The 138,520-nt window shown below is 30.5% G+C and overlaps 6 protein-coding genes and 1 long non-coding RNA gene across 21 annotated transcripts; 2 read left to right on the top strand and 5 right to left on the bottom strand.

Moving 5' to 3' along the window:
• Positions 1 to 16,431: 16,431 nt before the first annotated feature.
• Positions 16,432 to 20,534, bottom strand: LOC149894691 (uncharacterized). Of its 2 annotated transcripts, XM_090088110.1 has the most exons (3): positions 19,413 to 20,534; positions 19,123 to 19,300; positions 16,432 to 17,127 (listed from the first exon to the last, which is right to left on the bottom strand). In XM_090088110.1, the coding sequence occupies exon 1, from the start codon at positions 20,514 to 20,516 to the stop codon at positions 19,989 to 19,991; it is 528 nt and encodes a 175-aa protein (XP_089944236.1). In that variant the 5' UTR covers positions 20,517 to 20,534; the 3' UTR covers positions 16,432 to 17,127; positions 19,123 to 19,300; positions 19,413 to 19,988. The 2 variants fall into 2 exon arrangements, with proteins under 2 accessions (XP_089944236.1, XP_089944242.1); XM_090088116.1 differs by lacking the exon at positions 16,432 to 17,127 and having other exon boundaries at positions 17,656 to 19,300; positions 19,395 to 20,534.
• Positions 20,535 to 32,128: 11,594 nt separating this feature from the next.
• Positions 32,129 to 34,364, bottom strand: LOC149894690 (uncharacterized). The gene is made up of 3 exons (XR_016455782.1): positions 33,781 to 34,364; positions 33,315 to 33,379; positions 32,129 to 32,383 (listed from the first exon to the last, which is right to left on the bottom strand). It is a non-coding gene; the product is annotated as an uncharacterized LOC149894690 (long non-coding RNA).
• Positions 34,365 to 42,155: 7,791 nt separating this feature from the next.
• Positions 42,156 to 53,692, bottom strand: LOC145192638 (tRNA-splicing endonuclease subunit Sen2-like). 3 transcript variants are annotated; one of them, XM_090091469.1, is made up of 13 exons: positions 53,264 to 53,692; positions 52,461 to 52,569; positions 51,756 to 51,813; positions 50,594 to 50,639; positions 47,165 to 47,326; positions 46,949 to 47,023; positions 46,733 to 46,786; positions 46,437 to 46,575; positions 44,925 to 44,961; positions 44,625 to 44,742; positions 44,466 to 44,499; positions 44,314 to 44,369; positions 42,156 to 42,649 (listed from the first exon to the last, which is right to left on the bottom strand). In XM_090091469.1, exons 1-13 carry the CDS (start codon positions 53,462 to 53,464, stop codon positions 42,596 to 42,598), a joined length of 1,143 nt encoding a protein of 380 aa, XP_089947595.1. In that variant the 5' UTR covers positions 53,465 to 53,692; the 3' UTR covers positions 42,156 to 42,595. The 3 variants fall into 3 exon arrangements, 2 of the variants coding, with proteins under 2 accessions (XP_089947595.1, XP_089947597.1); XM_090091471.1 differs by lacking the exon at positions 47,165 to 47,326; XR_016453657.1 differs by lacking the exons at positions 42,156 to 42,649; positions 44,314 to 44,369; positions 44,466 to 44,499; ... (7 more) ...; positions 52,461 to 52,569; positions 53,264 to 53,692 and adding an exon at positions 47,737 to 50,562 and having other exon boundaries at positions 47,186 to 47,326.
• A 3,599-nt stretch (positions 53,693 to 57,291) lies between these two features.
• LOC149894689 (uncharacterized) lies at positions 57,292 to 59,898 on the top strand. The gene has a single exon (XM_090076726.1). It carries the CDS (start codon positions 57,292 to 57,294, stop codon positions 58,270 to 58,272), a length of 981 nt encoding a protein of 326 aa, XP_089932852.1. The 3' UTR covers positions 58,273 to 59,898.
• Positions 59,899 to 62,305: 2,407 nt separating this feature from the next.
• Positions 62,306 to 85,786, top strand: LOC145191978 (dihydropyrimidine dehydrogenase [NADP(+)]-like). Of its 6 annotated transcripts, none has more exons than XM_090087867.1 (22): positions 62,367 to 62,545; positions 62,650 to 62,688; positions 65,921 to 66,031; positions 66,768 to 66,850; positions 67,072 to 67,159; positions 67,745 to 67,906; positions 68,375 to 68,458; positions 73,596 to 73,708; positions 73,797 to 73,878; positions 74,836 to 74,926; positions 75,029 to 75,136; positions 77,492 to 77,772; positions 80,164 to 80,263; positions 80,594 to 80,778; positions 81,007 to 81,222; positions 81,339 to 81,503; positions 82,742 to 83,015; positions 83,745 to 84,007; positions 84,177 to 84,356; positions 84,535 to 84,681; positions 85,273 to 85,504; positions 85,593 to 85,786. In XM_090087867.1, exons 2-22 carry the CDS (start codon positions 62,656 to 62,658, stop codon positions 85,664 to 85,666), a joined length of 3,072 nt encoding a protein of 1,023 aa, XP_089943993.1. In that variant the 5' UTR covers positions 62,367 to 62,545; positions 62,650 to 62,655; the 3' UTR covers positions 85,667 to 85,786. The 6 variants fall into 6 exon arrangements, with proteins under 6 accessions (XP_089943987.1, XP_089943993.1, XP_089944000.1 ...); XM_090087874.1 differs by lacking the exons at positions 62,367 to 62,545; positions 62,650 to 62,688 and adding exons at positions 64,779 to 65,217; positions 65,383 to 65,434; XM_090087891.1 differs by lacking the exons at positions 62,367 to 62,545; positions 62,650 to 62,688 and adding exons at positions 64,815 to 65,237; positions 65,383 to 65,434.
• A 3,137-nt stretch (positions 85,787 to 88,923) lies between these two features.
• On the bottom strand, positions 88,924 to 93,366 carry LOC149894688 (BRISC and BRCA1-A complex member 1-like). 2 transcript variants are annotated; one of them, XM_090089407.1, is made up of 10 exons: positions 93,281 to 93,366; positions 92,453 to 92,559; positions 91,847 to 91,896; positions 91,594 to 91,697; positions 91,255 to 91,369; positions 91,017 to 91,107; positions 90,800 to 90,824; positions 89,720 to 89,834; positions 89,532 to 89,618; positions 88,924 to 89,378 (listed from the first exon to the last, which is right to left on the bottom strand). In XM_090089407.1, the coding sequence occupies exons 2-10, from the start codon at positions 92,535 to 92,537 to the stop codon at positions 89,220 to 89,222; spliced, it is 831 nt and encodes a 276-aa protein (XP_089945533.1). In that variant the 5' UTR covers positions 92,538 to 92,559; positions 93,281 to 93,366; the 3' UTR covers positions 88,924 to 89,219. The 2 variants fall into 2 exon arrangements, with proteins under 2 accessions (XP_089945533.1, XP_089945539.1); XM_090089413.1 differs by lacking the exon at positions 93,281 to 93,366 and having other exon boundaries at positions 91,633 to 91,697; positions 92,453 to 92,646.
• Positions 93,367 to 94,784: 1,418 nt separating this feature from the next.
• LOC145192633 (1-phosphatidylinositol 4,5-bisphosphate phosphodiesterase delta-4-like) lies at positions 94,785 to 118,034 on the bottom strand. 6 transcript variants are annotated; one of them, XM_090089367.1, is made up of 21 exons: positions 117,861 to 118,034; positions 116,696 to 116,845; positions 115,330 to 115,530; positions 114,658 to 114,818; positions 114,030 to 114,151; positions 112,008 to 112,074; positions 111,444 to 111,519; positions 110,390 to 110,507; positions 103,163 to 103,248; positions 102,824 to 102,944; positions 102,626 to 102,711; positions 101,277 to 101,359; positions 101,102 to 101,185; positions 98,435 to 98,519; positions 97,515 to 97,697; positions 97,319 to 97,430; positions 96,100 to 96,160; positions 95,949 to 95,993; positions 95,600 to 95,690; positions 95,270 to 95,416; positions 94,786 to 95,080 (listed from the first exon to the last, which is right to left on the bottom strand). In XM_090089367.1, the coding sequence occupies exons 1-21, from the start codon at positions 117,886 to 117,888 to the stop codon at positions 94,986 to 94,988; spliced, it is 2,202 nt and encodes a 733-aa protein (XP_089945493.1). In that variant the 5' UTR covers positions 117,889 to 118,034; the 3' UTR covers positions 94,786 to 94,985. The 6 variants fall into 6 exon arrangements, 5 of the variants coding, with proteins under 5 accessions (XP_089945527.1, XP_089945493.1, XP_089945486.1 ...); XM_090089360.1 differs by having other exon boundaries at positions 96,100 to 96,164; positions 97,323 to 97,430; XM_090089377.1 differs by lacking the exons at positions 102,824 to 102,944; positions 103,163 to 103,248 and having other exon boundaries at positions 96,100 to 96,164; positions 97,323 to 97,430.
• Between the last annotated feature and the right edge of the window lie 20,486 nt (positions 118,035 to 138,520).

Here is a 138,520-nt window from a genome sequence, read left to right as displayed (position 1 = left end):
CTAAAAGGAATTGAAAAACCGTTTTGATAAGGGAATTAAACTTTTCTGAATGGTGAAGTTTCCCTTTCAACTTCTACCACTTTTCATGTGCCTTATTATTAATAATTGGACGAGTGTATTTAAAAGAGAAAAAAAGCAGTAAATTTTTCAGACAAAAAGTATTTCATAAAAATAACTTTTCAGGTCGAGAATCTAAAAATAATTTTGATTTCACTCTATTATATCTACAGCACAGTTTGTTAATATCGCTTCTCGTTAATTTGAACGGAGTTTTAAAGGTTTTCCAATTAGCAAGTGTTACTATAATTTCATATTTTTATCTGCAAAAAGTTCCACTAACGCCACAGGAAAAAATATTCTACAATTTTTTAAAAGTATCTATGAACTATTAAAAATAAATTTCAATGAAGTTCTATAAAACTCCGATAGAAACCCAAAACTCCGTTGAAATTCTATGAGATATTAAATGAACTTTTTGTCCTTAGGCGTGATACCCAAATTACATAGACCCATGTTTTTCGCTGTCGGAGGCCTAGGATTTATTATGTGACACAACTCCTACACAATTCAATATCGATTTAATAAATGATAAAGATTAAATAACGAAAACAATGAAAACTTGCGAACTTTTTATTAAAAAAACTCTGCATGAAGAGAAATAGGCGGAATAAAATTTACATGGAATTTCTATGTTGAGGAAAAAAAAACACTCTTGTAAACTTTTGAAACATAAAGCCTTTATGAATTCCATGAAGTCTATAGAAATTCTTAAAAATTTTTACAACAGTCCTATAGCAATTTTAATCCTTCTAGACGTCTGTATAAAGTCTATATAGTATATATACTTTAGAGTAAAGTAAAGTATATATACTTTAATCTTTTTCATAACTGTCTACACTTGTCCACCAAAACTAAAGGAACATTTAAGAGTATATCGTTAAAAGCATATTAGATCAGTAAAGCAATAACCTCAATACATCTATGTGAAATCTTCTTGATAAAATTGTCAATTTGAACTTGCTTTACTTGTAACCAGCCAGTTTGAAGTTCCTAACACAATAATTCAGCACTTCTGAACTTACCATGCAAACTATTTTCTCATCAACTTCTTTCATAAATTCTCAATTGAATTTCGGTCAGGAGAATTTTGCGCAGGCCATTGCATTACAGTTATTTTATATGTTTTGAACTTATTTAATAAGGTTTGATGTGTGTTTGGAATTATTGTTCTGTTAGAGCGTCCACCGTAGAGGCATAATTTCATTTACAAAAGGTATCATTTGATTCTCCAGAATTGAATTATATATGTATTTATCGATTATACTTTCTATGCAAAAAAGTGGCCCCAATCCAGAACGTCTTGAAAAGCATTCCAAAACAATTAAGCCTTTGCCACCCCCACCCCTCCACACTCATCCCCTTCTTGCTTCCTTGTTCCTATAGTGTACATTGATTTTAATCTTTTGCAAACGTGTTTTATCAAATTTCGTTTACCGTTTCAATCTTTCTATTTAAACTTCGATCAAAAATATTCGTTATCACTGTTTTACCGTTAAACTTCTGTGAGCCTTGGTAAACTCAAAACATGCTTTTCGATTCTTTGACGGTGTTGATGGGTTTTTTTTTGCTGCATAATAATTATACAACCTTGCATCATTCAAAGGTCATCATAGAGTATTTTAAGCATTGGCGTTTAGTTTTTTTTGCTGCACAATAATCATATAACCTTGCATCATCCAAAGGCCATCATAGAGTATTTTCAGCATCGGCGTCTAGTTTTTGCGAAAATAGAAAATAATAACGAATGAAGTACAGCCTTCAAAAAAAATTCGAACTTTCTAAAATTTGTTAACATAGAATTCTTTATGCGTTTATTTTCATACAAAATTTGTTATTTTTGAAAAATAAATTTAACGGATTTAATCAAATATAAATTCTGCGTCTTGAAGGGGTTGAAACAAAATATTATGGGAGGAATGTGAGGTGTTGCAAAATTTTTTTTTGAATCTTATAACTTTCTGTCTAAATATAAAAATTTTTATTTAATTCGTTTCAAATGGCTGAAATAGAAGTTTTTTGCTTTATTTTTTATTATTCATAGTTGACAAAAAATCAAAATGCCGATCGTTTCAGTAATCGTTTCTGAAAAATCGATTTCAGATTCACGAATTCTATTTCTGGTACTACCAAATGGATTCTTTTTCACGTACTTTATGCATGCTCCTCAAAGATAAATGATTTTATGATCATGTATCTATGAGGAGTATTTTTCTTCGGTTGTCCACTGCTTAGTCTTAACTGTTCTTTTGGTTTTAAATTTACTAACTAATTGACGTATAACCACTTTTGAGATTTATTAATACTTTTTTTATACTTTTTGCATAATTTACTTTTTGTTGTTCTAGCATTATAATTATCAATTATTTATTGTTTGAAAACACTAAGGGAATGAAAGATGGTGGCGAATACTTTGTTTTTTGCACGTCACTCTCTCATAAATCAATATTTTTCAAAATTCCAAAAGAAGACGGTTGCTAACATCCATTTGGCATATTTCTGTCAGAACCAATTGTTAAAATTCAAATTGAGTGAAATTTTACAGCACTTGGTGCAAACCATTAATTTTTTTAATTTTAAAAAATTGTAAAGGCTGGTGTAAGGTTTGGTATAAAGTATGATGGCGGATTGCTGTATTCAACTAAAACACTATGTAGATGTGAAAATTTACTTAAACAACTGAAAATGATGTAAAATGTTAAAAATGATGATTTTTAAATTTAGAAAAAATTCCACTTCAGTTGGAGCCGCAATTTGGACATGCGAAGTAGCTGGTAAATGTTGTAACACATCAGGCATGAAATTCTGACGGCATGTGCTACAATTTCGGGAATTGTTGTAGTTGAGTACAAGAGGCATTAGTTTTAAGCAAAGAATACAAAAATCATGAACAACATTTTCTTCTGCTTCATCATTCTTCTTCTTCTGCCCATTTTGCTACCTTGATGTTATTTCAATAACTGGTGTTTTTTTCTTTCCGGCTGGTATTTTTTTAAATTAAATCGGCTCTTTTCTTTTGGTTGTCCAATTTTTTGAGCTTGGCATCATGTTTTTCATCCGTCACAGACACATTTTCAACGCCATGTCAAAACAGTGGACTTCATCGGTTTTCGACCGCTATTGGATTTCTTGGCTGGTGTTCCCATTTTCAGCGTCTAACTGATTTCAATGCATCGCGTAGAGATGACATCGAAGTGGCCAAATTCTGCATGCTGCCCAATGTACTGTTTGCTGCAGAAGACTCAGAGGCAATGACTTCTTTATGCGCAGCAGTTGAGCTCACTACATCGTGATCTGTTAAAACAAAAGATACGGTGCTGGTCTTCCAGATCATCGCCTTCATTGCCAAATAGATTTTCGCCACTTAATTCGGCAACTACATAATCACTTTCGGAAAAAATATTTGGATTAAATGCTTAATAATGCTCTCTGGTTGTTTGGCCATTTTCGTCCCACGAAGGTGGATATTTGACGCCGATCCTTTTAGCATATTCATATGCCAAGACCCTCAATTCTTTAATGCTCAAATCATAATAAAGTGAGTTGACACGAAGGAGATAATTAACCAGTTCCTTTTCTTGTTGAGTATTCAACATCCGATTCACAAACATAAACAAAAAAAAAAATTAACATTTTAAACAAGAAAAAGAAAGAAAAGAAAACTAACTGGTTTTGATCGCAAAAAAATCAAACAAAAAGTTCTTCATCACGTGATCGGTTTCTTTTGAAGCATCAATATTTGCTTCGTCGAATTTGCCAATGTAGCGTCTCAACGTGGTTTCATTGCATTTGCTTTAGCAACCGACGCCTTGGAATTGCCATAAATTTTCACCATTTTGATAAGCTACAACATTTGGTCTAATTCAATTGGTTTTTCTAATTTTGCTTTATGTGAGATATCAAAAAAAAAAAAGAAAAAACAATAAAAAATCACGAAAAAAATCAATGAAAAATGCCGCAGAATATGTCATTTGCCGATAGTATACACTTCTGTACACAAAAAATGATCCGCCAATACACCTTACTAAAATTCCGCCATCATACCTTACAAGCTAGTGTTGGAGGCATGTAGCATCACTTTAACCCTAAAAGGACGGGAAAAAAAAGTTACGTTAAGGACGGCTTGGGTATTAAACTACCCCAACTGAAAATATAGGTTTTTATACAAAATATTTTGAACTTTTTAAATTAAAATACGTGCTTTTAACAGAAATATCAAATTTCTCTTTTTTTTTTTTAAATAAGAGTGATACTTGATACAATTTATTTAAATAAAAACAAAATATATCTTCTAAATAAGGCAACTATTGCAAACAATTTTGCTATGAGACTTGCAAACAGAATGACTACATGATGCACATTGCAGACGGGTTTTTCTGTCATGAACACGAGGACACATATAGCATCTTTTTATGTGCTGCTCTTGAATTGGTTGACCTTGATTAAATAGGTTATTTTGTGCAATTACTTGGCGAAGATTATTATTTGCAACTATTGGTGGAAGATCATTTGCATCAAATTTTTTAATAAGACTTTTTGATAATTCTTTTAAAAATTCTCTTCTTCTATGAGAAGCCCCATTTTTATAATTTGGGTGAATTGACAAGAATAAAATCAAAGCATTGTATGCTGCAATAACCAAAATATTACAAAATATTGTAAATGGCCATCGGTTACTCTTTCGGCGACTCGAATAGCACCTGACAACCTGGTCTAACGTGTCAACTCCACCTTTATATTTGTTGTAATCTAGAATAATACGTGGTTTTTCATTATGGTCCATAACAATGTCATTACTGTGATGGAAGGTTGATAATAATATTACTGCTTTGTTTTTCTTAGGTACATAAGAAACTATAGTAGAGTCATTTTGAAAACCAAAAATGCTTGAGTAAACTGGTCGATGTAAGGCTGACAAGAACTTTTTTGGTATTTCTCCTTTATTTTTTTTAATGGTGACTACTACAATATGCGGATTCTGGGACATTGATACTTTTCCATACTTAAGGAATTCAAGATGGTATTGTGTTTTTAAAATGTAAAAATGTTATTAGATTTCCATCTCATTGTTAATATCATGCCGGAACCTGCAAAGAAGTATAAAACTGTATCTTTTTCGTAATTTATTCTAGACTGAAGAGTTGATCATAGTTCATAAATGTAAAGCATGGTTTTAGTTTGTAATGTCCAAGGGCTAGGGTGTGAATACCGTCTTGCAAGATGTGTCTTTTGTCATCGTTAGCGCTGAGTGCGACTTTGTTGATTTCTTCGGTGTAAATGTTATGCTGATGAGATCGGATAACGTTCATAGCTGCAAGCTTTTCATTTCCACTTAATAAGCAGTCTTTATAATCTTGATGAGTGATGTGTTTTTGAACGACTTTCTTTTTAACTCCTTTGCATTTTTTGTGTTCATCTTTAGCGATCTTGTAAGAGTAGAGCTTAGGACGAAGCCCAACAAACTCTTTAATTATTTTTCCACCGGCCTCGTCTTTGAACATACCGATAATCTTATTATTTAACCCTACTTTAAACCCAACGTTTTCAATAGCAGGATGGTCTTTAGAAAAGTTGCTCGTGTCAAATTTGGTTTCAAGATCATCGACAATGTCTTGATAAAAATCATCCGTTTCGATTTCGTAAAAGAGTGAGTCAGTATCAGTCATGAGTAGTTTCGCGCGATCTCCGTATTTAGGTTTGATATAGTCGTAATGATGCTCAAACATGAGAATTTTGCTTATGTCTAGAACGCTCAGTCCTAAGTAAACAGGCTTGTTGTAAAAGAGTTTTGTTCTTTTCATGTGAACCGCTGCAAGGTTTTCATCAAAAATGGTATTTCTATCATAGTTAGGTTTTCTTGACAATTTTAAGACTTCTTTTTTAGTGGTGACTAGTTTAATATCAACATGCTTTCGAATATTCTCCATGGTTTTTCCAAAGACAGAGTTGTTCATGAGCTTAAAAAATTCTTTTTCAAATTCGTTTTTAGCTTTTGCTCTTAATGTGGTGTTGAGGTCAATGTATTGTTTCATGAAAGGTTCTTCTTCAAAGGTAATACCTCGATGAATTTTGGTAATGATCAATCCAAGTCGTTCATAGAGTTTTAGGTTTTCGTGATGAATGACATATTTCTCCTTGTTGTTTAAATTAGGAACGAGCTTTTCTACTTTTCCAATGGTTAGTCTTTCAGGAGCTAAAGGATAGTCGTTGTGTAAATCGTGTAGACTTTTAGGATAATCCAAGTCCACTTCGAGAATACAAGGCATGGATTTCCAATTGGAGAGTTCATCCTCAGCCATCCATCTGAATCCTCTAACAGGAAGAGGTTTGCACATAGCCCATCCATATAAATTATTAGCGTCTAAGTATTGAATGAATTTAGAAGGTTTTGAAGGATCATAGTCTGGCATGTATTTGTTGTTAGCAGTTCCATGACGTTTGCTGATCATGCAAATTCCACCGCGTATCCCTTTTTCTATCATATTAAGCATATCAATATCAGACAGAAGCTCTAACCGAATTCCAGTTAGCTTTAACATAGCATCCCAAGCCAAACCAGGAGAGGTGTAATACCAAGCAGGGTCAAGCTTGTAATATTCCATGCAAGTGTCTCTGAAATTTTCAAAGACATCGGCAAGTATCAAGACGTCAGACATGTTGTACAGTTTTTGGTAATCTTTAAATGTTTCACATCCAAATACATTCCAAACGTTTTGCGCATGCGCATAGTCTTCACAGCTTATTCCCTCATCATTCAGTTTGGAATAGAATGCTTCAATAGGAGGTAATTGCGTTTCGGAGAACTTTTCAATCGAGTCCACCCAGTCATAAGGGTAAATACCTTTTTTTCTTAATAAATCAAACTGCTCTCCAGAGTAATATTGAGCAACGTTTTTGCATTGGTCGTTGTTTAGATTTTTAGCCAAACCGTCTAAACTACCAGCCATGAATCTGAAGCTATCAATAAACCTTAGCTCTTTCCATACTTCCTTTAGTTTACCCTTCTTATCAGTAAATTCTCTCACTTTGGTTTTTTTCGAGAAGCTGATATATTTTTCTTCATTGTTGGGTATGCAATTAAGCTTTCCACCTAATTTCTTGATGAACAAATGGCTGTCATAGCCAGACAAATTATGTAAAATGATGGGTATGAATTTTGGAAGTTTATAATCCAAGTTGCATTTGTTATGAGCAGCTCCTCGATACTTTCCAGTCAAATGACAGTGATCCCACACTTTGTCACTGTTAAGATCATCTTCGCAAATATGACATAGAGTTGCAACCTCAAAATTCTTTTCATCCTTATCAGTAACCACTTTCTTTTTTACTATATCAATCTTGTCAAGAATCTTTATAAGGTCAGCTTCAAGCATGGTTATAAACTTTTGAGCTACGTCATCCTCTTCGCTTTCAGCTGTGTACATGACTGGTTCTCCTTTGTAAAGGCTGTCGTCAAAGCATTTGATATAATAGCAGAAGGAGCTTGGTACGTGCTTTTGGTATTGTTTGGTGTATGACTCTTTATTATTATATTCAGTGTTGTCCTCGATGGGTTTGATAAAACTTTCAAAGTCAGCAAATACAACGTATGGAACCCTCATAGACTTGTTATAGTTTTTAAACTGAACAGTCGTCCCTTCTTTAGGAAGTTCGATTCTTACTGAGGTGTTGTCATAACAATAAGGTTGATGCTGTTGAAGCTTTTCTTCCTGGTCATAGCCTTGCAAGCAATTTCGACAATAATGTTGTTTTCTTTTACCTTTTGATGTTTGTGTAGACAATAACCTGCTTAAACTTTTAATAAGACAGTAATGGTCAGTGTCTTCGTTTGAAATAAACAACAAATCAACACAGTGCTTTCGATCTGTAAATTTAGATATTTTCAAAGGGTAAAGTTTTTCATTTTCATACCCAAAGACGTTAATGTTAATAGTTGGATTATTTTTCTCAAACTTTTTAATTTGAGCGATCTTGACAGGAAACTCCATTCCATCCCAATTCAGCTCTTCTGATTTTAAAATAAGATCATTGTCAATTCTTTCGTTATGCGTATTTTTCAGATTCAACGCTCGAGCGACTGACCATTTAAAGCATTGATTGTCCTTGTTTTCCATGTTGATGATAGCCTTTTTGTCTTTCAGCTCTTTAGACAGTTCAATATAGGAAGAACCGCTGAGAGGCTCGTAATCAGTAAAGTTAATATCCATCCTTAAAATCTTAGACAGGGTAGAATTAGATCCTAAAGCATTGTATTTAACACTACTTTCCAAGACTTTTCCTTCCATTTCACCCATGAGCTCTCTTACATTTGTAGCTGCTAGAATAATCTCTGATCTTGATGAAAAGCTTGCTTCCCGAGTCACTTCTTCACCAGTCATCATGCTTACAGATTTCATTTTACACGTTAAAATAATTCTTACTCTGGTGTTTCTTTCCCCTTCCATGGTTTGAATGCTAGACTCTCTTACCAAATTAAAAAAGGATGCAATGTCTTGGTATCGAGAAGAAGGTGTGTAAGAAAATTGTCTCACAGAACTCTCCGCTGAATGTTCAGTCATTTTAAACTTTACTGTAAATGGTTTTGGCACAGGCTGTACTATAATTGGCACGGGTTGTTTATACTCTGTTCTTAATACAAGTGATTTGATAGACTGTATCTTTTTATCGATTTGTTCTACTGATTTGCTTACCTTATTCTTGACTACTTCAGGAACGTAGGGTTCTATCCATTCTTTAATATCATTAAACTTAGTTTTAACATACGACGCTACACTTTTTGCAGCTGCCGTCAGACTTGAAAATAAAGGTCTTGGTGCTGGAACCGGTCTAGGTGTAATAACGTTTGTTGAATCTATAACTGGTGTGTTAAGAATAGAGGGTTCATCTCCAGTCACCCGATTTTGCAAGAGAGCAGAAGGTTCGAATGAAATCAAGTCGTCAGACCTTGGTCTTGGAGCAGGCACAGGTCTAGGTGCTGGAACCGGTCTTGGGGCAGACACAGGTCTTTCAGGACTAACAACAATCCTTACTTTTGTTGGCTTAATTGAAACTTTTGTCGGCTTTACAGAAACTTTTACAGGTGGTTGAACAAACCTAACCACGGTAGGTCTTACATTAACAGACAACGGTCTCGCCTCAGTCGTTCGTCTACGAGTAGCAGGTCCATACCCAATGATAGGTCTTGTTGTTTTAATAGCCTCAACAAGCTCTTCCCTAGTCATTCTGGTATAGTCTTTTATAGCTCTTTCTTTAGCATCTCTTCTTAATGATGCCATTGATACTTTTTGATCTTTCACACTTTTACTTTCCATTTTTATTACGGAAAGATTTTTGTTTAAGCCACTTTCAATTTTTCGCTCTTTGGCGGTAGTTTTTGCTTTTTGCTTTTTAGCATCAGTTTTATCACCCATTTTATTAAGGGAAAGAAAATTTTTTTCGGTGCATTCAATTTTTCGCTCTTTAGCAATTAAATCTGGTTTTGAAGAATAGATACTCATTTTATCTCTGCCGTGATTTTCTTTAAGTCAATTCAATTTTTTTAAATCTTGGCACACTTTCAGCATATTTTCTTCTTCGAAAAGTTTTTATCGTTTTTTAATTCTTTTCGCGGGAGAATTAAAAACTTATGAAACAAGATAATTGGCAAAAATTTCGCTTATTGAGTCGTATACATGTGCTTGACCCATTTCATCAAATCTAATCGTATACTTTCTTCCCCACTCGTCATGTGCAGTAAATTCACATCCAGTCGCATGAATTTCTTTTTCTTCATCAAACAGATGCGCATGACCCATGGTATCAAATTCAATCACATACTTCCTCTCCATCTTTTTATTTATGCCAAGAATTTTATTTAAGTAAATTTTTTAACATGTTAAAAGTTAAAAAATCAATTTTGCTGCTTTTTACGTTTTTCAAGCTTTTCAGAATTTAAAAATTCAATCTTGATTCCATCATCCACCTTTCCATCTCGACGCTCTAAATATCTCCATCCACGTCCAGTCCCTGCCATCGCTTTGTAAAGAGACTTGTATTCAGTCACCTCACCCGTTTCAATGTTGGTTATTCTCACAGTGATGGGTTTTTTCTTAACTAAACTAAGCCATTCCCATTTCGGATCAACAGGTTTTTTTTCTTTTGGAGGAGGCTTTACTTTTTTTTCTTTTGCTCTTTCTAAAATCTCATCTTTACTGATCAAATTATTTTCAACCGCAAGCATCATCAACGTTATTAAATCATCTGCTGTTTTACTAACGCCGTTTTCATTCAACAAATTTTTCAAATACGATGTTGTATATCTCATTTTTATTATACCAAGATTTTTTTTAAGTCAATTCAAAAAATCATGATTCTTTAGAATACTCTCCAATGACTGGTCTTGTGTTTTTTATTGCTTTCACAAGCTCATCCTTTTTCATTTCCGAGTAACCCTTTATCGCATGGCTTTTACCTAATTCACGCAATTCTTTTACCGTTTTGCTATCCGTTTTTATTCAGATAAAAAAACTAATAAACAGCAGTCATGTTAGTTCCGTCTGAAACAAATTTAAGCAGTTTGTCAGAAATAACCACTGCAAAAATAACGGTATTTGCAATAGTTGAAGTTCGAAATTTAAGGTTTACCACTAATTCAGCTGTTTCCGACGCCACTCTTTCTTTTTGCTTGCTGATATCCACAAAGAACAACGGATATAATTTTATATATTCAAGCAAGCTTAACCCAGATTGACAAACAAGTTCATTTGTACCGTAATATTTATCATCAAAAGAGAACGCATCTGAATAAGCCATGACCACTCTCTTTTCTCCAAAATTCAAGTCGTAATTGTAATTTGGATACTTTATTCCATTAACAGTCACGTAAAAATTGCTAACATCACAATGGTCAAATAGTGATGGATTAACTGTTTGACTGGAATTTCTGTTTGTCTGAAGTCCGAACAAGATAAATCTTGGAATGCTTTTGTCAGTGACTCTTCCAAGCGACCAGGTAAATTCTGTTTGACCGGCTGGAATAAGCTGTCTTTCACATTTGTTTGATTTATAAGCCACTTGAATGGGAATTTTTTGAGCTATTAAATTCATGAAATCAGTCTTTTTCGAAATATCCAATTCAACGCGAGGCATATAAAGTCTGAATTTTTTAAGGTTGATCATTCCTCCACTAACGCTCTCCGCTCTATAAATCGCATCATCACATTCTTTCTTTGTAAAGGTGATGGTATGCCTAAACCCATAAACAACTTTGTCATAGGTTTCGCAAAATCCAAAAATGTGCTTCAACGGAATTTTAAACGAAAAAGCTCCAACGGATGTAGTGTCTGCAAACAAGTGGTCTCGTCTAACATTGAATCCTGAATTTCCAACAAGATTTGACGTATCCATATACCACATCTGTTTTAATCCATCAGCAAACTGAAATCCATAAGGATATTTCATCAATCCAAGTATGGTGGTGGCTGGACCTGGATACATCACTCTTTCCACTTGCTCTCCCGACAAGTCATAAGTCACATCATTAAACAAATACATCAAAGCGTTGTTCACCAGTGCAATGTTGTCTTTAGCATCGTAAAAGGTTCCATCGCTCTTTTTCAACACTCCTTCAATAAGAATGTAAGCCTCTGATGGTACTGTTTGAATCGATTGACAGTCAATCTCAAAAGTAATCGTGCCTGAAGAATTTAAATCGAGATTGGTTGGAAGGTACTCAAAAAAATCAACTTTTTCAATACCAATATCATACTCTGGGTTCTCAGTAACTCTTAATCGCTCAGTACTTATCATTTTTTTATATAATAAAAAAAATTATTTAATTCATTTAAATGTCTCTCATTGCAAGACATTGCAAGTTTATAACAAGTCATCGCAATAGAATGCTATCTTCATACTATTTTCATGCCCTGCCCCATTTTCACCAGGTCTTGAATTCGAATCGCGTTCTTTTTAGACATTTTCTTAATTTGAATAGATGAACCAGTCTTTAATTTTTCAATGGTCTTTTTACCTTTATCAATAGCCACGTCTTTAGCAGCGGAGATGGCTGAAAGGGCTAACTCTGTCCCAGCAGATTTTGCAGCTGTAATCGCTTCTTGCCCAATTTTGCTTGATGCAGCATTTTTAAGCAAATTCACTGTTGCTTTTGATACACTTGACGCAGCTGCTCTTTTTATGAAATTTTTAATCATGTCTACAATACCACCTCCACCAACAACGTTCTTTTTCACATATCTTCTTTTGTTCACAATGAGCATTTTTTTTTTAAATAAAACAATTTTTTTTTAAATAATTTTATCAATAGCCTTCATTAACGATTTATATTCCTCTTTATTAATCTCTCCTTGTCTCAACAGCTCATCGCAAATAGCAACAGCCTCGTTTCTTGAAACCGTGTTTCCAGCATGCCAAGCAGCTATACTCAATTCAAGCTTTTCCACCAACGCATTAGGATCGCTTGGAAGAATAATGACACCGCGACCTTTTTTACCTTTTTCAATACGCATCATTTTTTCCCAAATAGGAGCAATAAGTTGTTGATACTTTGGTCTTCTTGATGATTTCGGTTTATGCGGTTGCGAATCAGATCTTATAGCATCACTGTCCATTAAAATTTTTTCATAATTTTGCAAATCTTCATCGGTATAGCTCTTTGGTATTGTTAATTCAGTCATCAGTTCCCAAAGACCTTTTGTTCCATTATACTTTTCTTCACCGACAATGATATCATTTCCATCTATTTCAACCTCCATTTTTCCAATGTACATTTTATCTCCAACTTTGTTCACTTCAAAAGGCATTTTGGATACAAATTTTCCTTTAAGCATCTTTTCATTGCTCTCGATGATGGGTTTAAATAGCTTGCTCACATCAGCTTGAAAATTCGTATCTGAAATGTTGTCATTCACGCTGTTCTGATAAATTCTCTTTCTTCTGTCATTAATTTCTTTCACAATTTCATCCCTTTTATTCAGGTCTTGTATTTTAAAGAAAAACATCTTTTTAAAATACGTGGAAAAAAAACATAAATTGGTTTTTACGACTACGTTGATCCTTTCTTAAAATACGTGGAAAAATACATAAATTGGTTTTTACGACTACGTTGATCCTTTCTTAAACAAATTGTTAAACGTTTGAATCGCGTCTTCTCGTCCTTTTTGGATCAAGTTTTCTTTAGTAACTTCATCTATCCCCTTTTTGGTTTTGGTTCGTATTTCCTCCATCAAGGATTTAAATTTTTGAAGCTCATCAATAATCAATTGAAACTCTGAATCGTTTATTTTTCCATCCATCAACGCTTTGGAAATGTGCTCGCTAATCGTATTCAATTTCGACTCTGCCAACACTTTGATCTTTTCATGCTTCTCTGCTTTTAATGCTAGTTTTTTGTTGACTTGTCCTCCTACAATGGATAAAAACCCCATTCCAATAGCCACACCTTCACACGCAATTGCAACAGGGGCAGCAGCGATGGTTGATAAAAGACCAATTCCAGTCACACCCAAAGCAATGCATAAGGTTTGGATTGTATTATCTACATTAGAAATGATTCTGAACACGCGATGGTACTTTTTGCTTAGATGAACTCGCTTTGCTTTTTCACTCTCTATCTCTTTCTGAATCTCGCTTATTTTATGAAGCCTATAAACATGCCCTTCATCTACAGGAGCTGATGGAAGAACTGGATAAAGTTTTTCATTCAATATTTCCATTTTTTATTAATAAAAAAACTATTTTAAATCAATATAGTTAATCTTGCAAAGTTTTTCTCCTTTTTTAACGGTGACTTCCTTGTTGTTATAATTGTGTATGGTTATAAATATCTCATCCACAGACTCGGAAAAAATAGCATCGTTTTTGAAATAATTCAATTGGTTGCTTATTTTATCCATCAAAGTGACGACAGCAATTCCTTTGTCTAATTGTAAACCTACAGACAACGATATCTGCTTGTGAGATACAGGAGGAAATTTAATGTCTTGTTGAGCAAAAATCTCATATTGTTTGTTAACGTTGAAATAAGGTGGATGATCTAACGTTTTCGTAGACACAATAATGTTGTTTGGTTTTCTTTCCTCCAACTCTCTAACCCTCTCTTCCAAAATTTTTAATTGCAAATCCAAACTATGAACTTCTGCTGAGGCAACATTTCTAAAAAACTTGTGAGGAGCATGCATTTTACATATTAAAAATAAATTTTTTAGATCATTTTATTCTTTATATGTGAGGAATAAAATGATTATCGTTTTAAGCAGCAGAAGCACACACTCTATATTCATCCTTTTTAAAACCTTCAATCAACGCCTCAATCTTTAATCTATTTCTTTTCTCCTCCTCATCATTGATGTAAATGATAAAGTTGTTTCCACCCGTTTCATTACGCATATCTTCTAACAATTCATTATATATATAATCATCATATTCATTTTGTTCTTCAACACTCATCGAATTGTAATCTAAAACTATAGTATCATTGTAAGGTCCATTGTAAGGTAAATCTTCAGGATCAACATCTTCTGAACTAGGCAAACTAAATCCAGCAGCTTCGTCTAAAACATTAAAGTCATCATCGCTTAAATAATATCTTTCCATAAATTCTTGCGTAAATTTTTCAGTATATTCTTCCATAAATTGTTCATAAATTTCTTCTATTTCATAAGTAAATTCATCTCTTTCTATCAACTCTAACGCATATTCTTCAAGACTAGTAATTTCTTCCGGCGTTGGAGGTTCTATCCTTTCATTCATTGCATTTAGCCGTTCTATCATCGCACGCTGATTTTCTGACATACTCATTGTTATTTTTTATATGAAAAGAAATTTATTTAACTCAAAATTCAAATTTTTTTTTCTTATCATACAAAAACAGCGTGTCTATTTTTGCAAACTTAACAATTCATTATTATCTACCCATGAATTAAACGAGTCTGGATATCCTAACCATTTGACTAAAGATCTGTTCTTTTGCTTTCGAATGACTTTTTCAATTCTAAATATGTCTTGATTGGTCTTTTGCATTTCTTGTTCATAAAATGTACCTTGTATTTCTTCACCGTTAGCGTCAGCGATTTTATACGTGGGTGGATTCGTATGCTGAACATTTGACACGGTAAAAACCTCTTCAGTCCATCTCGGCGTATACCCTTTTTCAAAATGAGACTTCTTTTTTACGATTCGCACTTGATCACCCATGGAAAATTTTGGTTTTGCTGGTAATGTTTGATCCTTTCCATACAGATTCCACCATACCCTACCTTTATTCTTTTCATCGCTAGCCTCCAATGGAGTCATTTTGATGGAAGAGTGCTTTGTGTTGTTGTAATTTTTCACCATCTCATCTAATACGTCAATATATTTATTGGTATTGTTGGCTGAAAAATATTTAAACATTCTCTCTTTCATCGTTCTGTTCCATCGCTCGACAACAGAACTTTTTTCCTCGTTTTCAGTGGAGTATAATTGCACACCCAACGCTCTCACGTGCTTGTTGTAAAACTCTTTTCCTTTATCCACCCACAATTTGACGCATTTTCTTTCACCAAAAATCTTTTTCAACGATTCTGCCACTTCAAGACCTGTTTTGCTTTTTAACGGAACGATCCATCCATACTTTGAAAACACGTCGATCACCATGAGCAAATATTTTACACCGTTGTTGAATTTTGAAAACGATTGCATGTCTACCAAATCTGCAGCCCATATTTCATCAATGTCGTTTACAATCACCCTTCTTCTTTTAAAATGATGAATCACCGGTTTATGAAGCTCCTCTGCAAGCTGATCCGTCCATTTCAAATCACTCACACCCAATCCAAATTTAGCTTTGGCTTTGATGATGGGTTCGATGATTTTTCGCTCGCTTATTTCTCTCTGAGTAGGATTTTGTATAGAATCCATTTCTTCAAGCATCATTCGATCTGCTAAATTTCTGTTTTGCTTGTCGTTAAAATACTTGTAAGCTAAATCGTGGTGATATGCAGCATTGTCTACTCTATCCACCGGTTTGCTCCACTCTTGATACATGTCTGTGGAAGTAAGCCTTTTGTCTAAATTGGTACCAGGCCCTGCAAAGTTCATCCCTGGAATGTGCATTTCTCCTGGAAACTTTGCCCATGGAAGCTTTATTTTTTTTGAAAAATTGTTGATCGATTCTACCAAGTCTCCTCCACTAAGCGCATGCGCAGAAACAAACTTGCATTTACCTCTTCCGCAGACGACACAAGCTCCTTTGACTATATGCTTGTTGTTTTTTGTGATCTCGTTTTTCAAGTGAATGGTTTCAGTCTCTCTTCTACACTTAACACAGTACATTTTTTAACATATATAAAAACTTTTTTAATATAAAAAATATGGAAGTGATGAAATTGTCGTGTAAAATTGGGAAAACCAAAAGAAACAACAGCAAGCTTTTACCGAGAAGCATTCGAGGAATCATCGTTGGAAAGTCTGGATACGGAAAAACAACGTTGCTGCTCAATTTACTGCTCAGACCTGGATGGCTCGATTATAACCGCTTGCAAGTGTTTGGAAAATCCCTTTTCCAACCTGAATACAAAATACTCAAAAGATCATTCGAAAATAAACTTCCTAAAAAGGATATTGTTGATTTGTTAACGGATGATGTACAAGACGAAATGGAAAAATTGAATTTAATCCATGAAGATGTTATTAACGATCTTTCAAAAAAATATTCCAACAATGATGATATGGAATGTCAATTTTTCGAAACAGCAGACGATGTACCTGAACCTGAAGATCTTGATTCATCCAAAAACAATTTAATGATCTTTGACGATTTGCAATTGACTAATCAAAACAAATGTGAAAAATACTACATCCGAGGAAGGCACTCTAACGTTGACTGCTTTTACCTCGCTCAAAACTATTTCGAGATTCCAAGACATACCATTAGAGAAAATGCTAACTTTATTTGTCTCTTTAAACAAGACCAAAAAAGCGTTAATCACATTTATCAAGATCACGTTTCCTGCGATATGAAAATAGAAGATTTTAAAGCCTTTTGCAATCATTGCTGGAATGAGCCTCACGGATTTGCTGTCATTGATCTCTCTTCTAAAAAGAACGAGGGAAAGTACCGAAGCGGGTTTGATGATTTTTTATTTTTCTAAAACAATTTAAAAAATAATTATTATTTTAAAAATGACAGGTACAATCATCGGTGTAGATGGAAAATCAAGTGTTATCACTACTGAATTTTTGGATAAAATCGTTTTTGACGAAGGAAAAAGTTATGAAATGGCTTTTCTCGGTCTTGAGACTTACAACAGCATTCCAAATGTAAACAGTAAAAACAATTCTTTCAAATACAGCATGGACAATGGAGCTCATTGGGAGAACATTAACATTCCATCAGGAAGCTATGACATTAAAGACATCAACAATTATTTACAAAAGACCGTCTCAAACACAATAAAAAATTATGCGTCTCAAAGCGCTAGCTACGTCACAGCAAATAAAATCAGCTACTCTCCCGATAACATAAAAATCGGATCCAATTTAAGCACTTTAAAATCAACCATCACACTTGGAATGAATTATTTGATGGATTTGAACGTGGAAAACAGCATCGCATCAGTTTTAGGGTTTACTAAAAGAAAATTAAATTCCAATTCCGAATACGAGTCGGATCAAATCGTTAGAATTTCAAGCATTAGCATCATCAGAATCGTTAACAACGTTATCGGATCATCCTATATTAATGGAACCCAACTCAATTGCATTTACTCCTTTTATCCAAATGTTAGTCCTGGCTATAAAATCATTGAGAGACCAATGCATTTGATTTATCTTCCTGTTAAACTGTTTGAAATTTCAACAATGGTTACTCGCATCATTGATCAGAATGGAGATTTGGTTGATTTTCGTGGAGAGGATATTGCAATACGATATCATATTCGAGAAGTGAAATAAATAATTTTTAATACATAAAAAATGAGCAATTATCAAAATATCAAAATTAATATCTCGCAGAGCCAATCTGATAAAATTAAAAAAGCCATTCAAGACAAAACCGATACTAGCATTAAGCTTTCTCATCAAGACTTGAACGGTAAACATGTTCTCGCTATCACTAATGCGCAATTGAATAAAATTAGAAAAGCGTATGAAGCTGGTAAAGGAGTCACACTCAAACTGAGCAGAAAACAATTATCATACAACTCGAAAGTTGAAGGTGGATTTATCGGAGCTCTTTTACCGTTATTAGGTATGATAGGCAGCACTCTTGCTACAAGAGTAGTCCCAGCTCTAGCTACTGGATTGTTAGCAGGTGTAGGCTCTTCTGCCGGTTCTGCTATGGTTGATAAAATTGCTGGAAGAGGTCTTTTTTACATGAGCAAAAATGGGAAAGGAATGAAGATAAAAACTTTAGGTGGAGAAGGATTGTTTATCACCCCATGGACTAAAAATGTTTACGGTGATGGACTCTTCATTAAAACTGGAAAAGGCTATCAATCTATTGGATCTGGATTATTGCTCGGACCGAACTCACCCTTTAATAGCATTCCCTTTTTAGGTGCTATTCTATGAAAATCGCTTGCTAAAAAATTCGGATAAACTTTTTAAGAAATTAAAAAAAAAAAAATGATTGACTTTCAATGGATTGATGTAGAAGGAATTGTTTTACCTAATGAAGCTTTAACTAACTTTCAATTGATAAAGGCTACTAAACAGTTAAAATTAAAAAACTTTCAAGGTGTGTTTGTCAGGGATGAGTTACCAAAAAAGCCAATGAAAAAAGAATGTGGAATCGTGAATACGGGAGATTCAAGCACTGGTGGATTTCATTGGGTCTGTTGGTATAAAGACGGAGACAAAAAATACAGTTTTGACTCTTATGCCCAGCCTCCTCTTGTCGAGCTCGTTGACTATTTGAAAAGCCCTGTTTATTATAACAGCGAGAGAGTTCAGTTTGGTGATACGTCTTATTGTGGTCATTTGTGTCTTTACATCTTAAAAAAATTGAATGAAGGTCTTGACTTTCAAGAAGTTATCAATACCTTGTGGTGAAATTTTTAAAGAATAAATTTTTTTTTAAAAATAACAAACCATGAACGTTATCCGATCTCATCAGCATAACATTTACACCGAAGAAATCAACAAAGTCGCACTCAGCGCTAACGATGACAAAAGACACATCTTGCAAGACGGTATTCACACCCTAGCCCTTGGACATTACAAACTAAAACCATGCTTTACATTTATGAACTATGATCAACTCTTCAGTCTAGAATAAATTACGAAAAAGATACAGTTTTATACTTCTTTGCAGGTTCCGGCATGATATTAACAATGAGATGGAAATCTAATAACATTTTTACATTTTAAAAACACAATACCATCTTGAATTCCTTAAGTATGGAAAAGTATCAATGTCCCAGAATCCGCATATTGTAGTAGTATGGTGCCAATATATGTCATTTTACGTCCTAGCAATGCCCGTGCAAGATGAATGTTTGTAAAAAAATTATCAGCTGTTATGTGTCTACCACTTCCGTTTAAGTGATCTGTTAGTTCAAGAACTACTCATGTACCTTGTCCAACATCACGTACTCCATTTACTCTACCAATATATGGTTGCAAGTTTATGCAGTAAGAGGTTCAGCATCACATAATATCCATATCTTTATTCCATACTTTCCTGGCTTAGTAGGTATAAACATCTTAAATGGACAACGTCCTCTAAATGTAACTAGTTGCTCATCGACAGTAAGATATGCACTTGGATTGTAGTTGCTCTTACATTAAGTAATAAACATTTCCATTATATTTCTTATAGGTTCAAATTTGTCTTCAAACCGTCTTTGATTTCTTGTTTCTCTCTCATCAAATTGAATGCATCGTCGCAAGTTAACAAATCGATCTCTTTGCATTGAAGCTGAAAATATTGGTATGCCATCTAATCTAATCCAAAGTTATTTTATGCTTTGATTTTTAGAATGGAACACTCCAGCTAGGAGGAGAACTCCAATAAACTCATAAAGCTTATTTACCGTCGTGTCAACCCATCCTTCTATTTTTATTCTACGAGCTTCAGCATTAGTGCAGTTGACAATAATTCTAATCATTTCTGGGGTTATAAAGAGTTTAAAGGCATTATCCACACTTTGTCCGCAAACCTGAGCTGCAAACCTTGTTGGGCCAGTTGATTGTCGAATAATATTGTGTGCACGTGGCTGAGCAGCATCTACACGTGGAAGTTTACTCCAAATTTCCTCACCATTCTTTGAGATCATGTTTTGATCTAAAATGTGATTTTCCTGAACAACTTCTTCATCACTTTCATCAGATATGATACCATCTGATTCATCGTTAGCTGTAATATTATCTTCTTCATCATCTGTAAGGTTTTCATCAGCTGAGTCATCACTTGAAGATAACTCATTTAAACCAAAAATAATATTATTAGTCTCGACTGCAGCATTTCTTCTTGAGCGACTCATTATATTAATTATGTTTATTCTAAAAATAGTTTAAGTGTTTATCAAACCAAATATGTGAAAAATATATAACAAAAATTTTAGGCATTATTATTTTGTATCAATAATATAAATATTTTTGATATAAAAACAAAATATATGCAACATGAGCACACCATTGTTGTTACAGTGATTGTATATATATAATGAATATATGGTATAATTTACTCATAGAAAAGATAAGTAATACCCTATACCTATTAAAAAATAACTAAAACACAAGCAAGTGCTAAACTAAACATAATTTATATAACTATTTATTGATTCACTAACTAAAAAATGAGAAAATTTGCATGGGGTATAAAAACACCCCAACCGTCTTTAACGTAACTAAATTTTCAACAAACAATATTATTGTCTATTGATTAGTAAAACAAAAACATTTTACACTAAAAACTTCCTTAAATGATAATAAAAGATGTTCTGAAGTGGCAGTTTAAATAGACAAAATTTGTTGATGTGGCAGTTAAAAATAAACTCCTCTGGGGTAGTAAAATACCCCGCCGTCCTTTAAGGGTTAATGAGATACGAATTTAAAATAACCAAAAATGTTGAGAAAGGCCTAGATAATACCTTTCATACATATACCTGACTCAATTTTCATAAAATCTTCAATCTGGCAGTGCAAACACAGATATTCAATCAAATGTTTTTGTTTTTTTTGGCTACTTTTTTATTCAAAAGGCACATGTCCGCTTGGTACGATTGCTGCATATAAAATGTCAGCACAATAAAAACCATCCACCATAGTGAAATGGTGTGTCACATATGTCGTTACATCTGAGGTTTAACTAGTCTGCCACCATACCTTACGCGCTACCATACCTTACATTCCTCTATTAAATTTACTTCGTGACATTCTATTGTCTTTCAGCTATAATCTTATTGAGTCTCTACAAAACAAAAATTTTAGTGTTTCATAAAAAGACTAATTATAAAGGTATTGTGTCTTCCTTAATTAAAACAAAATTGACAAAAGTACTTTAAAAATATCGCATTTCATGATTCAGTGCATGTTTCATATATTTCATATGTTTCATATATTCGATTATATAAATATATTGATTCTTTTTCAGCTTTTGCTGCACGTTTTTTTTTTTATAAGAAAGTTGTTAATAAGAAACTAGTACTAAAAGCCTCGAAATCTTAAGAAACCATTAGTACTAAGCTACTTTTCGATAAGAAACTTATGAAGAGTTCGAGGAATATTTCCTAATTTATGTTCTGTTCAGGGACAAACCTTAGGATCATATTTCATTGAACGATGTTGGTGGAATTCAAATAAATTTAGCTGATTAACAGTAAAACATTTTATCTTACTTGTTAATATGTTTTCAAATTGGGTTTTACTTACTTTTTCTTTTTTTTGATAATCCGAAACTTAAGAAACTCTTAAGAAACTTTTAATACTAGAGTTGTAAAAAAAAAAGTACCCTTAAAATAAGAAACTTTCTAGTACCAGCCCCATTTGCTTGGTTTCTTTCAAAAAAAAAAAAAAAAAAACGTGTACATCTTCTTTGTTTTTTTTGGTTACCTCACAATAGGCTTTATTTATATGGGGCTCAAAATGAAATTTATTAAAAATTCTAACAAAATTTTCACTTTGCTTTTGTATTGTTTTTGTTCGTGCAGCGTTTAGTTTTGTGGCGGTAATTATTGCATTTTAACCATTATTAATTTATTGTTAAAGCAAACTACATAAAATTTTATGAAACTATGGTACTGAGTTACTTTTTGATAAGAAACATTTTGTTAAAAGTTCGTGGAATATTTTATTTGATATAGTTTATATTATAACCAGCATACATTATTATCAACACCTTTATATTTTAAACGCCATAAAAGTTATGACGTCATTGTAAAATACGAAAACGTTTTTTCCGAAGCTTTTCCTTTTTTTGGTTTAGTTTTTGAAAATCGTTGAAAAGTGAAGTTTTAACTTCTTTTTATCATCATCTTAAATCTACGATTCGTCGGACATTTAATTAAGACCTATTATCATATTTTTAAAATCTTTTTTTTTTCCATTTTGTTTTAGGTACTGACCAAGATGTTAAAGAAAACTGAAAGTGTAAAAATTATAATATATTGAATTAATAAAATAAAATGTTGATTGCAGCTCTAAATATATCGAAATTCAAAAATATAAACAATTTTAATTTATTTTATTCGGAAATATACAATATACAATATATATAATTATATATATTATATATATAATTATATATATATACAATATATAATATATATATAATTATATATATATATATACAATATATAATATATGTAATTATATATATATACAATATATAATATATATATTGTATATTTCCGAATAAAATAAATAAAAATTGAAAATAATCTGTAGTGATAATATCTTATTTATGCAGATCATCAGGAAACTTCAGCATGCATGCTTTCTACGCCTTGCTCTCTATAAATATCGAGACCCAAATTTCTTATAAAATCAGTACAATGATTTTCCAACAAATGTATATTTGGCGTAATGGATTCATCAGGCATCAGGCTATGTTTTACAAAAGTAACTCATTAATTCTTCAATGGCACATTCTAATTCCAAATTTCAAAAAAGAACGTAGAAAATGAAGAAATAATAATTACGATAACCCTTGGGATTTAAATGAGAGTAAATTTAAATGAGAGTTATTTTCATAATAAAAAACAATAAACTTTAAAAAAATCTCGTTTCACTTAATTTTGATAATGGATTCTTATCAATAGTCTCCCTTGAATTCATAAAGTTGTTGCATATTGCGTATCTGCAGAACAAAATGACATAGTTCTCGGTCAAGACCTTTGCCTTGTTTTGAGCATCTGTACCAATAAATCCAAGATCGGTATTGAATTGCAAAGATCAAGGACACTGTTTAGCTGATGAATAAAGATAACTTTAGAGCACGTGTTCAAAATTAGTGTTTAACAACCTCTATGTAAATAAAAACTGGACTGTAAAAAAAAAAAGTAAAGTATACCATACAAACTGATATCTCAAGACCATATGGGTCAGGATTATGAAATGAGCCTTAACAAAAAATCATCAGTATACAATTATATAATTAAAAAAGTGTCTGAACACAATTTACTGATCAACTGTAACAAAATCTGGCAGTGGCTGTACACGCTCCTGTTGCAGTGGAAAAATTTGCAACATTTTATAAACATGGTTCCCAATAAAATATTTTCCATGAATAGCTTATCTTTGAACATTAAGACCACGTAGAACATCAGCAAGTAGAACGTAGAACATCAATAAGTTTATTCACAATAGGTCTATGAGATGTGTCAAATGTTTTAAACTTTAATTATTCTAATTTAATCAACAATATTAAAAAAATTATATATATATATATACACTCAAACACATATGCACACATACACACCCACATACTTATATCAATCTATATATGTGTGCATATGTGTATATATATGTGTGTGTGTCTATATATATGTATATATGTGCATATACATATGTATATGTGTTTGCATATATGTGTGTTTGCATATGTATATAATTAATGCTACATAGGCATAGAATATAAAATATGTAAATGTTACATACGGTTATAATCATAAATTGTTTAAAGGAACTCTAGTCTAAAGACTTCCTGACTCTTTGTGAATCAGTATGATAAATGACGGAGAATCAGTATGATAAATAACGGAGAATTTTTAAAGGACCGAACTAACATGAAATTCAATCATAAAAGAGTTTGTTTTTTTTAATGTTATGTATGACGTAATAAAGTTTATTAAGAATCTGTTAATCGGGTTTAATGATTTGAAACTTCTTCTCCAGAAAGTTATCGTGATAAAAATTTCAAAAAAAAGAAAGGAAAAAGAGACGAATAAATTCCCTATTCTTAAGATTAAACTCTTCAATGAAAAAAGTTTTTTGTTGTTAAGCGCAAAGAAAGTCACTATTGCTTTTGTGAGGGGCGGAGATAGTTTAGTCTTCGGCGAACGCGTTTGTTTTGTTTGGTTATATTAGGGCATTTGGGTGTTTATGATTGGGTTGTTGGGTTGCCCTCAGTGTTGCGAGGATGTGTGCGCGATTTGTGTATGGTTCGTGTAACAGTGATTCCTTCACTACTAACACTCTGGATCTACTTAAAGCTTGACAACAAAGTCTTAATATATATAATATCGATATAATAATTCTTTGATCGAAATATAAATGATAATCATACTTTCAAGTATTTAAATTAAGTATGTACTTTTAATATTTACAAATACAGGTAATAAAATCCAATCAAATGTCACTTAAAAACATCTCTTACCACCTTAGAAGCTCATGGCTAAAGTGTCTATTGATATTAGAATTTTTCTCTTTTTTTTCTTTCTCTTCGAAAATATTCCTTTACTTCTTTGTTCTTACCTTTACTCTCAAAATCTATTTTCTCTCTTTCCCATAATCCTCTTTTTAAAAATCTTCTGAAAGCTCTCATAAAAGTCATCTTACCCTGCGTCTACTAAGTTATTTCAGTCGTTAGTTTAATCGTTATTGGCAGAAAAATATAATTGTAATAAAAGGTTTGGCTCTTTACCAGAGCGTCGGAAAAAATCGGTATTAACTGGGAAACAACGTAAAACCTAGCAAAATATATTTTTGCGGCAATATTCTTATGCGTTGTTTTATTTTGAGAACACATTACTGAAACTTCAGCGTGCGTCTCTATTCTACAAGAGACGCACACAGAAGTTGCTTAGAGACGTAATAATCCGGTCAAAATAAACATTTCAATTTACAATAATTCGCATAAAGCTGAAAATTGGTACATACCTTTAGGATATTATTACAAATAAAATATTAAAAGTCCCCACCGATCCCATATCTGCAAAAAAAGTTATTAAAAGTTAAAGGTTAAAAAAAATAGCTTTTTCTTTTTTTCCAAAGATCAAAGTATTACATCATGAAAGTATTTAATAAAATTGCCTTTATACATTTTTATAAGAATCGTTATTCCTGAGATATTGAAATGCTTGCGAAAATATATTGCGAGTAGATATTGCAAGAATATATTGCGAGAAAATATATTAAGTATAATGCGATTTTATATAAAATACATTGCTAGAAAAGACATTGCAATTCTTGTGAAATTACGAAATTATTATTCATATAATATAATATAAATATTACGAAATTAATATACATATAAATAATATATACATAGTATTTGCATATATTATATATTATTAAATGCATATTATGTATTATACACCTTGTACAGAAAGTTTAAACGCACTTGTTTTTTTGTATGTTATGGTAAATTTGGACTGGTGCAAAGAGAAAATCTGATGCAAGGTCTTCGTTTTTTGTTTTGTTTTTTTTTTTCTTAACCAATTAATAATTAAGAAAAAAACACAACTTTGAAAGAAAAAAACACAAAATCTTTTCTGAAATGTAATATCAAACAGAAATAATCAAAAAATTGATGAGAAGAAAGTGCAGTAAAGTTTAAACGCACTTATTAATTTTTTGTCATGGAAATATGTTAATATAAGATATGATCCCCGTTGTTTTTGATGCATGCTTGTAATCAGCTTGGCATTGATTCAATAAGATTTTCAATCATCTTGATTGGTATTTCAAGCCACAATTTTTTTAGTTCTTTTTTAAGCAGTTCGTGACTAGTTATTTGCTTTTTGTTAGTTCCCAGCAAGCACACAACGTTGAAACAACGTTGAAATAACGTTGATCAACGTCGATCAACGTTGTGTGGTTGCTGGGTTTGTTAATCCATCCAGCTCCATAAATTTTTAATCCGGTTTAAGTCAGGTGATCGTGCTGGCCAAGTCATGAGTCGAGTATTACTTTCAACGAAATAATTGCTAATTGAATGTGCTGTATGACATGGAGCATTGTCTAGTTGAAATAACCAGTTTTGATCAGCCTGGAATAAATCGCAACTAGGGATAAGCGAGTTTTCCAAAATCTCACGATACCCATATTGGTTCAATCTTCCTTCGTATATTTTATGACAACCAAAGCCTGGGCCTTAATATGCATCCCTATATGCCGACAGAGCCACTACTTTTTTGAATACAGATTTGTATGTGTTGCTTCAATTATTTTTCCAAATTTTGAAATTGTTAACAGAAAAAACAAATCTCTTGTTTTTTTTGTTAATAATTTTAAAATTTGACTTATCGCTAAAGATACTCATTTTTCATTGTTCCACTGAATAATTTAAACGCTCTTTGTACCATTTTTTTTGTTTTAGACGATCGGTTAGCGACAACATAGGCTTTCTTACAGCATGAAAAGAATTTAATTCTTTTTTGCATAATAACTTATTTATTGTCGTACGACTAACTGTTTTCTCTATAAGCGAACTATTGATTTCTGCACTCAAAGCTGATGCTCCTGCTTTTGGGTTGCGTCTGCTAAGCGTGTTAAGCATGTTTTCATCGCGAGCTGACAGTTTTTTTGGGCGCCCAATTCGAGGTTTATCATTGACACTACCAGTCGATAAGTAATTTTTTATTGTTGTACGAACGCTAAATTCAGAAATATTCAAGTGTTTGCCGATTTGTCAATGGCTCATTTTCATTTTATGCATCCCAATGGCTTACCATTTATTTTTCGATGAGAAAGCTCTTTTACCCATGAAAATATGATTTTCTGATAAAGTTTTATCAGTTGAAAATTGCTGAAGGTTGAATCAAATTGTAGACGCAGTTTTTTTTGCAAAATAAAAAAAGAATAAAGATGCAAATACAATATGCCAACGAAAGCAGGCTGTTGAGTGATGAAAATGCGACTGCAAGAAAAAATCAATCAATTAACAAGAGTTACAAGTTTTCCAATCAAAGTGCGTTTAAATTTTATTTCAAAAAATTGAAAAGACTTAATTGTTCCGTTATTTTTCTCACCATTCTCCACCTCCTTTATGGTATCCTTACATTTTTTTTCTTTCTCTAAATCATTAAATTAAATCATTAGTATAAATAAACATAAAAAATGTGGACCACATCTCATCGATTTATCGGATTATCATTTCTTAAAAAAATTATACACGTTAAAAAAACTAGTGCGTTTAAACTTTCTGTACAAGGTGTATATTCGTATTATTGTGATATATTTTATATTAGCATTTTCTTCGCTTTCTTCTTCTTCATAGTCATCTTCTTTTTCAAGCTGGATATGTGAAAAAGATACATCAATTGTCTCCTGATTGATAGTGTGAGGGTGGTGGAATTTCAACTATTATTTTTTATTATTGTTATATTATTATTATGTTTTCTTCTTTAAATAAAGGGGAAGGGGAATGGGAAGTTTGGGTTTAGTGTTATTGTTGGATTAGGTATATGGAGGTTGGGAACAAGGTTATTGGTCTGGGGAGTACTTGGTTAGGAAAGGGCTAGGTTTGGGAATAGTTTAGTTAGGAATGGGCAAGGTCTAATCAAAAAAGGCTTAACTTAAATTCGCCGTCCTCAGTATATTCAATAATATAAAACTCAACAATTGTTCTATTAATGTGTAATGGTAAGCACTCTTATATTTGTGTGACGTAAGTGTAATAGCGCGGATATGCTAAGGTGCGCGGTAAAGCATCAAACTTTTCAATAACAATATTTAACGCATATAGTAATAACAACAATAATATTAATAATCGAAACGCAAACAAAAGTACTTACTACTGGTTCTTCTTCTCTTACTTATTTTTCTTAATAAATATTCTCAAATATTCTCATCAATATATATTCTCTTAAAATTAACTCATGCAAATATCAATAAATCAATACAGATAATAACGCTTATTTAAAGTTACTCAAATATCTTTTCTTACCAATTCTTCTCGTAAGTTTCTCTTTAAAATCTTCGTAAATACTTCTCATAAAATTCTCTTTAAATCTTTAAAAATCCTTTTTTCATAAATTCCTCTTTTAAATCTCTTAAAACTCTTTTCTCATAAAATCTTCTTTTAAATCTCTTTAAAACTCTTTTCTCATAAAATCTTCTTTTAAATCTCTTTTCTCATAAAATTCTCTTTTAAATCTCTTTTCTCATAAAATTCTCTTTTAAATCTCTTACTCTTCTTAACTCTTACTTTGCCATTTTAAAACCTCTTCAAAAACTGTCCTCCCAAAACTGTCTTCTTTTCTTTTTTTGAGCTTTTTATAGTTTTCGGTTGTTTACCGTTTTGCTACTTATTCATCATTTATTTATATGACAGGTTGAATAAGTTTCCGTGCATACATCTTTTCTTGGTTGTTGTTATTATTTTTTTTTTTTTCTTTTCGCTTTATCGTTTATTCATATGACAAATTCAAAAAGTCTCTGTGTGTACGTCTTTTCTTGGTTGTTGTTGTTTTTACTTTTCTTTTCGGTATATCGTCTATTCATTTGACAAATTCAATAATTTTCTGTGTGTACGTCTTTTCTTGGTTGTTGTTACATTTTACTCTTCTTTTCGCTTTATCATCTTATTCATATGACAAATTCAATAAGTCTCCGTGCGTACTTTTTGTTGGTTGACTCACTCTTTTTGTCGAATATTATATGCTTGAGTCGGGTAAAACTTAAAGATAATGTTTACAATTTTATCATTTTCCCTCCTCACAATAGCATCAAAATCATCATTTATTAAATTTGATTTAACGTTGGAGCAAGACTGGCCTCGGCAATTAGTACACACCAATGAACATAATAACCCGAATTTTTTACAGCTACATTTTGCATTACAACCCTTTTTGCAATTGCAGAAGATGGTGTTGAGAAGTCTTTCCGGAGCTGGTGGAAGTAAAGTGTCAATCGCCTCTAATGTATTATCTACTAATTTCCAACCCCAGTCAGATGGGTCCAGTTGATTGTCTAGCCATATTTGAACTTGATAATATACTCGATTCAAGTGTTGACTTGAAGAAGCAGATGTTCGAGGTTTATGATTATCCTCATACATCAAAGTGTCATTGTAGGATGCGCATAAACCAAAAGACGAAAAGATTTGTATAAGAAGTTTGAAACCGTCGATGGAAAAATACTGAGAGACCCAATTGCAATTTTGATTTAAAAGACCTCGGCCTAACAACAGACATAATGCTGTGGCTGATACTTGTACAAACTAATTTTAAATGTTCTAATTTTAGATCGTTTATTTTTCAAAATAACTTGCTCTAAAAAATAAATGGAATATCGCTGTTAATATCTTCAAACATTTGACTAGGCAAGGGATAATTGGTATTATCAAATACCATTGATTGAATGTCCTCTCAAATGATTGCTGCCGCAGTTTTTAAAATTCGAAATCGTTCTTCTTCTTTATTTTGGCTTTTCTTCTCATACCAAGCTTGGTTAAGGATATCGCTTTGATTGTCAAAAAAACAGATAAACGTTAATTTTCCCGGTTTTTCAGTGATAATAATTTTATTTTAAGGGGTTCATATTACACTTTTGAAAATATATTCTACTGGGTTTTTTGTTTTGACTCTTTTTAACAGAAGAAGAAAGTTCAAAATTAAACAAAGAATAGAACAAAGAATGGAATGAAAAATTATGCAAAAAAAGGACAAAAAAGTACAAGAAGTTAAGTTAAGAGGGATGGAAACCAGTAAAAATCATTTTTGTAAATAAATTTGCTGATTTTTATTTAACTTTTAGATAACTAATGAAGCGAAACTTGTCATTTTTCAAATTTCTTTAGCAAAAAGGGAATACCACAAATAAAGTTGTTTTGACCGAAAAAATCATCTATCAGTGGAATTATAACAAAAACCTCCCAAAAACTACTAAAAGTTGTATTTAAAGATGATCAAAAATGGTATTAAAATGCCAAAAAAAGAGTAAAAGCTACCATATAAGCAAAAGGAGAAGCAACAAAAATGTTTGACTCAGTTTTGAACTAATTTCTTAATAAAAACATACCATGTTAAATTTCTTCACTTGAGATTCGAATATTTGGAATGAAAAGAGTCAATAAAAACGGTCATGCAAAAATTTGAAAAATATTGGAATTTTTTTTTTTACGTAAATATGCTTCCGTCTCAAAAAAAAAAAAAAAAAAAAATACATCAACAAATTTGATTTATGTTGCAACTGAGTTCGGGAAGCAAAAAGATATTTGCTTAAATAAAAAACTGCAAGACTAGTTTGAACAGCCTTCTGTTATTGCTTCAACGCTTTTAATTTTATCCAAAAAAATAATCAAAATTATCAAAACGTTTATCAAAACGTTTATCAAAACGTATTATTAGACGAAAGTCTACCTGAACCCGAATCTTTTTCTAAAAACGAAATTGCTTTTACAAAGAAGGAAAGCTGGGTCAAGATAGGGTCCCTTGACATAGCGGGCTTCAAACGTTTCTTTTAGCTTTGTTGTTGGACAGCTATCTGTGGATTCTCTTTGACAAAGTTTAAGAGGAATATAGCAAAACAAACGCAGAAAAAAAACAGCTAAAATTCCCAAACAAAACCATCTTCTGGAGACACTTTTAATATTACCGCTACATGAACATACATCCATTGTTTTTCCCGTGTCGTCGGGATTGAAAGGATAGTCTATAGCTTTCACAACGAAATTAAGATGAAAACAACATTATGAAAGCTCTCGTCCCAATAATAGCAACTGTTAAGGCTATTTGTGATTGGGATGAAACTTTGTTCACCGCTTACGTTGCATAACTTTTATGTCAAAAAAGCTTAAAGTTGCTAATCACTTTATCAGTCAAAAATTAATTTCAGCTCTCATTCTTTGAATGCAACAAGTAAGAACAAATCACTAACATAGCTCAGTTGATAATATCATAATTGGTGTCTTTTAGATTTTTACATATACAGAGTTTGGTCAAAATAAGAACACCAGCTTAAAAAAAGCAAAATTTTCAAATGTCTTTTAAACCTTAAAAAATATGATTTTTTTGTGGCTTATTAATTATTAGTTAGTTATTATTAATAATTATTAGTTATTTATCATAATGTTCTAAATACCATAATGTTCTAAAATGTTATTTTTTTCTTTCAGATAAATCAGCAGTAGCTTAAAATTTTGAAGATTAATTTTCTGTTTCAAATGAGGCACTTCTCAAAATTGTATCTGAATCTTCTCCTCTTAAAGAACCTTTAACATCTCAGACAGGCTCAATAACACTGTAAAAAAAAAACAGAAATACCAATTCAATGTGATTCAAAAAGTGTTTCATGTGGTTAAAATTAAAAAAAAAATGAAGATATTTGAAAATGGAGGAACACGAGGTGGATTTTGGCGAAGAGCGTATGATTTTTTTTAACGACTATTAAATTTACCAATATAGAGTCTAAAAGCACTTTTTACTTTTTCAGCAACTAACTTATACTTTAAAACTTATTTAAAAAATAATAAGGAACAAATAGCACATCTACATTACAACTATAAAAACAAAGAAATCTTTAATTTTTGATAAATAGTTTTTATAAACCTAATATGAATGTGCAATTTTGTTAATTATATAGAACTCATACTAAATTTAGTATGTCAATATCTTTCAAGATATCTATAAATTCCAGAACTAATCCCAGGATCTCAGCGTTAGGTAAATCTAACCCCAATATCCCGAGATTGAAAGTATGGCCCGGATTAAAGACATCAACTATATAATTAGAAAGTAACAAAAGTCTTAACAGAAAGAATATTTCGTTATTTTTTGTTTGAAACCGCTAGGGAATCAACTCTCAGTTATTTCTTTAACCAGTATTCGTATTCGAGTAAAGCGTGCGTGAATGCTGTATTTGCGTGGCTTCAGTTATTATAATCCATTTTGTTTTTTGTTGGATTTCTTACTTTTTAACTTTTTGATTGTGGATGACGGTAACAGTGACACTGGCGGTATTGTTCCTACAAATAATTTTTTAAAAAAAGGATCAGAAATCAAATTTTATAAAATCTAATTTGTATTTAGTAGTTCTCTAATTTAATAAGTAAACAAACATCGTCAATAAATTACATCATTTTGTAAGTTACACCATTATGCGCGTTATCATACATAAAAACATGCTTCACAAATTAGACATCACAAATAATTTGAAGAAAAGAAATATTATTTTTGCAGATAGAACATCTGGTCAGTTTTTTTAAATAATAGAAAAAGAAAAGATAGTGATAGTAAAAAAAATTTACTACACGGTCAAAACTTCATTTGTTAATATTCCAAGCACATGGTAGAATTTGCAGACTTTCTATAGACTTTTGGAACTTTACAGGGGTCTTGTAGAACTACTTTATGACTCATTAAAAGTTCGTATACAGTTTTGTCAATGATGGCAGCAAAACTTTCCTATACAAAATAGGAACAGCAACCGAAATGTAAGTCGAAAACGATGCTTACTGATATTAGTTTTTGGATTTGGAGCTCAAAGATAAGCTGGAAAGCAAATCCGGAATGAAAAACCTTGTATTGGTGGTGATGAAAAAACTTTTATGAAACATAATGCTAGCTGATAAAGAGGCTACAATCAAATATGTAGATGCTACAATTTTACAAAGTTATAACTGAAGAGTAAAGCAAACATGATGAGGTGTTTCTGATATCTGCCTAAATTGTTAAATTGCTAATCATAGCCTTCTGAGCAAAGATGGGAAAGAAAATTTTAAGTTATACATCAAATGGCTTTACTGCTATGATCAAATAACATTCTGGAGCCATTTTAAAGTTTATTTAAAAGTTGCAAAGTGGATTTGGAGTTAGAATAGTAATACCTGGCCAGAAAATTTAAAGTGCTGACAAAGAATACTTTTGGAATATGAATAACACGTAATATAAAAATACCGCTTCCTGACTCTCGTGACTGATAATCACCGCCATCTGTTGACGATTGCTCTTCAATGTATACACTTAAAAATATATATATATTAACTAGAAATTAAAGTTGACGTTAATGAACGGACTATAAAACATTTTGCAAACTTTTGAGAAATGAGAGATTTCTATAAATAAAAGTGCGGGCATTATGAAAGTTCATTAAATAGGTGATGCATTTTTTTAGCTCATACTTCAAACTCAATTTCTTTACTCAATTAATTAACGAATATTTTTTTAATTAATCAAATCAAGATTAAGTATTTTAAAACGTTAAACAAAAAACGCAAAACGCAAACAATTTATCGAGTATTTCAAACGCAAACATTTCATCGAGTATTTCAAATGCGAACAACTTATCAAGTATTAAAAATCAGGAAAATTTTTTGCTAAATCAAGCTAAAGACAAAGAGCAACAGATTTTAAAATAACTTGCTTTTCAAAACCAGGATCCGGGAAAAAAGTCTCGTTTAAAACATTCCTGCCATTTTCTTGTTTGGCGTCACGTTCGTTCGCTCGTTTTATTTCTTTCACTGGATTTGCATCGAAGGCAATAATAAGAATGCAGGCTACAAGAGTAACTGCGAAGATTATCTTATCACTCATCTTAAATTCGAAATAAAAAATCATTCAAAGTAAACTTTAAAAATAAATATTTTCAAATATGGATGATGTCTGAATGTCCGCGGTTTGCCATTTAAATTTCATAGAAAAATACCAGTTAAATAACTAGGTTGTAATTATATAATTTTTAAATTACTATCGACCCGGAGTCACGAAATCATTACCAACACTGGAAAACAAACACATTTTATCTAAAGATGAATTTTATCGGAAGATCTTGAAGAACCTCCTTTTTAATATTTTAAAATTAACAGAAGAGTAAAAATGATGAGAAACTGTAATTGAAAAAGCAACAAAACAGCAGAGCAACAAAATGTTTTTTCTAAAATAATTGTTAATAAAAAAAGTTTGAAAATAAGAACCGTTTTAACCTACTTTAACAAGTTTCAAATCCCCAATGATTTTTTACGATCGAGCGCCCTTTAAACTAGTTGCGTTGTATGACGTATCTTTATTTGTCCACTTACACGTAACTATACTAGTTGTTACAGGGGGTAAGGAGAAATCTTATTTTTTTGAAAGAAAAAATATGGAAAAGCGTATTTGATATTAATCAGTTTTCTGCAAATAATGTTTCAAAGTTAATGAATAAATCGTTTTTTGAAAATAGTTTTTTGAAATTAAATTAAATATATATTTTTCTGATTTGCAAATTGTAAATATACATTTGTCTGCCAGACGCTTGCTTAAAAAGCACCCCTTTTGAATTAGTTAACTCAGCATATGGTCTGATGGGTTTGAGTAAACGAAACATACAGATTTTCTTTAGAAACTGAAATTATTCTTTGGGGCGGAAAGCAGCAAAACTAGTTATTAAGATTGCCCCTACGTGCTTTTTTGGAACTTTGCGTCGATTTTATTAGATTGTGGCAAATCTCGTTTAGAGTTCTATTTCAAATGTCTTTTTTTCAGGGTTTGGTGTTTGAATTTGACTAATTTTTTTTTTATTAAAAAAGAGTTTGATTAGATTCAGATCTGTTGATCGAAGAACTTTTTTCTGTTTATTACTTTAAATTTACCTTCATCATTAAAAATCAGATTTTTTCAAGGACCCTTTTTCAAGCTTCCACTTTTTCAAGGACCCGGAGTTTTTTCCTTATGCCACACAGTGGCCCAGTAGGTAGAAAAAAATAGGAAAAAACTCGGAGCATCTGAATATTGCAATAAAAAAAAAATTATAATTTTATATAAATAATTTTAGTGAGATCATTGTGTGATGTTTCATTTTTTTCGTCTCTGTTGTCAAGAAACTAAATTGCTACCAGGGTCCAATCCTATAAAGCTGAAAAATGCGTAATTTACGCTAAAAAAAACAGGATTTTTCTTGCGCACAATCAATTTTTGTAAGCAAAAATCCTGTTTTTTTGCGTAAATAACGCATTTTCAGCTTTTTAGGATTGGTTCCAGGTTATTTTAGCGTATTCAGAGATAAGACAAAATAAACTTTGTTATCTTAGTAATACTTTGAAAATCACTCATTAAAAAAAAATAGTAATAGATAAACAAATTCTAGGAAAATAATTATTTGCTAGACTGTAACTAATGAATGACATAGATTGACATTTTCTGTCTAATATGTACTTGAGCTTTAGGATGTTTAAATCGAGTTTCCGCTGATTGTTTGTCCCCAGAAGTCCCCATTCTAATTTATATATGTTTTAATTTCAAAATTCAGTAGTCCGCGGGAAATATATATTATAATATCAACCTGTCAAATAAAGAAAATTTATTACTAAGATAACTTTTTTGTTCTAGATTTGGTTTTATTAAATCTTAAATATTATTTCTATTTTTAATACGTTCCTAATTTTCTTAAAGAAAACAATCTTGGTATTTCCAAATAAATTTTTACTGAAGATGTTTTCAAATTTGATCAGCCAAAAGTTCCTTATTTGAAGGTGTCGATGTTCAGCATGCTGTTCAGCAGTTTGTTTATCTGTATCAAAGAAAATGGAAATCTATCAGAAGTTTTGTAAAGAAGTTTGTGAGTTGACTTAATGAATTTTTCATTCTCAGAAAAAACAGATGATGAACCAACTACAAGTAGATGCGGTTGAAAACCAGTTAAATTTGATGATGCTTCTAAGAAAACTGGCTCGCTTGAATCTCATTCATCCAATCAATTACTTTGCTACTTGTAAGAAATAAGAGATGAATCTAACGATATTGCTGCGAAATAGTTTATAAACATTTCAAATAAAGATAAAACGTTCAGCAGATGAAGCTCTGGCTTTAGTAATTGATGCCAGTTTGACAAAATCTTCCTATCAGCTAATTAGAAGTTGAACCTTGGAGAAACAACATAACACTTACCCCACTTACAATGATGTCAGGAATGCAAAGTTAAAATGTTATCAGGCAAATAAACATTAAAAATCTATTTACCCCTAATGTAACTAAGGAAAATATCTGGTTGCTAAGCACTATAGGTTTCCAAAGCAACCAGAAATCAAAATTAATGTCACCATTGGAACTTTAATTCTCAAATTAGTGTATAGAGCAAATATGGTCTTAAAATCTTCTATGTGACGAGTTGTTAATTTTATCCAGTAAAAGTGAATTCTAGCTCACTGTGCGCCACCCTAGTTTTTTGAACCTCTAGGAATTACCTATCTCTGGGAATCAGCATCGGTTTTGTTATGGCTGCATCTACAACAATTTTTTTTCTAAATAAAAGCATTCTTAATGCATTTGAAAAAAATACGTTTCCACGGTTGTTGATAAAGCTTCTCATAAGTTCAGGCTTCAGGTCTTCTTTGGAGTTTAAGAGAGTATTTCTAATTCCATTTCCAGAAACTGGTAGTTTTCTTGATATTTCTCTATTGATAAGCGTGAAGCATTCTTTCACACCTATTATCTTCCTTCTATTGACTTTTCTTGGTTACTTTTTCATAATACTTTGAAAAAACAAGAAGTTAAGTTTTTGATTAAATTAAAAAATGATTTCCATATCAATTCTTTTAACACATTTCAAAAATTTATTTAAACGAAAGTTGAAAAATTAAAATAGCAACTAAGTAAAATAATAATTAATAAGACTTTTAAGGTTTATTTATTCTGAAAATTTAATTTTTTATTCATATGTTAAACCTGTTTAACCCTTAAACTCCGTCCTCTGGCTGATGCAGCCATTTCAAAATTACTTTTTAAAGTTATGAGGTTTAATTAAACCTAATAAGCCTGAGCTTCTTTGACTTTTCCTAAGTTTATAATATGTTTTTAATGGCATAACGCTCACTGTACTGCTGGGTAACAGCCTGCCCCCCATCCAAAGTATAATACTTTCATTAAAACAGCCCTTGGCTGATGCAGCCAAAACTATGAAAGTTATATACTGAGTTATGTACTTTAGACTAGTTATTTAATGAAATACACTGTAATGAATTATGATTTAGGCTCAGAAATTTTTTTATTATGCATAAAAACAATTTATATGGATTGTATATATTTATTTCATATATTTAGTACTCAATTAGAAAAATGTAATGAATGAAAATATATTTGAACGTATGGCAAATTTTGATTTGGAAAATGAATCTTCGGGAATTGAATTAGAAGATAACGTTTTGGAAGATAACAATGAAAACGAAGTTTCAGATATATTAGAACATGATCCATTTAGAGGAGAGTATGTTGGCCTCAACTGAAGAATTTGGGAAATAGCAGTAAATGAGCAACGTGGTAGACGAGGCAGGAAAAACATTGAGAGGGAGCGAATGCAACCGAAAGGAAATCCTGCTACAGTGCGTGAAGCTATTGATTTATTTTTAACAGCAGAAATGAAAGACCGGATACTTTATGAAAGTAATCGAGAGGCCCAACGTACCATAAGTGCTGAAGAAGTTTCTCAACATATTTCACAACGCTAGTAAGTTTTCAATAAACTACTATCTTTTAATATGTTTTAAATGTAATTTCGACTTCATTTATAATGTAGTCTTGATAAGTTTATACTATTGTGTTTACTTTACATAAATATTCATATTTTTATTGGTCTTCTTAGGTATGACATAACAGAGGAGGAACTGGTTGGATATTTTTGGATTCGTTATCTTATGGGTGCTTTGAGACAACGCAACGTTTTTCTCAGAGACTTGTGGAATGACGAACTTGCGATTTCTGCCTACAAAGCCACAATGTCTCGTGAAAGATTTGAGTTAATAAAAAAGTTCATGAGATTTGATAACAAGGAAACACCCACTGAAAGACGCCAATGTGATAAACTAGCAGCTTTTAGAGAGATATGGGAGCAATTTCTCAAACGTTGTCGCCAATGCTTCATAGTTTCCAATATGGTTTGTGTCAATAAACAAATAGTTCCAACACGTGGGCGAGTGCCTTTTAAAGTTTACATGCCAAAAAAACCTGACAAATATGGCATCAGAGTGTAGGCGTTAACTTGTTCAAAGTCTTGCTACTTTTATAATGTTAAGATTTATTTAGGAATGATTGCTAGGGAAAAAGAAGTAGGGCAAGGGAAACGAGTGGTGCTACAGCTAACTGAACCAATTCATGGTAGTGGAAGAAATACCACAACTGACCAATTCTTCACATCTATTCCGCCAGCCAAAGAACTTCTAGCACGGAACCTCACTCTGCTCGGAACCCTAAATCGTAACAAACCAGATATCGCTCCCCAACTACTTCTTCCTCGAGTTCAATTTGATTCTATAACTATGTATTCTGAAAAAATGCAGCTAGTGAGTTATATTCCAAAAACTAACAAGGTTGTCATTATGTTGTCTACTCTCCATACATTAGGGAAAGGAAAACCGGTTTTCGGTTTTCGATTTCCAAAAATTTTACGGTTTCCGGAAACCGGAAACCGTAAAATTTTTGGAAATCGAAAACCGAAAATGTTATTTTCAAAACCGGTTTTTGGATATACAGTACAATCTCTCTAATTCGAACTTTATAGTGAAAAATAAAAATTTGAATTAGAAAGATTTTCGAGTTATAGAAAGTTGAGTCTTCTTCGGAGCATTTCACGGTGACTTTTCATTTAATCGAATTATGGAGATTTTCGAACTAAAGAGATTCGAATTAGAGAGATTATACTGTATATCTTTTGTACAAAATTTACTTGGTTATTTGGCAATTCTAAACCACTTTTCTTGATGTGAAGTTGCTCAAGAAAATAAATGAAAACATTCAATTTACTTCCACCTTTAACAGTAAGTTACTGCAATTTGTGAAGTAAAAAAAGTGAAACAAATTTTCACAAAAACGAAAATGTCGTTTTCTGAAGTCCACAAGGATAACACATCAGCTTGGAAGCACTTTTTGCACTCAAAAGTACTTGAATTGGCCAAGTGCAAGCTCTGCGACCATGAAATTAAGTGCAAAGAAGGAACCACAAGCTCCATGAGGAACCATCTGAGGACAAAGCACAACATCACATTTGCTGCAGTTGTTACTCCTGAGAGGAAACTCGAAGTCATCAAACCCATTGATTCGTTTTTTAAGACAAAGGACCCTGTTGATGTTGTTTTGGCTGAGCTTATTTCATGTGATGGCCCTTTCGTGTTTTCTCAACTAGTCAACGTTTGAGAAAAACTCTAGAGAATGAAGGATACAAATTGCCCAAAGATGCTAAATCGATTAAGGTTCTGCTGATGAAACATTATGAAGATATCAAGAAAACATATCAGCAGCATTTTGCAGAAAAGAAGCTTGTTAGTCACAAATTTAGCTTAACCCTTGATGAGTATACTTCATCCAGAAATAGAAAATATATGAAAATAAATGTTCATATGGAAGGTGATTATTGGAACCTTGGAATGATCAGGGTACATGGGTCTATGCCAGCAGAGAAATTTTGTGTAATTGTTGACGAGAAACTGAAAGAATTTGGGCTACGTTTTGCCTGTGATAATGTTGCAGTAACCACAGACAGAGCTGCTGTAATGAAAAAATTTGGTAGCTCAATTTTACCAGACCATCAGCTCTGCCTCGCACTTGGAATCCACTTGGCTGTCTGTGACGTTCTATATAGGCAATCTAGGAAAGAAGATAATGGCACACCTGAGCAAGTCACTCTTCTAGAAGGGGACCAAGAAGATGATGACAGCGATGAGGAAAGAGGATTAGAAGTTTCAGCAGAAGCAGGTGCATCAGCTCTTCCAATGATCAGGGAGGATGTCACAGAACTCATCAACAAGGTCAGAAAATGTGTCAGATTGTTTCGAAAGTCTCCAGTTAAAAATGACATGATTCTGCAAAAGCATGTCCAGTCTGAATTTGGAAAGGAGCTGCAGTTAATCTTAGACTCTAAGACACGTTGGAACAGCTTACTAGATATGATTTCAAGATTTGTTACCCTTAAGAAATGTATTCAAATGTCACTGATTGAGTTGTCAAGCGTATTATGATTTCTGAGTCTGAATTTACCACCTTACAAAATCTAGTAAATGCTTTAGAATCAATCAAGGTTGGTGCTGAAGCACTTTGCAGAAGAAATTTGAACTTGCTCTCATCTGATGGCATTCTGAAGTTCATTTTCAAGCAGCTAAAAAGCCAGAAAAACACCTTTAGTCAAGAGCTAGTTGACTCATTTACTAAAAGAGTCACTGAGAGGAGGAATGCAAGTAAACTTAGTTAAATATCTGAATAATCCTGATGTATTTAATGGAAAATTCCATGCCAAGGAGAAATGCATTTGCTACAACTGTATCAAGTTTGTTTAATGGTTTGTTTGAGCAAAAGAGAATTAAGTCTAAAGATGAGGAAAACTTGTCAGATTATGAAGCTAGTCAGGAACAAGTACAGCAAATTACTTCCTTGTCAGAAGAGTTCGAGTTCTCCATTAGAGAGACAGTCAAAGGGGTTTCACCAAAGAAACAAAAAATAGAATCAACTTCCAAACTAATGCTCAAAGAAATGGCAGTATTTGAGCTATATATATTTTAGTTTTTGCTGCTGTTGTTCCCCTGAAATATATATAATAAAAAGGTACACTAGAAAACCGGAAAACCGGTTTTTAAAACATTGAGAACCGCGGTTTATTCGAAAAACCGGTTTTAGAAAAAACTTAAATATTTCCTTTCTCTACTATACATCTACGGAAGCGTCAGAAGAAGCGCATCGAAAGCCATTTTGGATCCTCCAATACAATAGTACTAAGTTTGGTATAGATACTGTTGACCAACTAGCTTATGCATACACTACACGGCGAAAGGTAAGACTAAAATTTAGTAACAATAGTTTTTTTCCTTACGACTTATAATTTTAATAAATTTGTATCTTATAATTTTTTCTAGACACTGCTTTGGGCAATGACTTTTTTTGGCCATCTCGATCTTGCTGCCATTAATGCCAGTATTTTGTTCCTCTTTAACAAGCCACAGTAGGAAGGTGATCATAGTGAATCAAAAAGACGACAATTCTTGCTGAAAATGATGAAAACAGCAATGGAACACCGAATTATTGGGCATCCGAGAGGGGCATTTCAACCTGGCCCTAGACGCGCCATTGCTTCTATGCCTACAGAACAGAGTAATCCACCCTAAGATGCCTTACTCAAAATTAGAAAATCATGTCATTTGTGTCAGCTTCGTCAGCGACGTGTCTTTACAAGATGTTCCAAGTGCACTAAACACACTTGCGGAGAACACTCGTCAATTATTTGTGATATTTGTAAATAGTGACGTAGAATTATCGCCGACATGAAATACTGCTATTTTGTTTTTATATTTTACTTAAAAAACCATAAATAACACATAATTTTGTTGTTTTTTTAAATAAAAAGTTATAATGGATTCCTACTAAACTTGAAATGTCGAAGCCTTATATTTACTCTCTGGCTGCAGCAGCCAAGGGCGGTGCTTAAGGTTGTAAAAGCGCGGAAATTAAGGTTTAACATGTATTCCTTATTCAATTTCACACTTTAGCAGCAGAGATAGCTCTAAAATTACTGAAAAATTAATTTAATGAATTCTTCAAAAAAAAAACCTTTTCTTTCGTAAATATTTAAGAAACAAAGCCTTCAATGAAGATTATAAGTGTTATTGAAAAAGTTCACATTCAGAATTTGTCTTTGTGACCTGGATTTAAATTAGAGATCACTAACATTTTTTAATTGGACCCAATATCAACATTAGACAGCAATCAACATGTTAATATTATTACTTCAATTTTGCCAATTTTGCCAATTTTGCTTCCCTGCTGGTACCAGTTAAATAAAAACGATTATCATTAAAGTGTTCGTCAAGCATAAAGTTTTATTACATTTATTCAACAATAAGTGAATTTGAAAGCACATCTTTATAAAATACAAGTATTCGTTGCAACGTTAATGCTATAGTTATCTTACTTTGAACTAGAGTTTTTAGTATTTTCTTGGGGAGATTGTTTCTTGTATTGCTAGATAAACTTCTTCTGCAGCGGGATTACTGTCTGTCACACGAGCTTCCATAAAAACTCTATCAGAACACCAGAAGAATATTGTAAGCCCTTTTTAAAACAACCAGATTTCGAGAAACACACATATTGATGGTGCGTGATGAGTAGGCTCAATGTTCTTCAACAAGGCCAATATCAATCGCGTTGCAATAATATTTTTATACAAACGTACCGCTGTTAAACGTACCATCATATCATTCATATCAGAAGATGCATTGTAACTACTATCAGGTTTTTGCTTCTCTGTGTTTCTCTGGTATCCATCTTCGTAAAACGGTTTCCTTTTAATAAAAAATCACGTATATGTAAATTATATATATTATATATATATATATATATATATATATATATATATATATATATATATATATATATATATATATATATATATATATATATATATAATTTACATATATCTGTGTGTGTGTATATATGATTTTTATTAAAAGGAAACCTTACATAAGCATATGTATGTATATAAGTATACAACCATACAGTATATAATTAAGTATATAATACTCTTATATAAATAGATAGATTTTATACACACACACATTATATATACACTTATATACTTAATTATATACTACATACTTGTATACTTATATACATACACACTTATATACTCTTAAATTAAGTTAATCAACTACAAATTTTTACAAACTTTATTATACACTAGTTAATTATATACATTCATATACATGCTTATATACATACATACTTAATTATACACTATATATACTTACTATATTTACTGTCTGTCTATTCACCTAGGACAAAAGATTTTATGGAAAAAATCCTTTAAAGGGACAACTTTACAAAACGTGTAAAACTGTCTATAAAATCATTTTGCACAAACGCCTCTCAAGTTATCTAAACAACGAATCTGTATTTTATGGTAAGAAAAATTATTTTTCGCAGCATTGATCTTTTTTTGACTAATTAAGTAATTTAAGCAATTTATACTGCAGTCATGGAAAACTGTGACATTTTTTAAAGAAGAGAAAGCAACAATTGCTGCTGTATATTGAAAATGAAAGAGATATGAAGCTCTTTTTTAAAGAGCTAAAATAACCTTGCAAAAGATTTCCGAAGGTTTAACATACCAGAGCGAACAATGGCATTTAAAGAAGCAACAAAACAGAGGTCTTAGGAAAACTAGCCTCTTAACTGAATTTGAAGAATAACAATTGAATGGCTTAGTGTGAAATTTGATTTGAGCGATTTTAAAACGAAGGATAATTTAATTAAGGCTGCTTCGACGTATGGAAATTTCGTAAATCTTCAGATACTCTACAGTTTAAAAATGGACATACAACTGAATATTGGGTAAAATCATTCCTTAAAGAAGTCCTGGAATAGCTCTTCATACCCCTGAATCTATTGGCAGAGCAGCAGAAACGGTTCCAGCTAGCAGAATCAAGAGATATTTTGACCATTTTCACAACTTTTTATAAAAGAATGGTTTACTTTTGTGTCCTTATCGTCCAAATGCATTTTACTCGATAAGAAAAATTTTGAATTAAAATCTGAGTATAAAGAGAGATCTTTCAACGAAAAGTGCAAAAACAGTTTACAAAATTAATCAATATGTATTATTTCATTGAAATTTTGAATATTTTAATAAACTAAATTAGTACTTCTTTAATTCTTACAAACGAAAAAATGAAAATACTATAAATCATGATCTTTCTTCTTAAATTTATTGCAATTTTCTCTCATAAAAATTTTATAATGGTCATTTTTTAAAATACAACAACAACAAAAAAAACAAATTTTTTAACCGCAAAAAAACAGATTTCATACGACAAAAAAATAGATAGGTCAGTTGGCTGAACCTTATCTTCTTTTTCTTTTGATAAACATGTACTGAAGGTAACTTTATAGTAATAAATTTTTAACAGATACTTCACCAAAAAAATTATGAAAAAATATTGAAACTTACAATAACTTTAAAAGCTTTAATGCAAGATGGTAATGCAAGTTTCTCTTCTTTCATCCCTAAACATTTAAAGAATTAATCGAGGCATTGACCAATGCAATTTACTAAATTCCACGTGAAATAATATGAACATCAAAATAAGTTAAAGTGATCACCTTTTGGCTTAACGACATAACAGAACAACACTTCCTGAAGAAAATCAAATTAAAGCTAGTTTATGGTCAAATGTGAACTTCAATAGGATGACAAGAGTTATTACAAATTAGTATCAAAATCACATGAGAACTTCAAATTTGAATTGATGATTTTTTTACCTTAGCTACACGCTCGTTTACACGACTAATACTACTTAAATCTTTCCAACTCGGTGCCGGTTTTCCATCAAGTAAACTGAGATTTTCTTCATCCACTAAACGCACGCACACTGAATAGCTTATATTTAAAAGATGTTTTTCAGTTAATTTGTTTAAGTAAAATAGAAATTAATAAAAAAAGCATAAGAGTTATAATAAGAGATAAAAATTAATAAAATTAAATGAAATTTATTAGTAACATCTACTTCACAGAACTTTCACAGAATATTTTCTAAACCTATATTTTGACAACAAATGTACCTTGCATGATAAAAGGGCATTCCATCTTTGTAAAGCACTTAAAAAGTAATAACTTTAAAATTAAAGTTTATTTATAATATAATTATATATAATACAAATAGAAACTTTCTAACAATTTCAAATTATACTGACTGTATAAATTGCCCCTAACGCAAACCCTCCCTTAAATCTGTTACTGATGCTACTAAATGCCATTCAAAATGAAATTTAAATAAATGCTAATAATTCAAAAAATTTAAATTAATGCTACTAAATGCCATTACATATTCAAAATGAAATTTAAAACTTGTGCTTTTCAGACATGTAATATTGAAGCTTGGGACAAATGAAATCTACAAATAGCGCAACCTTGGCAGAAGCCACAGGAAGATTTAATCTTTCTAAATTTGCTTTGTTTATATATAATTACATGCACAGTTGTGTTCAAAAAAATGTATTGACTGAAAAAATAAACTTTTCAATTTTGTAGTAGAATTTATGAAGCTGTTAAAATATTTTTTATAGAATACAATTTTTGTAGCAACAACCAAATAACTTATTTCTAAGAGCAATTCCACAAACATATTTATTTAATTTAACATTATTTTAAGTGTAAAAAAAAAGGTGGTATCATCTCCATATGGATTGTTCTTTTATTGATCAGAAAACTTCATAAACAAGGTAGAACCTTATTCAAAAAAATTCAAAACTAATTCAAAAGAAAGTTTGAGTTAAAATCTAAAACAAGAAAAAATCTTAAAACTGCTAGAAAAAGATCAAATAGTATACTCTTAGCCAAACAAAACCCCAGAATTATTGCTGGGAGAATAAGAGGGTGACATTTGATATAATCAAACCTGAAAGCTAAGACCCCTAGAAGAGTGCTACTTTTTAAAAAAAGGTACATTGAAAATAGATTTTTACATTTGACAAGGAATGTTTCAACATGATAAAATAATGATAAAAGTGGTCTGAAGACCATTCTGCTGGTACTCATCAATGTCAGAAGGCCAACACTAACAGCTTAGAGTCCATGTATACTTTTACAGATTGTGAAACATTAAATGTATTATTTGGCTGTTTTCTTGCTACCCTATGCTTAGTACAAAAAGCCTTAAAAATGGCAAAAAATACAAGACAATGACCTAAGGCACACAAGCAAAAATACAAAAAATTAATGTTAATCAAATATTAAAAAAAAATTTGAGAATATTATATCTGGAAAATGAGAATACTTTACTAAATCTGGAATATCAATTTTATTTGAAAAAACAAGTAATGAACTCTATTTCTGAATAATATGATTTTGAATGCAGCAATATATGTATATATATATTGCTGCATTCATAACATACATATCCTTATGTATAGTGTGTATATACCCAATATATATATAAGAAGCAATAAAATCCTGCATCGGCTTTGAAGAGCCAGCACGCCTATTTATACAGCAGCTATTCTTTTCTGTTAAAAATCAAATAATAATAAAAACCTAAATATAAAAATCTATGATTTGGCATTTTTTTGACTTACAAAAGTCTGTTCCATACACATTTGTAACTCTGACAACCCAACCTTTGCTGCGAAAATAATGATATGCCACATACATTTGAATAAAATCAGATTTGATTCTTGTGTAAGAAAGCCACATTTGGCAAATATTCATTGGAACCTATAGAAATAAGGAAAGAAAAATTTTTTGTCAATAATTGTCTATAATTACAGGCAGCATAGATTATCGTTTGCTTAGAATATTTCATGAGTAGACTTTCTGCAGCTACTTACCATATGATATCAATAAAGCAAATAATAAAAAAGCAAAAAATTACTTTTACTTCATCTTCAACAGATAGACAGCCAAGTGCATAGGAGAGAAAGAAAGCCTGTTTAAAAACAAAAAACAGAATACATGAAAGAAGAGCATAAATAGAAAACTCCATAATTTTTGTTTGTCATAATTATTTTTAAGTTTATTTTAACCTTAATTATTTTTAAGTTAATTTAAAAACTAACTGCTGGTGATTAGCACCAGTTACCAAGGTTACCTCTTCCAGTGTGAGTTGTAAGTATTCAAACAGCTTATAATCATCTTCAAGTTTGAGACGCTTTGTTGCAGCTGTCTTTTTATGCATCAAAACATAGTATGAACATTTATTATTAGAAAAAAATATTTAAAACATGATAAAAGATAACAGAACTTGCAAATATCAAGATTAGGAAAATAAAATAAATAGTACAAGTATTTTTCAGGAGTATTTTACATTTTCTGTAGACAACAGCCTTTTTAAGTTCACTTTAGCGTGGATCTCTTCATCATCTTCATCTGTTGAAAGTTCCTCTAACAAACCATTGTCAATATCACTATGTAAATCCTTACACAGAGCGGGGATGAAAACAGATTTCTCTTTCTCAAATAAAATAGGCTGAGAAAAATAATGATTAAAAATTTATATATATATACATATGAGCCCATAAGAGTAAAAGTGGACCAAGTCCATATTTCTATATTGTTAGAAATAAGCGTTCTTAGTGTTTGCATATATTATAAATCAGCCATATGTAATATTATTGATGTCTAGTATCATTTTAAATCTTTTTTCTTAGACAACAAGATATGTGAAATGCAAAAATAAATTTTTGAATAATTATTAATAATATAATAATAGTTATGGACTTGGTCCATTTTTTCTCTAAACATAATCAACAAATCGCTAAATCATTTTAGTGTAAAATCATGAACAAATTTCATATTATTCGTTTACAATAGCAATTCAAATTAAGACAAGTAGTACAAATTCATACTATGTTGTAAAAAAACACAATTACTATTTACTAATTATCGGCAAAAATAGTCCTCATTATTACAAACAGTACAATAAAAACCACACGAATTTACTGATCATCATCGCCGCTGTCATCAAGCAGTTCATCTTCTAGTACATCCTTGTTGTGACCGCTGTGTTCCAACTTTTGATAGAAGTCATGATAGATGGGAGGAATATACTTTAACAGTTTCATTAGATCTGAGTATTTTTCTTTGCTCAGTTTTGTTGCTCCACAGTACAGTGGAGCCAAACTCACTTCACTAAGATTCGTTTGACGTCCGCGTTTCGCTAGCGAAATGAAACTGAATGATGCGTCATCATCTAAAGAGTATTTAAAGAACAGTTTGTATGGCTCGTTCTTTCTAAGTTGCAGCCATTGCATATCCAGCCAGTTGACCTTCTGATCACTCTTATCCACTTTCCGATTTGTAATTAATTTCAATAAGGGCTCCACACTCTTGAAATTATCAGTGCTTAATCTTGCAACACTGAAGCGCTTCTTCATAGAGCAGTTCTCGATCAATTTGTACCACTGTTCTGGCACGAAGATCTCTGTGGATTTTGGTTTTGCTCTCTCAATTATTCCAAAATCTGCATCGTTAGGCAAATAAGAATGCCCAGAGACCATAAACTTATGATTCACCAGTTCAATACTCGCTGTCTGCGTCAAATGCATCCATAACAGTGCAATTTTTATATTTCGATTTTGGCCGCCGCACGAGTCGCTGAATGCTGTAATAGACGTAATATCCCTATTAGCCAGATTTTGACAATATGCCAATAAGCATGAACCAATCTCACCTGCACCTCGTGAGGCTGTTCCCTCATGCCATACATTCATCACTGCATTGTCATTTTTAAGGTCATGAATGCCTAGATTATACACTGATAATTGCCGGCAATAATAAACTTCATTGGTTGTAAGGTAAGGCAATGACATGACCTTTTGCAGGTCAAAACAAAAAGATGCATGTTTATTGTCTTCATTTTCCTTTTCTAGTTTTAAGGATTGACGCGCCTTCTCTGCTTTGCGCAAATGAATCTCATGCGCTGCTTTTAAATGAGATTTTTTGTGTTCAGTTTTTTCTATTTCAATGTCTGTTTTAAAAATGTCACATTTCTTGCACGTATCTTTTAGTGGCTGATGGAACGTCAAGTTAAATTCATGATTAAAAATGTCCCGAAATTTCCACTCTTTTTGGGGTTCGACTGAATCCTGTATGCATTTTTCTCTATACATGTCGTACATAGTGGATACCGTCAAATGAGCAGGTAGAAAACGGCGAGATGCACTGTGACTTCTAGTATAGTGACTTTCGTATGTGGGAAACATGCGAATATGATCTTTAATGCGAGTGATGTGTTCCTCATGAATGCATTGTGTCTTGTGATCATATTTTCCTCGTCCATCTTTGCCTGACACACCACCATTCTCCCGTTGGTTGACTAACGCACGATTTAGTCGACCGCTGCTAATGTCAAATATCGCCAAGAAGTATGGTTTGCAAACAGTAACGGGCTTATTATCTGCAAACACAGAGTATACTCGTGCAAAATCCTTTGCATGTTTTTTTTCATTTTTCGGAATTTTGTTTTTTCTTACTCTTGGTCGTCTACGTTCTACTGTTGATTGTTTCACGCAGCCAGCAAGAAACAGATTTTGTGCATCAAAATCTCCCAATTTCCAGAAATTTTCAAACAGAGTTTTAGTCTGTTCTAAAGTCAAATTTTCAGCACATTTGTTTTTGCAACTGTGATTTATTAAATAATGTTCATTTAATTTCTTAGCTTTTTGTAACGTTCCGCCATGCTTTACATATTCGCTACCTGTATTTCGTAAGCGCTTAATCACATTTTTCTTCCAGTTCGTTACACAACCTTTTCGTTTTCGAGGGCGTTGATTGGTTACAATCGGAGATTCAGTTGTTACAATCGGAGATTCAGTTGTTACAATCAGAGATTCAACTGCTACAACCGGTGAATTATCGGCTACAATCGGAGATTCAGCTGCTAAAGTAGAACGTTCTGTCTGTATATCTGCTGCTAAGTTAGGATCTGCAATTGTTGTATCTGTAGCTAGAGATCTCTGAACCTTCTTGCACTTTATCAATGCCAGTGACACCATGTGTGCGGCTCATGAATGCATGTTTACACTATTCTACAATAAATATTTTTTAAATATTACATACATTCAGAATATTATTAGAAAGAATAATGTACATGTACACAACATGCATGCAAGTGCTCCCCTAGCTAGATGTTGTTAAAGCCACAAAATAGACCTTTCTAAAGAGGCTGTAACTTTGGTAGTGACAGACCATTATATCTACTGTCTAACAAATCAATATTTATATTCCTGCTGAGAGCAATTGAATAAATCTTATATTATCGCTCACCAAACTATTTCAGTTTTGTCACTTTATAAAGTGTGAAAGTGCTGTATACTTCACTATATTAATATAAAACCATAATCAGATATTCATTTAAAGCATCTTACCTGTACAAATGTTATTCTTGTTCTAATATAATAATAATAATTCTAAGAAAATGTGTAGTTTATGTGGTCTTGAATCTTGATTTCTTACATTAAAGCACTATCAATGGACTTGGTCCACTATTACTCTCTATACCTGGTGATTTATTGTTAGAGTAAAAATGTGCTGCCCTCTGTTGAATAAGAAATAAATGTGTTATGGACTAGGTCCATTTTTGCTCTAAAAATATAGCAAATTTTTAGCAGTTTTACATACATAAGGGTCATTTGAAAAAAATTGGACTTGGTCCACTTACACTCTCATAGGCTCATATATATGATAGAAATACAATGACAGAAATACAATATTTAAAAAGTTTTTTATTGCTCACCTGGTCAACTTTACTAAAACTTCTCCAAAAACTATGTTGACGCAACCTATAAAATCATATAGGTATTAATGTCACTCCATTCACAGACATTTAACTTTAAATTAAAATTGTAACTTATAGGCAGATAATAACCATATTTCCAATTATTACTTTTGGCTCGTTTTCTAATTCTCTTGACTTTGTTTTAAACAGACTAGATCCATGCTGATTTCAAAACATCTGTCACAACGAGAGATATTCTTAAATATATTATTATGAGTCAACATATTATTGGATATACATCAATTTGATGACATATTTATATTGAATGAATTACAGTTGCGATTTATAACTACAAGCAGTGTGAAATATTATTCACATAACTTTATTTGTACTTAAAATGATTATTTTTAAGCAAATCTTCTCAAAAATGATATTTACCCTAAAAATAATCAAATGAAATGGCAAGTGATAGGAATTCTGTTAGAACAGCAAAATTTAAAATTGCATGAGGATAGTAAAAGTGCATGAAAATAAGACCTAATTGTTTTAAAATAAAGCAGATGAAAGCAAATTTGAAATGTGTTCTTCAAAAGATTGAGTCTAAGTGTGATGAAAACCAGACACACCCCTTAAACCAAAAAACCAGACACAGGGCTTGAGCCAAAAAAGTGGCTGCTACTGGTGTATAATATTTAGTTTTTATCAATAGAAAAATGAAACAATGTCTACAAGCACTTTCTTGTTTCCATAAGTTTACCAGATAATTGGTCAATTCAGTACTACACTGACTGCAGGCAGTTTAAGAAATAAAGTGAAATCTAATAAAACACTTAATATGTAATAATTGCATAAATATTTCTTATCTTTTAATGTTTAACTGTATACAAATTGCTCAGTCACAGTTAGCTGAATACACTATTTGCATAAATTGATGCATCCATGCCTTAGTGATTAAAATGGTAATTATTGATTATATTTATTATCTCATTCACAAATCATCCACAATGTAGATTTGGTTTCTTGACCAAATTTTACCATTTTTTTATGGTAAAGTTTTATTAAATCTGATCAAGTTTTTTTGTTTTTTTTTTAACTTTTCTTGCTAGGCATAATTTATTATTACCATAAAGTTTTTTTAAAGGATTAGGGAACTCAAATAGGATATTATTTAACCAGTTACCTTTCTTCTTGAATCTGGGCAAATTGCAGCAATTTAGCCTCTCTTATATCTGCTTCAGCTAAGTAAATTAAACAGTAAACTTATACAATAAAATGCACTATAAAAATGTATGTATGTATGCATGTATGTATGTATGCATGCATGTATGTATGTATGTATGTATGTATGTATGTATGTATGTATGTATGTATGTATGTATGTATGTATGTATGTATGTATGTATGTATGCATGTATGCATGTATGCATGTATGCATGTATGCATGTATGCATGTATGCATGTATGCATGTATGCATGTATGTATGCATGCATGTATATGTGCATGCACAATAAGATTATGACTATAAGAGTACCCAACTAGGTATAATGACAGGTTAATCTATTATTTGTTAGTACATAAGCTTAAATAAATATATTTCTTTTATTTTTACTTTGCTGGTTGCATCATTATCAACTCCAATTTTTATTTTGCATCATTATCAACTTCATTTTAATTCTAATGACACAAGCAAAACTTATTTCAATAAAAAATCAAAGTATAAATCTTAGGGAATAGCCTTGTCAACAACAATGATAAGGGACTCTTGTATGTGTACTCATGTATATATCAAGATATATATGCCAATACAATTTTTAACACAATTCTATAACTATTCAAGCAGAAAAAGTACCAATAACTTGTGAAAAAACTAAATAATAAACATACTTCCTTTATATTTTCCTATATATAATCTTTGGGCATTGTCTGATAAAACATCATTATACTTTTCAAACTGTGGTCGACTTCTAGAAAGCATACCTTTACCAAAGAACCCCTGAGAGAAAATAATCTTTACTATTAAACATAAACATCATTTATTTGGAGATTTAGCAAAAATGATTTTCATAGGTTTTTTAGAATGATTTAATTTAAAACACTAACTTTAAATGACCAACTTAAACCTATAACCTACAGGTAAAGGGACTTTAGAATGCTAGCCAAGCCAAGAAATTTGGCCAGTCATTTTACTTTTAAGAATTGGGGAGATACTTCTATTATACTTCCAAAAAGGCTAAAATCAATTTGATACAATTTTCATATCTTTAGATAAATAGTGGGTCCTGAAGATAAATGATTCAAATTCAATTGAAAGAAGACACCTCAAGAAGGTTAACAACTTCATGATGAATATGAGATCACTTTTTTTTTTTTCAATCAACTTTGATATTTTTGGTTTATTGACTGATTTCTTTACAGAATGCTACCTAGTAATCTGTAGTCCTTGATTTAAGATTACAGATAGGATCTTAATACTTTGATATATGTTCATTACATGTTCTTTCAAAAATCTTGACATTATTTTAAAAGTAATCACTTAAGTTTATCATATAATTTTTTTAATATGGTAACAATTTTTTTGACAACTTTAATGATATAGAAATTTGAATATCTAGTTTGCAAAATAGTTTCTCATCTTTTTAGACTACTAAACTTTTCTTTCTAAAGAATAAAAAAATAATCACGTTTACCAGCCTATAAAGAAAAGTTAGATCTCCAAGACGAAATATGCAAACATGATCAGTTTTTAGGCAGCCAAAATAACAATACCAAAGTCCATTTGATGGGGTTTTTCTGGTGTAAGTTTGAATAGGAACTGGAAAAGGTGACTCTAAAAGATGCAAACCAGCCTTTGCTTTGCGACGAGGTCGTCTTAGATTTTCGTCAGCCATCAGCCAAAAAAAATATGTATATATTTTATGTCTTGTTACTACATAAATTATATCATAACTTTTGCAACGCTGTAAAATATATAAAAGTATCCATCGTCAGGTAGGGGTAAATGCAAAACCAAAACATGCAAATTAATTAATGCATCATCGCATCTAATTGTTAACTACCGAATCCAGGGAAAACTTCGCAGAATGAGTTCTGAATATTCCGAAAAGTCACGTATCAATAGCATGCAATAGTTACAAAGTAACGAAATTTTCTCAGGCTGGCCGTAAATTATCCGAGCTATATGTCCAAATAATCCGTTTTTGTATGCCGAAGGAGATCAATTTTTTTCCCAAATGTTTCAAAACCATATTTTCAAAATTAAAGGGATAAATTGTCTGTAGTCCATGGAGATATACGTGTTAAAGTGACAATTAAGTTGGTAAAAATGTGGGAATTTACTGTTTTTACAAGCTATTTTTTTAATATGAAAAATTCAAAGTGTCTTATAACGGAGAAAAATAGGAGAGGGGCACAGTGGGCAGTTTTACCTCAAAAACCAATACAATTTTTTTGGCGTTTTTTCTAAAAAATGGTTATAAAATGTCTTTATATTCTAAAACAATTTTTACACAGAAATTTGGTTTTAAAACGACTTATTTCATTTTTGTGGGAAATGAAACTTGCTCAGAGAGAATGAAATTATTCAATTGTTCAGTCTATTCAATTTTTTTTAAAAACCCTGTTTATAGATTATGATTAATTCCATGTAAGAATGTATACGGTGTAAAAATAATAAATATTACAAAAAATTCTATTTGGCAGATAATGATTTATTTTAGCATTAGATACAAAAAAAATAAAATTTTTACCGAAAATTCATGACAAAGCAAAGTTAATCATTTTCTCCAATTTTGGCCCAAAAAACATGAGAAATAAAGGAAAGTTTTTTAATAGGTTATTTAAACTTTGTCAATACTAAATATGACAAGAGGTCATCTTATGATTCAGATCCTTATGACTCCGCAATTAAAATCTGAGGGGATTTAAGTAATCATATTCTGGCAACAAAGCTTTTTTTACAATCTTAAATTTTGTAAAAAATTGCAATTTATTAGGCATTTTTAAGATTAAATGATTTAATTTGATATTCGACGTTATAAATTAGGTTTTCGCGGCTCTAATACAATAACATACGATAAAATACAATAACAGATTGTCTTTTAAATATACCAATTAGGCTTATTCTGACGGAGTTTAGAGAGTAAAGTTTTAAAGTTTTAGTTTACTTTAGACATTTTGTTAGAAAATCTTACTTAAGTCTGCTCTGCATTGAGAAGGATAAATTATTGTGAGGAAGCTAATTCTAATGGGAAACAAGATGCGTTTCATAACAATCTAACCACTCAAAATTAACAATATAACCTGTGTAATATAACCTGTGTAAAAAGGGAGGAACGTGTGAAGTTAGAAAAGAGGCGGGTTTTTAGCAAGGGTCAGCGTACCGTTTGATTTCTATATCGTTATCATGCTGAAATGATATCGGAAAAAAAAAGTGTTATCGGAATGATTACGACGTAATATCGTTATAAAAATTTTAACCGGTATTGTAGTTAGTTTAAATCTCGGTATATACCGCAACTCTTGTCATTACGATGATTTTTTTTTCGATATCATATCGGAATGATAACAATATGGAAATGAAACGATACGCAGACTCTTAGTTTTTAGATTTGCGAAAAAGGAGAGTGTAAATAATAGTTTTTTTTTTTATTTACGATAAAGGAAAAAGAGTTATTATTAGAGTTTAAACGAGAAATATCACGCGCAAAGAAAAGTACGCGTGTAACATAATAGAGTGCTAACATTACAGAGAATCAAGAGACATCCCCACACCCCTAAACACCCAACACTTAAAATAAATATACACCGAAAATCATTATTAAGATAAATATCACCGAAACCCTATGGGATAGGGGTGCGGCATTCCCACACCCCTATCCGATAACCCTTAAGATAAACATACACCAAAACACAAAATACCGTTTAAAAGCCCCGCCTTACATTATGATGAAATCTAAAGTTATTGTAAATGTAAATTCTAGTAGAATCGATCATCGAAGTATGGATGGTTAACATTCCATTAAATTAAAAGGTTGTTTTGTTATTTAAAATGATTTGTTCTTGTCTAAACAAGTTTTTACACTTCGTCAAGAGTCAAAAATTCAACAAAAAAAAAACAAATCTTTTTTTTTTTTCTTTCCTTTCTTCTTTTAATTAGCTTTAATTAGACTCTGTTTTTCGAAAAACTATGGTTTTTCTATCATAAATTTAGGAATTATTTGACTTTTAGCAATTTTAACAGTTTTGTTTATAACCGAAATAAATTTCGGAAATAAAAAAAAAAAAAACAATTCAAATTTGAAAATTTTAATTTTTAAACATAGAATATTGAAATCTTATTTTACAATTTTTTCAAACCGTCATGACGGTTAAAAACTTTGATGTAATAACAAAAAAGATTTTACAGTTTGAGTGACGCGTCACTCAAACTGTAAAATCTTTTTTGTTATTACTAGTGATCGACCGGAACAGATATTTTGCCGGAACCGGAACCAAACCGGTAATAGATTCTAAATATTCCTAACCGAAACCGGAACCGAAAATAAATCCAAACCGGAACAGGAACCGGAACCGGAACCGAAAATAAGTAATATATTTTTAAAAAGTTAGTTCTAATTTAAACAAAAATTAATGTAGTAAAAATAACTAAAATTTTACATTTTTTTTAAAAGTTTTTCCGAAACCCAAGGCAGAGAGAAGCAGTTGGACAATCCAAAAAAATCATTTAACACTTAAATGATTTTTTGGATTGTCAAAATGCACATTAATCGTTTTCCCCTGTTCGAAGTTGCGCAATAATTTTTACAATGTGCGAAAAAGATGAGTTGCAGGAGCCAAATTCATCTTTAGGAGGTTCAAAATTGTCCATTTGGATCATGACAATATGTTTAAGAAAATGAGCTGGTAAGAATCAGAATGGTGTAACTTCAGCTCAAATGATAGCGATAAAAACATTACAAGATATGAATATTAATTTAAAGTTAATTTAAACAAGAAAATTAATTAGTTTTCAAACAAAGCCAAATTTTATTAACATTAATTCTCAAGCTTAACAACTAATTTAAAAAATTTTTTAATCATTTTTATAAAAATGATCATAACGGTATTATGCTAAATAAAGCTTTATAATATATATTTTCGGTAGCATTTTGAACCGGAAATCCGGCCGGAACCGAAATCTTAAATATACCCGGAACAGGAACCGGAATTTCGGTTCCGGCATGGCCTACTGTAATTACACGGCCTGATTTGTTGCATTTTCCGGAAAAAATTAAGAGGCCAGTTTTTTTACGGCTTATTTTAAAATTTAAACTATGTATGAAAGGTTTTATTAACAACAACAACTATAACAATATATTTACCAGTGAATATTATACAAAGGTGTTGAATAAAATATTGAATTATAATATTTTAACAATTACTATATAAATATTTGTTTGCATGCATCGGTTTATGCTTTTATAGTCATTTAATATGTAATGTATTCTGAACTGATTAATATGTGAATGTATTCTGACTGATTGCCTGTTTCATTATATTCCATTAGAGAGTGGAATAATGAAATAGACACACAGACAGTCTATTATTATTACTGTATATAGTCGAACTGCTTTTTTATGCGATGTTGTTTAAGTGGAGATAATTCCAATAATAAATGTAAGTGAACTTTATATTTAAAAATAACTGTTACACTTTTTTGATTCGTTTTAGTAATAAAATGGTTAATAAATGTGTTGTTACAAACTGTAAAACTGGTTACTCTAATGGTCCAAAAAAGTCAACATTTCATTTTCTTGAAGAATCTGATTTGCGAAAACGATGGATATACTTTGTTAATAGAAAAGATTGGGTTCCATCAAAATATTCAGCTATTTGTGTTAATCATTTTGATGACAAATTTATTAATTATGGAAAAAGATGCACCTTAAAATGGAATCTTCTTCCAGTTCCAACTATTCAAACTGATGAAATAAGTGGATCATCAACTCTAAGGGTTCCAAAGTTGCCCCGAAAAAAACCAACTTTGAGATATTTAGGAAAAGATGAGTTTGAAGATTTTCAAAGTGCTGATAAAATAATTAATCTTGATTCTTTGACAGAACAACATTCTCCACCAGGCTTTACATTTAAAAAAATGCATGATAGTGTTGTTTATTATAAACTATGTTTTGATGAAAAATCAGGCATACCAATTGTTTTTGAGTCAATAACTGTAAATAAAGATCTTTATGTTTCATTGTCATATAAAGGCTATCATATTTCTTTACCTGAATGGTTTCGTAGTGGTCATAATTGCAAATTAACAAACTGTAGTATGTTAGAAAATTTTCCTGTCTATATTAGAAATAAAGCCAATGATATGAATTCAATTTTGACAGAGTTAAATGAAATTAGATACTATTCTCCTCAAGGCAGACCTCCATATTCTGCATCCATTATACGCTATGCACTAATTTTACGTCACACTTCAGCACAGTCTTATAAGTTATTGTTAGAACAACTACCTTTACCATCTTTTAGTTTACTTAGAAAAATCCAAAGTGGTGATATAAATGCGTATAAATCTATAACAGTTTTGTTACAAAAAGATTGTGTATCAAGTGATTGTGTGCTTCTTGTGGATGAAATGTATCTGCAGAAAGCAGCCCAATATCAAAGTGGGAAATATATTGGTGAAGATTCAGAAAGTAATCTTTAAAAAGGTGTTGTTGTTTTTATGATTGTAGGGCTTCAAAAAGCTATTCCTTATGTTGTGAGATCATCACCTGAAGTTTGCACAACAGGACCATGGTTGAAAAAAGAAATTGATGAGTGCATTACCTCATTGTACCAATCAGGTTTTAAAGTAAGAGCTATTGTTACAGATAATCATTCTACCAACGTTAATGCATTTTCAGAGTTACGTAAATCTTATACTGGAGATGGAAAACTATTTATTTATCATCCAGCTTATAATGGAGTTTTAAAAACATATCTATTATATGATATAATCCATTTAATAAAAAATGTTAGGAATAACTTGTTGAATGGAAAAAAATTTGTTTTTCCTTCTTTTTCGTTTGATTTCTTCAGAGACAAAGTTGAAGTTCCAGCTGGTTTTATTACTTGGGATTTATTTCATAAAGTTTATGAAAAAGACCAATTATTAAATGGAAACTTGAAAAAAGCGAGGAAAATCAATTATCAGGTCACTCATCCTGGAAACAATAAACAAGATGTTAACCTTGCATTAGCGATTCTTGATGAAACAACTACAGCTGCGATACTAAGTTATTTTCCTGAAAGAAATGATGCAGCACAATTTTTGTCATTGTTTCATAAGTTATTTATCACACTTAATTCAAAGCAGATGTTTAATACATCCAATCAGCTCGGCAATGCTGCTGTAAAAGGAGATAAAAAACCCACATTTTATAGAGAAATTGCAAATTGGATTGAAATTTGGTCAACATGTGAATATTTTACTTTAACCAAACAAACTTCTCATGCTCTTATCACAACATTACGTGCAACTGCATCTCTTATTGATGATTTGCTTGAAGAAAGCTACACATTTGTTCTTACTTCCAGGTTACAAAGTGATCCTTTGGAGCTACGCTTTAGTAAGTATAGACAAATGAGCGGTGGTCGATTTCTTGTAAGTCTTTTAGAAGTTTGCAACAGTGAAAAAATTTTGGCAGTAAGAAGTCTTCTAAAGGATGATATTAATTTCTGGGATGAAAATATTTATCAAACATTTGAATACTCTACTTTAGAAAATATTATGCAAGATATTGCATTGTTGTCTTCAGAGATATTAGAGTGTCAGCTTTCTGAAGATAGCATGGAAGTTGCTGTTACTATACCAGGCTACATTGCTAAAAAATTGAAAAAAAGATTTAAATGTCTATCTTGTGGTCAAAAAATGGTTTCTACAGACCAAGATGTTCTTAATAACGAATATCTGAAAATATTATCCAGAGGTGGACTTATATGTCCAAGTCAATCCTTGTCTGATTTTATTTGTCATCTTTTTAGTATTCTAGATATTATTTCTCCTATTCTAATCAAACATTGCAGTTATTCTTTATCAATTAAAAGTTTTGCAGAACAAATTTTTAAGATTTATTATAGCAGTGTTGATTTTACATGCGAGAAACACACAGAATGGGGAATTAAATATGGATCTCGAATTGTCATTAATATTTTTTATAATAATTTACAAAAAGAAACTACAGATTCTGTAAGAAAAGATCAAGTAAAAGAGTATAAAAAAAGACAAAGAACTGATAGCTAGTGCTAATAAGATTTTTTCTCAAATCCTTAATACATATAAAATTACAAACCTTTGTTTTTATTTCCTCATAAGAGTTGTAAGTAGTCTTTGCAAAATGTAAGTTTAATTTAGTAGCATTTTGATACATAGCTATTTGAAAGCCTATTTCAGTATTTCATATGTTATCGGAATATACTGAAACAGGGAATCAGTTAGCGAAAAATATTGTATAGCATAATGTAATTACATGATGATAATCTTAAGTTTTCCTCGACCATTTTAATAAAATTAACATTAGCCGTAAAAAAACTGGCCTCTTAATTTTTTCCGGAAAATGCAACAAATCAGGCCGTATAATTACAGTAGGCCATGGTTCCGGTCGTAATTTTGGCCGGAAACAGGATCCGAACCGAATTCCGGTCGATCACTAGTTATTACATCAAAGTTTTTAACTTTAACTTTATTTGCCTTAGTGACAGGATGATCGAGTCCAATCGATCCGGGACGATTGGGCTCGATCATCCTGTCAGTAAGGCAAATAAAGTTAAAGTTAAAATCGAAAAAAATGCTGAACGATTTACTATTACTACGCAATTAGCGTTACCGCGGTAAGCGTTTACCCCCATTACTGCGGAATTACCGTTTAAGACAAAGGCCTTAGAAGATATAAAGTTAATTATACATTTTTTGCGATTTTCTTCCTCCATAAATTTTATTAATCAAATAGGATTAACATTGTTCGCTTCATTATAGTTCATGGTGATATATATGACAGGACTGTCAGAAGGTTTTATAGTATGCAGGAGCAAAAAAGAAGAAAAAAAAATGGAATTAAAAAAAGAACCAAAAATACGATCGGAGATTTTTCTTTAACATGAAATGAATGAATATTAAAAAAACTAAATTCAATAGCCCATTAATTCAGATTTGTCAAATATAAGATTTTCATATTTTCTGAATAAACATTTCGTGAAAAAAAAAAAAATTTCTTTAAAAAAGAATGGGCAATCGAGCAATGACAAAAACATGTTTAGATTTAAAAACAAACCTTTTTTCATCATTTTCCTTTGATTTTCATTTTAAAACATTTAAGGCATATTTAGAGCTTGGCACCTAAGTGAATTAATTAAAATTCATCCAGTAAAATTAAAACTATTTGCCAAAACTGACACGTGAAAAATTTACGAAATCAAAAGTTGTAGAAGAAAAATGAGACGAAAGAAATTAAAGCCAAAATTAAACATTACTTGAGTAATCCTCAAGTAGTCAGCGATGTACCCTGGGAAGGAATGGATACGGAGTCAGTGATAGTATAGTAAACCTACCATTATGTCATTGTTACTATGTAATTGTTATTATGTCATTGTTATTATGTGGCGTTGAACATTTTGGTCACTTTTTAATGTCAGTATTATTTATAAGTTAAAATCCATAAAAGCAAGTCAATTTGTGCAAAATCCGCATCACGGGTTTTAAAAATATAATGGCCTTAGCAATATGCAATCAAATTTTTACCAGGGCACATGCAGGAAATAGTGCCTAGAGCCTATGAACACCTCAATCGGGGTCAATATACCTATATAGAATTTAATGTTGTTACATCAATCATCAATTACTACAGTCTAGAGCCTATGAACACCTCAATCCGGCCATGCCTCTAAAAACCTATTATGAGGAGTTATGAAAAGCTGCAAAACATTGCTCCATAATTAAGATTTAAACCTTCTTGCTAATGCATTACCTGTGTAGAATTTAAGGTTGTTAGATCCATCATTAATTACTACAGCCAAAAATTGTAGAATAACTATGTACATCTTTTAAAGTGAAGCTATCTGGTTCAATAAAATGGAAGCACAATTCTACAATTCTGCAACTTCATGCGACAATTACATTTAAAACAAAAGTTTTTTCTTTTTTAGGTCCTGGACTAAATTTAATTTTAGTATTCGCTGTTTTCATAGAGATTTTTTTAACCTAACAACCATCTAGAACACCATACTTTGAAAAATTTGTTTAATAGGTGTTCTTTTAATTCCAATATTGCGTTAATCTAGAAAAAATTGACATTTAACAGTTGCGTTACTTAAAGCATAAAGATTTGCTCTTATTGATTTTTTTTTTCTTGCGTAAAATGCGATGTTGATTTAAATGACTCGGGAAAAAAAAAAATCAGCGAATTTTTACACTTTTTTTCTTGCGTAAAATGCGATGTTGATTAAAATGACTCGGAAAAAAAAAAAAAAAAATCAGCGAATTTTTACACTTTTTTTCCGAGCTATTTGCGTACTGAAATTTCAATGCTTCTCAGCAGAAATGCGTTTGACTAAAAGATGCTACAGCCAGCAGTAATAATAAATGCTCCGAAAAAATCAGATATTTTAAATCACTAAAAGTATTAAAACCGCTTAGATAATTTTGTTCTTTGACTACTTACTGTGAAATCTGATCTTTAGGAAATAAACTTTAAACAAAGTATGACTACAGAAGCCTCAATCAAATATTACAAAAATGTTCGCAGTGTTTACATTTGATTCTTTAAGAGCATTCGTTAAGTATTAATTTGTATAACTAGTACTTGAATGTTTTATTCTTTCGACGGTAATTTGTTTTTAATAGTAGTTTTTTAACGATAAGGAACAGACTCGCCTCCGGAGATTAAAGAGAACAAAGCCTTCTTTCGCAACAAATTTACCCGCCTTTAATATCGTCAAAGAAGGTGCGTTTCTTAAATACCAACTTTTTATTAAAAACCAACTTGAGTAGATAAAAACATATTTAGTTTAAGTCCTCAACATTGGAAACTGTTGTTCATTACTTTAGAATATAATGAGTATATCAAGACACGTACAAGACATTGAGGTTGGTTTGCTTTAACTTTGAACTTAGTAAAAAATTATCTTTACTATAATAACTTCTATTTTAAATGCTATTGTGCGCGTATTATTTAGGTGCTAGCAATGACGCACTAGATAGGAACAAACATTAGATGCATAGCTATGACTATTACATTCTTCAACATTTAAATATCTTTGAAATTCATAAACGTTTTACCCAGTGGCGTATCTAGGGTAGGGCAGGCAGGGCACGTGCCATGGGCGCCAACCTAAAAGGGGCGCAAAAGAGGCTAAGCATAGAGCGAGAAATTACCGAAGAAATTGATTTTGACAGTGTTATTAAGAAATTTGCAGCTATTAAAGCTAGAAAAAAAAATTGTAATATATGTTACATAAACAAATTGTTTATTTATAATGAATAATGAAGTTTTATTAAAAGTTTGTGTCATCATCTATTAAAAAGTTGTAGTTAAGCACTTTATGTGGGGGGAGGAGGGGCGCGAGATCGGTGTTTGCCCAGGGCGCTATTTACCCTAGGTACGCCACTGGTTTTACCAGTTTCAAAGTGGTCTGGAATGGATCGTAGCGCGAATTAATTAAACGCGATCGTAAAATTTTGTTAAAGGGTCATTTATCGTGTTATAAAAGATAAATCACAATGCCTATGCTCAAATGAATTTTAACGATGCTTATCAAAATAAAAAACATTTTTAAATAGTTTAACAATACAATTCATGATAATGATTTTAAAACTTATAATTACCTATACAAAATTATGAAACCATTTATACAGAAGTAAAGGATCATTAAAGTAGATGTATTAAAAATGTAAAAACATTTAACTTAAAGCAACATACTAACACGTAAATAAATATAAAAAATAGAAATTTTGGATTATATGAAACTTCTTTTTCAAGTTTTTGTACACCCCAGATATTTGAGCTGACACTTTTCAGAAGAAATTTTCGGAAAAAACTGGTGCCGTGTTACCAATATTTGTGGATCCATATCCAATTTTTGGTTGACCTACTAATGTTCCCAGTTCCTCCAAGACCTTTCATAATCTCTGCATTTCATAATTTAATCTTTTTGTTTTCTTTTTTAGCTTGCTAACTCATTACATCTAATCTGTAGCCCACGTGTGAAAAACACTTTAAGAACCGTATCCATTAAAACAAAAAAACAAAAAAAAAAACAAAAACAAAAAAAAAAACAAAAACAAAAAAAAAAAACAAATTATATCATAAAATATAATAAAATCGCAACTCAACATTTTTAAACCATTCACTATGAAAAAAAATAGAAGAGATTAAGTAGAATTCGCGTGTAAAGAGTTACCTACGTAAAGACGTTTTATGCGTTATTACACAGCTTTAATATCATTTATACAGCATTTATCAATTCCATTGTTAAATATGCATATTAAGCTGTTACCTTTATTTAGTTTTAAGCATAAATTTGAAAGACAAATTTTTGAATTATGGCGCTACGATTGACAATACTGGTCTGCGTCAAATATGTTCCTAAGGGTGTCTTGGGTGGCTTTTAATGAAGTTTGCCTTTAAAATCCGAATCAAGCATTCATATTGTTCAATCAGGTCTGGTTTTTGAGATACAGGCTGAACTCTCTAAATGGCGTCAGAGAACTCAATGTCAATTTGACTGCGAGCGTGAGCGGTTGTGTAGTGCTTGCTCGTCTCCAGGTGATGGTCAGCTGGAATACTTGCGCATTTCTATATCTATAAAAAGTATTTAAAGTATATTTCTAATTTTATTCATCCTTGTTCTTTTTACAGGTCAATACATCAGCTAAATAGTTTATATTTCAAATGAATAGAGTAAAAAAGTTATTCAAATGAATAAGTGTAAAAACAGTCCTAAGAGATTCTGCTGCGTGTGTGGGAAGGTAATTTTTAGTGACCAGCAATCCACTATAACTTCCCAAGAAACCCCCAGGAACAATTTTTTTTTTTAAATCCAGGGTAGTGTTATTGACATTTAAATAATTCTATATCGTTTTTAATGGCATAATTTCGTTTAAAGACAATTTAGTTTTAAAGGGTATAATACAAAATGAAATTGCGGTATAATGCAGACCGTTCATCTCTTTCGTTCGGCGAATTTAACAAGTTGTTGAACAACAAAAACAGCATAAACATGGGTGAATTATCGAATTAGGAAAGTGTTTAAGTGCATTTATTTTAATGTTGTTCTTTCTGGCAATTAAGCGTAAAGTTTCTTAAAAAATTTTGCAACAAAAGAGGTGAACATGGCTAAAACCATTCACTACTTCTGTTGAAAATTTGAAATGAAATTATTACAGGAGATTTTTTTGTTGCCTAAGAAATCTCTACACTATATTCCTGTCAGTGCGAAAAATATTGGGACCAATCATTCTGTTTACAACATGCTACAAGTTTTTTACCAACTAGACTACAATTGATCAAGCATAAAAAAAGTTGTAAAAAAGCTGTGCAGTTCAATTTTAACTGTGACGAGTTGTCTTCAAAAAATTCTCCCCCACAAATTTTCCAAGAACAACTATCATCAGTTGGTAATATTTTGCCCGAAAAAGTGTTTAATCTTGTTTTTATTTTTTGTTTTTGTTTTTTTTTTCTTTTTAAATAAGCTAAAGCTTATTGTAATAACTGTTGATTTGCTAGCTATGTTTTTTATGTCAAATCACTAAGTATCATCTTAAATAATTCATTTTGTAAAGGAATATTTCCTGATGTCTTCAAGCTGGCCAAAGTTATTCCAGTCCACAAAAGGTATCTACAGTTGACTGCATCAACTATTTTTACTAAATTTTCATTGATTTACAAAAAGCTTTTGACACTGTAGGTGATGACATTCTCCTATCAAAACCTAACTATTATGGTGTAAACAGCATACCCTTGCAATTGTTTAAATCATAACCTTCCATTTGTCAACAGTTTGTAACTTTAAATGGCACCTTCTCAGAAATTAAAAGTATTTGCATTGGTATTCCTCAGGGATTCTTATTAAGTTCTCTTCTCTTTATTATTTATATCAATGATCTTAATTTTTCTATCAAACATTCAAATGTGTATCATTTTGCTGATGATACTAATCTTAAATTAATGACAAACTCTCTCAAAAAACTAAATAAATATATTGATCAGGATATGGCCAGTCTTGTTCAACTATGGATTCTTTTCTGCATCAAATGAAGAATTCCGTTTGGTTACACAATTTGTAAATTTGCTGTTATATTCTGATTTTTTAATATTTAGAACCTTCTGCAATTAAACCCAAAAATCAATTCATTTGCAAATTATGTATCAACACAGAAAATTAAAAAGAGTAGAAAATATTGGAAAAGAAATGATGATCACAGTTGTTCGGTAATATTTTATTATACTTTTATATTGTTATATTGTTCTGGTATATTTTGTTCATCAATACTTCTCTTTGTTGTAAGCTTAATGTCTAAAGTTTTTTGTAATAAAGTATTGTTATTCAGAATGAACTTTTGTACTATGTCTTTCAAAAAGGCCTTGATCCCTTCACTTTTTAAATGCAGTAAAAAACGCATTTTAACTTCCTCCCCCACCTATCGCCCCTTTTTGTATGATGATTTTTCTTTTTTTTTGATTTTATGCACAAAGTTTCAGTTCGAGATGAAGGAATATAAAAACGCTTTCAGTATTTCAACGTTTCAAATCAAAAAATAAAGTTAGTTTGAACTTCATAAAAATGTGATATTGAGGTGAAGTATTTACAAAATTAAAATCAATTAGCTTGTAAAAAGACTTATTGCTTAAAAACTACCTTTAAACAAAGAGTTTAATGTAAAATCAGTATTTTCTATCTGCCTTTTTCCCTGAAATAACTCCTAAATACTTGACAATAAAATAAAAACTATAATTATGGAAAATAAACAAAGATTTCTATAAACAAAGATTTTGATAAGCAAACCTTTTCTTAAATAATATATAGTTAAGAAAACCTGTTACAAGTACAAGAGAGAAAAAAATAGTTTGAACATTATACTTTAGACACAAACCAGTTCTTAAAAATGGAAGTAATAAGATTATGTGTTTTTCCTTTTATATATTACTATAAATCCTTTTATTTTAGTCTTGCACTGATTTGACAAAAAACTTTCAAGACATCAAGCATACAACGCTAAGTGAAAGAGCTGCATTGAAAGAAGCTGCAAGGTAAAGTTTTTAAATATTTTTAATTTTTTTACTTATAGTTTTATTTTACTTGTTAAAAAAATAAAAAGGTTTAGGCTTTAAATGTAAATTATTCAATTTTTTGTGTAATTCATCACCATTTTTTAAGTTTTTATAAATTGTGAATTCTTAGCTGATTTATGTTGTGTAGAATTTAATTTTCAATCATAATCTTCAGAGTTTAAACTAAGTTTTTGTTATAGATGCTTGAAGTGCGCTGATGCACCTTGTCAAAAGAGTTGTCCTACTCAGTTAGATATCAAATCATTTATAACTAGCATTTCAAATAAGGTAAACTTTGTTATAGTTTTTTAGTTTTTTTTTAAGGAAATGTGGACCTTTAAGATACTAAGAAAAAATTAACTGTTACCCTATTTCAGAAACTTATAAAGTACAGTTTAAAAAGGATTATTAGTGTTGAATAAGCAGCATTTTAAAAACCATTAGAAGGTTATAACTTTGAACTGAAGATCTAAAAATGTTTTAAGAAGATAATTAGTTACATACCCTAAGTTCAAACCTATTGTATGAAAGTACATATCCAAATAATGCAACCAACTGTATACTAAAAGGAAGTAATGAATTATACCCCCTAAGTTTAGATTAAATAATTTACCAGGCTAAAAAACAACACTGAGGCAAAACTAACTCTTGTTGTATTTCAGACATATGCTACAGTTTTAAAGTGATTATCATATAGTGTAATTGCTCTTTAAAAGCCATTGTATTTAAAAGTTATTTTAGTATACTATTTTCATAAAATTGCTAATAATACTTGCTGTGTATATATATATATATATATATATATATATATATATATATATATATATATATATATATATATATATATATATATATATATATATATTGATCTAGAATTATTATGGAGCTTCAAAGGCAATTTTCAGCGATAATCCTCTTGGTTTAACTTGTGGGATGGTTTGCCCAACAAGTGATCTCTGCGTAGGAGGGTGTAATCTTTATGCTTCTGAGGAAGGACCAATTAATATAGGTGGCTTGCAGCAGTTTGCAACCGAGGTCTGTGTCTTAATACAAAGTGATTCTTTATAAAAGTTTTCTTGTTATTTGGTAAAACTTTTTATCTTGTTTGTTTTGTTAAAAGTTAATCCAGGAGTTGTTTGTTGTGTTATTGTTTATTGGTTGTTGTTCTGTTTTTTTTTGGTTATTTTCCTGTTTTTCTGTTGTTTAGTTGCTGTGCTGTTTTTGATTAATTGTCACTCTGTTTGTTGATTGGTTTTCTATTATTTTTTGGTTGTTCTATTATTTATTGGTTGTTCTATTGTTTGTTGGTTGGTATTCTGTTGGCTGTTGGTTTTTCTGTTGTTTATTGATTATTCTGTTGGTTATTGTTCTGTTCTTCGTTGGCTGTTGTTTCTTGGTTGTTGTTCTGTTTTTCTGTTAAAATTTGTTACCATTTGCATTATATTATGTTTTAATTAAGAAATTTGTATATTTTTGTTTCATCGTGTTTGATAATATTTATAGATTTTTAAGAAGATGAGAATTCCTCAAATCAGAGATCCAAAACTTACTCCAATTGAGCTGTTACCTGAAAGTTTTACTTCTAAGGTTTATTTCTATATATTATTAATTTTTTATGAATGCCTTTTTTGTGAATTTTATATATAAATAGAGATATGAATAATTGTTTGCAACAGCTTTTTTTGATAATTATTGATAATTTAATTTAGTTAATTATTTTCGATATCCATGTATTCTTTAATTTTAACTTTAGAAGGTCTTATGTTAATTGTAAATTTTAATTGTAACAAATAGTCATCAAATTTTAAAACAACTTTTGGTCGAAGTTTTAAAAGGACTTACCAACTTACTTAAACTGTTTCCAAGGCAATCCGTGTCCTTCCATTACTACATTTTTGACATTTTATGCTTTAACTGATAATTTAAGATTAACTTTAGGAGCAACCTTTGGAAAAATGTTTTCAAAATCATTTGCAGTGTTTCGGTGTTTAGATTCATGCTGGTTTAATACAAAGTTGAGCAATTGTTATGGACCGTAAAAGAAGTTGAGCTATTTTTAAAATAACATCTTATATCATAAAAATATATCTTACATCATATAAATTTAATTGTCATGAAACATTCCTTGATAATAGAAATGTTTTTAAAAGATCTGTCAAATTCTTGCATTGAACATCTGTATTGTTTGAACTGTCACCATTTCCAGAGATTGGTTTCATTTCCAAATAAGTGAATAATCCAATCAATTGGCAACCATCATTTGAAAGCTAATATGTAAATTGAGTGAAACCAATTTTGCACTAGATGATTGATTAACAGTCATGACCAATTTCTTCATCCAGATGTTAGACTAAGGGTGGAATGCAAGAACCGAACTTCAAATTTGAAGTCGAACTTCAAACCTTAAGTGCGACTTGAGCGAATGCACAAAGCGAACTTCAACTCAAGTCAGACTTGAAAACCGCTAAAAATAGACCTTTTTCAAGTCTGACTTCAAACCAGACTTGAGAGAGCAAAAATTCCTTCCGAATGCAAGAACCCGACTTGAAATTTCAAGTTAGACTTCAAATCTCAAGTCTGACTTGAACGGAATGCAAGAAGCGAACTTGAACTGAAGTCAGACTTGAAAAACGAGAATATTTGAATTTTCAAGTCATTTTTTCAAGTCTGCTCCAGACCAATCTTGAAACCAAACTTGAAAAAAAAACAGACCGCCATTATCATTTTGCTGATGCGTAACAAAACTTTACTATTACTATATAACTTATTACAACCTTTGCAAGTATGAAAATGAGTTTTTAACAAGCAAAAGTAGTTACTTGGGCATATTGACCTAATTAATTTAGAAGGTTACATTGTGAAAGTATATTTTTTAATGAATTCATTACAGAAAACTGAATATTAACATTGCGAAAACGTGTGTCTTTTAAAACATCCTGTAACTCGTATGTAATGATTCAACATGTCATATTTTGATGCCATTAGAAATGTTTATTAGCTTTTTGAAATGTCGAACATCCTAGCATTATAAAAGGCTGTTGATTAAGGCACATTTTTGTGATACGGTATAAAAGTAAATTCCATTTAGTAATAAATAGTTGCAGTTATACAAAGAAGTGATACGTGTAAAAGGAGTAAAAGAGAGTTCATGAGAAGTAGTTACAATTACATGAAGTATTAAAAAAAACTTTTCTTAAAATGTTCAAAAATGAATCGGTATGAGCTGAATTTTAGAAGAAGAAGAAGAGAAAATATGCCAAGTCACATACCAAGGTTTATTATTGACAGAGCTAATCCTTTAGAAGTTTACCACGGTATAGAATTTAAAAGGTGCTACAGATTTTCCAAAAAAAACTTTTTAATATTAGCTAATGACATTGTTAACAACAATGTTAACAATCGAGGGTGCCCTCTTTCAACTGTACAACAACTGGCTATTGCATTTCGGTTTTATGCTACTGGTTCATTCCAAGTGAGTAGATATTCAAGAAACGGTATCAGAAAATGGCACCTTCTTATTGTAGATTTTACATTACGTTTTTAAATAACAACATTTTATACCAACAAATGATTATAACAATAAATAAACTCTTTTAGAGAATAATAGGAGATTTGGAAGAGCTGAAACTCAACTGTTTGTCCAGTGGTTTAGAACATTTCAATTCAAATGGCTAACAAAAGATATCAGTACATAAAGTTTCCAACAGAAGCTGATTTTTTGATAATTTAGCAAAAGTGCTTATAAGTTTTCATGGATATCTGATTTTGCTATTTCATACAAACTTCAAACTTTTCTTAGATAAAGAAAATATTTATATTTATCAACCATTATTTAGATTTTACCAAATTCAAGGATTCCCAGGATGTATAGAAGCAATTAATGAACACATATTCCTATAATAATTCCTTGTGGAGAAAGCGCAGAAATTTATCGAAACAAAAAGGGATTTTTTTTTTGAATTGCCAGGTCATTGCAGGTGCCTCAAATGAAATTTTATCTGCTTGTGTTCAATGGCCTGGAATTGTTCAGGATTCATTTGTTTTTGCTAACTCAGCTATTAAACAAGTTTTAGAAGCTCGCCAACATGTTCATGTTTCAGGTGATTCTGGCTATCCTTATAAACAATATTTAATGACACCTTTTTCTAACCCAAAAATGAAAATGAAATCAGATACAATTACAACATGAGAAGTACACCCATGTTGAATGTTGTTGTTGAATATTGTTTTGGTATATCAAAAAAAAACAATACCCTTGTCTTAACATTCCCTTAGGAACAAAACTGCAAAATTCCATAGCTATAATAATATCCTGTTTTGTGCTTCACAACATTGCCCTTCTACAAAATGATTATTGTGGAGGCAATGAAATACAAAATAGCAATGAAGAATGTGGTGCTAAAGCATTCACTAAAGATATTTTTGCAGAAACAAAGCAAAAGTCAAATTTCAGACTTATTTTTTTTAAAAAAAAATTGTGTCTGATAATGGATAAAGGGTCTAATAACAAAAACATTATTTTTAAATATTTATACTACATATTATTTCAAAAGAATTACATTTTATATTTCAAAATAGTATTATATATGAAAAAAACAATTTCAATAAAAAATAAAGTGATAAATTGAAACATTCCAAAAACAATTTGGATCTGATATTGTTAGAAAATAATAATCCTCACATAGAATAATTCTGTTGTGTTGCTTTTTTAAAACTTTGTGAAAATTTTAACTGTGAAAATTTTCACAAAGTTTTGTTTGTATTGTTGCTTTTTCTGGAGAGAGTTTTTTTTTATATCATCTATTTCTATTTGTTTTTGCATTAGTTCTTTATCAAGATCATGAATTTCATTATATTGCTTTTTTGTATTTTTTTTTATTAAGAGATTTTTGTTTAACGTTAAACTTTGTTCTTTTTCATGTGTTAATGAGCAAGATGCTATCAATGGTTTTTAAAAGTTTTCTTTTCTGTTTCTATAAGTGGCCCAATAATTTCAGAAGACCTGTCTTCATATGTGATCTCTATTGACTTACATATGTAAATGGTATACTTACATATGTAAATGGTATATATATGTGTAGGTATATATATATATATATATATATATATATATATATATATATATATATATATATATATATATACACACACACACACACACACACACACACACACACACACACACACACACACACACACACACACACACACACACACACACACACACACACACACATAGTATTATGTAGTATTAGTATTGAGAAAACTAATTTTGTTTAAAGTAATTTTCTCAGTATTTTTAAAAAAAAAACCATTATTTTCATTAAAGTATTAGTAAAAAGATAAATAAAAATACATTGTAGTATAGTATCATCCCCAAAAAGCGTCAAAATAAGATTCTGCATTTTCTAGAACATTTCCATGTATTTTAATTCAAATGCAATCTGTTAAAATGGAGAAATCAAGAGAAATTGTCTTGATCACTTAAGTGGTACATATGACCAACCGTTGTTTACCAACAACTTAGGATTTGGAACTGAAAGTGCCAAGCTGAATTTATTTTTCTGATGAAAAATACATAGCAAGAACTTTTTTTTTTTTACTGTTATTAACTTTTTATTTAATCGTATATTATACAAATATCATTACACGGAATTTGTTTCAGTAAAAGGTTTTTCCCGTAAAAAAAATCCATTACCGCTATTGGTTGCGAAGTGCATTTTCCGATAAACGCCCTAAATTCAACGCCTCGACTATTTTTCAAGTTCGACTTTCTCAAGCACGAGCTTGAAATTTTCAAGTCTCGTTTACGCATTCGCTCAAGTCAATTTTTCAAGTCTGACTTGACAAAGTCGAACTTGAGATTTCAAGTCGAACTTGACTCAAGTTCGGTTCTTGCATTCCACCCTAAATATTGATAAGATTTTTTTTGATGACAATAAAAACTCTTTGTGTAAAAAAGAGTTTTTAAGCATCCTATGATGTCAGCTTTATGATTTCTATGAAGACAATCATTTTAATGGCAGTTGAATTGCTGTAAATAGTTTCAGTTTTGTTTATTTATTTTCATAAAAAAAAATTTTTCATAAAATAATAGAAAGGATTGATTTTGTGCTTGCACCTCTGAGACCTCTATAATTCATTAGGTATTCATTTCCTAGACACCATTCATATTAACAATACAACTTTTAAGTAAGCACAAAAACTAAGAATTGTTAGAGATGTATCTTATGTTGCAATTTTATTCATCAAATTATCGGTTGTTTTTATCTGGAGTTATAGGCAGAAGTGTATTCAAATTGCCTTGTGGTGAGGCTGGCTTTTTGACTGTGACACTCTCTGCACTGTTATCAGTGGCTTTAGAATTTTGAAACCAGACCTTTAAAGTTTTCTTGATATGTGGACTTATTGGAGTTGTGAGGTGAAACTTCAGACCAGTGCCAAACAGTCATTGCACAAAGCCTGTCTTTTATAGATCATTATAGCTTCTTATAAGCTTTTATTAGAGAAAAGTAAATTTACTTAGGCTTGCCATTATGCCTAGTTTATAGCTAAGACTAATTATTATTTAGCATTTGTTGTTACTAAACAAATAGCTGCATTTTATGTATTTCTCATAATAGATACAGTTTGGTTGTTAAGTTTTCTAAATTGAAAAGTCCACAAATTAAAAAACTCTTTTAAAAGTAAGTAATCATTATTTCAGTAGCTTTATTTTTAATAGATAGCACTCTTGGGATGTGGGCCTGCTTCAATAAGCTGTGCTACTTTTCTTGCTCGCCTTGGTTATTCAAATATAACAATTTTTGAAAAGGAAATGTTCCAAGGTGGATTAAGGTAAGATTATGAATAAAAATCTTCTGAATAAGAATCCTTTTATTTCTTCAAACAATCTAGTTTAACTTTCAAAATGATAATTTTTTAGTTCTTCTGAGATTCCTCAATATCGTTTACCCTATGATGTTGTTAATTTTGAAATTGAACAGATGAAAGATCTTGGTGTAAAGGTAAACATGTTTATCATATCATAACTAATTATGATGATTATGATGATTATTTTATTTGATAGTGATAATTAAGATAAGTGTTTGTGACAATATGTTTAAAAAAATTTATAGTTATAAAAGTTTATTTATAGTTTTTTTTTTAAACAATATTTTTTATTATTAAAGAAGATTTTAATTTTAAAGTTACCCGAAAATAGTAGCCTTTATTTTTTATTAAATATCTAATAAAAAATTTATAGTTTGAAATATAAAAAAAGTTCTATAACGATTTATAAAATAAAACATCATTGATACTAAACTATGTCTCACTACACTGTGCACTCTTTAAAAAACTATAAAAAATACTATGAAAAGTACTAACTATGAATAGAGTATTAACTAACCTTCACACATGATGGAGCATGGCAAATTCTTGAAGGCAAGTTATGAAGTTTAGCAATCCCAATCCTTTTGAAACTGTTATTGAATCTCATGAGATTGTAAAACCAACTTTATGTTGCATGCTTTAAAATAAAAGAAGCTAATAAACCTATAAACTTTTTTAAAAATCAATGATTACCAAGCAGTACTCTCTTAAGTGACTTCTAAAGTCTAATGATTGGACAGCAAAACAATAGGCCAAACTAATGTAAAATGATGAAAACAAAATTTAGTTTTTTGCTTGTGCTGAGAGTTTGATGGTTGACCTTGTAATAACATGGCTATGAGAAAAGGACATTGCAAAATTTTTTTGGCCTTTCCAACTCACTGAACCTTAAGTCAAGATTGAAACCGCAAAGCTGTACAAAGATCTTACTGGTTCAATGTCAAAACAATAGTCTGCTGCAGTTTTCAAATAAGTTAAATCTTATATATATTTTCCTTAAAGATTAATATTGAAAAATTGACCTGAATAAAGTTAAAAGCAGTATAATTTAACCAAATTTTGTTACATTTTTATTGGATTTTTGTTACAAGGTTGAACACGGAAAACCTTTAAGTGCATCAGCTGGACTTACAATCAGATCTCTTAAGAATGATGGTTACAAAGCTATTTTTGTAGGCATTGGTAAGTGTTCTTTTAAATATCAGAATGAAATGGATTTTTTTTGTAGTTAAAATTGAAACTAATTAAACTTGGTGTAACTTGCATATATGCTTTTAAAATTAGGTCTCCCTGAACCAAAGATCGGTCCAGAGTTTGAAGGCTTAAGTATCAAGAATGGTTTTTACTCTTCAAAACATTTTCTTCCTCTTGTTTCAAAAGCAAGCAAACCAGGTAATCTTTTATTTTAAAAAAATACACAATTTTTAAAAATTATCTTTTTTTTAAAAAAAAAAATACAATAACTTTTAATAAATAATCTAAGCAAAAGCTAGGTTTGAAAAATAGCTTGAACCTTTGAACTTCAAACTTTACATATTCTTGTTGGAAAAATTGCCAAATTATTAAGACTAACAAATCAATTATTAAATCTATTCTGGATCATTTAAAGTCCTATTAATTCTGGTTGTAAGCATTCCTCCTAATTTACTCTCATGTTTTTGTTAAATATTTTGATTTAGAGATGCAATCCTGCAGCCTGTTTTTTACACTTCTTCACAAAATCAATTTTACACATAGTTTGCTTACGCATAATATTTTATTAAAAAAATTCAAAATCCAAACAAACTTTTCATCTTCTTAGTACTTTTTAAAATTTGAAACGTGAAATTAAGGTGTCTATCAAATGAGCCCAAAAAAATTCTTTTTTAATAAATAGATTAGCAAGCCCTCTCATTGTGTTTAAAGTTGTAAAAGAAATTTCATCCAAACTGAATCATATTTAGTAGTCACCAAATTTTTTTATTAATTGATTATTCAAAGAGACGGTTATTCATTATCTTTATGAAATCCACTATCAAAAATTCAGATATTTCTTAAACACTGTGGTGCTTATGCAACAATCAATATTTATAATTGTAATCCAGCTCAAACCATTTATATTTTGCTAAAAACCATAGAACAATAAAAATAAAACAATAAAAATTGATAAGTCACACAAATCAAACTTTGCAAATAAGAAATGCATAAGACCCAACCACAAGCAGATTATTGTGAACTCCATAGACTAAATACTTTGTATCAAAACAAGCCAGATAAATGGGCGGAGTAATATATGCAATAAAGATGTTGTTTAAGTCCCAATTCAAAATGACTGAGGAAGAACAATGTGGAATGCAATGTTTTGCTTACTTTTCTGTTACTATCTATGTGCAAAACTGGTTTGCAGCACTTATTGTATCAAAAGCACATCAAACAAACCTTAATTGTCTGCAAAAGTTTTAGAACAACAAAGGTATATCTGCAGTTGCCTTCGAAGCTCTTGTTGCCACTTACAGTACCTCAATGAGGAGCTGGTACCTCTGGAATTAATTGATGATGGAGTTAGTCATGATATGAAACAAAAAATGGTTAAAGCTCTTAGAAAAAAGAAAATTCAACTTGATTTCTTAGACAAGAGTTTATCAGCAAACATCATAAGGAAGTTTCATGACAGCAAAACGTTTCTTAAAAAACCTTTTACTTTTCAGTGTCATTTCCTCAATTGTATCTAACAAAATAGAAAGAAAATAAGAAACATTTTAAGCAAAAGAGTACAGTAAAGTAAAACAGTAAATTGGTAACATGAATTTTGTTAATGACAATACAGAAAGAACAGTTATTTTGATCTGCTCTTTCAACAAACATCTCACAAAGAATGAAGAACAATTGCAGCACATCTTACAAATTGTAGAAGAGCATAGAAATCAGTTTTCAAATCTAATCAAACATACAATGAAGGATAAATTCCTGCATTCTGAATAGTTGTTGATGGCACTTGTGTGGACTAGACCTAATGAGGCCACCAAGTTAAAAACTGTTCCGAATGCAGTTACCTCTAGGATGGTGTGGAAATACTGTAACTGTAATGAATTCATCTAAATTTTAATTGTTTGGGCAAAAAGTTTTTATCCAGGTGAATATTTGCATATGAGTTTCTTATGTCATGTATAACAATATTAGTGAGTGTTGCAAAAACCCAAGTATGAAAATTTATCCTATGAGCTTGGGCCAGTCTTGTTTCACAGATTTTTTTGATTACCAATAAGCATACTAAAATATACCTTAGCCTTACATAATTTAATAGATAATTATATAACTTTAGCTGTATATGTAACTTGGTATATACTAGCAACATGTACCTTCTAGATTTCAGTTATCAACAGTGACATGTCATCACTTAGGCATTTTAAAGATTTCCTTTTTTTATTTTGCCTTTTATGTTTGCAGAATGTTCTCCAAAGTTCTTGATACCTTCTTGAAAATCAGTTTTAAAAATTGAGTTTTAAAAAATAGTTTGATCCAGTTTTATAATTTTGACTTTTCTTTTTCTCTTTGCACATTTGAATTTTAAAATGGCGTGTTGATTTTCTTTGAAATTCCAATTTTTAGTGAACTAATTATTTCAAAATCTGCCATTTTTTTTATCATTGCATCTCAATTGTATAAAAGTATTTATAAACAGTAAAAAAAAAATATTATATTTAACTTTAAAAATATTGTTTTACTTTAAAAGTTTTCAAAATTTTAATGTTTTTTATATCCCAACAGGTATGTGTTCATGCAGATCAGAGCTGCCTGAACTCTATGGGAATGTTATTGTTCTTGGGGCAGGTGATACAGCATTTGATTGTTGTACATCAGCTCTCCGATGTGGTGCTCGTCGTGTTTTTGTAGTTTTTCGAAAAGGCTTCACTAATATTCGAGCAGTTCCTGAAGAAATGGAGCTTGCACGAAAAGAGAAATGTGAATTTTTGCCATTTATGTCTCCAAAGAGAGTTATTGTAAAGGATGATCACATAACTGCAATGGAGTTTTATAGAACAGAACAAGTGAGTTTTATTTATTTTTTACTTGAGATAAAGAATCTATTACATTAGTTTATCATGCATTAGATTTTTTTTTTTTACTTGAGATAAAGAATAAGTAAAAATTAAATTTGTTTATGCAAAGTAATCTTTTCAGTAGAATTTTACATTCAATCACTGAATCAGTGTCAAAATATTAGTAACTTTAAAGTAAAATACAATTGTGAAAACAAACGTGCAGAGTGTAGTGAAAGAAACATTAAAATTTTACACAGGAGCAGACAAAAAAAACTTCACCTTGTGGTTTTCTTTATTACTATTTTAAGCAAAAGTGACAAAAGACCACCACATTTTTTTTCACTCTTTGCTTTGTAACTTTGAAATTAGCTGTTAGAAGTATAATTTTTTATAGTATGTAGTAGTTTATTGATTTTTTTTTTTCTCTGTATAGTCTCTAGGTAGATATTAATTGACCTAAATTTGATTTAATGGAGTAGAACTGCTAGTTAATCTCTCAGCTTAGCCATAATATAGCTACACTTTTAAATAATACTTGTTTTGTCCAAAAATCAAAAAACAAATTTAATAAGAGTGCAACACATAACAAGCGAAAACATTTTCACACCTTTTGTTATTTATTGAATATTTTTTAATCAATAAACTGTAAATTTATTGGGGCTAATTTATTAAGGCTAAAAGAAATCTAGCAGAAGAAACAGGAAATTTTAACATTTAACAAAATTAAACCTTTTCTCTGTTTTTGGATTTAAAGTGTGTTCCTATTTCCTAATATCTGAAGAAAAAAAAAAAAAAAGAAAATGACTCCTAAAAATGTTCCTAAAAAAACTTAGGTTTTTTAGTCAGTATAAGGCATTTAGAATTTATCTGTTTTCTAGAATGTTTATGATTTGCATATAGTAAAGTTCCTGTATGGAACTGTAAAAAAAAAAAAAAATTTAGAAGTATTTAACATTCTCTAGATTTTTTAGGATTCTTTTAGAGCTTTCTTGAACTTTCTAAGACTGTTCTGCAATATCCATAGAGTATAAATTACCAGTGCTTCAAAACAAGATTTCAGTGTTGATATAGTGAGTAGTGGTTGTATAAGGATATTTAATTACATGAAATCAAAAGGTGAACTTCTGACATCTAGATTCAAATAGTTGAGAATGTGTGCAACTCACAACAGAAAAAATGTCACCAAACATGCTCATTTGGTGCACCTGAAACACTAATACAGCAGTTTTAAAATATTGCTGAGTGTCTTAAACTATGACTATAACAGGGAGATCATTGGAGGCTTCAAAATGGTGTCCTGATTGATTGGTCTTCAAGGTGGGTTTGCAGAGTTTCCTTGTTTCATTTATTTTTGAGACTTTTTAGGGTGTTAAGACATTATCACCAAAGGGACTAGCTATAGTGAATTGAATTCTCTGTAGGGAAAATCAGAATGTCAGAAGGAACTGCATATAGACCTTTAAGAAGGGTTGACCACTGCATATTAAGTTAGAGCTTGTGAAACAGTTTGTCACAACTCAAGAAAAAGAGTCAGTAGGCTTCAAACACCTCCAAGATCTCTTTCCAAGGTTTTGAAGGAGGCAAATGTTTTTCCAAGATTTTTAGAGGTTTATTTCAGCATCAAGTTGCAGCTTGATTTAGCATTTCAAAGATAAGAGTTAGCAATGTCATTAAGTTATTGTTATTATGTTGTTAATGTTAAGAAATGTTATAATATAAAAAGGTAAGCTGATGTGTTAATCAAAAAAACTAAATGACAACCTTGTGTTACAAATGAAAAAGAAGACAGGATTATCACAAAGGTCTCAAAAGATGACTTGAGAAAAAGTCAGCTACTTATATGGTTGTAGAGTTGAACAAAAAATACAAAATTGAGTATGGAATTCGAAATGAGGTTCTGCTAAGAGTTTTTTAAAAGAATTTCATCACCTAAATCATATTTGTCAAATGCTCTCATTTGACAAATTTGATTCAGGTGATGCAATTCCAAATACAAATTCTAATCCTATTGAATATTTCTGGAACCATTTACGTTAACAACTTAAAGGCTGAAAATAATTGAAAATCTGATATATTGTACATTAACCTAAAAACCTGTTTACAAAATGTCCATGCTTTTATTGAGTTTGGTTCAAAGATACCATATAGGTTATTAATCTCAACACTCTTGAAAACAGTTTATACTTTTTAGACAGGATGGCAGATTTATTCATTTTCTAACTTATGTTTTTTAAATATATAGAAAGAGCAGGTAATATATGGCAGAGTTACCTTCCCTTTCCCTATATCCAACAGAAAATAAGGTAGATAAATGGTTGTATATTATTTGTGTATTTTTATAAGTTGGCATAATAACTTTTTATTAATAATTTTGTCCTATTTTTTATTTTAAAATAGCAAGAAGATGGAACATGGATTGAAGATGTTGACCAAACAATGATAATAAAGACAAACTTTGTAATTTCAGCATTTGGTTCAACTTTGACTGAAAAAGATGGTAAAATCAATTTTAACTGTTTTAAACTATATATGCATATATATGTATATGTGTGTGTTTGTGTGTGTGTGTGTATGTATATATATAGGCACACACACACACACACACACACACACACACACACACACACACACACACACACACACACACACACACACACACACACACACACACACATGATAATGAAAAAACTAAGTGATAAAGATATTATCTATTAATGGAAATACTGGAAATTTTTATTTTAAAATATTTTTGTTGGTGAAATTTTTTACTTTATGTTGTACTTATACTTTTGTTAATTTTTATCCATTTTAAAATTTTTATTTCCAGTTTTAACAGCTCTTGAGCCATTAACTTTTAATCAATGGGGTTTGCCAGAAGTTAATGCTGAAACAATGGAAACTAGTGAAAGTGGAGTATTTTGTGGTGGAGATATTGCTGGTATTGCTCAAACAACTGTTGAGTCTGTTAATGATGGAAAACAAGCAGCATGGACAATACACAAGTATTTACAAGTACTAGAAATATTGGAAAATCTAAAAATATTATATATACATACATATATATATATATATATATATATATATATATATATATATATATATATATATATATATATATATATATATATATATAAAAGTTTGTATTTCATCATAATTTGTTAATTTCATTATTTTTTTCAATTTCTATACTAAAATTTCAAAATTAATTTCTTAAAGTAAACTCTGATGCTCTTTTTCTAGGCTTTAAGCAATATAGATGTTCCTGTGATACCAGAACTACCATTGTTCTGCACACCAATTGACCAAGTAGATATCAGTGTAGAATTATGCGGGTTAAAGTTTCCAAATCCTTTTGGGTTAGCATCTGCTCCACCCACAACAAGTTCCGCAATGATGAGGCGTGCATTTGAAGCTGGATGGGGATTTCAACTAACAAAATCTTATGTGTTGGATAAGGTTTTTTTTATATAAAGATGTATTTTTTAGTTGTGCACAAACTGCTGCTGCAACTCATGTTATGTTTTTTGAGAATATTTTTTTAAAAATCATTCTGTGAAAATCATTATTGTTAGGATTATGTGACAAATGTTTCTCCACGAATAGTACGAGGAAGCACTTCAGGACACCATTTTGGGCCGGGTCAGAGTTCTTTCTTGAATATTGAACTAATTAGTGAGAAATCTGCTGCATATTGGTGTCAATCAATAACTGAGCTTGTTAAAGACTTTCCAAACCAGGTATGACAAAAATATTGTTCAATTAGTTTTGCTCTGATATTTATTTAGTTTTTTTAGTTCTCTACAAAGCTATGAAATTTTAATCAAATGTATTAATAAACTTCATTTGAGCCTATTTCTATACATGAGTCAGAAGAATTTCGTTTTCAATCTTTCTATATAAATTTTCACATAAACAGTGCCTTTATTATCTAATAAAAAAATAATAAATGAAAAAAATTAATTGGTACTTTGATTACTTTCACCAGTGTTGAATTCAAAGGGAGTACCCTAGCCAGTAGGATGAAACTTTTTTCCCTGGAGAAAAATTTTGAGTTCATAGAATTTCTTTTAAGTTTTCTAATATTTGGTTTTTATAGAAATATTTATCAATATATTTTAATTAGAAATATTTATCAATATATTTTATTTAGAAATATTTATCAATATATTTTTTCTTTTTATCAAAATACTTTTACACTAACTTGTTAAAAAGTGTAATTTCTCAAATTTCTGATGCCATAAATTGATAAATATTTACAGGATTACAAAAAATGGGCTCTAAATGTATTAAACAGCCCATTTTTACAGTGTATTGTTTCTATTTTAGTTTAAAAATTAAAAAAACTCTTTTTGTAATAAAACCTGCTTTGTCTAATAGCCCCTCTGCTCTCCTTGTTTGTGTAGAATTTTCTGTTTACTGGATTCAACACTGGCTCTAACCTGTATTTGTGCTGAACTAAGATTTCATTTCTAATATGAAAATAATTATTTGCTGTGTGTTAATAGCTACAATATAGAAATAAAGAAGTTTTGTACAGATAGAAATTCAGTATTATACCAGTAAAACTGTACTAATAGCACTTTGCTTTTAGCAACACAAGTAAAAAATATAAAAGCAGTATACTTTAAGTAGTTGCCATTTTTTTATATATAGAATGTACATACTCTTTGCAAACCTTATTAGATAAGTCAGGAAAAGAAGATTTTACTCATGTTAAAATGTGATTCAAGATTTTGGTATCAATTCATCTTTTAAATGATATGTAATTTAATTCAACTTTCAAATGGATTTGAAATTTAATGTGTCTACAACTTATGGATTTGTAGGGGCTTAATTTTTAGCCATGCTTCAAAACTTTGAAGATTATGCAGCTGTAATATTAGAAAAAGAAAATGATTTTTTTTTAAAAAAAATTATTAAATAAGAGGTATATAAAGTAATCATGTAATTTTTCATTGAAGTGATTTTCTAATAGGTTCTTATTGCAAGTATAATGTGTGGGTATAGCAAAGAAGACTGGACAGAATTGGCTCAAATGTCTGAGGCAGCAGGTGCACCTGCGCTTGAGTTGAATCTATCATGTCCTCATGGAATGGGGGAAAAAGGCATGGGATTAGCTTGTGGTCAAAAAGCAGAGTTTGTTTATAATATTTGCAAATGGGTTAGAGCTGCAGTAAAAATACCATTTTTTGCAAAACTAACTCCGAATGTCACTGATATTGTGGAGATTGCTCTTGCTGCTAAAAATGGTTTGTTTTCTTTTTTTTTTAATTATGAGTAAAAAAGTTTTCCACTTCAACAAATGAATGATTTTCACTTTCAAATTCTAAAAGAGAATTTTTTTTCATTTAGTTTTTTAATATTTTATGTAAAAAAAACTAAACGAAGAAAAATTCTTTTTTAAAGATAAAAAATTTGTTGAATATAAATTATTAGAATTTATTAAATATAATTTACCATAATTTATTTGCTATTAGCATAAATTATTAAAAACAGTGGAAAAAATGTCCCTTTCCAATTCATAAATTTATTATCTTTTAAACAAAGTGGCAACAACAAAAATAATGGTTACAAAATAAATAGTTTTCTAATAAAGACCTTCTCCTTAGACCTCCTCTTTACTCCTACAGAAAAAAACTGTATCAGATCAAGGAGTTGTGATGACCTTCTCAACCCAAAGTTTTTTTTAAATGGCCACCATGATTGAAAATTATTCCCGCAACCAAGTTAACTGTCTCAAATATTGTTGGCCGTAGCACCATTTTGATGCAACCATATGCTACGCTGTTAACTTAAATTAATTATTAATAAATTTAATATATTTAATGCAATTTCTTATTAATAGAATTTATTATAATTTATTTGGTATAATTCAATATCATTTAGAATGATTATTTAGTTAAATTTATTACGTATGTAATGTACGTAATGTAATTTATTTAACATAATTTGATCAAAGCTTTGTAATTTCCCTTCAGGCGGTGCTTATGGAGTCACGGCAACGAATACTGTTTCTGGATTGATGCATATAAATTCCAATTCTACTCCCTGGCCAAGCATTGGTAAGGAAAAACGTACTACATATGGTGGAGTGTCTGGGAATTCCATCCGTCCTATTGCCTTACGTGCTGTATCTGCAATTGCTAAGGCTCTTCCTGATTTTCCAATCCTAGCTACAGGAGGAATAGACTCAGCTGATGTCGCACTGCAATTTATACACGCAGGGGCCACTGTTGTTCAGGCATTTCATCTTTTATTTTCTAATTTTCTATCTAACCAGAAACGAAAAATAATTTTGTTACGTATACTTGATGCTATATTGTTTACTTTTATGTCCATTCTATTGATATATATTGCATTAAAAATCTAAAGTCAAGAAAACCTCTCATTATTTTTTGATTTCAATTCAGATCTGTAGTGCAGTACAAAATCAAGATTATACCTTGATCGAAGACTATGTTACCGGTCTAAAATGTCTTCTGTACATGAATTCGTGTGACGAATTTGTGAACTGGAATGGTCAAAGCGAGCCGACCATGAGACACCAAAAAGGAAAACCAGTACCGAAAATTGCTGATATTGTCGGCAAAGTTCGTTGAAACGTTCTTTTTTAAATTATCGATTTCTTCTTTTCAAAAAACACTGATTAATATGATAATAAGCTTTTTTAAGTTACTCATGGTCTTTTTTTTAACAAAAGTTTTAAATTTCAACTCTAGTTTGAAAGTTGTTTTTTGTGCTTAGCATTTTTAGTTTTTTGCTATTTAGAATCTGCCTCATTTCGGTGAGTTCAAACGCAAAAGAGAAATTTCAGTTGCTAATAGTATCAAAGAGTCAGATGTTTTGAGAGAAGAACTACTTCCGATGAAAGTGCGACCAAGCGTATCGCCTACACGAAAAATACCAACTGTTAAGGTAGAATGTTTTATTAAATTAGCGTTAAATCTAACGGATTTTCCTTGACAACAAATAAGGGAGAAACGAATAGAATGTCGATTCACTAAAACATTTGCAATCAGTTCGACATAAATATTTAAACGCCATTCAAAAATAATTTCGTTACAACGACGTTTATTTCTTAATGAAATCCGGTTTGTTTGAATAATAAATTCGTTTTTATTCGGTTTTAAACATTTGAGAAACATAATGATAAATACATAAGTCTTCTGAATTTAAATTATACACATAATTATATATATATATATATATATATATATATATCGAAACATATTGCGTTGTATGGAAAGGTTTCAAGTGCTATTTTGTGCCACTGTATTTTTAACGACATGGTTGCTCAGTGCTTATGAGGTTTTCAAATGTTTTGTTCGCTACTATCCAAATATTTGAGTTAATGGTGTGTTATTGTTGCTGCATTTTTGACAAATTATAAGGGAAAAATATTGTTGGTTGGTTTTTTAATATTATAAAGTTTCCCATGAACAATTATATTAAGACATTTGTAATGTGTTGTAGTATTTTAATTCTAATTTACCCAATTGACTTAAGGATATGATTGGTCGTTCTTTAAATTACATTGGGAGATACAACGACCTCGCTCAAAATGAGCAAGTTATAGCTGTTATAGATGACGAAATGTGCATAAATTGTGGTAAATGTTACATGACGTGCAATGATTCCGGTTATCAAGCCATTAAATTCGATCCTGACACACATTTACCTCACATTACTAGTGATTGCACGGGCTGCACTTTATGCCTAAGCGTTTGTCCAATTATAGGTAAGATATTTTATCACGCTTCTTTTTTTTTTCAATATACATAGAATCTTTCCCTCTCACGTTTAATGAATGTTTTGTCATAATTCAGATTGTATAACCATGGTTCAACGGCAGACGCCTTATATTCCGAGTCGAGGCATACCTCTGAAAATCGTTGCTTAATTATTACTTTAAAAGATTGTAATTTGTTTCTTTATAATTGCAATGTTTTGTAATCTTTTTATAGAATATATCATTTTGTCTTTTTTAAAATGTTCAACAAGTATTTACACTTGTAACAAAGCAGTCAAATTTTGTTTATACATTTTAGCGCTTTATAGTATGGCACAATGTACACTATCGGAATAGCGAGAGGGAGAGGGCGGAGCCTGTAATTATAATTTTAGGTGCCTATAGATAAAAGGGAACGTTCGGTTTAAATTATGTACGTGTTGAAAAGTTAATTTTGAGTTTTAGTTATTTATTATTACAGCATAATTATAGTTTGTAATTAAAAAGAAGTTTTGTGAAAAATTACGAGTGAATAACTCCTTTTCCACTAAGCATTCTACTGAAGTTACTGAAGTGTAAATTGTAAAATAGAAGTTACTTCGGTCCATTATATTAGCCTATTAAAAATTATTATTTTTCATAATAATTTTTAATAGGCTAATATAATGGACCGAAGTACATAGAAAAAATTTGACCGAATTGTATGACTTTGTTGACCGATTTAAGGACTGGATTAAATTTTTAACATTAATTTTTGTCTTTACGTTTAAATTACAGAAGACAATCAAACAAATTCATACTTAAAATTTTAGCTTAGCACCACTTTTAGTTATTTAGATATGCTGGCCGGCGTCTTAAAAACTCTTCATCTGAGAAAAACAGCTTTTAAAAATGTTAACATAAAAAATTTCAAAGTAGTGTAAATAAATATGCAAATCTGTATATAATAAAAAAAGTTAAATCTTAAAATGCACCAGTTTGATATGGGTTTTGCTCTTTTTCAAGAGATTTGTCATATCGACTCTTCTTTTTTCCACGAATTATTTGTCTGCGTTTCTTTGCTCGTTCTGTGTTTTTATATATGGCTGAGTATAATTGCTTTTGATCAATTTTCCAACATCCTTCTAACAAATACTTTCCAGGTCTTAAACTCATTTTTTCTAAAAATAAAACACTAGCTTGTCTATCAATGTTAAAATGGGCAACTGCATCAAAAGTGCAACATCAATAACATTGGGCACATGGTCTAGAATTTAAAATAAGATTACTCTTCAAGTCTTTTAATTCTTGAGCAGCATCCATCATAGTGTCTTCAGCTACAGATTTTACTGCATTAGTTTTATAACAATTTTATTATAATTATAGCAGTCATTGGTTTAGGCATGTTCATTAATAAGACAAATCTTGAGAATCCAGAATAGCCTTGACCACATGATCTCATAGCATATACAGCCTTGGTATTAATATCAAAACTTTTTTGTATATTCAATGTTGAGATGTAAAATTCTCTTGAATAATCACATACACAGTTAACATAAAGACAATACGCTAAACCTTTTCTCTTGTTTTCATTTTCAGAGCGAAACAACTTAGATGACATACATTCTGGACATCTAAGGGTAGAAACTACAGAATTAATATTTCTAAATCTATAAAACGGTATCCAGTAATTATATTACTAGATAACTTTGGTCTTGATGATGAGGAATTTTTTTATATTTTTCTAGCAGAAGCACATATTTCATCAGAATTAATAGTTATAATCAACTGGTTTCTCCATATTTACATTAACATCTTGAACGCTTGTGGAGACATTTATGTTCATATCTACAATATTCGATTCCATATTTACATCCATATCAACATTATTTATAACTAAGTGCTTTTTTACATTAAACATTTTTTTCCTTTTACTATTTTTAGCTCTTTGTTTAACTCTGCAAGTCTTTAGCCATTATAGAAGATTTATGATATATTTATGAGCTTTCCAGTCACTGTTTTTATACTTAAGTTGTTTTGAACAATGGAAAATACAATTTACTTGATAAGATATATTTTCATATAAAAAAACAGGATTTTGGACTATTTTTTAGTATAGGAAAAAAATAGTGCCGTCGTTATGGCGGTTGTTAAGGAAGCTTAAAATACTGGAGTTCAATAAAATTTATTTTAATGAAGATCTATAGCTAATTTTCAAAAATGGTTTTCAGATAATGAATCTGATAAATTTTGCACAAAATAAGAAAATAATATATTTTTTTTACATTTCATATTTCTGAGGGTTTTTCCACCTTAAAGAGCGCTAAGTACTTAAATGGTCCAGGGCTCCTTCAAGCTTACCACTTTGCCGCATTCTTTTACCCCAAGCACCTAGTGCAAATTTCAGAAGTCTTCTTTTCTATTTACTTTGAGTGCCGCGGCACTGAAATTGGCGGTAACAAATTGTTCTGAGTTTTTTCCATCAAAACTGTTAACTAATATTTTCCAGGAAGTTGTAACAAAATTATGGTGTAATTCTCGTTCATTGTATCCTGGTAAGCTTCATTTGACCTTAGAATTCAGTAGTTCGGTGGGATTGCCACTAGCTTTTTCTGCTGCAATCCGGTCTCAAGAAATTTAGTTTCTTTTAATTGACTGGCAGAACAACGGCAGTTAATATGTTAAAAACGTAACTAGAAAGCCTTTCTCGTTAATTTTTTAAGGGTCACACTTTGCTTTAAGGTTTCTAGCTTTTCGTTACTAGTAAAATCTTTATTTTATAGAGCCGTTAGCGTCCACAGTGCAAATAATGAATTTAACAGTGAAATGTAAATTAGCCAACAAATATATTGAAGTATAAACCATCAGCAGTAATGACGTTACTAACAAAAACTTAGTTATGTAGGGTGGGGTTGAGGGGCGACGGAGGCGTTAATGTCAACTGTTGTTACAACTCAAGTGATTTAATTATCAATTTTATATAAAATAAATAAATAAATAAAATCAATAGCACTGGAGGAGATATTAACATAGAATTTAATATTCACATTTATATTAAGATAAAATGGGTCTTCATCATGCACTGAACTCTTCATAAATTTCTACAATTTATTTTAACATCCCTTATACGCAAGGGATATACTTGCTTATAAGGGATGTAAAAAAACACAATATTTTTACATTAGTTATAAGCAAGTTTGTTGTTGGCCGCTTGGTATTAAATAAAAGAGCCCTTATCTTATGATTTAAAAATAACAAATTCTGTTAAAACTGTGTTAGTTATTGTTCATAATATAGCTGCGGTTTTTAGAGTTGTTACAGATTATAAATTCAATTTTTAATCATTCTTATTTCAAAAGTATTTTAAAAAACAACTTCTAAGAGTATTGCTGCCAAAGGGCTTGTTTTTTATACTGTCTGGAAACTGGTTCATATGAGATACGCTGAAATTCGATCAAAGTGACTTTATTTTAGTCAAACTTTTTTACAGGAAAGTATATTTATCGCTTTATGTTGGTTAAGTAATCAGATATACTCCGATAGTTTGCAAATTTTTGCAAAAATTTTTGCAAAAATTTTGTTTATGAACAACCATAAGCACTTCTTCTTAAAACACGGACTTAAGCTTTTAATTGAGTAAACATATGCGGATTCCAGTTAAACGCGAAAATATCTCAAAAAGATTCCAAAAAACGAGTCCAAAGTTAAAAAGCAACCTGGTCTACTTTGGCAATTTTACCGGAAGTCATTCTGGATCCAGGCTATAATGACATTGATTCTGTGAGCATCGCTGTAAAGGATGAGCTAATAAAATAGCCATGCTTTCAAATAGGTGCGCTGGATTCCTAAATGCTTCAACTACGTAATTACTTCCTTTGAGTCCACATAAATTCGCGATGTTTTCCTAGCGTTTGGAAATAAAGCAAATAATTGAAAATTGCAAAAATCAAAACCGTCCTACCAAGTCCATAATATGCGAAATAATACCAGTAAAATTTTCTGATTTATATAAGAATATAATAAGAATAGACCATCTTCTAACCACATAATACTATACCTTGAACTCAGTTATATATTCTTCATCTTTAAGCACGCACAAAACATCAAAGAAGAACCGAGAACAAGAGATGACCTCATTGTATTCCTTTAAAAAAAAAAAAAAAAAAAAAGCATTACACGACTAAACAATTTTACAAATAAAGTGAAAATCACTTTTTAAACTACTAATTGAAGAGTACTTATTACCAGCATCTCTGAACGAGATAAAACCAACGGAGATTTTCGCCCATGTATAAATATTACACGAACAACGTAATCACCCCTGCCATCTTTGCATGCTTTTACAAATTTGCAATTAAAACTGAAAAAAAAGAAAAAAAAAAAAAAAAATTAGGAACGAAGGAGATAGGAATGAAGCCAATTACAATTACCGCTGAAAAAGTTTACAGAAACGCCATACTCTTGAGTTGAAAGTTGAATTTAAAGGTATACAAACTCAAAAATACAAGTTTGAAAATTGGAAAGTTCAGTTTCAAAAAGACTTGAGTGAAAAAATAACATTGAAAAATGGCAGAAGAGTAATAGGAAAAACATGTTTTGTGGGATATGGAACCATGAAAAGCTGCTGAAAAACTCAGCGGTAAAATGAAACAATTCGCGAGGTTAGAATTATTTTGTTCTATCTCCAAGTTTAAACGTTGGGAGAAAGTTTTGATTTTTTTCTTAAAGTAAAAATTATTTAAAATTTTAGCCTTAATTTTTAAAGAAATAATAAATTGTGCTTTAAATAATTATGTTTAAACAAATTATTTAGAAAAAAACTTGTAAAATAGAGCGCATTTTAGAAGTAATTATTGCTTACTAAAATTAATAACTCATTTTTTCCCAACTTTTAAAATAGGAGATAGAACAAAAAAATTCTAACCTCGCGAATTGTTAAAGCATAAAACAAGAACTTTATTTGAAAAAAAAGATGAATACGTAAGATTTATAACAGATTCCTATAGAACGAAATAATGACTAACCAATCAATATTAGCAGTCTCTCAAACACAACTATCCTATTTTATTCCAAAAATAAATTTGTTAAACACTAAGACTAAAAATCAAGTCTTCTATGAAAAACACTATTTAAACACCTAAATATAAATGAAAGAAATTTTTTTTCAGGAAGATATTTTATAAGAGATTGAGCATAAAGCAGAATTTGGGAAAATCTAATTACTAGATAGCAAAAACATGCATAATTACTAGATAGCAAAAACATGCATACATACAATCCATTAACTTAAAAATCAATTGAAAAATATTTTTAATTTAAGCTTACATTTTTTTAAAAACTGTTCCCAATGCTATGATTTAAAAAAAAATATATTTAGTGAAGGATTTATTGTTAAGTATGGACTATTACAACTTTACTATAAAAAGTCTGATTAAACTTGTTACATAAACTCCTAAAAAGCATTTTCACATTTTACAACTAATATCGTAATGGAACCGTCATAATAATTGACGTCATTCTTATCAAATTCAAGAAAGGATACAGCATTTTTCGAGGTCGATATTTTCATGTGGGCATTCAATACTATTAAGACAATCTAAAAGTATTTGTATATTTGATGTCATATCTAGCAACTGAAAAAAAAGAAAAAAACTAAAATTAATGAAATATTTCCACCAATTTTTGCATAAAAAATTTTTTTTTTAAAAAAACAAAAACACTTGCTATAATTCTATAGAGCAGCAAGTAATTACTTCAGCCTCTTATACAGAAAAACGTACCCATAGCACATTTTCTTCTCCCAAAACCGAAATTGCAAACTGATGATTTGAGTTATAAGAAGCTTTTATATTAATAAACATTATGATAGCTCGCTTAACCAAATCCCAGATATTTCTATTAAACCAAAAGATTGTGAATAAATAACTTAGAGTAACACTCTTTTGAAATATAAATATAATTTCACACATTGTATGCAACTAAAAAAGAAAAAGAGTGCTATTATAATTATAGCTTTATTTTTAAATAGTGTGACTTGCATACTTTTAACATTCAGAGAACAATAAACAAAATAAAAACAAAGCAAAAGTTTTTATCAATAAAAATTTATTATCAAAAACCTTTGCTTTATGACAATTCTAATATACTTAGAATCGTACTTAAACACTCCAGATTGTTGATTGGTCGAAATTCCCAATAGAAAACTGATGTCAATAACAAAAATCTAATAAGTAAAAGAAAAAAAAAAAGTAAAAAAGAAGCGATACATGTAAAAACATCTGCAAACTAATTAAAACAAAGGAGATAAAAACAGTAAAATGTTTAAGACTAAGAATTTACAAAATTGATGGAGATAAAAAAAAAACATCTTACAATTCTTTCTGCACAGTTTCTATAAGGAATTGCAACATTAGTTTGACCTTCTAAAAACAAATTTTATATAAACTTTCATCTTTCATTTTAGTCTTTTTTAAAAAAGACAACTAACTATACCATAGGTGAAGCCATGCAAGCTTAAAATACTTCATAGCGCTTGCTTCCAGATACATTAGAATGCAGTTTTTTTAACATCTCTTTTTAAAGACTCTTAAAGAGTCTTGAAATGAAGCTGCTACAATTATAAATAACCAGAGATCAGATAGAAATACAAGTAGAAATAAAATGTAAACATACAAAATGTAAACATAAAAAATGAGAACAATATATTTGACTCTTTATGGCCAAAATTTTCATTTGGATATTTTGCATTGAAAAAACAACTACATTATTTAACTAAATTGTTTTTTGTTTTTTTAGAGAATAAATTAAAAATAAACAAATATAACTTAACAAATGAGAGAACATACAAAATAAAAAGATCAAAGAAAAGTAGGGTTGCATAAAAATCTATGTTTAGTTTCCTATGAATTTACAACCATATGCAATAGAGACAGAAATAGTTTACTATTTCAAACTTTATGTAATAGAATACAATCTCACCATCTTCATTCAAATCTTGTGTGTTATCATTATCATAATCAGATCTTGTTCCTTGTGATGCTGAGATCAAATTATCTTCCTCCATCAATTTGGATGTTTTTTAAAAGCTGCAGTTTGCCAAAAAGAAGTACTTAAGATACCATTTTTAAACAAAAAAAACTACAAAGTGAACTTATTATGATGTCAAAACATTGATTTGTAAATGGATCTACCTTTATAAATAGATCTGCCTTTATAAAACAAAATAATTTAACACCACTATGTAATTCTGTGATAACTTTAATAGGTTTTGGTAGTTTTATTTTGATGCTGATTTCAAAATGTTAAACCATTCTCAAAAAGAGTAAAAAGTTTACCAGCTTTATTTAACAAAAGCTAGCCTGGATATCTAAAGTTTACCAGCTTTATTTAACAAAAGCTAGCCTGGATATCTAAAGCTTACCAGCTTTATTTAACAAAAGCTAGCCTGGATATCTAAAGTTTACCAACTTTATTTAACAAAAGCTAGCCTGGATATCTAAAAGTTCTAAATGTAGCAATAGTAAAGAATTTCATATTATTTGCATAGCAATTTATTAGATGAAACAAAAAATAAAGTTAAATATATTATGAATATTAAACTCTATTGTTTGTTATTTGACACAATATAAAAGCTAGCCTGGATATCTAACATGTGTAAAAATCACTACAACTTTTGCAATTACATCATATATTGACATATATTACATAATTATACATTTCATAAGAAAACATTGCTTTCATTACATCTGTATGATAACAAATAAAAAGACCTTTGCAAAGATATTTAACAACTAGCATAACATGTACCTGTTAAAGATTAACTCTTTTAGTAAACCCTTATCAGTAAATCAAATTACACTAGAAGATGATACGTATTATTTACCCCATGTTTAAATTGTATATGTACTTGTAAAATCAAAAAAAACGGAATTCTTTTAAATCACATTAATCCAAAACTTTAATTCAAACTATATTAAGAACTTCTTTGTACGTGAAAAAAAAATTAAATTTAAAAAAGAAAAAGAACTTTAAAATTTAAAGCTTACCATTAAAGAAACCACAATAAAAATTCGAAGTAGAAACAGCTCAAAAAAATAGAAAAACCCTTATAAAACAGGAACATTTATTTTTATTAGCCCCAAAAAAAACCTGAAAATTTATGAATCTATTTCAAACAGGAGTTCAAACTAATGGCAACATGATTAACAAAACATCTGCTGTTGTAAAAATCTTAATACCTTTGGTAATTTAAAATCTTTTTCTGTTTAATGTGCCAGACAATATGTTCATATCTGACTCAAGAGCAATTTCTGCTTTATAGAAACCAGGCTGCAAGGCAATGAACTTTGTTTTGTATACACTCTTATTCATGTCAGACACAAATGGTATTAGTTGATCTGCACCCCCTATAAACCCTCCAGGTGTCTCCACCGATAATGTTCATATTAGTTTTTCCTTTTTTTTTTATTGAATACTTAAGCATTGAAATATCTTTCAAACTGGCACACACAAACCTTATTGTGTCATGGCAATAGTAAAATTAAAATGTAATATGTTTATATTTAAATATTCAATATATTTAGATATTCACCTTTTGTTCATATTTACATATTTACTCATATTAAATCAAGTTTGATTTTCACGTCTTGAAGTCAAAGAAATTATTAACTTATAAATCGAGATGAAGCCAATTTTTTTTTATTTCACATCAGCAAAACACAACACATACCTATATCAAATTTGTTAGTTCAACACTGTGTGTTGACATTTTGGCTGTTGGTTAATTGAGAATAATATTTAGCTATATGATTCACTACATGAAATAGCTTTTAAAATCCTTTTGCTCTGTAAAGTTCTCTCTTTTTTTACTTTTTCTTTTAACTTTTCTCTAAATTATGAAATTGATTTCATGAATGGATTGGTTAAAATCAAAGATGTTTACTTTTTGTTGCATCAATTAACAAACTAAGTCAAACAGCTAAAAAAACTCAATAAATAGACAAAAATTATAGTTGTTCCTGTCGATTGCTTTAAAAAATACCTTGGCTAGACTCAAAAATAACTCTAATTAAAAACAATATGCCTCAGAGTGAAGGATACGAGATCACAGCAACTGGCATAATAACTATGATGGTCACAACACAACTATTATAGTAGATTTAACAATCAAGTTAAAGTATTTCACAACTTAGTAATCAAAACAAAATATATACAATAAAAAAACTTGTGTTTAAATATTGAGTGTTTAAAAATTAGGTCTACAGAAGAAGTAAAGTTTAATTTTAAATAAATAAAAATATCTTTAAATAAAAAATAACTTGAAAACACCACTTTATACAGTTAACAGTTAAATCTTAGACATTTAGAATAAAAAAAATCATAACAGAATATTTCTCCCAATAGTGATATAAAGATGTAAATATAAAAATTTATATAAATATTTCAACAAAAATATATATTTAATCTATGTGCAATAAAAATTAAAATATCATTAAAAACAATCAAGACTACATCACTTATTAGTGAGAATAGTCTGGATGTAGATTAAAAGTGAAGCATTTCGAATAACATTTCCTGAACGATTGAGGAGAGGCACCCGACGATAACCTACCAGTTTAAATAAATAATTCAAATTTGCAAAAAAAAACACAATAAAAATATTTTCATGAACAGCAAAAAAGAATGGGAACAAAAAACTTTTAATAAATAAATCAATAAGTAGTTGTAAATTACAAATTAAACTAATTATAATTCAATTATGGACAGATTATTAGCAAAGTAATAGCAATCAAAGACCTGTTCTTATCCCAGTGAAAGGTATGGAATACTGTCCTATAAAGTCATCAATACCCATATCACTATCATAAAGTGCGAATCTTATATGTGCCAGATCAGGAGCATACAAGTAAAACTGAAACTCATCACCCCATTGAGGATTAAAACCTTGAGAAAAAAAGTTTCTTAAAAGCAAATTGTAACATTTTTTTATTAATTATTTTAAACACTAATTAGAAAATCATTGCTTAAAGTGTTTAAAAATTTCATAAGTAAAAAAGATTGTAAATGAAAAAAAACTTTGACATATAATTATAAACTTATATTAAAGAAAATATCACAAAAACATACCATTTTTAACAACTTTTTTTGTTGTAAACTTTCCCAGAACTTCATCTTTAGGTATGCCATGTATATTAAGTTTGATATAGGGGTCTGGTATCTAAATCAAACAAAAGATCAAGTATTTTAATAAAATGAAAAAAAAATCAATTGCATTTTTACTATACCAAAGGCATTGTTATAAATAGCAAATATATTATTGCATATACATTAACAGTATATTACAGTTATCATATAGATTGTTATTGTAATAGTAAAAAAAAAAATGACTCTCAACAAACTTAAAACTTTTGAGTTTGTTGAGAGTTGACTTGCTGGCTGTTGTTTTAAAAATCATTAGTTAAAAAAAAATACTCACACTGTCATCCTTCGAAGCTTTAGGAAGCAGGTGACCACTGATTATCTGCTTATACATAAAATCTTACTATTTTAAAAAATATTCATAGTGACAATTGTTAATAAAAAGTTTTGTAAATAATCTTGAGTATCGACACAACAATAAAGTTCACCTTGATAATAACTTTAAAAGGACTTCCTTTTCCAGAATTTCCTACTTCTAGTGGATTAAAGCTACCTTAAATAAAAAAATTTCAAACTCAATTTCTTAAAAAAAAATTAAAAAAATCTAGAGATTCTGCATTCCTTTCTTTTTAAAAGACATACAAAAGTGAAACATGTAATAGACGGACAGGAGATAATGACAATCAGTAAGGGAAGAAAATTGGAGCAGCTCAAAATTAGTTGCTTGGTAAGTCAGCTTAAAATGATTATAGTGAAGTTAATACTTCTTAGTCACTTAATAAAAGATTATTTTAAAAAAACCAGATGACACCAGTCTGGATGTCTTAGTCATATTATAAGTTTAAGCAATTGAATAGAAAAAAGGAATTCATAAGATATGTCTCTTTATAAGACTAGGAATTTTTAAGGAATTCATAAGATTTTTGCTCCTTACAATAACTGTTTTAAAATCTCTTTAGAGCTTGGAGGAGTATGATGATAACAAGTAATAAAAAATAAAAGGCACTTGTCAGATTATTTAGTGAGTCTTTTTTTTTTTTTTCTGGTCCCAATGAGTTATCCAGCAAAAAAATGATGAATTCAATATTACTTAAGTATATTGCTCCACCTTAATGCACATGTAACCTTTAGAGCATTCTAATCCACTGTAACTCCATTCTAAAGCATTTTTATCAAACATACAGAAGAACAGTTTGTACACTTGTTTACCAATCAAATTTTTTTGTAATTAAAACTTATAGACAACTACTGACTATGCAAAAGTTATTTTGAATTGTTTTGAAGTTTCAGCAGCCACTGTAAATAGGATAGAGAGATGAGGTTTTTGTATGAAGAAAAAAATGAGAAAAATTCAACCCCAAGAACATCACTGCCATATTCATAATTACTTTGTTCAATAATCTCAGTGTATTCCTTTTTAAAATCTCTTAAAAAAATTGACCTGGAGATCAATTGAAAATTGACCTGGATCAATGTTTCAACATGATTTCAAAAAATAGTTGACAGAAAACAATATCAAAAAATTGGAGTGACCAAAGCAGAGCTAAGGGCTTAGCCCAATCAGAATTGTTACCAGAATTAAGGCTTTGCAATTGATTATTGAGAAAAAATAAAATTACAAGAATAATGTGCAAAAAAAAAAAAAGATGTAGATTTTAGAGATGCATTTCATTCAGGAGCAAACTTTATAAGATAAGCTGTAGTAACTTACCATTTCTTAAACACTCAGGTTTAAGAACATATCCACATCTACCATTCAAATTAAACATGCCATCATTAATATCCATCATTTCACTTTGGGTTTGGAAATTTAAGGCAACTAGAAAAGACAGATGTAACATAAGAAAAAAAAAATTATGTACGCATAAAATTATGCTTCATAGGAAAGGTTCAAATATTTTACCTATTTGACACCCATTCATCCATCCTTTTATTGGATTGTAATTGCTTGAATCTATTCTTGAGCCTTTAGGGTATGTCCTTACCAAAAATTTGTTAGTATATTCAATAAACTTTACAGGATTTTTTTTACCAAGCTCTAATAGCTTTTTTTCTCCAAGAGAAACATTCTTGTAATACTTTTGGGCTAAATCAATAATAAAATTAAACAGCCATTTGTATGAATTATATTAATGGTCCTTTTCTGAAATTAAATTTGATTTATCAAATCTCTATATAATTTAAATATACATATGCTAACAATTACTGATTATTACACAAGTTTAAAACTTGTAACCAAAATTTTAAAACTTGTAACCACCCTTCATATTATGTGAATACTGTTTTTTTGTCTGGATAATGATTTTGAGGAAAAAGAATTTTAATTTTTTTTCAGTTTTTGTGACATGCACATTTTATTTTTTAAATAAACATTTCAAAAAAATTAAAACAAAGATAATAAAAAAAAACAATAAACTTAACCATTATCTTTTAGTAGTAGTAGTAGTAATAATGATAATAATAATGATAATAATAATGATAATAATAATGATAATAATAATGATAGTAATAATGATAATAATAATGATAATAATAATGATAATAATAATGATAATAATAATAATAATAATAATAATAATAATAATAATAATAATAATAATAATAATAATAATAATAATAATAATAATAACAATAACAATAATAATAATAATAATAATAATAATAATAATAATAATAATAATAATAATAATAATAATAATAATAATAATAATAATAATAATAACAATAACAATAATAATAATAATAATAATAATAATAATAATAATAATAATAATAATAATAATAATAAAAAGAATTTATAAACAACTAAAATAAAATACTTACAAGCAAGCCCTTCATCCAGCGATGTGAAAGAAACAGATTCTGCATAGTTTACAAGGTTGGAAAATTCTTCAGATATGTTGACTTTCTACAGAAAGCATATTTAACAAAGATAAATTTAAATATACATAACATATATTTAAACACATATTTAACTTTTATATATTGAATAAAAAATTTAATAGACAAGATTTTTCAAATCACAGGACAACATTATATTTTATTATACTAATACTGCATCTTTTTGTTAATAAAAAGATTTAAAAATTTTTCAAATTAAACTATTTTTAGGCCTTAAAAGCCATTAATCATGCAGGACTATTTGCAACTGTAATTTTAATATAATTGGCTTTCTAAGAAAGAGCATTTGCTCAACAAGTGATTTATGTCAAACTTAACCATTTGGATAAAAATCTTGCACAGAATAATGCTAAAGTAAATGCACAATAGAAAATGATCATCAATTTATTATCTCTCTGATGTTGCCATTCAATTGTGATGTGACAGCTTTGTGAAAATAGCTTTCCCTACCTTGCTAATTATATCGAATGTGATTGTAACATGGTCCTAAAAAGAATGTGGAGATGCCAGATAACTGGAGGTATGAATTTGCCATTACCTTTTCATGTCTAGAATTTCTTTCACTGACTTCTTTAGGCTTTTAAAACAAAATGCTCAGTAAAAATTCAACCAATCAGAGAAAATTACAAAATGAACACACATCCTCATTTCATTTTATACAAAGATAACAAGAATAGTAACTATGAATCTGCTATCATCAAAAAACCTTCTTGTGGCATTAAAAACAAAGATGGATTTACAATCTTCAATGAGTATTAAAGAGATTTTGTACTCCAGCTAACTACATCTTGTTTGCTTTGTATTGGACACACAGGCATCAACCCTCTTTGAAAGTGATAGGTCATTTAAAGACTTAATTTAACTTTTCTTAAAGCTTTTGGGTATGCTGAATCATATTGCTGCTGTTGTACTTAATTTCTTTAATTTTTTTTCTTCATAAGTTACAATAACTGTTATAATTATTGATGTTAGGCATAGTATGTCTTCTTCTGTTGAGTCAGTCCTTTTGATATAAAACACGAGTTTAATCAATACATTACCACTTCAAATAGAAAAAAAAGCTTCTTAAATCTTTTCTCCAAGAGGTCTTTGTATCTACAGGTTGCATCAGAAAAAATAACAATTATTTTTGTTTATACATGGAAAAAATATTGTCCAAATTATCTTTAATGAAAACATATCTTTAATGAAAAGCTTTTCTTTAATGAAAAACTTATCAAAAACTAAAGAGAAAATATTTTTATTGCCTGATATAATCTTATTTCTGACAATGGGAGCCAAATGTGAAGAGATAGTTAGATTGCTCCATGAGGAAATGCCCTTTCCACAAATAATGAAGTTGGAATATCTCTAAGTACAGTTTACAGAGTTAAAAATAGTTAAAAAGATTAAAATATATCAAACATAAATCAAGATCAGCAAAGAAGTCTTCAATTGTTACACCCAGCCAGTCTGTGCTATCAAAAACTGGATTGAAAAAAACCCTCATCAGGTCAATCAGAAAGATGGCAAAAGTCCTCAATGTGTCTGAAGAAGCAGTGAGAAGAGTTGTCAAAAAGATGATTGGTATCAGGTTATTGGCCAGAATCAAAAAGTACTGATCATCTAAAGGCCATTAGACTGGAATGCTCCAAAAGAATTTTTTTTAGACTGGAATGTTGCAAAAAGTTCCATATGTTTAAGAAAAAAAACTCAGTTGAAAAATATTTCACTGTTGATCCAGCCAGCAACAGTTTTTGGACTCTTTTCCTCTTTAGGAGGAAAGATCAATAAGACTCAGCAAAATAGGTTAATAGGACACAAACTTGTGAGCAGAGAACCATCTGAGGAAAACTTCTTTTGAAAAAGGTTAAGGAGCCAGAAGCTCCTGCCATTTTATAATTTTTTTTTCTGACAAAAACAATTTCAATCAAGACCAAAAAATCAACCAGAGAAATAATAGATGGCTACATTGAAAACCTACAGAGATTCCTGTGTTATCCACACAAAATTACTAGCTCAGGAGTTGTGAGCAACAAAGGTCATGCCACCTTACTTATTTTCCCAGGTGCTTCCGGTTAATTCCAGCAAAGCTCAGCTCCTTTACACAAAGCAATGGTAACACAAGATCAAATGGCTGAGAATTTCAATGTCCACACCACATCAAACTTATTACTACCTAGCTCCCCAGACCTTAATCACTGGATTATAACATTTAGGGTGTAGGTGAACATGAGGCTAATAAACACTCTCATAAAACCATTTGTTCGCTGAAGAATGCTATAACTACCATTATTACCAACATGAATAGGGAGCATTTGACTCAGATTGAGGAGATTATTGCCCCTAATTGGAAATTTCCTCAAATAACATTATAGCCAACTAATCACTTAAGAAAAAACTTTATGCAATTCTAATAAAACTTTAAAAAAAAAGTTATCAAAAATTAGTTTTAATCTTAAGTTTAATCTTAAGCCCTTTGTTATATTAAATTAAAATATAATTAACTTAAATAAACTTAAAATAAATTTAAAAATCTTTAAAAAATGTTAAAAAATCCAAGCACAGTACTTGTAACCATTTTGAGGAGGATAATTTTAAGAAAGTTACTTTTTCACTTGTTGCTTTACGATTTTTAATTTTGTCATCATTTTCAGAAGTTTTTTTTTCTTCATTTCCATTATATTTTTTAGCCTAAAAAAATTAAAATTATTATTTATAAAATTTTGAGTTATATATTTTTAATATTTTACAGGTACAACCCAATTAAAAGTCAATAACAAACCTTGATTAATATTTTTCCTCGTAGTGACTGTGGAGAGGGAAGAATAGTGCGATTTAAATCCAAACTGTCATCAAATAACTTTTCTGAAAAAAAAAATAATAAATTATGTAAATGTTATGAAAAGAGGTCAGATAAGAAGTAATGATTAGTACTTATAAGGACAAGGTAAGCACCCACAAGACCAAGACTAAAGCTAGAGCCTTCAATGCCAAGTACTTAAAGCCAAACGCAGACAAAACTGTTTAAAGGAAAACTGTCAACCATATCATTAAATTGTGGAGTGAAGGTCATGGATTTGGAAAGAAAGTCAAGCAACCAAGAAAGAAGTCCATCAAGTTTAAAACTTGACCAAAAAGTGATTAGGGGATCAATACAATACCAGAGTATTCCATTTGGGATATGTAAGAAAAAAAACTGGTATTCCCAAGTCAACAATCCAAGAAGTCAAAAAGAGATATGGCTACAAGACATACATCAAGCAGGAAGCAAAAATTCCCTGGAATATACCAACAACAATCAGCAAAAGCCAAAAACACAGTTGAAATCTACTGCAAACTTGACTGATTGATGCCCCCCTCCCCCCAAGCTGGCAATTTTATACAATCCCAAAAGTTAACAAAACCTGACATTTTGTAAAAATCAATTAAAACCAAAAGATTTGGCAAGAAAGTTATGGTTTGGGAAGTCATCTGACTTCTGGCCTGATCTTGCATTTCCAATTACTCAAGAAGTAGAATTGAATTGTATCAATAAAACTGCATCAAGTTTGTCCCAAAAAACATGAATCTTGCAATTGTGCCACAACTTTGTCCAATTGAAAAATTTTGTGATATGTGAGATGCAAAAATTTTGTGAAATGCATAAGAAGGATAAAATTGCAGCAGATAACAATTAATTTTCCTGAATTTGGGGTGTGGCATCACAAAAATTTTCAAAAACTGTTGTCCAAAAGCTCATGGAGGTGTCTGAAATAAACTGAGAAAATATTGTAATCAGCTGGAAGATGAAATGAAAATGAAAAAATAGAAGAAAAGTATGATCAATATGATAAACTTAATCAGTAAAGCAAAATATATGAAACGTGAAATATTAAGGTAAATGTAAATAATATGTGAGAATTATTTATTGTCCTTGCTATTATGCTTTAATTGTTATTCAATGAAAAGACTTCATAAAATGTGAGGTGAGAAGAAACTGTAATGTAATGTTATCATTGGCAACACTAATTTGACAGTAGGATTAGTTAATAAACTAATTATTAAAAAAGTTTTTGAATTAAAATTCAAATTAAAAATAGATCTACAAATAATTCTAAATTATTTTTATATACTGCAAATGACTGGTCATACTTCCAAGTATTTGCTTTAAATATCGAGCCATGACAATTTGCTGTTCAAGTGAACAATGATTTTCAAAGGATAAAATCAAAGGATAACTAAAAACAAAATCAATTATAATACAAATATTAAAACTCAAGATCCAAAAAAATTTTTTAAAATGTCTTAAAAGTCTTATTTGTAGGTTACTTCAAATATTCTTTTACATACTCAGATAGTGAAAAACCATCAAGTAGAATAGTATTAATTACATCCTTGAATAGAATTTTAGATGTTAACGTGTAACCATGGTAGATTAATGGCTCATTGTTTTCTCCATCATAGCAGTCCACTGGAATAAGAAAGAAGCGTCGACGGAAAATTATTTTCAATTAACATACATTTTTCAATTTAAAAAGTAGATATTTTATATTAACCAATAGCTTAATATTCTTGTTGCATTTAACAATATATAAATTATTCATTTATATAAATATCTATTATAAAAAACATTCAACTCAATTAAGAGCCATACATATTGTATTTTTCAGAACACAAAAGGGGACTCACTCTCAACAGTTTTACACCCTTTTTTCAGAGCATTACTATAAGCTTGAATACTGGATACTCCCACAACTTGATCTTTCAATAAGTAACTACAAGGAACAGAAAACACTTCCTATATCTGTATAACCATGTTTGTTAAATTGAATGGCTGGAAACAACAGTTTTAAAGAAACATACTTTTTTGTTTTGATTTTTTTGTTTTACAAAAAAAAATAAAATTAAAATGAAAGTGTTACGGTCCATTCTAGAACTTTCTAGATACAACAGAACATTCGAGAATCTTCCATAGAACCCTCTAGATATATAATAACGTTCCAGAATGTTCTGTATCTTTCTAGGAACTTTCTATTTTACTATAAATATTAAGTTTGTGATATTATTGTATTGGTATTACTGAATCAAAAATAAAAGCTTTACTGAAATCGAACTTTTCTTTGGATCTGTTAAGAAACATAACAGATTTTGGCGACGAAGATCTCTCTATTTTGTAAAAACTACTTATGGAAGAAAAACACGGTGCTACTCTGGTAGCGATATTGGCAGAAATGCAGAAGCTGCAAGAAGCTAGTCAACGACAACTAGCCGAACAACAGCGACAAATCAAAGAGCAACAAGACGCCATTGTCAAACTGCTTGAAGCCAATGAATCAAAGGTCACTCAAGATTTTGCTGCTTTTGATTCAACAGCTGAATTATGGGTCGACTATCAGGAAAGATTCGAAACATTCGCTAAAGCTCGGGGTATAACAAGAAATAACAAAGCTGCTTATTTTCTCAGTTGTCAAACTCCAGTCATCTACAAACAGTTGTGCAATCTTGCAAGCCAACAAGAGACTCCTTTGACAGTCAACCATCTTTCGTATGATCAAATTGCTCAATTCATGAAAGAACAATACAATCCAACCAAATTTCTTGTTCGTGAAAGATTCAAATTTTGGTCAAGCATTGGTCGAAATCAAGGTGAATCTATTCCACAACTGGTTGCTCGAATTCGACAATTGGCTGCAACATGCGACTTTGCTAACATCACAAATCCACTGGATGAAGCTCTTTGAACACATTTTATCTGCTCTATTAAAAATGAAGCAGTGCTCAAAGCTCTTTTCAAGTGCAAAAATGAAGATCTAACTTTCGCCAAGGCGGTAGAAATAGCAACCGAAACTGAGGAGGCCGCCAAGGTAGCCAAGGAAACTGCCGTTGGTCCCTCAAAGTCTCCGATGTCTCTCCCAATCAATAAGTTGGGGCAACATAAATCGGAATCCAAATCCTCAGCTCCTCGACAAAACAAATCTCAGACTGAGTCAACCGCTTGTAGAAGTTGTGGCAAATCGACCCATGAACGCAAAAATTGCCGTTTCAAGGACGCCGAATGTAATTTTTGTGGTAAAAATGGTCACATTGAAGCAGTTTGTTTCAAGAAAAAAGCTGAATCCCGAAAGACGGTCAAGCCTATATTCATTTATGGACAGACTAAAGTACTTCGCCAAGTCAACCAAATCAATGTTGATGATGAAATTACACAAAATCTCCAAATTAATGGGCATTCGATAAGATTCGAACTCGATACTGGAGCTCCCGCCAATTTCATCACCCATACTTTATGGCAAAGTTTGGGTAAACCACATCTTCAATCGTCAGATTTACAATTCGAGTCAGCAAGCAAGCATCAACTTCCGATACTAGGGAAAGTTGAATTATCAGTTAAAGCTCCAACAACCTGTTGCAAGATCTGGTTCCACGTAACTTCTGTTCCTGGACTAAATCTTATTGGCCGATCGGGTATTCGACTACTTGATCTTTCAGTTGATGAAAAGATTAAGAAATCATCCAAGAGTACTGTGGCTAAGGTCTTTGAGCATCTCAAACCTGACACAGATCTCCAACAAAGGTGCAGAATTCTATGTTCTGAGTTTCCAGACCTGTTTAAACCAGAATTGGGTTGTTTGAAAGACTTTGAACTTGAAATAAAATTCAAGCCTGACTACAAGCCTATCTTCTGCCGTCCAAGACCTGTACCTTTCGCTATTCAAGAAGATCTGGTTGACGCTTACGAAGCTGGTATCAAGCATGGTGTTTGGAAACGTACTCAATTCAACGACGAAGGTACACCTGTGGTTCCAATTCAAAAGACCGCGCTTCCGGGACAAACAAAACGAAAGATTCGAATTTGTGGCGACTATTCAGTCTCCATTAATACTCAGCTAGAACCTCATCGCTACCCAATGCCGTTGCCAGAAGACCTGTTGCGTAAACTGCGTGACGGTTATGGATACACAAAAATTGACCTGGCTGACGCTTATAATCAAATTCGTTTGGGTCCAATTTCTCAGAGACGACTGGCTCTCAGTACACATACTGGTGTACTTCTTCAGCTACGTCTTCCATTTGGAATCACTTCAGCACCGGGGTACTTTCAAGAGACAATGGATAAATTAACAAGTGATCTACCTGGTGTAGCTGTCTATCTCGATGATATTCTCGTCAGTGGCAACAACGCAGCCGATCACATTTCCAACTTGCGTGGTCTTCTACAACGACTAAGCAAAGACGGACTACGCTGTCGTCTAGAAAAATGTATTTTCGCTAGTCCTTCGATCGAATATCTTGGTCATATAATATCTTCGGAAGGTATTGCTAAAGGTAACAAAGTTGATGCTGTTTTGGCTATGCCAGTTCCTAAGGACGTTAATACGCTGCGATCTTTTCTTGGTCAAGTACAGTTTTACGGCAAATTTCTTCCTCCAAATTTGTCTATGACATTAGACCCGCTCTATCGTCTAATTAAGAAAGATGTGCCATGGCAGTGGACATCCGAACAACAGTCAGCTTTTGAAGCTGTGAAACAGTTGTTATCATCTGATTCAGTTCTTACTCACTTCGATCCTTCGAAACCGTTAGGAATGGCAACAGACGCTTCAGAAGTTGGTATTGGTGCCATATTGTTTCATCGATTAGCAGATGGCTCTGAACGTCCAATTGCAAATGTATCGAAGATTTTCACTGATTGTCAACGTCGCTACAGTCAAATTCACAAAGAAACATTGGCAATAATTTTTGGCTTAAAAAAGTTTCATCAATTTCTTTTTGGTCGTCGTTTTACCATCGTCACTGATCATAAACCACTACTGGCTCTATTTGGTCCAACAAAGGCTACTCCAGCTATGGCAGCAAATAGACTGGCTCGATGGGCTTTAATTCTTAGCCAATACAATTATGAAATCGAGTTTCGTAAGACAGCTGAACACGGCAACGCTGACGCGCTCAGTCGATTACCGGTTGACCATGATCGCATTTTCGATGGGGAGGAAAGTAGCGAAGAAAATTTAATGATTTGTGCGGTGAAAACCGTTAGTCGTCAAATCAATATGCATGATCCGAATATCTTGGTCCGCGAGTCGAGCAAAGATCCTGTCATCGCTGCAGTTATTCGCAATGTTCGAGATGGTTGGGTCGAATCCGACAATAATGACGAGATACGGGAATTCCAAAAACTTTCCGAAGCTCTCTCAGTTTCAGGCAAATGCTTGTTCTATGGTCCACGTGTTGTCGTCCCCAAAACTCTTCAAGATCAAGTCTTGAAGATACTGCACCTAGGTCATTTCGGCATTCAACGAATGAAACAACTCGCACGATCTGCCGTATATTGGCCAGGCATTGATTCAGCTATCACTAATCTAGCACACCAGTGTACTACCTGTGCGGAAAATCAGAACCTTCCATCAAAACCAGCAGTCCATCCATGGATGCTACCAGAACGCCCTTGGAGTCGTCTACATCTTGATCATGCAATCAATTTCATGGGTACTAATTGGCTTATCATGATTGATGCTCTATCTAAATATCCATGTATTCATCCTACGTCTTCTATTAGTGCCAAATCTACCATTGATTTACTGGAAGAAGATTTTGCACACTTCGGTTATCCACATGCTCTATTTACCGATAACTATTCCTCATTCACTTCTCAGGAATTTCTAGAATGGTGTAATAGTCGAGGTATTGTCCTGCTCAAAGGTGCTCCATATCACCCCGCCACATATGGTGCTGCCGAACGACTAGTTCAAACTTTCAAAAAAGCCATGAAGAAATCAAACCTACCTCCTAAGAATGCTCTTCAGGAATTTCTCATGGTCTACCGCCGAACTCCTTTAGCAAATGGATCGTCTCCTAGCGAATTACTCAATGGCAGACAAATTCGGGCGCAAATCGATCTGCTTTTGCCATCCCCTGTTCATTTACAACAATCAAAGCAATCTATGGACTCTTCCAAAGTTGTAAAATATTCAGTGGGAGACTTGGTTTATGCCAGATATTTTAGCTCAAGTAATGATTACAACTCAAAATGGATTACGGCTATTGTCACTGAAGTATGCGGTCCTCGATCTGTCATAGTGAAGACAGAGCCTGATGGTCTAGTCTGGCATCGTCATATTGAACAACTCAGGCATCGCTACAACTCCGGGGAGGTGGAGGAGTCAATAATAGTACAGCCCGATTTGTTGTCGTGTGAGCCGACTGGTCAAGATAAAAAACAAGTCAAAACAAGACGATCTAGTAGATGCCTATCTAAGAATAATCAAAACGCTTGCTCTCCGTAAAACCAAGCTGGCGAGGAGATGTTACGGTCCATTCTAGAACTTTCTAGATACAACAGAACATTCGAGAATCTTCCATAGAACCCTCTAGATACATAATAACGTTCCAGAATGTTCTGTATCTTTCTAGGAACTTTCTATTTTACTATAAATATTAAGTTTGTGATATTATTGTATTGGTATTACTGAATCAAAAATAAAAGCTTTACTGAAGTCGAACTTTTCTTTGGATCTGTTAAGAAACATAACAGAAAGTAACCAATACTAGAGGATAAATTCTATACTAACTTGATTTTCTTTATTTAATTCTGCTTATATTCAGAATAAGTTTATTCATTAAAGGTTATACTAGCAAATACCGCAATGCCTTGTATCTTAATAGAGCGGCCATAATAGTTCATCATTTTAGAGCACATCAGAATAGCGTTTGTCATATTTATCAATATTTAGCTTTTTATTGCTCTTAATTTAAGATGTTTTGAAATGCTATTGCTTTTTATTGACTTTTCCAGATGCAACATACTAATAAGCCTAACATATAAATAATTAGTTATATTATTTTTAAATTTGATTACTAAATTTTATGTAATGTGGTATACATTTGTGTTTCTGATGGTCTTAACAAATGTTCCGAAGTCTTAAAATTGCTCAAGAAATGTCGAAATATTTTTACATGTTTGAACTTCAAATCTACTGTTCTAATTAACGAATTTTTGTGTACAAATGATGATGTGGATGTTTATAATAAATTACGAAAAATTGCTGAAGTAAAAGAACTTGTTAATCTTGATGAACAATTCCCAATTAAACTAATATCGAATGAGAATCAATTAAACCTAATCCGCTTATTGTAGATAGTGAGGATGAATATGAAAAAAATGGTAATCTAGTTGAAGAGAACTCAAAATATAAATCTAAACAACATAAAAGTTTAAAACTCCAAGTATGTAATCGATGGAACAGTGCACTTTTTATGACAGAGCCTATTGAACAGTTATATAATGGTGTAAAAAAACTTTTAAAAAAAATTGGAAAAAGAGAATTTGCCTAGATGAATTTGATCTAAAATTATTAAGCGAACTTGTAAAGTTCTTTAAACCATTTCAAAACTTGACAGAAGTTGTGAGTGGGGGTAACTCTCTCTCTGTTTTGCCATTGGTCAAGCATAAAGTTGCATCTCTCCTCCAGGTATCTTCTAACGATTTACCTGTGATAAAAAAGCTTAAACTAGCTTGTAGCTTAAAATTAGAACAGCGTCTGAAACTGTCAAAAACAGCCAAATTATCTTGTTTTTTAGATCTAGCAGTTAAATGATGCAACTGATATACTCTTAGAGACTTTATCAAGTTTTACAGAAAGTTCAAATTCAAATTCAGCAATTAACAATGCAGTTGATAAAAATGACAATAAACTACTAAAAGATGGTAAGCTAAATAATATAAAATAAGATGGTAAGCTAAATAAATAAAAGTTATGATATAAATAAAACAAAAATGTTAAATAATATAACTAATTTTAATTAATCAAATATTAAACAAACGTTCAATTGACCAAAAATGTTGTTCAATTAAATGTTTATGTTTTTCAATTAAAACCATTATAATGTTCAATTAAAATCATTATGTTTTAGGAAATCATCCAACTGCGAAGAAATTACTGCTTCCAGAAATAAAAACTACGCTACCAAATCATGATCAAAGTAAGCATCAAACACTAGCAAGGGAAGTAAATAATTATGTTAATTGTCTGCCAACAGAAGAAGAAGAAAAAGATCCTGTGGTGTTTTGGAAAAATAACCATAAAAAATTTCCCTATCTGGCACATTTGGCAAATGAATATTTATGTATTCCATCAAGTAGTGTAGCAGTGGAATCCATGTTTTCAACTGCAGGATTGATTGTTAATTCTCACAGAAGTTTACTGGACCCAACTAATATGAATATGATTATTTTTATACACGAAAACATTAATTTGCTGTGAAATAATTTAGGGGTGTGTTATAAACTTAGTAATAACTAAAAACAAGAGAGGATATTTTCCACTTTCAGCCAGCCTCATTCTTTACAAGCCAGCCACAGGTAGTTTTGTGTTTTTTTTTAGTGGCTAGCTGGCTATCCAGCCAGCTAGCCACTAAAACTTGTGAGCCAGCCACCTGTTTTATTTACCAATGGCTTGCATATATATATGGCTTGCTATATATATATATATATATATATATATATATATATATATATATATATATATATATATATATATATATATATATATATATATATATATATATATATCTTTAATATATATATATATCTTTTATATAAAATATATTTCATTATTTTTATATATTTCATTACTTTTATATAAGTGCATGTTTCATTAAAAAAAGTTACAAAATCCAATCAAATTATTTTATATCTTTTTGCCTAAATTCTCTTTAAAATATAAATTAAAAAAAAGAATTAATAGTGCAAACTTTTTTGTTAAGGAGGTTATTTCTGAATATAAAAAGTTTGGGTACAATCGACACTTAAATTTTTAAATATTCAAAAGTAAAGAATTAATAAACTTAACTTGTAAACTACTCAATTAACGACATAACATATTCTTCTTAATTTGATAATAGCTGTATCAGACTTACGTGTTGTGGGAAGAGTTGATGAAATAATCTGTCAAAGGTCGGTTCATATCTTGATGAACTTTTTTATGTATAGGGTCAAGAATATCATTACCTTCAGATATCAATATCCTTATTAATCCTGTAAAAAAATATATAATTTATACAAAATAAAACTCCAATAATTATCTAAATTCCAAATTAATGCTATAACTCTAAATAAAAATGTAGGAAAACTAATTGTTTTTACAAATAGCTCACCAGTTTGTTGTAACATCTGGTTGTTTTTTTTTTAATCTAGTTTAAATTTGGGTCAAAGAAAACCAATCGAACCAAATTATTATTGACATTTGAAGAGTCATATAGCAAAACTTAAATAACATGTACATGTATAGAAAAAAAAAAATGTTATTTTATTTTTTACTATATGAACATATATATTTTTAGTAGATTAATTTTTATTAAACCTTAAAAGTTCAATAATTAAATATAAAACTGTTAAACAAAGTAATTTATTAATTTGTTTACTAATTTTACATTTAAATATTTATAATATTTACATGTTTGTTACTAAGTGTTAATTATTGACCCATCAAATATCCTATTTTAAAATTAATCACTGCAACCATGAAAACCATGTCAGTTTGCATAATGATATGACTTGAAGTAAAAAACTAATGATGCTGAAAAAATGCTGAATGTTAGTGTTTTGGTTTTTTTTTTTTTTCTTCAATTTTAAATTATACTTATAATTTTTATAACTATAATTTTAAATTATAAATTATTCTAATTATTTAAATCATAGAATACTTTGTCTTGGTCAATTTTTTTCATTTTTAAAAATGATCTTTCATAGTTTGCAACTTAAAAGACTGGTTTGTTCTGATTGATCAATCGTCAAGCTTTGTTTAACATTTAATTAATTAGGATAAACCAAATCCAGATTTTATTATTACAAACATAAAAGATAAAATAATTACATACATTTACAAATTTAAAAATAAAAATAATCAATAAAATTTAATTTTAACATATTTGATATCAAACTTTAGTTGAAACAAGTATATGCAATATTAACCTTTAGAAGAAAGAGTATCTTTAACTTCATAATATTTTGAAATCATTTTCTTGCATTCATCCAAACTGAAATTCTCCTGATAATTAATCAATAAATCAATATATTAAAAAATATATTTAATGCACAAAAGAAATAATTTTTAAGTATATTTGTAAAAATACTGATTGCATATTTCTAATAGTCTTAAAACTATTGTCTCTTTCTAAAGCCAATTATTTTATAAGGCAAATTTTATAGGCTTTATAAATAAATATACTATTTCATTATTTTTACCATTTTAGTTTAGGTATGGGTGTTTAACTTCATAGCTTAACTTGCATTTTGTTTTTGTTTGCAAAAAAAAAAAATAAACGTCTGTAGTTCTTTTCAACCTTGAGTTACATCTTACATCATATTTTCTCTTATACTTATTTACTATAAACAATAATTGAAGGCTTATTTATATAAGGAAAATGAATATTCTTCATGAAAAAAAACAAATTATTTTTTAGGATATTTTCAGACATGGGATTTTATAATTTTATAAATATTTATAATTATAATTTTATAATTGTAAATATTTACCTGTTGGACTTCTTTAAAAAACCTCTGTAGAGACTCTGCGTTCAAGCATGTTTTGCCATGAATATTCCTAAAAAAAGAGTGCTACACAATTACATTATAGTACGCAGAACTTAATTTTTAGAATGTAATACTTTATAAAAGGAAAGAGTTCATGAAGCAAGTCACAAATTTTTTTTAAACTTCTATGAACTATATATATAACCCAGAAAATAAGAAAATATTATCAAATATCAGCAACAAACTTGCAAAACATTTTTGTAAGTCTCTTAACCTCAGTACTGCTTTTGATACATTTTAATTCAAAAAACTTTTAATTTGAGCATAATATATACATGATATGTATGCATGATATATACCCTAAAACCAGATAACAACAGGGGGAATATTTACCACCCCTCTAACAGGCTGTTTAATTTTTATGCATTGTTTAGAAAACAACAAATTGTTAATTTTTTTAAATTGAAAGGTATCTGTTTTTAGGTTTTTTTTAATAATTGCTCTGTTCCCAGGTTGTTTTAATAATTGCTTTGTTCCCAGGTTGTTTTGTAAGCTCAGATTCTTTTTAAAACCTTTCTGATGGCCTTATCTCTTTGTTTCTTTTTACTTCAGGGTGTGTGATAACACTTTGCAAAGATGCTGGTAAACAAACTGTCGAATGGTTCAAAAAATTATACAAAAAAGGAATACACATTTGTGGCTGTCAGTTTGCGAACCCACTCTGAATGGAAAATAGTGAATTCTTTTGTTGGTTAAAAGTTAGTTCTTATTTTAACAGTAAAGTTATCATCAAAAGAATTTGTTTAAAAAAGTAATAAAAATTGAAAAAAGAATAACAAAAGAGCATTAAAGAGAACAAGAGACTTATCTGTAAATGAAAGAAGAAAATTGATGCTAGCTGTTAGCTATAATCTAAAGTAGACATACTTTGTAACTGAAATTTTATGAACCTAATGTTAACATGTGCTATTAAACTTATAAATTGATATGGACAAGTGTGGTTTAGTTTTTCTTTTAACTATTAATATCAGCTTTTTAATGAAATAGTTTATACTTTACATTAGTTTTATGGCAGGTTTTTATTAAATAGTGATTGAATGCATTTTGTTTAGCAAACAAAGATGAATTTCAAAGAACTGAACATAATCAGAATTGAATTGCAGCAAACATTTTTGTGATTCTCATGCATAAATTAGTAGCTTAAAATGTTTACTTTGCTCCGGTTTAAAAAACCTTTTGCTAGAAAGCGTTTGTATTATTTTTCTTTCTTGGGGTTTCTTACTAATTTCGGTTTCCTGCTATTTTTCTTTTTTTTTTCCTTTTTTTAAACTTATGGTCTTCTATTTATTAATGATCTTTATCTATAAATACGAGGTTTTCTTTTTTTAAATTAATTTATTTCTAAGTTGATTATGGTGTTTTGTTTTTTTTCTATTCTAATGCCTTATTTAAGAGTTAAGGTTACTTGGGTTGATGCTAATTGAGATACTTTCTGAAGGTTCTTGAGATGAGGGAGTCATTTTTAGAGAGAGAGTTGTATTGACATAGACATACAAAATATGAATATGAGGTTATTAATGTGTTTTGCCCTCAAGTGTTTCTTGATCTACTGTTAAGGTCCTCTCTGATCTGATGTTTACATGTAGAATATGGTGGGGTGGGATAATCTGAGCATTATTAGGACTATATTTAACTGGGGAAGAAAGAATAATTTTTCATTTAAATCCTTGAAAGGGGAGGGAAGGAAAGGGGTATTGACACAAGAGTACACCATGATCAAATATATATACTTGGACACAAGGTTTATGTGTTTATCCTTTAAAGTTGCTTGATTTATTGATAAAGTGTTGCCAAATGAGTAGATTTTCAATGGGTACATAATATACTATTTTTAAAAAGATTATTGTAATGTAACTTGGAGCTATAACATAATACATACAAAAAAGATTTTATTGCATATACAAATAAAAGCTTGTAAGATTAAGAGAAATTACTTTATTAAGAGAAATGAGAAAATACAGGTACCTGCCATATTCTTTAACAATGCCAGAAACTTCATTTTTGTTAAATGAAAACAATTTGAAAAATTTAGCAAATTCAATCCTTGTCAATGTTCCATTTTCATCTTTTCTTCCTTCAAAGCACTCCTTTTTAAAGAACAAAAAGCACTCTTTTTTAGAAAGAACAAAAAGCTACTGGTAATATTAGTTAAAGTAATGATACTTATAACATTAGTTAAACAATAAAAATCATACTATAAATCATAATAGTATTACTTTTACTAACAATAATAACTATTATAGTAATGATAACAACAAAGCAGGTTTAGGGGCAAACTTGGGGAAACATAACACTTTTTACTAACAGGGTGTGGAAAGAGTTTAAACAGAAAAAGTAGAAACAGCAAAATTATTCTGTTAAAACAATCAAATTACACTTTAAAACAAAGTAATTTTTAGAAACACTAAAATATTTAAAAGAATACAAAAGATTACATAAGAGCAATAAAATTGAAAAACATAGGATGTATAGAAAAGCTATCATTTGCATCATCTTATATTATTTACAGCATTAGGAGAACTTTTTAGATTTTGTTTTCAAAATTTTTCGTTTTTGTTTTGTTACTAAAAAGTTTAATCATTGAAACACTCACTCTAAGTTTTTGTTTTAAATCTGTTACTTCATTAGAAATATTTAAAGAATTTAACAGGTGATGGATTTGCTTTAGACCAAGCTCATTTTTTTTATCCACATCAACTGCAGAAAATGCTTCACGCAGCCATTCATCAACAATTGGATCTTTAGTCAAATCATCTAAAAAAACCTTATAACTAATTTTGCATTCAGATTTTGGAAAGAAAAACATCATCAAGAAATCATAATGCACTGTATGAAATAAAAAAGAACTTTATGATAAACTTTGATGAATATGGATTGTTGCATGTGTTTAAAATTTCTTTTTTTACATTCTCTAAACTTTTTCCCAGAAATTTTAGATGATAATACTGAAGAGCAGGGTAAAAGATTTCACTAAAACAATAGAAAAAAGATATTTGGAAGACTACAATGGAAGACTTTATATGGTTGGTGGTTAAAAAAATGTAAATATAATTACAAAAGAAAAGCCTGATCTTCAAAAACTTTTTAAACCAGATCACATTTGTTATCACAGGTTATTGTTTCGTAATATTTTTATTACTTAAAAAGTTCAAGTTTAAAGTTAAATAAAAAAACAAAAACAACAAAAAAAAACAAAAAAACAAAAACAAAATATAAAGTTTAAATAAGAAAATTAGCAAACAAATTAGCAAACAAATTATTTTACCTAAAAGCTTTAACAAATACTGCAGACCTAAAGTCCAAAGCTTCATTTCATTTGGGTCTTTAGTAATGAATCCTACTTTTTGTATATTCTTCATTTGATCCTTGTAGACAACAATAAACAGATGATGTGGTTTCTTTTTATAATACATTTCTGCTTCAGCAGACTGTCCAAATTTTATGTCTACTATATCCGAGATCAAAACTAAACCCAAAAGAAAACTTAAAGAACTTTTTCTAAATATAAGCAGTTAACTCCAATGCAATTTCCATAATATTTTTAATAACTTCGTTAATATTTAAACTTTAATTTACTTGAAAGTAAAATTATCAAAACTCCTATTAATATGTTTTGATCACTAATCACATTTTTTAAAGGTAATTTTTAGGTTAAAAACTGTTTAAGTTGGAATTAAAAAGAGCACTTTTTTTTTTTATCTAATTTTGATTTGTAACTATCAAATTTACTAGTGCAATTTTTTTATACTACTTGAATAATTTTAAACTGTTATTATTATAGATCATCAAATTGCAGAACAGAAAGACCCAAAGGAATCTCATTGGAGAAACAGGAACTCATTATTCAAGAAGTTTTAATAGATTTATCTCAGCATCAAGTTGTAATTTGAATTGGAGTTCCCAAGACTGGAATACCATTTAAGTGATACAATTTTAGCCTGATTCCCCATTGTGAGGTTGAACTTTTTTCTTAGTCTGATACTAGCAGAATATTGGATTATCAGAACTTTTATTGGAAGTGTCCACCTCTGTCATTGACATAGCTTCCATGATGCTGAGCATAAAATGCTACTTGAATGATTCTATCAGCAAAATAGTGACTCAAAAAAACATCAGTTTGTCTAAATATTATTTCAACCAAAGGATACTTGTACCTGGGAGTGGCACAAAGATTATATTTGATCAAATAAAAAATATTTGGGACATTTAGATTGGCAACTTAACAAAAAGCATTAAATAAAAAACACCTTTTTCGACAAATTGAGAAAGCCTGAACATCTTATTCCAGGTTTTTCAAGGTATCGATTACCTCATTTAGCACAATATCAACATCATATGGCAAAAAAGTCAATTTAAAGAGATCACTTTTTGAATTAAAAAAACATATCAAATGTATAAAAAGTATTTTCTCAACTAAAAGGTTTTTTTATACTATACACATAGCACTAATATTTTATTGAAATATTTGAGATACACAAGAGAAAAAAAATAATAATAATAACTCATATACCATTGCAAATCTTAGTAGTAATAAATGATTATGGATTAACTAAAAAATTTAGTTGCAACATTTAATGTTTTTTTACAAAACCTAAAAAAGTCGAAATGCTCTTGCAAAACAGAAACCTTACTTTTAAAATTTTTTCCTTTAACTGATGGAGTATAACGAAATGCAGTTTTGTCTTCATCAAGTAAAAGATGTTTTCTCATTAGCATTCTTCTTTTACTGGAGTAGCTTATTTTTCGCACACTGCAACCATGCAATAAATGCATCAGTACTTCTAAAGAATTTGAATGTTTTAAACTTTATTAGATTTTATTATTAGTAATGTAAAAATTTTTTTTTTTAAATTTAAATACCAATTATAAATTTTTAAACTAACAATAGTTATCTTCAAAATTATTTTTAAACATTCATTTATTAAAAATTATCTGCTTATTTTTGGAATATAAAGCATTAAAGGAAAGCAGAATAACAGATGGTATACAGTTTTTTAAAATTAAGATTATTTGTTTATTCTTTTTTCTCAACTTATCATAAAAAAGTAATATTTCTTATCACAACTTATCACAAACAATTTCACTAGTTTATTACTTTTTAATTCAGTTTTTAAATTTAGTGCATATAAAAAATACAGGAAAATGTTGCTAAAGATAAGCATGCAACATTTTATATATATTCCCATTCAACTTTCTTCTCAAACCAACTGTTATTCATGATTATTTTAATAATTAATGTTGGTTTGATAACTTTCTATTAAAGGTTATAGAAAATTGCTAATTATGACCAGTTTAGTCACATGTATATTTTTTTATTTTTTATTTTATTTTATTTATTTATTTATTTATTTTTTGATATCTGAAGGCTAGAAAAGCAGTGAGCTAAGTAATAGTGTAGCAGATAAGACAAGAATATGACTTCAGATATAACCATATGATCAGCAACAGAGAAATAGCAATTAGATAATTATTTCCAAAAGTTGTATCAGAATTTTTCTGAAAACATTTTTAATAACAGGTAATATCCAGGATCATTTAAGAGTCAGAATGCGAAAAAAAAAATCGGTGTTTTTGCAGATGTTAGAAAACCAATGATGATGGCCAGAGATATTCACATAAGATTAAATGGTGTAAGGAGAGAATTTCTTGGTCTAGGGATAATTTTTTTTTTTAATGATACTTAAAGTAACCTTAAAACAAACAAAAATCTTTGGAAACCAAATAATTTAATCCATTATGTAAAAGAATAACCCAGCATAAAAAAATATATAGATATATGGTTTCTACAAAATTTACCATCAATATTATTAGAAGCCATTTTCATTCATATGTTTGTTTTGAAATCTTTAATTAAAATTAATAACATGTAGAGCCGTATTGGTTGTTATCACTTCGGAATATTTCTCAATATGCGAAATCCATAAACTAAATTAATTCTCTAGGTACGAACGATATTTCACAAAAATATGCGAAAATCGTAAAAGTTCGTGAACGCGTCTGCAGTTATGAACCAATCGACTTTGCTGCTATTATTTCATGAAGTTTGTTATGGAACATCTAAGATTCTGCACACTGCATCAATGTGGTGAGCAATGAAGAAATTTTATCTCTACATTGTCAGAGAATGCGGTTCGAAAATTGGATTGAAAAAAAATGGGTTGCTTCTTGTCATCAAATTCAACTTTCCATCGGCATTTTTCTTATTCGCTTGCTTGACCACTCTGTCGATTTAGTGTCACCTCTAAGACCTTTTTCCAGGTGCCTTAATTTAAAATGATTTTCGCCGAAAGACTTTAAAATATAATTAATTTTACAGAGCTAAAAAATTAAGACCTTTAAGTTTAAAGATTTCTCTGTCAATCGCACACCTAATAATTCAATTGTAATTGAATTATATTATTAAAAAAATAAAATTTAAGGTTGCCAGTAATTTTATAGAAGATTTAAAATGTTATTTCTTTGTTTTCCATGATTGTATTATTTTGCCCTTGCGGCCCTATTGAATTAGGTGTGCATAATGTTCACTGAATTGGTTTATCGAGTTTCTCACGGCGATGATAAAAGTTGTCACCACATCGTTGGTGACACTGGGTTCGGATATAATTTTCCATCTCTTACATGAAGTTTACAGCATATACAGGGACCGCATTCATCACATCGAATCGATGCATTGCGCTGATTCTTAGTAACATCAGCTAATGTATTTCCATCGTGGTTGTTCGTGTTTTTTGTTAATATTCGTGGAAGCCATGAATATTTGTGTTTTTTGTGAATTTCGTGAGTTTCATAATATTAGAATGAATAAAACATTCAAGAGACCTGGGGCATTTTCATAAGAACTACCGAAATGTTTTGCAGAATTAAGTTGTAAAGAGTTTAATGAATGGATTTATAGTCGTGATTTTAATACTTTGGTACATTTCTTGTACATTTTATGGTACATTTGCTACATTTCTTGCCAATCGTAAGAATTTATTTTAAGATTGACATTTTGACATTTTTAATATGCAACGTTTTTACTGAGTTAATTTTTAAAAATTTAGTAATCATGCAGATTTTGAAACATATTTAAAAAAATGATAACTTTCAACACCTTTGATTTGCACATTGACTAATTCTTACAAATAACGCTTTAAATTACCATAATTTAAGACTAATTGCATTTGTTCTATTTGACCCACGTATAGTAATCAATGGTTTAAGAGATTTTGCAGATAGATGCAGCATTAAATTCAACGCACTTTTGCATATTTAGCTCATCTTTGAATTTTTTGTGAGTTACGAGATATTGTCATTCAACCATAGTAATGTTGCTTTATAATTTCTTGGCCCATTTTTAACTAAGATTGAGTCGAGCCACTGATCTCAAAAAATAACTGGATAGCGTGTTCTATTGTTTTTTTCAAAAATGGTTGAAGCCAAAATTGAACTCTCAAGATGGCGGCGTTGAGAGCTCTTAGTGGTGACCGATGTCCATTTTATAAGGCTTTACAGAAATACGAAAGAAAATAATTAAAGAGAGTTGTTTATGAAGGAAAAACTGGACTATGAAACAAATTTTTAAAAAGGTTGAAAGAAATAAAGTGATTTTAAAAAATTAGCCTATTAAAGAAATTATTTAAATGTTAAATTTCAAAAAATTCAATTTACTTTTTAAGTGCAATTGTGGAACAAAGTCAACTTCATTATTAAATTGATTACTTGGAAACAATTTTTTTAAAAAACTTATTTTTTGAAATAAGTTTTCTTGGTTTTTTAATGTTAAAGAATTAAAATTAAAAAAAATCATTAAATGTAGTTTTACTAATTTTAAATACTGTTACGAGGTGTTGTTCCTGTAACCTCTTGTAGTGTATTAGCAACATTGCCTATAGGTAGTTCTTTGGTTGCATTGGTCTCTTGAGCTTCTAGTGATGCTCTAGGAACTGATGTAACCTTAATTACCCAATAGCTATATTGAGTTTCAAATGGGTTTGCGGTTTATTTCTAAGCAAAGGAATCAGAAGTCAGAGACAACCATTGCCAAATGTCTGCTAAATGATCCGTCAAATAATTAAAGTATAACTATGACAAACTTCTCAACTATTCTAGATTGAATAAATAGAGTCAGCAAATTGCAGCCAAAAGTTAAATGATTTGAACCTTGTTTTGTTCTGATTTTAAACCTAGTTTTTAATTTTTGCAACGCGTTTTCTATGTTGAGATACAAGTTTAGCTTCTTAATGCGTTTTTCTTTTTAATATGAATTCTTTAATCTGTTCCACTGAAAAAGTTCTTCCTTATTTCGATGCTCCAGCTAAAATTTTATGTAGGTATTTTAAACAAGCTTGTTCGTAATGAATCCATCTATCTGTGACGCTGTCCGTAACTTTAATTTGTTTAATTTTTCTCTTTAGTTCAGTTTTTCAAAGTCAGTTTTGTTAACTTGTATTCTTTTTTCAACTGTTTGAGTTCCAATTTCCTCAATTTTTCTTCCTTTGTTTGGTTTTGTTTAATTGAGATCGTCGTTGAACAAAAAAAAGGCTGACATTTTTGTTTTCATCTGCGAGCATTTCTCCTTTTTCATTCTTTAGGAGCTCTAGCGCAGTTAACTCTGCTTCAGCCCTCAATTTTTTTTTTTTTTGTAACTTAAATTGATTTTTAGCAATGTTTTTTTTTTCTAAAATTCTTTTAAACACCATTTTTTCTTTTAATTTTTGGTTAAATCTCTTCAAATTATCCAACTCATCAATTATGGCTTTTTGTTTTAGGATTTCTGTATCAATACTAGTGTTTCCCATAGGAAGTGTCAGTAGCACTTTAACGCTAAAAAAGATTAAGAAAAATTGCACGCTTATGATAACAGCTTCAACATTTAGATGTTTTTCATTAACAATCATTGCTTGTAGATTGAAAAAAATTTTTCAAATTCTTCGAAGAGATAAAAGAATTTTTCACGTAAATACAATTTTTCGTTTTTTCTTTACGTTTTGCAAACATATTACGTTTAAGTATAAATGTCTAAAAAAAGTTTTCTATTAAATTAAAACTCATTTACCTTTTTTTTTATGAATATAGATTAGTGAAATTTTAAAAAAAGCGCAATCGCACTTTAATCTTATCCTCGACTTGTAGAACTACAAAGAACATCAAAATATCTTCGCTTATATTGTAGTGCTGTGACCAAAACTAAAAATTGTAACTAACTTAACTAATAAAACCATAACTAAAATTAGCCGACTAATTTTTTAGTCTAACTAAATTTAGTCGACTCACTATTTAATCTAACTAAAATTAGTCGACTAACATTTTAATTTGCGAAAAACATATTGTTACTTTTACCCAAAATAAACTTTTTTAAAATTTTGTGTTAGTTGTGAATTGGTTAGAGCGCCATTTTTTAAATAACAAATTGCTGTAAGTTTCAATTTACATCTCCAGGATATCTTTTTCATGGTTGATTTTCAGAGTTTCTCAAGTTTTTGGAGAAAGGTTTGCGACATATACACTTACAGGTATAGTGCCCTTAAAAAGGCAAAAAAATTAAATTGCCTATAACTTATCTTGAAAAGCATTAAACAAAAGTTGGGGAATTCAAAAATATAAACAGACCATATAACTTTCAGAAAAAAGTCAAGTTATAGTGCAGAAATTTAAAATTTTTTTAAATTTTGTTCCGAAAGATTGTTTTTAAAAAAATTTGAGAACACAAAATGACTAATATTTAACATAAAACGAAAAATATTTAACTAAAGTCCGTAAACAAGAGTCTAAAAAGAGGCTATGAGTAGGGCCCTTATAAGAATAGTAATTGTTTTTCACTTGTTTAATAGGAACATATAGTTTTAGCTGCTTAAAAAAGCACGGCCAAAATGTTAATATTTTTGTCTTTTTAAGGGCACCATATATTTTTAACTTTTTTTCCAACTTTTTATATTTCTGAAGGAGTAAAGTCTCAAAAACAACAAACAAAACACTTTAATTTATAATGAATAATAAAAAAGATTATCAATAATGAAATCTATTTGATTCCGAATCTTCAGTACTGTTTTCTTTATCATTAGACTTTCTAAATAAATTCTTTGCAACGGTTCTTTTTTTTGATAAACATTTAGGTAAAATCATAATTGGTCTTTTACCATCCACGATGCACTTTGATTTACCACTGATTTCATAACAATTCGACACATGTTTTAGCTTTGCTGCTTTGCAAATGCTATTGTCTGAAATACATTTTTCCTTGCATCTATAGAACAACTCAGTTTCTTCACTCTTTTTTTGTTTTCTATCTTTTGTCTCTTTCACTTTCTTTTCTTTTGAGTTGTTAATAGATTCTACGAGTTTTAGCACATCTTGACCTTCCATGGAGCCATGAACTTGAGTTACCCTTGTAGTTGCTTTGTGCATACCATTGCTTTGAGTTGACTTTATTTTTTAGATTGTCAAAAGACCTGGTATTTCATTAAGATTGATACTTTTTTCATGTAAGTCTGTAATGATGGTCTGCAATGACAAACATTTTTCTTTCCAGTTTGAAGCTTTCTCTTTCCAATACATTTGACTATTTTTTCGTTTCATAGATATAGGAGAACTTATTTTGCTATTTAGAATTGTTGAAATATCAGTAACGTTAGGCGAAGCAGCTTCCTCGGCTACATAGAAGCTTGGTGGAATTTATCACTTTGAATAAATGCAACATTTAAACTTTTATTAGTAATACCAACCTTCTTACCAGCTTTTTGTATCGATTCTGGCGTATCCCACTTGTCCTACATACTTGCAAGAGACAACATAAAAGCTTCTCTATTAATTATTTGATATTGATTGAACAGGTTTTCTTTTGAATTAGCATAGTCTTCATGAAGTGCCTTGCTAATTTGATCAAGTAGTTGTGTTACCCCAGTAGTGTCTGGAAGTGATATATATAAATGTATTTCTTTTTCTCTAAGAAATCGAAGTAAGGTATAATGGAAGCGAGAACTGTGACCATCGCTCAGTACAACAACAGGGTGAAGTATTTTTTTTGCAATCAAATGTCTGTCGAATAATTTATAAAATACAAGTAAGGATTTGTGATATTGTGATCCATTCTCTGTTGTCGAAACTAATAAGTTAGGAATATTTTGAACAGCACTCAGCGGAGCCATCTGACTAGTAATTCCTTGAATACCAAATATTACATGGCAAATGCATTTTTCACCTAAATAATAAAAAATTTTTAAAAAAATGTGTCTGCTGTTTTAAGTAATAAAATTTATTCAAGTCAGGGGTGAACAGACGGTGGGGGAACTTTATTTTGGTAGTAAAAGGATGGAGAGTATTCAGTAAATTTTTATGATCTGCCATGGACATTATGAAATCTCTGTTCGCCTCTGCCTAAAGTAAATTTACTTTCAAATTTGATAATTTAATTAGAATATAAAATATAAGTATAATATTTGTCAAAAGTAAATTTTAAAGTTTAAAATGTGTTTTAAGTATAATGTACCTGATAATGACACCATTAAATTTATTGTGACACATTCACGATTTTGCCGAATCATTTTTTGACATCTTTCACCAATTTTTTTTTTTCAGTTTGCACTAAAATAAGTAGCTGCTAATTGAAATCGTAAGATATAAGAATTGTTACTATGTCAAAATAAACTTTATGATATAAAGAGAAGAAAAAAATATAAAAATACTGAAATTATTTAAGAAAATGATGTTCTTGATGGTTATTAAGAAATGAAGTATTTGGCTCAAAATACATGATTTTTCTAATTATTTTGAAAAATAATAAAGTAATTCCAGTTTTCCTTAGATTGTAAGATGCATATATCTAGCAGATAATACTATACAAAATATCTCCACGATTGAGATAATCGTTAAGGAGATATCAACAAAAATAAGATTATCTTTTTAAGGGCAATATACCTGTAGAGTTTTGCAATAAAACTAATCTAATTAGTCCCCCGTTATTATCAAGTACTTGTATTAAATTTCAATAAAAAGCGGTTCAGATCTGGATTTTTCAATTTCTAATTAAAGGGAATTATAAATTATAAAACACATGTGAAATCAAATTATATAAAAAAAAAACGGTGCCATGTTTTTGAAAGGTGTGTTATGTGAAGAAGCATTTTCAGATTTCCTTTATTTAATACATGCAATGATTTTTTGAAGTAATAATACCTAATTTAATTCGTTCTACACCCATAAAAACGCAGATATTTACAATGACAACAATAAGATTGAAACAGTTAGGCAATTAATATTTTTTATCATTTCTATATTGTGTAATTGAACATATATTTTGTTCAACTCTCAATTTTGTTTTTCTTTTAAAAATTATTATTAAAATGCTAATAACTAATTATGTTTTCGTTATAAAATATCAGCTGTTTTTGACGGAGTTGTTCTGCTAACAAACCAACTTTTATTTAATTAAATAAAAGAAAATATGGGGCACTACTAGGTACAAACAAAACAATTTTATTACCTACTTATCACAAATTATACTACGTACAAAAAAGTAAACTTTGATGAATGTCTTTAAATTAATTAATTTGTCATAATTCATATTATGTTCATATAATTTCATGGTATAGGTTATTCAGTTTTTTTTTTAGCACTAAATCTTGTTTTAGTCAACTAATTTTAGTTAGACTAAAAAGCTAGTCGACTAACTTTAGTTAGACTAAAAAGATAGTCGACTAATTTTAGTTAGACTAAAACTTGCTTTCACTCCCACCCCTACTATTATAGGTAAGTGCGTATCTGCGATTTACGGCACCGATTTTAAAGATAAAATCTGTGACCATTTTTTCACCGCGTGCTCGAGGTTGGTGTTGCAAGGATGGATTTTTCTCGTCTTTTTTTTAGAATTTTATATTGACTTAGATAATATTTTTAAAGTAGAGTGTTGTAAGTTTATTGGTTTTTTTTGCAGTTACTAACGTTTTTAGTGAATTCATTGCTATTGAAAACTTTATTTCTATTCTGGTAGTGAATTGACATTGAAGGGATGATGGTTTTTTTTTCTAACTTTTGAATCAATTTTATATATCTATTTTCTATGTACCTGTCAAATTTCATTAAAAAATAATGACACGCTCATATTCTATTTTTGCACGCAGTAAAGGTACCAAATATTCTTCTGTTGTAGAAGTTGGGGGGGGGGGGATTCACGATTATGAGCCTTTTGTATATTTGACTTTTTTATTCATTAAAAAATTGTTTTTTTAGAAAAATGAAACTTTATTTAAAATATTGGTGATTTTTTAAAAATATTCAAAACATAATTTACACACACACACAAGACCATATACTGCTATTAGTTGAATAAAAATATAACCGAGGAAAATTAATGCGCTAAAAACTAAACAATTAAGTTCTATTATAAAACCACCGTAAGCCAAACGCTAATTTTTTAAGTTGGTTGCAGTTTTCTTAAGCATTCCTTATAATTAATTTTTGTCACTTAAATGGGCATAACTTTTAGCAGAATCATTAGTTTTTTTATGAAATTTTCACCATTGTAATACTGATTTAAAGCTCTTTACAATGATGTATAATAATTAAATATTTGAATAGTTTAAAAATTTTGTAGCAGAACATGAAAACCTAAAAAAAACAGGATTCTAAAAATTATCCGTCTAACAGTGTTACAAAAGAAATCTAACAGCCATCTTTTGATCAACAAGAAATGTTATTTTACTTGCAGCATTAAAATTAAACTTAAGCCTTTCAGTAAGTTCATCCAAACGAAGCCTTTCTGTTATTTTCTGCTTCCCTAAAGCACCTTCTTTGTCTTTTTTGTTAGAAAAGCTAAAAGCTACTTTTACTTTAAACTTTAAGCTACAACAAACAAAATTGATTTTTGTGCAGAATTCAAAAAAAGTTCTATAAACTAAGTTCTATGTAAGCATCAACAACTATCAATGAAATCAATGAAAAATAAGAATTTTTAACATTTCATGAAATATCTTCCAAGACTAACATTTTTGATTTTCATAGCAGTTTAAAGATTAGTACTGATGATCATGATATTACAGTGTTTTGATTTTGATATACAAACACAAACTTATAAAACTAAAAGTAATCTTACAAAACTAACAATTGTTCTCTTCTGCTATTTTGATAAAATACTTTAAATTTTCATTTTGAATACTTTTCTTATTATAACCATATATAACTTTAGTACTATTTATTTTTTTTGAAATTTTTAGTTGAATAAAAAAGGGAGATGCAGTTTACTTCTTGAAATTTTAGTTTTTTTAAGTGCGTTTTATTTGTTTTTGTTTTTTTGTTTTTTTTTTATTTCAATTTTATAAAAATAAATTGGTTAATCAAAAAAATAAAGCAATCACCTAAAGGAAACAATTATAAAGTAAAAATGTTATATCGTCATTTACGTCATCTTCATTGAAGACGACGCAAATGATATCAATGGTCTCCCTTTTATCTTGATTTTAAACTTGTTTGCTTTCTACACTTTCTTGCCTTCTGTACTTTCTTGCCTTCTTCTCTTTAACAAAAAGTATATGGTGTGAAGGGCTAAAAGAAGAAGGAAGAAAAAGATCTGCTCGGGTCAGATTTTCGTCATCATTGACATCTTTTTCCCTATATTACATAGAGAAAAAAAAGTTTGCTAACAAAAGGGAATGCAGCCAAAAATGCTAAACCAGTAAAATCTATTCCAATACGCAATCTCTTGAAATGGGTTAAAGAAAAGAAAGTTTGATAGGCCATTTTTTTGGATCAGAAGGTCGTGGTGCATTATGAATTATATAAACTTGGTCAAACTATCACTGATGAACATTACTAATTGGATTGAATTGTGTATTCAAAGCAAAACAATTGAAGACCACACTGGAAAAACGATCAAGCTACATTTTTATTGTTTTGAGTATATTAGATTTTAAACTTTAAAACACCATAGCTCACACCATAGCTCACTTATTTGTTAAGCTAAATATCTGTGTAATTTGATTGGTTTTCTAGTTATATAGTCAATTATTATATAGTTAGACTGCAGCCGATTATAACAGGGGCAAAAACCCAAAAAAAGCAAAAATGTAGCTTGATCGTTTTTCCAGTATGGTCATCAATTAGAATGGACTAATAGGTGATTCTTTTGCAATTTGCTCGTCTTCATATAACAAAACTGGTCTAAGAAACTTTAGAATTACTTAGATGAAATGTGCTAAGCCAAATGCCTAATTCATTAGATGTTGTTTCATTAGATAACCGCTGCTTCAGTTAAATGGTACATGGATTTGAATAGCGCTTTAATAACAAAAAAGACTATTTAGATCGTATCACAAGGAGAAGTTTTATTTAAAATGATGTTCATATCACTGAAAAAAAGTGAGTGCATCCAGAAGACCAATGAATCTGAAGAAAATCTTGTCAGTCGTGGAAATTTAGTTTGGAAATAAATTATTATTTAATTTAAATGTTCTTTCTTTATCTCTTGATAAAAATTTGTGAGTTATACTTCATCACATTTTGTTAAATGTTGTCTGTTAGGGTAGATTATCAATGCTTTCTAAAATTTTACATTTGAAAAGTTACTCGGCCCGTCTAGTAAACTTCCACGCTATCTCTTATAATGATTTTATGAAGTTTTATGAATGGACTAAAAGTAAAGTAAGAATTAGAGCTGAAATTAAAGAAAGAGCGTTTGCTGATACCAGTCACAGCTTATTTCAATCGTATCTCATTCTCGCTTTTAGCAGCTTTAGTTTTTTTACCTTGACAAGTACATAAAACTTTTGAAACCGTAAATATCATTTGGTGAATACCAAATGAGTTTGTTCACCAAATGATATTTACTAAATGAGAATTCTTAATTTAATGAACCTGAACCATGTCCCAGTCAAATATTATGACTACTATGAAATGCCGATTCCAGCTCATTGCTACTTTTTTTTTGCATAATAATGTCGATTTTCCGGCAGATTGATATTTTTTTATAATGTGTTCACATTATGAAAAAGGTGTTTGTCTTATTGTTTGTGCATGTAGTTGTTTTGGTTCTTCTTCAAGTATGGAAAAAGGTGTTTATAATTTTCTCTTCGCGTTTCTCTAATTCTTTGTGCCTGTTCTTTTTTGTTACTTACCTTTAGCACTTACCTTTTAGTTTGTAGTGTCCGATGGATAGCGTGTGAATGCCATCTTCCAAGATGAATCTTTTGTCGTCGTTAGCGCTGAGTGCGACTTTGTTGATTTCTTCGGTGCTGATATCGTGAAGATGTGATCGTATAACATTCATGGTTGCGAGCTTTTCTTTCTTGTTCATTAAACATTCTTTATAGTCTTGATGAGTGATGCGATTTTCAACTACACATTTCTGAATTCCTTTGCATTTTTTGTAATCTTTTATTTCATTAAAGACCTCATAGGAGTAAAGCTTAGGACGAAGACCAACAAACTCTTTAATTTGCTTACCACCGGCTTCATATTTGAACTTACCGATAACCTTTTTATTTTTAAACCCAACGTCAAATGCAAAGTTTTGAATGGCAGGATGATCTTTTGGAAATTCGCTCGTGTCAAATTTTTCAAGTACATCATCAGCAATGTCCTGATAAAAATCTTCCGTTTCTATTTCGTAAAAGAGCGAGTCAGTATCAGTCATTAACAATTTCAGCTTATCCCCGTATTTAGGTTTCATGTAGTCGTAGTGATGTTCATACATGAGAGTTTTGCTGATGTCGAGGATGCTCATTCCCAAGAAAACAGGCTTGTCGTAAAAGACATTTGTTTTCTTTATATGAATTGCGAGGAGTTTTTCATCAAAAATGGTGTATCTTTTATATCGAGGATTTTTGGATAATTTTAAGACTTCTTTTCTTGTGGTAACCAGTTTAATATCAACGCGTTTTAGAATATTCTCCATTGTTTTTCCAAAGACGGAGTTGTTCATAAGCTTGAAAAATTCCTTATCAGATTCGTTTGTAGCTTTTGCTCTTTCTTTGGTATTGAGACCAATGTAGCCTTTCATAAAAGGTTCTTCTTCAAAGGTGATACCACGATGAATTTTTGTGATGATCAATCCCATTCGTTCATACAGTTTTAAGTTTTCATGATGAACGACATATTTTTCTTTGTTGTTTAAATTGGGTACCAGCTTTTCCACTTTTACAATGGTCAGTCTTTCAGGAGCCAAAGGATAGTCGTTGTGTAAATCGTGAAGCTCTTCAGGATAATCTAAATCAACTTCGAGAATGCAAGGTATAGATTTCCAATTTAAAAGTTCCTCTTCAGTCATCCATCTAAATCTCTAACGGGAAGAGGTTTGCACATAGCCCATCCATAAAGATTATTGGCGTCTAAATACTGAAGAAATTTTGAAGGTTCTGAAGGTTTATAATCTTTACCCATGTATTTGTTATTAGCAGTTCCATATCTATTGGAGATCATGCTGATTCCACCACGTACACCTTTTTTTATCATATTGAGCATATCAATATCAGTTAACAATTCTAATTTAATTTTAGTTATCTTTAGCATAGCGTCCCAAGCCAAACCAGGAGAGGTGTAATACCAAGCAGGATCAAGGACGTAATGACTGAGACATGCGTCTCTAAAATTTTCAAAGACATCTGCAAGTATCAACACGTCGGACACGTTGTATAGCTCGTGATAGTCTTTAAACCTTATACATCCAAATTCGTTCCAAACGTTTTGCGCATGCGCATAGTCTTCAACTTTTGCTGGTTCATCTTTCAGTTTTGAATGAAACGCTTCAATAGGAGGCAATTGTGTTTCAGAGAATTTTTCGATGGAGTTGACCCAATCGTAGGGGTAAATGCCTTTTTTTCTTAATAAGTCAAACTGCTTTTCTTTGTAATATTCGGCCACGTTTCTGCATTGATAATCGTTTAGATTTTTAGACAGTTTTTCTAAACTATCACCCATGAATCTGATACTGTCAATAAACCTCATTTCTTTCCACACTTCTCGAAGTTTACCCTTTTTATTAATAAATTCTCTCACTTTGATTTGTTTAGAGAAGCTGATATATTTTTCTTCATTGTTGGGTATGCAATTGAGTTTCCCACCTAATTTTTTAATAAACAAATGGGCGTCGTAGCCAGACAAATTGTGAAAAACGACAGGTATGAATTTTGGAAGTTTATAATCCAAGTTGCATTTGTTATGAGCGGCTCCTCGATACTTTCCAGTCAAATGGCAATGGTCTAAGACTTTATCACCGTTAAGATCTTTTTTGCAAATATGGCATTCGGTTGCAGCCACAAAATTCTTTTCATCCTCATCAGTCATGACTTTCTTTTTTATTAAATCAATCTTGTCGAAAATCTTTATAAGGTCTGCTTCAAGCATATTTATGAACTTTTGAGCTACATCGTCATCATCACTTTCTGCTGTGTACATGACTGGTTTTTCTTTGTAAAGGCTGTCGTCAAAGCATTTGATGTAATAGCAGAAGGAGCTTGGAACGTGCTTTTGATATTGTTTGGTGTATGACTGTTTATTATTATACTCAGTGTTGTCATCGATAGGTTTAACGAAACTTTCAAAGTCTGCATATACAATATAGGGAACCCTCATGGACTTGTTATAGTTTTTAAATTCAACAGTTGCTCCTTCTTTAGGAAGCTCGATTCTCATAGGTGCATTATCATAGCAGTCTTCTCGATGTTTTTGGAGCTTTTCTTCCTGGTCATAATCTTGAAGGCATCTTCTGCAAAAATATCTTTTGTGTTGATGTTTAGATGCTGAGGAACCAGCAAACCGATTGAAATTTTTAATGAGACAATAATGTTCTGTGTCTTCGTTTTTAATATACAGCAAATCAGCACAGTGATTTCGATCTGTAAATTCAGATATTCGCAAAGGGTAAGGTTTTTTATTTTCATACCCAAAGACATTCACGCTAATAGTTGGGTTATTCACTTCAAACGTTCTGATTTTATGATAATCCACAGGAAATGTTACTCCATCCCAATTCAGCTCTTCTGATTTTAGAACCAAGTCTTCATCAATTCTTTCGTTGTTTTTATTTTTTAGATTCAACGCTCGAGTGACTGCCCATTTAAAGCATTGATTGTCGTCGTTTTTAATGTTGATGATGGCATTTTTGTTTTTCAGATCATCAGACAGCTCAATATAGGAAGAACCGCTGAGAGGTACGTAATCAGTAAAGTTGATATCCATTCTTAAAATCTTTGATAGGGTACAATTAGATCCTAAAGCATTGTATTTAACACTATTCTCCAAGACTTTCTCTTCCATTTCGCTCATTAACGTTCTTACATCCGTAGCTGCTAGAATAATCTCTGATCTTGATGAAAAGGTTGCTTCCCGAGTCACTTCTTCACCAGTCATGATACTTACGGATTTCATTTCACACGTTAAAACAATCCTTACCTTTGTATTCCTTTCTCCTTCCATGGTTTGAATGGCAGACTCTCTCACCAAATTAAAAAAGGATGCAATGTCTTGGTATCGAGAAGAAGGTGTGTAAGAAAATTGTCTTACAGATCTCTCTGCTGAATGTTCAGTCATTTTAAACTTTACTGTAAATGGTTTTGACACAGGCTGTTTATACACTGTTTTTAATACAAGTGATTTGATAGACTTTATCTTTTCATCGATTTGTTTCACTGATTCGTTTACATTCTTCTTGACTACTTCAGGAACGTAGGGATCTATCCATTCTTTAATATCATTAAACTTAGTTGTAACATAGGATGCTACACTTTTTGCAGCTGCCGTCAGACTTGAAAATAAACCAGGTCGTGGTGCTGGAACCGGTCTAGGTGTAATAACGTTTGTTGAATCGATAACCGGTGTGTTAAGAATAGAGGGTTCATCTCTTGTCACCCGATTTTGCAAGAGAGCAGAAGGTTCGAATGAAATCAAGTCGCTAGACCTTGGTCTTAGAGCAGGCACAGGTCTTTCAGAACCAACAACAAACCTTACTTTTGTCGGTTTTACAGAAACTTTTACAGGTGGTTGAACAAACCTAACCACTGTAGGACTATCATTAACAGGCAACGGTCTTGCCTCAGTCGTTCGTCTACGAGCTACAGGTTGAGGAGCAGCAGGCTGCAAAGCCCTTACAAGATCCTCCTTTCTCAACTTGTAATAATATTTAATATTTTGCTTTTTAGCAATTTCTCGCAATTCTTTCACCGTTTTGTTTTCCATTTTAATAACACAAGATTTTTATTTATATCATTTTCAAATTTTTAAATTCAATATATAAAAAAATTTAAAAACTTCTCGCGCTAAAAATTTCATACTTGTTTCCATCCACTACTTTTCCATTTCGTCTCGCAAAGTACTGCCAGCTATGTCCCGTCTTTTTCTTCGATTCATAAGCAGACTTGTATTCTGCCACCTCACCAGTATCAACATGAGTTATTCTCAAACCTAAAGGATTATTTCTAATTAAACCAAGTCTCGCATGTTTAGGATCAAGAGGTTTCTTTTCTTTTTTCTCATATTTTCTAGGTCTTCCAACAGGTCTCACCTCTTTCGAGTTTTCCAAAAATGCATCTTTACTAATCAAGTTGTTTTCAACCGCAAGCATCATGAGCGACATTTTATTGTCAGACGTTTTGGAAACACCATTTTCTTTCAGTAATTTTTACAAAAGCTTTCTTGTGTAAGTCATCTTTTATTATGCTAAGATTTTATTTAAATCAAATTCGATTTTTTTCATTTCATGGATACAAAGTATTTTAAAGTTTTCATACACAATGTCTTTGGAACCGAGTGAATGATTTAAAATTGCGCTTTTTAATTCTCCAGAAATCTTTTTTTTCTCCTCGAAATCGCAATCCAAAACAAGCACATACTTGTCAATCATTCTTAGCCTTTCTTCTTTAGACAAGCCTTTCCAAGTACTGAGATGCTCTTTGATTTTCTTTTCCATTCGTGAATATTCCGTCTCGCCACTCCATACAAGTCGGTAAAGCTGTCTCTCTCTCCATCACTGTACTCTTTTGGAATATTAAAATCTCCGTTTTCAGTGACGTAAACAGATTCACGAAAAACACCTGTTTTTCCAAATGCAAGAAGCTCAAGATGTCTTTTTTTATTTGCGTCAGCCTCTTTGATACTACATTCTAGAAAAAACGGAAAAAACTGTTTCATTTTATTCTTCTTGTAACCGATTTAATCCATTTTTAAGATCCTTTTTCGGTCTACCCACAGGTCGCTCTTCCTTCACGTCTTTAATCCATTCGTTTTTATCAATCAAGTTGTTTTCAACCGCAAGCATCATGAGCGACATTTTATTGTTTGAAGTTTTGGAAATTCCGTTTTCTTTCAGTAATTTTTTCAAATCCTTTTTCGTATATCCCATTTTTTATTAAAAAAATATTATTTTGAAGGACATCAATAAATTCAAAGAATTCATGTGGGTGCTCTGCACCTTATAAACAATATTCATTCTGCTTCCATCTGATTTAAGCCTAAGCAGTTTATCGGAAATGAGGACAGCAAAGGCTTGAGTGTTTGCAGGAACGTTTGCATTGAATGTAGCTTTTATTTGCACATCTATCACTGAAGTTTTTAACCTCTCGGCCTGCTTGCTTACATCAAAAACAAAAAGAGGACAAATGTGTCTATAATTTAAGGCAGATAAATTAGGTTGAGCCATAATTTCGCTAATTCCATAAAGCCTATTGTCAAACTTGCATGCGTCTCTATATGCTCTCGAGTATTTGTTGTTATTAAAGTCTAAATTGTAATCAACAGCAGGATACCTTTCACTGTTTAAGGTGACATATATGTTTTTCAAATCGCAGTGATCAAAGACTGAAGGATTATAATTCTTGACTTCCAGATTTATTGGTTTGGAATCCAACAATGACATACCTAGGTCTTTCACTAGCAGATCTTGCGCTTAACCTCCAACTAAAGTTGTTTGATACAGGAACAGCGATGGTATCACATTGTCTAGATCTGAACGAAAATGGTACATCTACTTTTGATTCAATGATTTTGTAAAGATTGTTACTAGTTACAACAGATGGTGTGACATGAGGCATAAACAAAGACAATTTAGTCAAATCCACTTTTCCTGCAGCTGTTGCAGCTGCTCTAAAAATAGCATCACTATCGCTCTTTCTCACAAGAGCAAGTGTATGCTTAAATCCATAGAGAACTTTATCGTAATCGTCGCAAAATCCAAAAATGTGCTTTAAAGGAATGCAGAACGAAAACGTTCCTTTTTCTTCAGGCTGTACAATGATGTAATTTTGTCTTTGCTTAAATCCAGTGTTGTTGACAAGATCTGCTAAAGCTGTTATGTCTCTTTGCCACAGCTGGTTCATACCCTCTGAAATTTGATACTCTACTGGATATTTGAGGTATCCAATCATGGTGGTAGCGTGTCCAGGATCGTAAATGGTTTCCACCTCTTGATTCGACAACTGATAAGAAATCTGACTGAACATGTGCATGATACCGTTGTTAACCAAAGTAACGACATCTGCATCCGCATAGGAAGTTCCATCAGCTTTTAAAAGTCTTCCTTCAACCAAAAGGTACGCCTCAGATGGAAGCGTGAACAAATCTTGCTGCTCAATATTGATTCTTATTTCTCCATCCACGTTTAGATTCTTATTCACTGGTTCGTATTCATGAAATTCAAATCTCTCAATTTCTTCATCAACAATAATCTCTTCTGTAAAATTTAAAACATCGGAATTTGCCATTTTTATACATCAAAGAAAAAAAATTTAGATCCTCATGCAATCAAAATCCCATTTCCCTTTTTTACCAGGTCTTGTATTCTAATCGCTTTTTTCATCTGTACATTAAGCGTAATAATAGACTTGTCCGAGAAGAAGGTAAAAGCTTCCGGATTGACCGACTTGAGCATCACCAGAGTTGAGCGTGACAACGAGTCTTCTACCAGCTTCGACAGTAGGCATGGAGTCAGCTTCTCCGAAATTTCTGTAAAAAGAAATGGTGGTGGTCGAGCCGATGGATGAAGTGGATTGATACAACAGCCCAGTCGATTTGTTGTTGAATGAAGTCACATTTGTTCCGTTCCACGACGACAAGTAAAAATCTTCTAATCCAGAAGAGGAAAAGAAGCATGTACTGTCACCATCATAACCAGGAAAGTAGGTGTAATTGTTGGTGTTGTATTAAGTCCAAGGAGTGAGTACAGTGCCGTTACCTGGAGGTAAATTTCCGTCGTACATTCTGACTCTGGATTCCCACCAGTTTCCAGAAGAGCCGATGATGTGCACCCTGATGCATTTCAACGAGACGCCATTTCCTTTTCCGTTGGTGTTCATCAAAACGTATTCGCTGCCGTAAGTGGTATTCAAATATCTAAACGTTCTGCAGTACAGCTTGTAAAGAGGGATAGTTGCAGGAATAGAAGCAAGTGTGGAGATGAACGGTTGAATCCAATACGTGATGGCAGTAGCATTTCTGTTGACCAGTTGAATGGAGACGTCGTTTCTGAAAGGCATGTCCAACGTGAAATATCCTCCCAAGGAAGTGGTGTTAAACATGTTGCAACCTTGCAGAGAATTGGTGTAAAACGATCCTCCCAATGGTGAAAAAAGCAAATCGGTGGCAAGACCGGTAGCGTCCACTCCGGCTCCTTCCGTTGTTTCTACATAATTCCCCACATTGATTTCTCCGTCAGTGAAGATTCGAATAAAAACTTGACCGGGAATATTCGTGCCAGAGGCGCTGTATAAAGCCAACCATAGTCTTCTCAACACTCCAGATTTTCCGGAAAACGCAAACACAGGAGAAGTGGTTAACGCTGCTACCGTCTGAGACTTGAACCCCAAACTGGTGAAACTAGATCCTGGAACGACACTGGTCAAGCTTGATTTTTGCAACAGCAAGTCAACATAATTTTTTGTTGCTCCATCTTGTGCGTTGGTTGGATCGAGCACGTTAATTAATTTGTGCGAGTTCAAATCCAAATCTGCTGCACCTACAGTCGTCCCACCCGAAGCATGCGTATCGACGTAATTTTTCGTAGCTGAATCTGAGGCTGATGTAGGTTCAGCTAAATTAATCAGTTTATGAGCTGTCATGTTAATGTCTACGTAAGAAATATTATTGTAAGAGACTTTGGTGTCTACATACCCTTTTGTTGCAGCGTCTTTTAAATTGGTAGGATTGCTCACATTAATCAGTTTGTGGGAGTTCATGTCGATGATTCCCGTGATTGTACTGGATCCGTCTGTTTTAACACACAGGCTCGAGCTAACGTCCACGTAATTTTTTGTGGCAGCGTCGTGAAGATTGCTCGGTTCATTCAAGTTGATCGCCTTGTGAAAATTTAAATCCAAATCTGTAGTTCCCACTACAGTGCCAGTACCACCTGAAGCATGCGTATCCACGTAATTTTTAGTAGCAGCATGGTGTGCGTTGGTGGGTTCACCCATATTGATGATTTTATGAGAGTTGAAATCCATGTCTGCAGTGATGGTGCTGTTTCCATCTGTTCTGACATAGAGGTCACCTGTTATGGCTGATGATGAGGAAGGATCATAAAAATACCTTCCCAATTCAGTTCTTCCAAATTTGTCAATCATTTTATATAGATACGACTTTTTTTTTCACCAAAGTGTGTTAACAACGCTTTGAAAGTCATCCCCTTCCTGTAATTTTTTTAAAACATAAAGACACAAGTGACCACAATAAGACGTATCGCCAAATTGAACTCTTTCACTGTTGTAAAAGACTGGACCTTTTAAATAATCGACGAGCTCAACAAGAGGAGGCTGAGCATAAGAGTCAAAGCTGTATTTTTTGTCTCCGTCTTTATACCAACAGATCCAATGAAATCCATCTGTGCTAGAATCTCCCGTGTTGACAATTCCACATTCTTTTTTTCTTGTCTTTTCTGGCAATTCATCCCTCACAAAAACACCTCTAAAGTTTTTAATTTTAAGCTTTTTCACAGCATCTATTAATTGAAAGTTGGTCAGAGGTTTGTTCGGTAGTACAATTCCTTCAACGTTGATCATTTTAAAATTCAGAAAAATTTTAAAATTTAGAAGAATTCCATAGAGTTTACATTTCATCATCGTTCGATTCTTTAACCTCTACATCCAATTCTCCCATCATACTGATATGAGAAAAAGTTACATTTTTCACGATGACTGCTTCTACTAGTTTAACTTGAATAGACACAATAGAAGGGCCGATATACACCCCCTCAATTCTAAGTCCTCCAATGGCATAACATTTTTGATTGAGGAAATCATGTCCAGAAGATCTGACTAAATTTCTATTATGACGTTCTCCTTTGATACCATTTTTTATATCAAGATCTGTTTTCCTTCTATGAAATACAGAAGTAATGAGTATTTCATCTTTCTCATTTTTATCTATAAACATTTTAGCATAAAACACAGGAGATACTTCAGGATGATCAGGCTTATATTTTAAAATACTCAATTCGTTTGAATTAATTTGCTTTTTTCTTCCTCCTTTTTTAAGTTTGGCTGACAATTTATCCACTTCACCTCTAATAAACAAAGTAATCTTTTCCATTGTGCTAATAAACTTTTCTTCTTCTGTCTTTCCCTTTTTAGCATCAAAGCAAACGAAGGACATTGAATAGCCAGTCAATTTTTGTGTTGCCGGATCTTTATTTTCACATACACCATACGAAAATAATGTAGGTGTTCGTAATACAAGAGGACCATCTCCATTTGAATAAGAATATTTTACGGGTACTTTTTGATAGACTACTGGTTTTGTTGCCGCGTAAATTTCTCCAACTGATAATTTGCTCTCATCAAAATTTTCAATCGTAATAAAATTCATTTCTTTTATATAGAAAAGAAAATTATTTATATCATTTTTCGGATTAATGAAAATCTTTGAATTTTAAAGATCATTTTTGCAAACGTATCAATTCTTCATTATTCACCTACGAGTTGAATGAATCTGGATATCTTAACCTTATCGTCATACAAATTATTTTACTAATTATACACAGTATCTACGCAAGTTATTCATGTATGTTTCCAATTCCATATTTCCTCTATCCCATCGAAATTTCTGTTCCATTTCTAAAAAATCATCAACCAATTCATTTTCAAAATAATACATCTTTTCAAGGATATCATCCATATTATCTAAATTCACTGCTTCATACATACTACAACGTAATTCATCCAACATCAATTAGTACCTAGACATGAACTTATTCAAGTCAATATGTTTCATGCATTCATACATATCAGCTTCAAACACATTTATTTTTATAATCATCTTATTCATTATCTCATTCATTGTCGCATTCATTTTTTCTTGCCGTGAATTTATTTAAGTCATTTCAAAAAATTTTTTTTTCTTGTCATACAAAACGACGCGTCTATTTTTGCAAACGTATCAATTCTTCATTATTCACCCACGAGTTGAATGAATCTGGATATCCTAACCATTTGACTAAAGATCTGTTCTTTTGCTTGCGAATGACTTTTTCAATTCTAAATATGTCTTGATTGGTCTTTTGCATT

Source organism: Hydra viridissima, unplaced genomic scaffold (genome assembly GCF_058129835.1).
Source record: "Hydra viridissima isolate aposymbiotic clone 2 unplaced genomic scaffold, HvirCarnegie_v1 scaffold_1, whole genome shotgun sequence".
Taxonomy (NCBI): domain Eukaryota; kingdom Metazoa; phylum Cnidaria; class Hydrozoa; order Anthoathecata; family Hydridae; genus Hydra; species Hydra viridissima.
Note: the sequence above shows the minus strand (reverse complement) of the source record. Positions and strands in the feature narration are given on the sequence as shown.

Bases quoted from the DNA above. Each gene is read 5' to 3' on its own strand.
- LOC149894691 (XM_090088110.1), bottom strand. From the start codon at position 20,516: ATGAGTCGCTCAAGAAGAAATGCTGCAGTCGAGACTAATAATATTATT.
- LOC145192638 (XM_090091469.1), bottom strand. From the start codon at position 53,464: ATGGCTGACGAAAATCTAAGACGACCTCGTCGCAAAGCAAAGGCTGGT. The intron at 44,500-44,624 runs GTAAAAAAATCA...GATTTTCTTCAG, and splicing joins TAAACGAGCGTGTAGCTAAG to GAAGTGTTGTTCTGTTATGT. The intron at 44,370-44,465 runs GTGATCACTTTA...TTAAATGTTTAG, and splicing joins TTATGTCGTTAAGCCAAAAG to GGATGAAAGAAGAGAAACTT.
- LOC149894689 (XM_090076726.1), top strand. From the start codon at position 57,292: ATGGTTAATAAATGTGTTGTTACAAACTGTAAAACTGGTTACTCTAAT.
- LOC145191978 (XM_090087861.1), top strand. From the start codon at position 62,656: ATGAGTATATCAAGACACGTACAAGACATTGAG. The intron at 62,689-65,920 runs GTTGGTTTGCTT...TTTAATATTTAG, and splicing joins GACACGTACAAGACATTGAG to AACCTTCTGCAATTAAACCC. The intron at 84,682-85,272 runs GTAGAATGTTTT...AATTGACTTAAG, and splicing joins GAAAAATACCAACTGTTAAG to GATATGATTGGTCGTTCTTT.
- LOC149894688 (XM_090089407.1), bottom strand. From the start codon at position 92,537: ATGGAGGAAGATAATTTGATCTCAGCATCACAAGGAACAAGATCTGAT. The intron at 90,825-91,016 runs GTATCCTTTCTT...TTTAAATCATAG, and splicing joins TATCGACCTCGAAAAATGCT to CATTGGGAACAGTTTTTAAA. The intron at 89,619-89,719 runs GTAATAAGTACT...TTTTTTTTAAAG, and splicing joins TATCTCGTTCAGAGATGCTG to GAATACAATGAGGTCATCTC.
- LOC145192633 (XM_090089367.1), bottom strand. From the start codon at position 117,888: ATGAAAATGGCTTCTAATAATATTGATG. The intron at 116,846-117,860 runs GTAAATTTTGTA...CAAATTCTTTAG, and splicing joins GGCTTCTAATAATATTGATG to AAGTACTGATGCATTTATTG. The intron at 115,531-116,695 runs GTAAGGTTTCTG...TTTTGGGTTTAG, and splicing joins TAAAGGAAAAAATTTTAAAA to TTTTGATCTCGGATATAGTA.